At 35.3% G+C, this 144179-nt stretch overlaps 4 protein-coding genes and 2 long non-coding RNA genes across 9 annotated transcripts; 3 read left to right on the forward strand and 3 right to left on the reverse strand.

Moving 5' to 3' along the window:
• The first annotated feature begins 1936 nt into the window (after positions 1-1936).
• On the forward strand, positions 1937-37448 carry LOC106078401 (kinesin-like protein KIF11-B). The gene is made up of 26 exons (XM_056029689.1): positions 1937-2084; positions 15458-15685; positions 16504-16645; positions 16942-17064; positions 17223-17347; positions 17526-17616; positions 17797-17863; positions 25360-25438; positions 25630-25726; positions 25833-25928; positions 26019-26107; positions 26227-26314; positions 27272-27481; positions 27567-27774; positions 27869-28041; positions 28140-28265; positions 28364-28531; positions 28673-28729; positions 29460-29521; positions 29707-29806; positions 30798-30881; positions 32448-32543; positions 32686-32908; positions 33157-33332; positions 34710-34820; positions 35647-37448. Exons 1-26 carry the CDS (start codon positions 2011-2013, stop codon positions 35848-35850), a joined length of 3297 nt encoding a protein of 1098 aa, XP_055885664.1. The 5' UTR covers positions 1937-2010; the 3' UTR covers positions 35851-37448.
• Positions 7193-14230, reverse strand: LOC129926354 (uncharacterized). Its single transcript, XR_008777962.1, has 2 exons — positions 12988-14230; positions 7193-7655 (listed from the first exon to the last, which is right to left on the reverse strand). It is a non-coding gene; the product is annotated as an uncharacterized LOC129926354 (long non-coding RNA).
• Positions 36965-39698, reverse strand: LOC106078408 (uncharacterized). Its single transcript, XR_008777961.1, has 3 exons — positions 39510-39698; positions 37598-37907; positions 36965-37104 (listed from the first exon to the last, which is right to left on the reverse strand). It is a non-coding gene; the product is annotated as an uncharacterized LOC106078408 (long non-coding RNA).
• A 158-nt stretch (positions 39699-39856) lies between these two features.
• Positions 39857-56413, forward strand: LOC106078407 (long-chain fatty acid transport protein 2-like). Of its 2 annotated transcripts, none has more exons than XM_013239264.2 (11): positions 39857-40027; positions 44801-45285; positions 45980-46090; positions 47468-47683; positions 47826-47984; positions 48487-48611; positions 49080-49271; positions 50388-50487; positions 51110-51320; positions 52117-52214; positions 52612-56413. In XM_013239264.2, exons 2-11 carry the CDS (start codon positions 44925-44927, stop codon positions 52920-52922), a joined length of 1884 nt encoding a protein of 627 aa, XP_013094718.2. In that variant the 5' UTR covers positions 39857-40027; positions 44801-44924; the 3' UTR covers positions 52923-56413. The 2 variants fall into 2 exon arrangements, with proteins under 2 accessions (XP_013094718.2, XP_055885688.1); XM_056029713.1 differs by lacking the exon at positions 39857-40027 and adding an exon at positions 40129-40147.
• An 11335-nt stretch (positions 56414-67748) lies between these two features.
• Positions 67749-77785, forward strand: LOC106078403 (serum response factor-binding protein 1-like). Its single transcript, XM_013239260.2, has 7 exons — positions 67749-67971; positions 71537-71625; positions 71839-71911; positions 72410-72478; positions 73284-74851; positions 77489-77538; positions 77644-77785. The coding sequence occupies exons 1-7, from the start codon at positions 67894-67896 to the stop codon at positions 77760-77762; spliced, it is 2046 nt and encodes a 681-aa protein (XP_013094714.2). The 5' UTR covers positions 67749-67893; the 3' UTR covers positions 77763-77785.
• Positions 77786-78265: 480 nt separating this feature from the next.
• Positions 78266-120943, reverse strand: LOC106078405 (thrombospondin type-1 domain-containing protein 4-like). 3 transcript variants are annotated; one of them, XM_056029719.1, is made up of 15 exons: positions 120459-120939; positions 95648-95843; positions 90927-91096; positions 90517-90771; positions 89609-89773; positions 89037-89231; positions 88552-88690; positions 87956-88091; positions 87110-87314; positions 86337-86513; positions 84233-84406; positions 83945-84124; positions 81841-82012; positions 81101-81238; positions 78266-80566 (listed from the first exon to the last, which is right to left on the reverse strand). In XM_056029719.1, the coding sequence occupies exons 1-15, from the start codon at positions 120495-120497 to the stop codon at positions 80457-80459; spliced, it is 2451 nt and encodes an 816-aa protein (XP_055885694.1). In that variant the 5' UTR covers positions 120498-120939; the 3' UTR covers positions 78266-80456. The 3 variants fall into 3 exon arrangements, with proteins under 3 accessions (XP_055885694.1, XP_055885699.1, XP_055885705.1); XM_056029724.1 differs by lacking the exon at positions 120459-120939 and adding an exon at positions 110579-110640; XM_056029730.1 differs by lacking the exon at positions 89609-89773 and having other exon boundaries at positions 120459-120943.
• Between the last annotated feature and the right edge of the window lie 23236 nt (positions 120944-144179).

Consider the following 144179-nt stretch of genomic DNA (forward strand, 5'->3'; position numbering starts at 1 on the left):
GTCATGTATGTTGATTTGTGACGTAAAATATGCTAAATCATTGGTTTTCCTGGCTGACTCAGGCAACCCATTCCATTAAAAGATAAGAGAAAGAAGAACGGTTAGAGACGCGCTTACTTAATGTGAAAAGCTCTTGCTTACTCCTAGTACATTCTCAAAAACGCGATTTGTATATGAATATATCATGACCCATTATTTAAAATATAAATCTCCTTTCATTAAATATCGGATGTGACAGCGCTATATAAATTATTGTAATTATTGTAATAATTTTCATCATTAATGACTGCATACTAAGTTGCTCGACCGACTAAACCACTCTTTAGTGGACGAGGTCTTATCTGATATTTTCTGCGACAATTACAAGAAAAAAGCAGAACTTAAACCTATACGCTGCCTTTGTGGACCTCACCAAGGCTTTTGACACGGTCAGTCGCGATGGTTTGTGGAGGATTTTAGCCAGGCTGGGATGCCCATCTACGTTCCTAACCATTCTCAAGCAGCTTCACGTGGGACAAAGAGGCCAGATCAGACACAATGGTGCCCTTTATGATCACTTCCCAATAGAAAATGGCGTGAAGCAGGGCTGTGTACTTGCTCCTACTCTATTCACTATCTTCTTTGGCGTAATGCTGGGTCAAATGAGGCAGCGATTGCACGAAGGCATCTATATCCAGTTTCGTTCTGACGGCAATGTGTTCAATCTTCGACGTCTATTATCCCATACAAAAACAAAGGAGATAGTCATAACGGAGCTTCTCTATGCCGATGATTGCTCCCTGCTAGCTCACAATGAGCATGACCTCCAGAACGCGGTAAACGAATTTGTATACGCTGCCGCCTCTTTTGGTCTATCTATAAACCTCTGGAAAACAGAAGTCATGTTCCAGAAGTCACCCAATGAAACATACTTAGCCCCAAGGATCACCGTAAACGGACAGCCCCTTAATTGCCCTTAATGTGGTAGAACACTTCACATATCTAGGTAGTATAGTGTCAAATGACGCCTTACTTTCAAGGGAAGTTGATAACTGTCCGGTCAGGGCCAGTAGCGCTTTTGGACGCCTTCAGGCGAGAGTTTGGCGGAACAGATCGCTCCACCTGCCTGCAAAAATCAGTGTCTACCAGGCGGTGGTTATCTCAACCCTTCTGTTTGGCTCCGAGACATGGACACTAAACAGGAAACATCTAAGACTTCTTGAGCGCTTCTACCAAAGATGCTAGCGCTCTATCATGGACATACGGTGGCAAGACCGCAATACAAACAGCGATGTCCTTTCGAACGCCGGTATGGACAGTATAGAGGGACTTCTTTTGTTCCGACAGTTACGATGGGTAGGGCACGTATCCGGTATGAGAAACGAACGAATGCCAAAGGCAGTCTTTTTTTGGTGAGCTAAAAGGTCGTCGACGTAACAGAGGCGCTTCAAAGACCAGCTTAGGCGTCAACTTTCCTTGGCTGACATAGAAGAGAGCACCTGGCTGCATGCGGCCTCAGAACGAGACAGCTGGTGGTCACTCACGAAGGCCGCGGGATACACATTTGAGACCGATAGAAAGTCTGCTGCCGAGGACAAACGCAGACGGCGAAAAGAAAATCTAAATCGACCGCATGCGGACAATGGTTATGCTAGCTCTGAGTGTGGCAAAATATGTAGGTCACAGCTGGGACTGCGCAGCCACGGGAAATACTGCATTCCTTATAATCTTCGGACTCAAAGACTATAGCCTTATTATTATGATTGTATGAATGTTATGATTGTAAATATATATATATATAAAATGATATATATGATTCTCTAAATCAAAATTTTCTCGAAATCCTTTTAAGAAAAAATCTTTTTTTTTAAATTTAGTTTTATCGTCTCGTGTAGACGAAAATTTTGTACGGAACTTCGACCATTTGTAATAAATGATTTCATTGGTTGAAATTAAATCTGGGGCAAATTCGAACTTAGGTTGAACCCAATCTTCATTTAACCTAGATCTAGTCTATGAAAATTTCACAAAATGTCTTTACCAGGAAAAAATAAACCAGAAACAAAGGAAAAAAATCAGAATATAAATGTGGCCGTTAGATGTCGGTAAGTAGAATATATACATTTATTTGAGTTATATTCATTTACTCAATTACTGCCTAAGTCTAAGTCAGACTAGTCACGACAGTCACAATGAGTCACTAGGCTAGTAGGTGACTAGATCTAGATTTTAGATCTAGATTTATTGATTCCAACTCTTACTCTAACTCTATGCTATTCGGACACCTATAGACTATAGTGACTATAGGCCCAAATTTGAAAATTTGACTTTGACAGTGCATTATTTGACAATGGTTCGACATAGAAAAGAAAATGAAGTATCAAAATCTTCTTTAGTTAAAGGAGAATAAGGATGACTACTTATATTTGTACCCCTTTGGCCCTTACCTATATTTGTTATTATATTTAAGGTCAAAGAGGCCTAGAGGCCGTGTGTTTTCATTTAATTCTGACAAATTTGACCCACATTATTTGATTCCGGACACCATTATTTATTTCAGACAGTCTCTATATTCAGGCCTCAATAAACTCAGATTTTAATTCTTTACTAACATTAACTAAATTTTAAGATCCCCAGGCATAACCCCTAGATGTTTTGGAATTATGCATAAATACGAACACAAAAAGTAAAAATATGAACATACTTATTCTACCAAAATTATGTCACTGGGATAGTGACTTCTATACCGACTTTTAGACTTATTTGTAAAATGTTTTACATGTTTCGGATGTTCCTTCAGAGTTGAAGATAGTTTACTTCCTAGTCCAAACCTCCCGCAGGACGACGGGGGATGGGAGCGGGCAGGATTTGAACCATCGATAAATCCGAACGACAGTCCAGCGCGCAAACCTCACGACCAGGCAGCCATCCGAGGATGTTTGCATGATTAGATGTGTGTTGAATGTTTGTGTTTTTTGTTTATTAATTTAATAAATTTCTAATACAGATGTCAGATGATCTTTTGTAGTATAGTACATGTTATAGGATAGCCATTCTTGCCTAACTGAATCCTCTATATTCTCTCTATATAAATCTAGATCTATCTAGTAGGTCTAGATCTAAGCATTTAACTTCATTCAATGTACCAAGCTCACTCCAAACATTTGCCCATTTATTCTCATTAAAAAAAACAACAACAAACGAATAATTATAATACAAGATCATTTTTATTGATGTCCAAAACTGGCTGTCCGAAATAAATTTTGGTAAGAAAATCATAATTTATTTCGGACACCCTATTAATTTTTTATTTGTATGGAATCAGACAACTTGGCTTATAAATCAAATAAATCAGCTCCAAAAACAGAATAAATATTGCCGGGCTCATTAGTATAGACTTAAGCCAATTAAAAAATATAGTCTTAACACTAGGAAGAGGTAAAGTCATCCGGGTAACATAGGAAAAAACAACAACCTGAGTAACAAATTTGAAATTCGTTTTTCTTACATAAAAAGACAGCTAAATGGTAGGAAATTGGGTCAGAATCATTGGAAAATGGACAAGCTAAATGGTAGGAAATTGGGTCAGAATCATTGCAAAATGGACAAGCACATTATACAGAGCGCTAGTTTTATAATAAATATTAAAATAATTATTTAATGACCACAAAAACAGCGAATGTCTGAATTCATATAATGTCTGAAATAAATAAACTACTATAGATCTATCTAGATCTAGTCTACCTGAGTAGATTTCTAGATAGTAAGATTATATATATGTCAATGTCATTTATGATTATCCAGAATCCAGATCTAGATCTAGATTTCTAGATCTATATTCTAGATCAGTGATTTGAGTGATTCCCAAAGTGGTCTTCTATATAGTGACTTATAATTATAGTCAATATCCCCCAGGCCCAGGGGTCTTCAAGACTTCCAACACACAAGGACAAGGGGTCTATAAAGTTAAAATGCCTTTAAATGGGAATTGAAGGTCTATCGTATGAGATGTGCTCAGAACTCAGGGGTCTACGATAAAGAATCTCAATTGCATGTTGTGACTTTAATTTTGACAATTGGAATTTTTTTCATCCATGCATTTATGTACAGGTTAGCTGGTTAGGAAATCCTTAAAATATTATCCTGCTTATTAAATGAAAAATTGTTTTATAATTATTTAATTTAATAACTATATCTAAATAGTGTAGTTTTGTCTATTTATGACTTTAACAAAAAGAAATGTAGAAATGTTAAGTATTTGAAATTGAACTTCATTACTTCCTTATCAAACACAAGCCTTTTTTTTATGATGCTATGAAACCAATTAAGCTGGAGGATCATTTGAGATGATGCCACCCTGATAAAAAGATAAAAGTTTGCAAATCTTTCAAACACTCAAAGATAAAGTTCAGAATACACTCAAAATCTCTCATTGACCTGACATTGAGAAGTTGATGATTATAACCTCACACTATTGATTTTTACCAACCGTTGAAGAAATTGTAAAAACTCTTACACAAACTTATATGATTATAAGAATTTCATGTTTGGGTTTTGTGGCCAGTGTATTGTTTTGGGCCTCTTGATGAAGAATGCAATTTTGAAGACATGGTCCGCATTCTCTGGTGACACTCCAGATGGGAAAATTTCAATGGTCCCAATTTTTAGCTTCCGGAACATATGTTTTCTCATTATAATGTGTAAGGTTCTGATATGAACATTTATAGGTGGTCCTATTGGGATAGTTTATAATAGGTTTCATCTTCCTTGTATATCGAATAAGAGCTTGTCCATTTCTCGTTTTTACAATTTACTATTAGTGTCTTCATTTCTTCTGGATAGAGTGCGATGTTCACGAGTGTATTTGTTTTCTTACATTGTGGCAAGTGTGTCAGTCTTCTATTTCCTTCTATTTCAACATTGGAGAATAGTGATCTTGCTGTTGAGCTTTACAAGGTCACACAATATGTTTTGTACAAAATCATTTGGATGCTCCTTCAGATTATGTGGATAATTACATCCTATCCCAAATCTCCTGACGGGAGATGCAAGCAGGCAACCATCCATGCAAACTCTGACCCATTGGTTGTTATGGCAATGGATTTGTAGAAGAGTTCACTAAATTCTTGAGCTCTGCGAGAGGCTAAGTGCGCTTGAACTTGGCTTGTCTTGGCTACCTAGAAGGGGGCTCGAGGTTTGACACCCGACTCGGGCAGAGTTGCGTTTACTGTACTGAGCGCCTAAAGGCAGCACGGAAAACCAACTCCTAGGTACACCCCCCCCCCCCAAAACTGGTCCACAAATGAGATTGGACCAAAGCGCTCTGAGCATGCTATAAGCATGAAAGTAGCGCTATATAAAAGCTATAATAATAATAATAGTCAAATATTTCATTCTTATGTAAGTCTTTGCAAACGACATATTTCTGCAAACAATATATTTCTGCAAACAACATATTTCTCTATACAGCTGGCTGAGTCAACCTTGTCTGGTAATGATGTATTTTTTTATTCAAATTATTTTGGTTCAAGAAATCCATGACTAACTGCTCAAACAATATATTTCTGCAAACAACATATTTCTCTATACAGCTGGCTGAGTCAACCTTGTCTGGTAATGATGTATTTTTTTATTCAAATTATTTTGGTTCAAGAAATCCATGACAAACTGCTCTTTGTGAAAACTTTTACTGTGATATTTTAGGCACATTAATCTTTAATGTTTTGAAGAACTACTTCATAAAACAACAAATCTGTATATATATATGAAAAATAATCTTCGTACCAACAGATGGTGATCTTGCAAGCCTTTAATAAAAACAAATGTTTCCAATGTGTTTAGTGATTGTGTGCTGTATGTGTTAACTATTAAATAATGGGTTTAAATTTGAATTTTGTTAATAAATTTATTTAAAAAAAATACATTCAACTTAAAATGTAGTTTTTAATTATTTTTTCACTCCTCGTGTCACTGGTTAGATATTATTTTAAACAAAATGTGTAATTTTCATAAATTCAATATAACTTAAGCAGGGGGTCTACAGAAAACTAGAAAACATGTCAAGGGGTCTACAAGACAAAAAAGTTTGGGAACCACTGTTCTAGATCTAAGTAATTCTAAAGTGAGTCAGATCTAGATTCTAGATCTAGACTAGTCCTCTAAGCTCTATAAAGTCTATGATTAGTGGTTAGTTACATTAGTAGTTCTTAAAAGATTCTAAAGATTATCATTATTGGATCTATTATTATTTATATTAGATTTATATATATATGTGGTGGGTTTGGCACAGAACAAACTAAATGACATGACGAAGGCAACTCGTTGGACGATTCCAAACTGTTTATTATACATTAAAGACCTGCCAAAGGCAAACATAAAACATAATTACAAATGAACATAAACTAAACATAATTAATAGGCCTAAATACTAGATCTAACGAAAAAACAAAAAGAAAATCTTATGGTGTGAACAAATCATCTCTTTTACAAACACAAGAGAGATATGGAACACCACCAAACATTATAAAAATAAATGACAACGTAGTTCTCTAAAAATAAATCGAGTTGTTCTACATAAAACTAATATACATTGTTTGAAGAGTTTCGCTCTTTCCTTTCCTTACAAAAACTATAATTAAATATAACAAATCTATACACTCACAAATATACTGTTTCTTAAAAGCCAGTATCTAAACACTTGATGTAAAAATACATTTACAAGATGGACAGTGAACATTCTATATAGAATACTAAATAAAATTACAATCTAATATAAATAAGTAAAATGTGATTACCTGCAGCCATCCATAAACACATGGTGTAGAACCAGGCACAAACAGGGAGTGGAGACGACGTAGGTCCAGTAACGTACGGACACTACAGCGACAAGAGATGCCTGTCAAATAGACAGTGCCCACGTTGGTCTGCCTTGTTATGCGCGGACACAAGGTGCCATGTAGGGGGAAAGGTCACGTGGATATCGGGGTGGCCGGTGTTTTCTGAAAAGGTATCCACTCCACTACATATATATATATATATATATTTATATATATATTGTGATGTTGCTTATTCAGGCTGTCTTGAAGTCAACCAATTACTCTGCAATCGTTTGGGTGTAATTGTTCGGGTGTATTACGTGTTGTTGACCAACAAGTCAAACAAGAATAAAACAACACCGGTTGTAACAAGTGAAGAGATGTAGTCGACTCTGATGAACTATTGTATATAGGTTTATTCTGATAAAAGGCCACAGTAGAAGTCTCTGTCACTAAACACGTCGTTACCCTGGAGTGTTCTAACGCTAACTGATTTTTCGGTCTCTAACCCAACATATCCCAAACGTCACTAGTCCCGTTCAATATGCGTCATCTATGGTGCGTCGCTAAATAACTAACCTATATAAATAAGGTGTCTAACAGATTCCTCCCCCCCTTGAAAAAAAAATATGTCAATATTTTTCCACTACTGTCAAGTCTTACAAGGGCATTTTCAATTTAAGGGGAAGACCACAAACATAAAATCTTGATCTCTTCATCTTGACATCTTCATCTTGACAGTTCCTCATATTCATGTCAATGTTCATAACAGTTCATAACATTCCAGAATCATCATGGAGGAAAATGTGGCATCTTATGAGCATGTCCTACACATCTCAAATGTTCTTTACTGGTAGTAATCTGATAAAATACAATATTTCAAAAAAACAATTATAAACTTTATTTACACATTCAATAAATTTTTTCTTACCACCCTTTTATACGCTTTTGTCCATTTTTCTTTTATACTCACCCTTTTCCATAGAACTAACTTTCGTCAATGATATATGAAATGATTCACACAAAAAAAAAATATCCATACTTACTTTCAAATGCTTAACATCAAATTTACTTATCTCCCTTTTCCATAACATATAAATGGTGTCAATATATTAATATATATTACATACTCAATATAATCATAGTTTATTTACAAAATTATTTCACTTCAATGTCATTCTAGACAATAGATCAGCTACAATATTCACAGATCCACTAATAGCTTTCACTTCAAATTTATATTCCTGTAGTGCTAAGAACCATCTATAAACACGACTGTTTTTCATGCTCTTTTGCTGTATATACTGAATAGGTTTATGATCAGTTAATAATATGAATTTCCTTCCTATTAAATAGCTCTCTAGCTTAGTAATTACCCATATTACAGCTAAGGCTTCTCTTTCAATGACACTATATTTTTTTTCTGCCTCTGACAATTTTCTACTTACATATAATATAGGATGTAAGTTATCATAGTTCTGCATTAAACAACCACCAATAGCATTACCAGATGCATCAGTTGTGACATAAAATATTTTGTCTTTATCAGGTAGTCTTAATATTAGTTCATGACTAAAAACATCTTTAATTCTGTCAATAGCTTTCACACATTCCTCATTACAGACTACTTTTTGAGGTTTTCCTTTTTTAAGTAAGTCATTTAATGGATTCACTATTTCTGCTAAGTTCTTTATAAACTTTCTGTAATAATTTACTATTCCTAATATGCTTTTAATTTGTCTTTTTGTTGTAGGTATTTCAATATTAAGTACTTTCTTTATGTTATCTTCAATAGGGCTAATCATGTTGTTATTTACTTTATGTCCTAAGAAAATTATTTCTTCCAATCCTATTTCTACTTTTTCTGCTTGAATTGTAAGTCCACTTTCTTTTATTATTTTGAATACTTCTTTTACATCTACCAAATGTTCCTCCCAACTATTATTAAAAATACATATGTCATCCAAATAGCAAATAACATTTTCTTTGTTTCCAATTATCATGTTCATCATTCTATTAAATGTGGCAGGTGCATTTACTAATCCAAAACTCATATAATTCCATTGAAAAATACCATATGGTGTTACAAATGCTGTGTAAGGTTTTGCATTTTCTGTTAAAGGTATTTGCCAATAACCTTTAGTTAAATCCAATTTAGTAAAAAATTTTGCTCCATTTAATTTATGTAAAATATCCTCTATATTTGGCATTGGATATGGGTCAAATTCTGTGATGTTGTTAAGTTTCCTATAATCAATACATAACCTTATATCTCCATTCTTCTTTTTGGCTATCACAATTGGTGAAGCATAAGGAGATGTTGATGGCTCAATTATACCTGATTCTAGTAAATTGTCTATTTCTTTCTTTACTTTGTCTTGTAAATGTAGTGGTATTCTATATGGCTTAAGCTTGATAGGTTTTGGATCTGTTACTTTAATGTCATGTTTAATAATATTAGTTTTTCCTGGTATGCTGGAAAAAATTTCTTTGTATTCCTGTATTATTTTAGTTATGTCTTTTGACTTTTCCTTAGTTAGATTATTAAGATTAATCTTTTGCCAAGTTTGATTCTCTTTTGTTTCTATTACAGGTATTTCCTTAATATCATTTTCATTATGATTTTCATTTGTTATTATCATCAAGCATTCTTCTCTTTCTGAAAATTTATTTTCTATTTTCTCCTGAATGTTTTGTATCAACTCATCTTCTCTATCATGATACAGTTTCAAATTATTTATGTGATATGTTTTAATTTTCCCATTTATTTCAATTTGATAATTCACATCACTAATTTGTTTTATCACCTTAAATGGACCTTTCCATTGTTTACCAATTTTATTTTTCAGGTCATTTATTAATATTAATACATTGTTTCCTACTTCTAGTGTTTTCAATTGTCTTTTCTTATTTACATTCTCATGAGCACTTTGTTTGTACTTCTTATTGTTGTTATATGCTTGAGTCCATATTTCTTTCAATTCTGTTGTGATTGTTGTTTCACTGTCATTATTTAATTTATTCTCATTGCCTATTAGATTTTCTTTAAAAACATCTAATTCATCTCTGGGTTTTCTTCCATGTATTATTTCATATGGTGAAAATTGTGTTGCTTCATGGATATTGTTTCTATGAGCAAATAGTACATAGTTAATGTAATGATCCCACTTGTTCTGATTATTCTGAATTATTTTTGTTAGTGATCTTTTTAATGAACCACCATATCGTTCACATAAACCGTTACTCTCCGGGTGGTAAACCGAAGAGTATATGTGCTGTATATTGTATTGTTTAGTCCATTTCTTAAATTGTTCTGACTTAAACTGAGATCCCTGATCACTCAATATAATTTTAGGTATACCATGTCTTGTAATTACTTTTTGAGTTATGGCATTAATGATATTTTCTGTACTTGTATTTGATAATGGGATTGCCTCTGGGTATCTACTAAACATGTCTATTACTGTTAGAATGTATTTGTTATTATTTTCAGTTTGAATTAAAGGACCTATTAAATCAATAGATACTTTCTGAAATGGTGCTGTAGGTTCATCCATTTCTTGAATAGGTGCTTTATTCACTAAGCTTTTGTTAGATCTCTTTTGACATATGTCACATGAGTTTATGTATTTGTTTATTGTTGCTTTCATTTTGGGCCAAAATACTTGTTTTGACAAATTCCTATAACATTTCTTTACTCCCCTATGTGCTGCTAAATTATTATCATGTGTCATGATTAAAACATCTTTCCAATATTTCTGTGGTAAGACAAGTTGTTTTATTTTCTTGTTATCATTACTTGTTTGTCTAAATAATATTTTATTCTCTATACAAAATTTCTCCATTGGATTATTATTGTTTTTATCTGATATTCTTGAATAAATTTTCCCAATAATATTGTCATTCATTTGTTCTAATGCAAATGTGGGTGTTGTTTCTTTTTCACTTTGAGATATTTGTGTTTCAAGATTATTTTGTGTTTCATTTTCTATCTCTCTTTCCTTAACATCTGTATTTTCTATTTGTATTGCATTACTGGTTTCTTTTTCTTTATCATTACTTATTACATTTATTGTATTTTCCTGTTTCTCATCTTGTTTATTCATTGATCTTGTTATTATCATACTTGTTATATTTTGTGTTTCTATGTTTTCATGATTTTGTCTTATGTTTTTGTATTTGTTTTGCCAGTCTTCTAATTCTTTTCTTGAACATTCTTTAATTCCTTTTATGTTTCCTACTAACATATCATATCTCATTTCTGGTATTGCAATGCCATCACAATAACCAGTGAAAAATGGAGTTTCAATGTATACCCTTATAGCTTTAAATTCCCTTACGGTGCCATCTGCTAATTCTACTTTCCTAGTAAACCCTTTATACCAATGAGGTTTGACAAATTTAGTTTTTACTGCTAAAGTGTTACAACCTGAATCCCTGATTAATTCCACCGGAATTCTATCTACAAACCCTGGGTACACTGCAAAATTGTTCCTATTTCCTTCCATGAAATATACCCTATCTGTACCTTTATTTTTGTATTCCCTACTGTAACTCCTATTTCTATAATTTCCCCTGTCTTTCCTATCTCTACTCCTATATCTATTGTTATTTTGTTCAGTGTATCTATTTCTACTTCCAGACCTACTATTCCCTCTTCTACAGTTAGCTGCTATATGACCTTTTCCTTGACATTTAAAACAGGTTATTTCACTATATTTTCTATTTCCACTATTTGATCTGTTTCTATTTCTACTTCTATCAACATTTTCTTTGGTGTATCCTATTAAATCTACTTTGCTCTTATCCCTATCAGAAAATGGTTTATTTGGATAGGCATTTTTGTATACTCTCATTATCTCTGTTATTTCATCTATAGTTTTTGGATTTCTTTCTCTAATAAAAGATTGTAATTGAGGATCACATTTATTTACAAAGTTGTCCACTAGAATAAAATTTTTTAATCCCTCATAAGAGTTATTCACTTTTTCTAATTTTACCCACTTATTGAAAAAATCCTTTTCCATATTGATGGTAGTTTGGGGTTCTATTTCTAATGATGGTATATTGTCAAAATATTTCTTTCTAAAAGTTGTAGCATTATGACCATAGGCATTCAATAACTCTCTTTTTAAAACCTGATAGCTATCATCAATATGATGGTCATGATTTTGGCATATTGTTAGAGCTTGACCATGAACAAAGTCTATCAGTATTTCAGACCACTCTTCTTCAGGCATATTAAATGTAGACATTTTTGCCTCATATCTTTTCAGAAAATCACCAATGTCATCCTTCTGTTCATCAAAACTTTGTATCTTTCTCTTTAGCCATGTCTGTGAATTAGGGTTGTCTCTTTGTGTGGTATTATTTGAGTTATTTGTGTTATTTCCTTGTTCAATTTGAGCTCTGGCTTGTGCTGCATCCAATCTCATCTTCTCCATTTTAGCTTCATGTTCTCTAATTTTTTCTCTCTCTTTGTCTTGCCTTTCTTGCTCATATTCTTCCTTTCTGATCCTTTCTTGTCTTTCTATCTCTTGTCTTTTTTCTTCTTTCTGTCTCTCTATTTCTTGTTTTTGACGTTCTGTTTCTTCCCTCACAACTTGCTGTACATATGCTGCTAAGTCCTTTCCTTTTAACTCCATGGCCTTTCCATCCTGCATAGCTGTTTCCTTAACCTCCTTAAGGTCCACATATGATGATGTAGCCATTGTATTTTATATTTTATATATATTTACTTAGCCTATATTAGTTATGGCTATACTTTAAACTTATTTTATATTTAAGTTTTTCCACACTTTTATACAAATTTTAAATGTTATGTCTCTATCTATAGATTTAGTAAATGTATAAATCTAGTCTGAGTTATTATGGTTATATTCAAATCTGTATATTAGGTCTAGTATCACACAAATTTAAATCTAGTATATTATAGTATGTATAATAATACTATTTAGATCTATAGTTATCAAGAGCACTATGACTATTAGATCTAGTATGAATAACTATGATCAATTTTAAAATCTGATGTGACTGAAATGTCTAGAGTACTCAGTAGACTCTAAGACTGTCTAGAGTAGATAAGATAGATCTAGATCCAGAAATTATGGTTCTATTTAACCATGCGAAATAAATATGTGTATACAGTGTCAAATATATCTTCAACAAGATATATATATCTAGAATGTACTACCTTCATTCATCTTTCAATTAATAATATTCTCAAATTAGAGTCTAGATGATTTAATTGTACCAAAGAGATGTACAACAATTTGCAGATCTAAATTTAGCCAGACGACAGTGTTTGACTACATAGCCAGTTTCGGCATTATTCTCATGGCAAAATCATATTTGATTTTAACCGCTCAAACTAAAATTATTTTAGTCTGATTCACAGTAAAAGAATCCTACCCGTACTTTCTATCATTAAGTGAAAAAAAAAATACAGATCTAATTAAATTAATAAAAATAAATAATTTAAAATAATATAAACAAATGAAATAATTAAAATGAGACTATCGCTATGGGTTGGGATGTGACAATATGGCACACAATGATAACGTCACGAAGTAACCAGGCAACAACGGATATGACGTTTACACAAACAAAACAAATTACAACTCTAAACGTATAATATAGCTTTTCATCTAAATTACGTCTTCTACCCCGACGGGTTTTAAGGCGCACCACCTGATTTTACTCAGGCTAACGTACCAAATTTAGACAAAATCTATTTCTAAGGGCAATCTAAACATATACTAATAAGAAAAATGGCACTTAGCTTTTGATAAGAAAGATCCCTTTGTTCGGACTCCCGAATATGCTAGATCACAACAAATTCCACTGCCTCTCTTCTAGTTCCGACTCTGTTCTCCGGTGCTACCAGTATCCCACGTAATGCCACAGATGTCCTGATATGCCACAGCAAAATGTTTCAGTTTCTTCGACGACTGTTAATGACCGTATGTGTAGTTCCGACGACCTTGTGTACACAGTTACTGACGAATAGGTTAACGGTTCCTCTGGCGATGACTTGACTTGTGTAGACGACTACCGACAAATAACAGTCTCTTGACGGCAACTTGATCTGGACGACTGACGAATAACGAATTTCTTGACGATGACTTGATCTGGGCTGACGAATAACGGCTTTCTTGACGATGACTTGATCTGGGCTGACGAATAACTACTTTCTTGACGATGACTCGATCTGGGCTGACGAATAACGGTTCTCTAAGAATAGTTCACTGCTTCTGCTGCTACTCTGGTAGTACGACGAAGTTTGCTGTTGTACGTTGCTTCACTAGACCAAACTGTCCAATGTAGACTAGGTGAAACCAAGGTCACCTCCGACGACGTTCCGTTAGACGATTAACGGTTTTCTACGAAATTAAGTGGATGTAGCTGTTTCCACAACTTCAATATCAACAAGTCTAGATATCGTCTAGACCAACGAATACTAGATAAATCAATGTCCAGTAATGATACATACAACTTTACTAACCTTCCAAAGGTTAAACACAGTGACCGTTATAAACGTGGCAAGCAACCGGTTCAATGAGCAAACTGCTCCACAAGAATCTCTCCAAGGGTAAGACGACAGAGCGATTTCGATTTAGTTAGCTACCAAACTTGTAGTACTCACAATACTTCTGACAGCGGGCAAACTGTCCTTCTCGAAACTGACGAGGTAAAACTTGATACTCGATGTGGCTCCTATGACGAAGAAAAAATATGTCCAACAGGTTCACTAACGATCTCTCACCCGTTATGAATGAACGGTTTCTCTGGTTGTAGGTCGATTCAGCATATGAAGATCAGGCTTTGATAATATACTGGTTAAGTAGACCAGACGTTACGATGATTACTGTCCTGACGAAGGTCACCCTGAGTTAACGGCTCGTTGAACGTACGATCAAGAAAATGTAGATCTAGAACAAAGTCACTCTGCGATACTGCTGTGTTCAGCCGTATTCCGATGAAATCTTATATCTTCGAGTGCACGACCCTCACCTGAGTAAACGTTCTGCTTCGAGGTCCGGTTCGATGTTCGTCGGGCTTCGAGGTTCGGACTTCGATGGTCGGGCTTCGAGGTTCGGGGGTCGCCACTGTGATGTTGCTTATTCAGGCTGTCTTGAAGTCAACCAATTACTCTGCAATCGTTTGGGTGTAATTGTTCGGGTGTATTACGTGTTGTTGACCAACAAGTCAAACAAGAATAAAACAACACCGGTTGTAACAAGTGAAGAGATGTAGTCGACTCTGATGAACTATTGTATATAGGTTTATTCTGATAAAAGGCCACAGTAGAAGTCTCTGTCACTAAACACGTCGTTACCCTGGAGTGTTCTAACGCTAACTGATTTTTCGGTCTCTAACCCAACATATCCCAAACGTCACTAGTCCCGTTCAATATGCGTCATCTATGGTGCGTCGCTAAATAACTAACCTATATAAATAAGGTGTCTAACAATATATATATATATATATATATACTAACTTTTAGTATAGATCTCTTTTCAACTTTCAATATTTAGATTTACTGATGAGACTCTACTAGTCTAGATCTATGAGAAAGGTTGTACACATGTAGGCCAGTGGTCAGTTTTAAAAAGAGACTTTCATATTTTCTGAATGTAATTTATTCTTGTGACATATTGCAGACCAATAAACAGCCTTGAGAAAAAGCAAGGAAGCTGCTCAGTCTTAAGCTGTGATCGAGTCAAGAAAGAAGTTACAGTGAAAGAAAGGACAGGAGTCCATCCGTTTACTAAAACATACAATTTTGACCATGTTTTCCCTCCAGACTCTGAACAAATTGATGTTTACAAGTCTGTTGTTATGCCAGTGGTTGAAGAAGTACTTGCAGGCTACAATTGTACAATATTTGCGTGAGTGCTTTCCTCAAGAACTTTTGTAATAAATGATTTTAGGATATATCTATATAATAGTATATTATTATATGTTATATAATTATAGTACAATGACATTTCTTGTTAACATTAAGACTTAATAAAAAGTTAGATTTTTACCCAAGTCACCAAAAAGTATCCTGGTGGTAAACTTCTCAATCAATACCGAATTATGGGTTGCTAATTTAGCTTCTAATGATAGGATTAGGACTAAATTACTCTTAAATTTCCACATTGCTACATATATTTATTTATTATAACTGTACACCTGAAATACAATTATTTTATGGGACCAGGTTAATAAAAATCTCAAATATATGCCACTAATTAATATTACTCCAGATATAATACTAAAAAAATAATGAAATAATTATATAATATAAATCCATCTTAAATAGTCAACAGAGTTGATGGAGTAACTGAAATAATGTAATCATATATAATATAGTATTTTTTTTATTGTAATATATATATATATATATATATATATATATATATATATATATATATATATATATATTGTATGGGAAAGAATGTGATTGGTTGTGGATCTTTGACACCTTAGTCCATTTTGGTATTCAAGTATTATTTCTTCCTTGAATTTTTTAAGCTTAGAATTTTATTTTACATAAAATTTAGCTTAAAGCTTGATTTGGGTCTTTCCTTTTTAACATCAAATGGAAGGAGGGAAGCTGTTAATATATATAGCCTGTAGCATTATGTTTTAAAATAATGATCTTGTTGCTATATTTCTTACAGTCGAAAGTTATACTATAAATTTTTTAATTTGACTTCAGCTATGGACAGACTGGAACTGGTAAAACTTTTACAATGGAGGGAGAGAGAACAGAGGGATTAAATTCTACATGGGAAGATGACCCTTTAACAGGAATTATTCCTAGAGCCTTGCATCAGATATTTGATGCTTTACAAAATCAGGTTAATTTTGTTTTTATATTTTACTCATGCCATTCAAATATCAGTATGTAGAAGAAGCACATGAATTCTAAATGTTTCATTCTTTAATAATTAAGAACAAATTGTAATTTTAAATCTTATTTTCAATTGTAAAAAGTAATTTTATTGTTAAATTAAATAATGAAAAGCTCAATAAACCATCAACTTTTTTGATAATATATTTCAAAATGCTAATACACTTTATGTTGAGCTTGTTGAAAGCAAGCTTGTTACCTGACATTCTAGATTTCATTTAAGAACTAATAATATTTCTGCAGAATGACATTGAATTCTCTGTTCGAGTTTCATTCTTGGAACTGTATAACGAGGAACTGTTTGATCTACTTGGCTCCACTATAGATCCACTAAGATTGCGTATTTATGAAGACAATACTAAAAAAGTATGTATTTCTTATCATCTTCTAAAAAATATTTCAAAACTATTTAAAATAGATACATTTTGATCAATTGGCAAATTAGCTAAACTTTTTTTATTATTATTTTTTAAGCAAATTATATACCTTAAAAACACTAATTAATATTCTTTAACCAATTTTAGGGTTCCGTGATTATATCAGGTCTAGAAGAGGTAGTTGTGAGAAATAAAGATGAAGTTTATGAAATATTAGAAAGAGGTACTGCTAAAAGATCCACAGCCGCAACTCTGATGAATGCTGTCTCAAGGTACTTTAGTCCATAGACTACATCAATACATTACATTCTTATTAGAACTTTAGAAAAATTGTAATTGATATTTCTTTAAATTAGCATTGAGGACTTGGGTTAAATATATAATGGCATCTTTTTCAGTTTGATAAAAAAAAAATTAATGCTTACAATGTTAATGAATTTTTATTTTCAGTCGTTCCCATTCAGTGTTTTCTGTCACTATTCATATAAAAGAAAATACCATTGATGGTGAAGAACTGTTAAAGACTGGTAAACTTTACTTGGTAAGATTTGTGCAGATTAGTATTTCTTTACATTATCAGGGAGGTTAAAAGGTTTTATTTATTTATGTATTATTTCTTTTTTTATATTGATTTACAGATCTGTTTTGTGTACATATGTGTGCTTAAAATACATTGAGCTGCATTACTGTTAACATAAAATTATCACACTACTATTTTTAGGTTGATCTTGCTGGCTCAGAGAACATAGCACGATCTGGAGCTGTGGACAAAAGAGCTCGGGAAGCAGGTATCTTATTTTATTTTACCTGTTCATTTTTTCATGATACATTGTATGATAATTTAGAATTCATGATGGTGTACTTGCTAATAGGTTAAGAAATGTCAACCAAGAAAGCTTGTATCAATGAAGATTGTTAAATTAAATTTATCAATAATGAAAGGGAAAGTTATTCGGCTAAATCATCAGTCGATTTTGATTGTAGTATTAGTAGTTGTAGTATCAGGTGTCTACATTTGATAATGGGATTCAAAATTTTCGTCCCGAGACATGACGTTAAACTGCGCTCCTCTTTCCTTAGCACTTTTGGAGCTCAAAAGTGCCCTACTTCTTTTCTATCATTGTGTCTGCCTCCTCTTTTCCTAAGTCTGCCTTCATTGATCATCACACTGTCTCCTTAACTTTAAATTCAATTCTCACTACGTCCTAGACCAGTCCGTTAGCCGTGGACTGCGACGGGTAAGGGGGGATAAACAGATCCTGGTGTTTGAGTGGTGGCTATCTGAGGGTAAACCACAACAACACAATACTTTGGCTCCAAGTTCCCCTAGACCTGAGACCCAGATGGCCCGCTCTGGGTCAACCGGCTGGTCATGCCGAGCTACCTCCGAGCTGGAGGGCGGTGGCTGGAGGGTCAATCAGGGAGCTGCTGTATCGGACACATGTCCGATGTAGCAGCTGACTGAGTATAGCACCTGTGTAGCCCTGGCGGGCTCATTCTGGACATCCGAATGGCCCGTCCCCTTGTTGGACTCGATGGTGGGTGGGGAGCACAGGTGCCGAATTAACAAAAATATATATGGACAAAAAAACACACACAAAACTACTTGCCCCAGACCTATGTCTGGACAAGAAACGTCGAATTGATGATAAAAAAGAGAAGGCCCCAAAAAGCTGTGCCACCTGGCCATCATTTCTGGTGGTTAGGTGCACAGAGGAGGGAAAAAGCCTGACAAAGTTGAGCCCTTTTATTATCTATAAGGGACTCAAGTCAGTAGTGGGAGAGCCCAAGAGTGTGTCTAAGCTACACAAATCAATGGAACTCCTTGTAGAAGTAGACAGCAAGACACACTCTGATGGGCTTTTAAGATGCCGAAGACTCTGTGATCTCCAAGTGGAAGTCATGCCACACAAGACTCTGAACACCAGCAGAGGTGTAATCAGCTCTAGGGACCTACTGGAATGTTCCGAGAAGGAAATAGTGGAGGGCATTGAAGGAGTCACCCATGCCCGGCGCATTACCAGGCGCAGGGAGGGTGAGGAGGTCAAAACCACCACTATTATCCTCACATTCGGAACTAGGACACCGCCAGAGTATGTGAAGGCAGGATACCTACGAGTTCCAGTGAGGCCCTACATACCTAACCCCATGAGGTGCTTCAAGTGCCAGGGTTATGGACACGGCGCGGCAGTCTGCAAGAGGAACACTGTGTGTGCCAGATGTGCTGGAGAGGGTCATGAGGACAAGGGCTGCACAGCCCAGTTCAAATGCCCAAACTGTCAAGCTGGCCACTCAGCCTACTCCAAGGACTGCCCTGTGTGGAAACAGGAGGTTGCCGTGCAGGAGTACAAGGCAAGAAACGGATGTACCTTTAGCCAGGCGAAATTGGCTGTACTGGCCCTACCCAAGGGCCAATTCGGCTTGACAAAGACCTACGCCCAGGCTGTTGCTAAGATAGGAAGATCCATAGCCACACAGACGGACACATTGACCCCACCACCCCCTCCTCCTCCTCCAACTCAGAAGAAAACACTGCCAAAGAACACACCTCTGAAGAAACAAGAAAGCCCTGTTGTCATGCTAAAGAACAGGTTCTCTGTGCTTGCTGATGAGAGCATGGAGACTGAGCAGCATGTCAAAACCAATACTCCGGAAGAACCCGGAGACATCATGTCTGACACAGGTTCTCCTCAGAGAACCCAGCCAGACACCCCAACCTCTACCGAGTTAGAGGTTGACCAACTCCCTAAGGGGAGAAATCAAAGCGGAGAGGATGCCCGAGGTGAGAGAGGAGGAAATAACCTCCGCTCTAACCAGAGGGATCTCCCCTCTCCAGAGAGAAAGACTTCCCCCAAAAGGGGGTTGTCCTCCTCTCCATCCAAACCCAAGAATAAAAATACCAAGGTCACTGGAATAAAGGGAAACCCCTCCGGGGGCCTCCCAAGGCCAAATAGCTCCAAGTAGGTCATCTAGAATAAGCCATGGATTCCAGAATTGTACAGTGGAATTGTAGAGGCCTCAAGGCCAATTACGAGGAAATGCAGCTACTGATGGACTCTGAGACTCCTGTAGCTGTCTGCTTACAGCAAGAATGTTGAGGATGCAGAGAGAGCATCAGGTGGAGTCTGTATCCTTGTGAAGGATAGCATCCCCCATGAGAGGGTAGAACTACAGACCACACTACAGGCCGTAGCAGCTAGGATAACCCTTCACAAGGTTATCACTTGCTGCAGCCTGTATCTACCACCAGGCGCTCCATTAAACCGAACAGACATGGAGGACCTATTGAAACAACTCCCCCGGCCTTATTTAATCCTTGGGGATTTCAATGCCCATAACACCATGTGGGGATCCAACAATACCGACACAAGAGGTCGTATGCTGGAGGATATCTTCCTCCAACATGATTTATGCATACTTAATGATGCATCACCGACCTACTTGCACCCAGGAACTGGATCACTCACATGCATTGACCTCACCGTATGCGTCCCCTGACTTCTGGACGACTTTAAATGGTCAGTTAGCAATGATCTACGGGGAAGTGATCACTTCCCAATCATCATTACTAACAATCTCCCTTCATTAGGACGACCTCAGCGGTGGAAACTGAATAAGGCCGATTGCAGACCTGCCTACCGTTACGCAAAATGCGTATTCGTTACGCAAAATCTCCCAAAAATGACCGCCAGTACGCAAATACGCTTTTAACCCGTCGCGTTACGCATTTCGTATCCTTTTTTTTTTCTCCTCTCTAGACTAGCTTACAAGCGGTCAAGGAGGTCACGCTAAGCCCACCTGTGGGGAGAGAGGGGAAACAGAAAAGGTGGGGTGAACACAATGTGCCCAGATCTATACGTTGATTGGTTCTAAATAGCAATTAGATGTCTAGAAATGAAGAACGCGAGAGTGAGGGAGTAGCGGGTTGGTACCAGGTTGGTACCGTCAGTTAGCTGAAACACCAACGTGACTTTTTTTTTTTTTTGTAAGTTCATTAGTAGAAATTAGTTTTAGTATGATTTAAAATTTAGATTGACTAGATCTAGATCGATAACTACCATATAGTCTAGATCTATGCTAGATTCTTAGTCTTAGTATAGAATAGACCTACGGTCTACGTTTGTAGCGGATACACGGCATCAGTAACACTCTTGAGCCTAGATCTAGAGTAGATTATATTCATTATATAGACATAAAGTCTTAGACTTAGACATAGTTCCAGATCTAGTCTAGATATCATCTCTAATGATCTAGAATTAGATTGTAGATCTAATCATGACATCTAATATTATATATATATATGACAAAATGGTGGATTGCGTAAGTGTTACGCATTCTGGTGCCAAAATACGCATTTTGACCGTAAGTGTTACGCATTTGGACTTTTTTTGGTAGGCAGGTCTGCGATTGGGAACAATTCCAAAAAAGATGCTCCGAGGATATCACAGAAAATATCCTCGATGAACAGAACCCAGCTGATACCTTTGCTAGCAAGCTACTAAGTATAGCCAGGAAAGTTGTACCCCTAACCTCTGCAAACCCAAAACGGCCTAGCAAACCATGGTTTGATACAGCTTGCAAAAGTGCTATTGGCGATAGGAAAAAACGACTGGCTGCATTTATAAAGAATCCTTCCCAGGAAAACCTAAAGCTATTCAGGATAGCTAGAGCAAAGGCTAGACAAACCATACGGTCAGCCAAAAGGAATTCCTGGAGAAGTTTTGTCGGCAGTCTGGATGCCAAAACTTCTGCTAGAGCGGTTTGGAAGGCAGTAAGGCGAATCAAAGGGAAAGAATCAAATGCAATAGGGCATTTGAAAAACCAAGGACGAACTGTCACGTCCCCCAGAGAAATAGCTGACTGCCTTGCATCCTCAATAGCAGAAAAATCATCCACTGCACACTACACGCCAGAGTTCCAAAAAGTCAAAACCAGGGAGGAAGGACACCCCATTGATTTCAGGTCAGAGAACAATGAAGACTACAACAAACCGTTCTCGCTTTAGGAACTGAGGGAATCGCTGGACAAGTTACATGACACAGTACCTGGGGAAGACGAAATCCATTACCAGTTCCTCAAGCACCTTCCCGAACCCTCATTGGCAGTCCTGCTAGGGGTCTATAACTGTGTGTGGCAAACAGGCGCTTTCCCAAACAGCTGGAGGAAAGCCACAGTTATACCGATACCTAAACCGGGAAGAGACGGCTCTGACCCAGCTAACTATCGACCAATAGCACTAACAAGCTGCATCTGCAAAACCATGGAAAGAATGATTAACAGTAGGCTGGTCTGGTACCTGGAAAGGAATAAAGTGATCTCAAACTACCAGTGCGGATTCCGGCAGGGGCGGACAACTGACCACCTGGTAAGGCTGGAAGCTTATATTAGAAATGCATTACTCAGAAGAGAACATCTAGTAGCTGTATTCTTCGATATAGAAAAGGCCTATGACACAACCTGGAAACATGGCATTCTACGTGACCTGGCGCTTATGGGGCTTAAGGGACACCTCCCCCATTTTGTGGAGGAATTCCTGAAAGATCGAAAATTTCAGGTTCAAGTGGGCAACTCCGCTTCTGACACTCATGACCAGGAAATGGGTGTACCCCAGGGCAGCATTCTGTCAGTCACCCTGTTCAACATTAAAATAAATAGCATCATAAATGCGCTGTCCCCTGGCATAGAGTGCTCTTTGTATGTTGATGACTTTGTCATTCTCACTTATGGGAAAAACATTAACACCTTAGAAAGAAAATTACAGTTATGTTTAAACAAAATTCAGGGTTGGGCAAACTATAATGGTTTCAAATTCTCAGACTCCAAAACAGTTAGTATGCATTTTTGTAATCTAAGGGGACTCCACCCAGACCCTGAACTATTTATACACAAAAAGAAGATCCCTGTCGTGAAAACTACAAAATTTTTAGGCCTCACCTTAGATTCCAAATTTAATTTTCTCCCCCACATTAAGGAACTTAAGAAGAAATGCCAAAAGTCATTAAACATACTAAGAGTACTCAGCCATACGGACTGGGAAGCTGACAGATACCTTGCTGCTGCTCTATCGGAGTCTAATTCGATCCAAGCTAGACTACGGATCCATAATATATGGAGCAGCAAGGAAGTCGTACCTAAAAATACTGGAACCAATACAAAATGCTGCCCTGCGTCTCTGTCTCAGCGCGTTTCGTACATCACCTATCCCAAGTCTCCATGTGGAGGCTGGAGAACTCCCCATGGATATAAGAATGAAAAAGCTTGCAATGCAGTATATAGTCAAGCTAAAATCCAACCCCACGAACCCTGCTTTTGACTCCATATTTAACCCCACAGAGGTAGAATTATACAATCGAAGGCCTAACGTCATAAGCCGTTGGGCCTTCGAATGAGAGAACCCATCCAAAATTTAACCCCACCCATTGACCAAATCTCTAAAATAGAAACCCCTCAGAACCCTCCTTGGCTAATGAATAAACCCAAATTAAATTTATCCCTCCTCAATTTCAAAAAAGAAAATACAGACCCAAGCATACTACAAGTCCACTTTAGGGAACTGCAGGAGAGCTACGGAAATTGTGGCACCATCTACACAGACGGATCCAAAATGGAGGGAAAGGTCGCGTGTGCCTGCTCCTTTCGGAACAAAACAATCTCCCGTAGACTCCCCGATGGCTGCTCCATCTTTACGGCTGAATTGCACGCAATATTGCTTGCACTTATGGCCGTAAAAGCATCAGAAAGGAGGAAATTTATAATCTGCTCTGACTCCAAATCTGCATTGCAAGCTTTGGGGCGGATGAAGACTGACATCCCATTGGTACATAAGAGCCTGAAGCTGTTGGACCAAATAACAGCCGACCGTAGGGATGTCACCTTCATCTGGGTCCCCTCCCATGTTGGCATTGAGGGAAACGAAGCCGCAGACAGAGAAGCAAAGAGAGCCCTAAATCATGCGGTGTCAGGAACCCAAATTCCCTACTCGGACCTGAGACAAAGTATTGCCTATGCCACCTATCGAGAGTGGCAGAACCGATGGGAGGCTGAGACTCACAGTAAACTCAGGCAGATTGTGGCGGATGTCAGGTGGCGGCCCACATCTAAGGGTCTGACAAGGCGTGGTAGCACGACCATGTCCAGACTTAGGATTGGCCACACCTACATCACGCACTCTTTTGTACTGAAGAGAGAGGAGCCCCCACTTTGTGAGTACTGTGACTCTCGCCTCACCGTGGAACATATCCTCGTTGATTGCCCCAGATACCAGGATGTCAGGGCGAAATATTTTAGAGTCACTAATTTAAATACACTATTTGATAATGTCGACCCTGGGAAGGTACTGGGCTTTATCCGGGAAGTGGGGCTATCTACGAAGATCTGATTTATGAATTTGTGAACATGCACTATTTACATTACATTTTTACCAAATATTTAAATTTTTACTACCTTTACTATTTTAACTGTGAATAGACCTTCATTTTAATGATATGACTGTATAGAATCTGGCCCTTGTTGTTTAGAGAGAGAGGGATCCTTAGGGGACTGCAGGCAAGACATGGCCTAAATTGTGCCGATGTGCCTCAAATCAAACATCAACATCACATCAGATTCAAAATTTTGTAGTCCTCATTCTAATTACAAAAATTATAGGTACTGAAAAATTTTACTTTAAAGAGAAAAAAAAAGTGAAATATTAACAAAAATATAGAGTGCACGAGTATTTTGTCCCACCTCACCTTTCCACTATTCATTTTTTCCTTCTCTTCCTTTATCACTAGCTAATAGATAATGCATGACTTCTTTTATTTTATTTTTTTCACAATACCTAGACTTCTTTTTTTTTTAATACTTCAGTTTCCTTCTCAACCAAGTTTTGCTTATCTTCCCTATCATGATTTAGTTTTGTCTTTCCCACAATCGTCCTTTCTTCCCCAGCCTCTTTTCAAAGGATACAACTGCTTATTCCTTCAAGGCTGACTGTTTTTTCAGTGTGTTTTGAAATGTGTGGCTGTTAAAGCATTTAATTAATTATCAAATGATGTAGAATACATGTCATTTTCCCACAAAAAAGAAATTTTATTTTTAAAATTTTTTTTTGTAGATATAAAATCTCAAAATGGGCTTAACTAGAGTACACTGAGCATACTATTTTGATTGTTAAGAACATACATAATAATAATAGTAAAGAAAACAATTTGTATGTGGCTTGAAAGCACAAGTTTGCCACACATACACAGAATTTTTTTTGTTAACCTTGCTGTTCTTGTTTTTGTTTTTTTTTCTATAGGAAATATTAATCAATCACTTCTGACACTAGGCAGAGTCATAACTGCTTTGGTTGAACATGCTCCTCATGTTCCTTACAGGTACAGTGCATGTGCATGGCTGATTATAATAACCCATTTCACGCTTTATTGGCCTTAGGGGGAAAAGAGCACTTGTACGAATTAGCTCAGGCTTATATGGGATAAGATGTGTTTTTATTATTAGAGATGTCATAATATTCTATTGCTTAATTATTTGTTTTCATTAACCACAAAAAAAATCTTTATCGAAGGGAGAGCAAGCTCACAAGACTTTTGCAAGATTCTTTAGGTGGACGTACTAAGACATCAATAATTGCCACCATTTCTCCAGCTTCATCCAATTTGGAGGTAATTAAATTTTGAAAGTTTGGCTTTGCACACAGATGCACTAACTTCACATGTGTGCTTTTAAGATAATAGGTTTAATAATGACTTATATCAATTCTTTTCCCAGGAAACTTTAAGTACTCTTGACTATGCATTTAGAGCAAAGAACATCACAAACAGGCCAGAGATTAACCAGAAATTAACCAAAAAAGCATTATTAAGGGTAAATTTTATTTTAAAATTATTTATTATTTTTACTATTTGTAAAATGTGTACTCTGTACTTTGAACAATTTATTTTATTTTGATTTAAGGAATATAATGAAGAAATTGAAAGATTGCGAAGAGATCTTCAAGCCTGTAGGGAGAAAAATGGAATCTATGTTGCTGAAGAAAATTACATGTAAGTTATTTCTTATAAAGTTAATTCTTTTTGTTACTGATGTATTGCTTTCGAAATTAAAAAAAATTGGTTTAGTCAAATTTAAAGATTTTTCACGTGACAGCCTATATTCATTTCAGTGCAATGCATAATAAGATAAGTCAACAGGAAGAAATGATTCAGGAATTGGAAGACAATATTGAATGTTTAAAAACAGAAATGAAAAATGTGAGTTTTTTTTTATTGTTTTTTTTTTAAATTTGTATCTTCTTTTTCATTGTTTTACTTTAATGTATAGTGTCATTTATAACTAAAATGTCATTATAGTTGACCTTTCAAAAACCTTTAATTAACTCTGGTTGTTTATGTGCTGTTTAGTTGTTTTGTCCACATCTTTTGACTAATTTTGGTTTTCATTTTAGAGTAATGTTAGTTTTTATTTATATTTCTGTGTGATTTCAATTCTCTGCAACCTACATATTTTGTCACATCTAGTCTAGCGCAGACATTGTCCGCTGGTGGCTGATTTAGATTCTCTTTTCACCTTCTACACCTGTCCTTGGCAGTGTATCCGCACCCTTTGTAAGTGATCTTCAGCTTTCTCATTCCGAAGCCAGGTGCTCTCTTCCTTGTCATTTAAAACAAGATGGCGCCTAAGCTGGTCTTTAAAGCGTTTCCATGGGGCACCTTTGTTACATTGACCACCTTTTAGCTCATCAAAGAAGACTGCCTTTGACATGTTTGTCTCCTATACAGGATACATGCCCTGCCCAGCATAACTGTCAGACTATAAGAAGTCCCTCTATACTGTCCATAATGACATTTGCACCATCATTGTTTTTAGTGCGGTCTTGTCAATGATGGAGTGTAAACATCTTTGTAAAAGGGTTCAAGAAGTCTTAGTTGCTTTCTGTAAAGTACCCATGTATCAGAGTTGAAAGAGCCACTACTTGGTAGACACTGATTTTTGTAGGCAGGCGGAGCGATTTATTCCGCCGCACTCTCGCTTGGTGGAGTCTATAAGCTCTACTGACCATCTTTATACCTAATTCAATAAAATATTGATATAAGATAAGTCAACAGTGCAAACATCTTTGGTAAAGGCATTAGATTTGTTAGAATTTTCACACAAAGACATGGATCAAATGATTACCTTTAAATATTTTCCATTTTATTTTCTTAAAGCTTTCAGATCTGTTCAGTGAAACTAAAGAAGAACTTAAAATCACCTCAGATAACTTAGCTGAAACAGCTCAGAATCTTTTTGTAACATCAGAAACTTTAAAGATCACAACCAATGAGCTCAAAGTAACTAAAGATGACAGAGATGAACACAAATTCCTAATGCAAGAGCATGCCAAGACTGAAGAACTCCTATATTCTCAGGCTGAAGATGTAAGCTGATGTACTGATATTTAAAAAAAACTTTTTTAATTCAAAAAGAACAAAAAAGAAAATTTGATTCTATTTGACATTTCAGTTGTTAAAAACTGCTCAGTCCTCCATTTCGGATGTGGGGGGTCTTCATGCCAAAATTGACAGAAAGAAAGCAGTAGAGCAGCATAATGAACAGGAAGCTTCTGACTTTAATGGGGACCTGCAGAAAATGCTTCAGACAATTCAAGATATGATTCAAAAAGTACATGATGAAGCTGATGACATCAATGAAAAAGCATGCAAACAAATAGGTTAGACTTTATTAAATATTTTTATTATTGTATTATACTGCATACATTCAGTTTGCTATAATTTAAATGCTAATATTAATTCTATTGCTATTAGATGAGCTTGTTCAGCAGCATAAAAAGGAGATTACCACAACCAAACAGAATATAAAGAATTTCCTTGACTTGATGGAGAAAGATTTGCAAGAAACTCTTAATAGGCATAACATCTTTAGTACCAGTAGGAGTGAATGGGGGAGCATGTCTTTGAAAAAATGTGCTGAGATGCAGGTATATTAGTATTAGAAGCATTTCATATTTGGTCTTTCCTTAAGTAAAACCTAAGTAATTTAAGCAGTAATATATTTGTTTTATTTTGATATTGTTAGGAAGCTGCTAAGAAAATTTGTCTTAAAATGCAATGTGAGGTTTCTGAATCACTTAAGTCACAGAAAAAAGATTACGTTGAGCAAAGCCAGCTTTTATCTGAGTCTTGCAAACTTATTTGGCAGCAGGTATTTATGATTGTTTTAGTTTTTTGTTTTTTTTTAAATAATTTTGCTGATTTGCTTTAAATTATAATATTATATTTGGAATTAAAACTCTATTTCAGAAAGAAGCAATGTATTTAACTTTGAACAAGTGCCACACCGACATTATTGCCCAGATGTCAAAAGTTATTGTGAAGAGTAGTAGCCATTTGTCAGAACTCAATAATCAGAATGCTGAATTAAAAGAATACTTGAAAAATGCAGAAGCTAAAGAGTTAGATTTGGAACAGGTAAAAGCTCACATGCTTCTGAATTAAGATGAATTATATAATGTTTTCTCTTGTGGTTTTAATCATAAATTATGAAAAAAAAGTCACAACTTAACTAATTAGATCTAAAATCAATATTGTTTAAAAACTTTTTTTTTACAGAAAATTACAGAGATGTTTTCTGCGAGAAGGCAACAATATAATGAATTGCTTGGAAAGGTAAAATCATTTGAGTTTATTTTTAGATGTGTGTGTATATTGTTTCTATGGGATTCTATAGATCATACAATGTGATAGTGTAAATTGTAGTTGAGATTGTGGTGTTGAAATTTGTTACTTTTATACCTCAGAACTATGTCTGATCATCCAAACTTTACTGTAATTGCTGGAGATGCTTATTTAAATGAAGAAGCAAAACAAAAATCCTTTTGATTAAATAAAATGCATTTATTCTATAACTTGGAATCACTAGAATATTGAACACATTTCAAAAATACACAATACAAATTAATTTCACTTGTAAATTCACAAAAGTAGACATAAAACAACTTATTTGAAACTTCAACGCTCCGGTAGCTGTCTTGCATATTTATATATATATATATATATATATATATATATATATATATATATATATATATATATACTCAAAAGCCCTCCGAAGAAATCTATTGAAGCTATCATATTTACTGGAATCAAAATAACTATAAAACATATTTGTCAATCTTGATGCATAATTACCATCTTCTTGAACTTGTGATAAACCTTTTTTTTTTTTTTTTTTTTTTTAACTGTGATACCTTGATGCATACATTACATGAAAGTAAATCAGGCTTTCATCTCAACACTATTAAAGAAGCTTTGTTCATCATATAATTGATGGTTGCCAACATCTATAAAATTTTACATTTATTCATTTTTTTAAATTCTTAATATTGTATTATTTCAGACACAAGCACATCTTGATAAGCATCAGAACTCTAATTCTGCTTTTGTTTTGGATTTGAAAAAGTAAATGTTTTTAAAATTTCTATTTCTGCTTACTTTGAATGATCCAAATTAATTAAAATAAAATAGAACAATGCCTTTTCAATGAGCTATTTATAAAGTGTAAACAACTAAAGTGATACGTTTTCAATCTAAATAATACTTGACTAAATATCTGTCAATCATATCTATACACTATTTACTTTTAGTGAAGAAAGCAAAATGACTCAACTACTGGAAGAGCATGTGGAGTCTATAAAAGAACAAATGGACACATGTGTGCACAAAGCATCAGCTTCCATGGAAAAGGTAATAATAATGTACAGTGCTTTAGTAATATTTCATGGCCTACATCTACAGACATTAAATTAGCTTAAATATATTTGAATTTCAATTTGTGTTATTATTATATGTCATTAAGTTTCTCTCTTTTTTTTTTTTTTTTTTTTTTTTTTTTTTTATTGCATTTTAAAAACATTCCTGGACACAGCTGGCTGAAAAGAGGTTGAGGGTTGGGCGTCAGGTCACTTTTTAACTGAGAAATATCTAGTTTTTTGTTTGTTTTTCTTGGGATTTGTTCTAGTTAGGATTCATATTTTAGTTTTAAGTCTAATGTTAATAGGATGGCTGCCTGGTTGTGCTGTTTGCGCGCTGGACTGTCGTTTGGATTTATCGATGGTCCTGGGTTCAAGCCCTTCCCGTTCCCATCCCCTGTTATCCTGCAGGAGGTTTGGACTAGGAAGTAAACTATCTTTAACTCTGAAGAAACATCCGAAACATGTAAAACATTTTACAAACAAACAAACAATAGTATAAAATGTTATAGTTTTATTTTGTATTTTTTAAAATCATTATTGGCACCTTTTTGGGTAGAAATACAAGAAAGGTAGTCTTGCTAGTAGTCCTTTTTCCAGGGCTAATGCAATTAGATGCCTCTTTATGTATAAAAAGAATAGCTGTGGATCTATGACTGTTCTCATAGGAACACCTTGGTTTTCAGTTGTTAGTATTGATTTGAAGCAGTCTATGATTACACTTTTCTCACTACCAAGTAGGCAATTTAGGATCCATTGATGTAGAATTGTTGACTAGAAATGCCAACATTTTTCAATTTGTTGAATTTAAACAAATGACTTCGAGGAGTACTTGAAGTTTAATTAGATGTCATCAGTTTGCTCAATATTATCTTAATTTTTTTTAGATATTATCCTAAACCTTACTACTTGATTCTCCCATAATCTAAATATCTTTTTTTTTTTTTTTTTTTTTTTTTTTAATAAATTCAATATTTCAATTTCAGACAACACAGATGATAAATAGTAGGGATGAATTATTTCCTCAAACAATAAATAAAATAGCTGGTGCTGTTGAACAAAATAATAAGGTAACAAGATACATTTTTCAGAAACCATTGTCTTTTAAGATCAAATTGTTATATAATAAATCAAGATACTTTCTTTAAGATTACAGTAGGTTTCTATTAAAAGTGCTATGCAAATTAATTATTTCATTATAAAATTGAAACTATTATACTTTCCTCCTCTTTTATTTTTACATAAAGTAGACTCAAAAATGGTATTTTCCAAGGTTTGTGTTTTGAGCTGAGCACTCTGTATATTACATTACTTTCATTTCAGCCTGAACTCCTTGCATGGAGTTGTAGCAGAATGTCAGAAATTATTTTTTTCACTACAATCATTGTTTGTCATTCATACTGGTGACCAAATTAATTTATTATTTGTTAATATGAAAGGGACATTTCTCCTGAAATTATCTTTCTTATATTTTCTAGTTCATTTTACTGTTCTTATTCTTTTATTATTAGGTATCTTATTTCCTATGTAATTATTGTTTTCCTTCATTTATTAGAGCCCAAATATGACATGTGGGCTGAATCTGTTCATGAGCCTGTCTTTTGTTTCAGTACTTTTCTTTTAAAATGCCATATCAGCAGAGCTATTCTGTAGATTACTGCATTTTCTGTTTAATAGTATCTCTGTCCAATGTCCTTTCTCAATTAAAAGAAAAAAAGCTTATAAAAGTATTAAATAACTTTCACAGACTTGTTATAGTTATTCTCTGCTCTAGATGTTATGACCTCTAGTTTCTTGACCTCACATTTCTTAGAAATCCTGTTCATATGCTTATTCCCCTGTTTTTTACCTAGACAACATACAATTCTCTGCTTTTTGTTTAGATTCTCAGGAATAGGTTTTGTTAATTTTATTCATGAAATTGATAAGTAACTCATATCTCTGTTTGACCTCCTGAGTTGACTAACAAGTTTAGTTCCGGATACTTTTCTTGTGTAGTGCAACTTGTCCAACATGAATCCAGCCTTTTTCAAAGCTTAAGTTCACTGTGTGCAAGTGGAAAACTAGGACTCATACTTTAAGGATGGCTGCCTGGTCGTGCGGTTTGCGCGCTGGACTGTCGTTCAGATTTATCGATGGTCCAGGGTTCAAACCCTGCCCGCTCCCATCCCCCGTCGTCCTGCGGGAGGTTTGGACTAGGAAGTAATTATCTTCAACTCTGAAGGAACATCCGAAACATGTAAAACATTGTACAAACAAACATTGTAAGCAAACTTCTATATGAAAACACACAAATTGTTAACTTTATCACAGTTCTAAAAAATTTGAGAGCAAAACTTTGAAGTAACATCAGAATAAAATTAGAATGAAATTATTGACATAATTGTTCAAATTGTAGCTCAGAGTCCTACTTCTGTAATTTTCTCTGCTGACAAGGTGAGAAAGTAGATGAACTTTCTAGAATACTTATAAAAACTATTGACTTCAGCATTTTAGTGGTGGATTTTTTAAATAATTGTACAATTTACATCATTCAATGAAAAAAAAATTAGACGTGCTCAATAGTTGAGTTTAGTTAATAACTAAAAGTCCAAGGTTATTGTATATATAGACATATAATGTTATTTCAATTACAGCATTTACAGGAAGGATATGAGATGGTAGAAGAAAGCATGAAGACATTGCATGAAATTTCAGAAACTTTTAAAACTGAACAAACACAGACAATAAAGGTAATATCAGTTCTTTGTTTTTACTTGTTTGTGTAACAAAATAACTGACTAGACAGTTTACTAGAAATGTATTTCTGATTTATTTTCATAATATTTGTCTTCATTGATAATGTTGACATTTGTTTTAAACTATTTCAAACAGCATATTCTAGATGTAAATTATGACCATTCCAAGACCGTCAACACATACTTAGATGAAGAAAGCATTCAATTCTTAGCAAACACAGCTAATGCATTAAATCTACATGGAGCTTTGTCATCCACTCTGAATAATGGACTGCAGAAACCACATGAAGAGCTAGCAACAACAGTTTGCAAAGTTGATGACTTTTTCACTAAAAGGCTAAGGAAAGATATTCCTACAGGTGGGATTGATATGCATATTCATATAGGATTTTTTTTTATGCATTGAGATTCGAGAAACTTAAACGTCATTTGTTTTTATCTGTTCTTAATTATTCAATGGCATTATAGTGCAGCAATGCAAAAATAAATTATTTTTTATTTTTTTTTGTTGAATTATATTTTACATTTCTTATGAGGAAGAAAAAAAAAAAAGGAGAAAATCACTAACTTATTAAATTTTATATTTTCATTATGTTTTTTTTTTTAGGAATGACCCCACAAAGATGTGAATTTAAATACCCACAAAACTTGGTGAAAACTGATAATCATGAGATCCTACTGGAAAATTATCGAAGCAACAAACATTCTAATGACCCAATAGTAATGAACTTAGAGCAGCAATTGGAAACAGCTGTTGATGACTTACTGCCTGACTCATCAGAGGTAAAAAATAAAATATTTTAAACCTTTTTTCCCCTCTATACAAATATTATATTAAATATTTATAATAAACACTATCTAGCTCCCAAATGAAGATGTTGTGAAATCTAGGTTATATAGCTCAAATATAAGACTACTAGTCAACACACAGCATTATTTTGCAGGGCCAGCCTTAGGCCAATGCAACCTATGCGACTGCAGTGGACCCTGCAATTTCAAAGGACCCGCGCTAATTCTAGGTGTAAATTATTAAATTAAACCATTTTATAACTTATAACAGAATTCCTGCAGCCTCCTGAGCTCCTTGAAATCTCCTGAAATTGCAAAACATATGAAAAAGTCATGGAAATCTTTGGAAATTATCAAAATCTTTTGAAAAATAAAAAAAATTACTTCCTAAAAATATAGACAAAAAATTGTCATTTTGGGGTGGCATTCAAAATGGAAAATGCCAATCCTACGCGCGATTAAAAAAAACGGCATTATGCAATACCTGTAATTGTGGAATCTGGTGAAAGAAGATTCTCGCACCTCAAACTAATGAAGAATTACTTGAGGTCAACAATTCTCGAAGATAGATTGTAACATTTTGTAATTCTTGCTATTGAGCGTGATTTATGTAGGAAACAGAATTTTTATGATATACTCTATGGCTTCGCTACACGCAAGGCTCGTAAAGTAATTCTGTAGGTAGTAAAGAATGAATAAAATGCAAAGACAAATTTAATTTCTAATACAAATTCTTAATTCTCACTTATTATCCATATCCCTACCCAAACTTGGCCCCACTAAATCCATTTCACATAGGGCCCCACAACGGTTGAGTCCAGCCCTGCTATTTAGTGACGGGTGTGAATGCAGAGTAGATTACTTTTTCTCCTCCCCCTCCCTCTTTTTTTCGTCACTAAAACTACGTGGGGTAGAAATAATAAAGAGTGATTTTTCTATGACTTCTTGGTCACAACAGTTGATTCCGGCCCTGCTATTTTGTGACGGGTGAATACTACTTGTTTCCACCCCCCCCCCCCCCACCCCCCACTTTTTTTTCCTCCCCATTGGGTAACTCTTGTCCATCCGAGTTGCAGAAATAAAAGAGTGATCTTTCCTTTACTTCTTGTCCAAACTCTTGAGCCATGAAGAGAATTATATATATAAATGTTAGATTTTATTTATAAAAAAAAATACAAAGTTTATACATTTTAACATTTCTAATAAATTTGTTTTAAAAGATATAAATTTCTGAAATACTGAGGATTTTCATTTTATGTAGATAATCCTAGTTCATAGTTAGAAAAATATTACTTATCCAAATGTTTTGAACAAATTTTAATCAGCAGAAAGATGATGTAAATTTCATTGTTTTTTTCCTTGTCCAATCAGGATATCTATCGATCTGTTAGTGTTGGCAATTTGAGCAATGCAGGAAGTGAGAAGTCTTGTGTATCAGCAGTTAGTACATCAGGAGTCTCTACTGCTAGTGTTAAAAGCAAAGTGAGTCAACACAAAAGTATTTAACTTAAAATAACAATTAGTTTACGACAATATTGAATTATCGCTATCACTAGCATTAATAAGGCAGTCAGAAAATTTGAAAAAGTGCAATACTTCAATACTTCTATTTACAGTGACTTTGAACAATCTTTTGGAAGCTTATTTACAAAAAAAAAAATTCCAAGTACCTTAGATTTTTAGATTTGTAAATGTTTCTTATTATGATGTGTTTTTCAACTGATCATTTGTCAATCACAGGTTTGATTAAAATGCACTCTAATGAACAAATTAGAATATGCAATGATTTGTTGCATATGAAGGTCACATAGGCAACCTTTCTAATTGATTCGATTTAGAAATTATAAATTTTGTTTACTTTTGAAATGTCACAATTTATAAGAAAAAAAAATATTTTCTAAGCTACAATTTATATTTGGAATCTAGCTAAAAGTTTTATTTCATGAATGAAAATAAAGTTGTAAAAATGAAACAGGAAATTTACATATCACACATGCTTAAGCTCTTCACTTTATATATTAGACTATAAAATTAATTATAGTCTGAGATTTGTCTGTCTCATTTGAACAAATTTCAAGAATTTTTATTGTACTATCTTTATTTCTAAATAAACTAGTACCTTGAGAGAACCAATACAACTTAACTTTTCATTAAATTGTAAGTTACAAAAAAAAATGGAAGAATGAAACATGTAGTTTTCATAAACCCTAAAAACCCAATAAAAAAAATTTCCTGCTCATTTTTTCTTTCTGTTTTGTTGTTATTGTTGTTTCCCAAATCTCATCACTTAGTTATTTACTTTTCCTAGATGTCAGACTTTGACTCAGTCAAAGAAAATAAACCCCGGACGAGGAAGCCAACGCAACCAAATTCAAAAGTGACTTTTAAGGCTTCTTCAAAAACACCATCTAAACTGAAAACGCCAAGTAAAACTACTGCTCAGCCACAAGCTACCAATGGTGGAAATGTCAGAACCAAACTTCCTCTGAGATCAAATAATCAGGCTTCATGATTTGTGTTGCATTTTTATTATTTTTTTAATGTCACTAAATTAAAATATTCAGATATTACATGTACTATGTCAACATATAATTAGCAAAACACTTTTTTTTTTTAATTTGATCTCTCCAAAGTAATAGATTGTAGTGTTTGTATGTGTTTTGTTTTTTAAGAAAGTGGTTTAAAAAAAGATAATGCATATTTGTGTTCTTTTTTAATGCTTTTATTTATATATGTCCAAGCACACTAGAATTACTCATGTCTTATAATTGCTATTGGTATAGAACTGTATATAGTTATGACAAGAATAAATATAATCTAAGTGTTGTTTAAATGAACAAATAAAGAAAATGTGTGTATGGTGTATGGCTGTAATATGAAGATGTAATGTAAACAAACAGTTTGATTGGGGCAATTATGAACATTTATGTTTTTGCATGTGTGTCACTTCTATAAATGTCTTATTTATTCCTTGGGTTATTGGTTTTTTTTTATCCAGATAAAAAAATTTATATGTTCAAAAATTTTTTAAAGTATTGGTATTGGAAAATTAAATATTTGAGAATAAAAACATTTGTCTTAATAATTTTTCACAAAAATCTCTTAAATGTTAAAATTTCATGTGAAACTTTCAAGGAGTTTGAGGCATATCTTCATCCATTCTCCTTTGACAAGCTTTTTTTTTTAGTCAAGTTCAAAAATTTTTAAAAGTTTCCTTACAGGTATTAGTGAGTTTTTTTTTTTTTTAGCATTTGATTTATTGGTCAAGTTGATATATCCTTACCATATTTTGTATAAACAAAAAAAAAAAAGTTATGATTAAGACTTGTAGTCTGAACCACATAGTATTATGTGTAGAAGAAAACAACAAATTTACTAATATATAGTATTTTAGTACTGTAACCAAATATATTTATTCTTAAATTCATGTGTAGAAATATTAAGTAAGATTTAATAATAGTACCAGCATTTATTTATTTTTAAATAAATACAGAATCAGATTAATTAGTATTTGTATGGTAGAATATAGAATGTGTGTAATTAATGGTATATTATAATTATTGACTTGAAAACAAAATCAACTTTTGTTCTGAAAACTTAAAAGTGCCTTTTAATTTTATTACATACTCACCAGGGGATGTATAGAATGACAGCACTGCTTTTTTTATGTGTAAACTCTCTCATCCATCAATATTTTATCCATATTTTTTGTTCAATGGAAAAGTTCATTATCTTTGTTGCATGTTGTAAATATCTTTGTACAAACCTAATAATAATAAAAAGACCACTTCTAAAATAAATATCACTCACTCTTTCTACTTTAAAGTTACTAATTTAAATATATGTAAATATCGTTTTGTACAATTATATCATATACAAAGACTACTTTTTAAAATAGATACCAATTTCATGTTCTGGTTGTTAAATTTCAATTTAATTTCAACCAGTGTGCGTTATAGCAATACATTAGCTATCTTTCTGGAAATAATTTTTTTGTTACTATTTTCAGTCATTGTTTTATGTTTTGAAAAAATTGAAATTTTAATCTTTTTTTTTTTTAAATAAAGTAGTCTAATACAATTAAATAATAAATAAACATGTTTAAAGGGATGTTTTGTTATTGTTTATTTATTTATAATAAATTAGTATTTATTGAATAGGACAGGTGCTTCTAAGTTTACAACTTTTCTTGTAAAATACAATATATTTCTTTAGATTTACAATTATAAGCCAACTCAAAATGTTTAGTTGTCACTTACCAAATGACTAATGCTATCATAAAACTCCATTTGAATGAGAGCTTGAGAGGTTCAAATCCTCTATGGCAAAAGTTCTGGAGAGAAATCCTGCTGTTATGCATAATGCATGTATGTCACCATGCAGATAAAAAAAAAAACTGGTTTTCCGACCTGTTGAAGAGTTCAGCAATTCTGGGGCAGTCGAAAAGAATATTATAAGACAGTTTCCTCTTCCCACAGCATGGCACTGTGGATCAAGGTCTGTCCTGAGCCGGGCGAAATACAAGCCAACAGGACAGTGGCCCATCCTGCTCTGTGCTTTGATAGAAACCTCAATGTGGGAAGTGACAATAGAGAGAAAATTTTGAGCACACGTCTACATGGACTTGAAAACATAAATGCAATGGATAAATGCTTACAGACTTTAGATTTTAGATGAACTGATGATAGGATGCAGCATTTTTACTCACAAAAGATGCCACAAAGTAGCATGGGTCTCACAAGACAAAATGAAACAGATCAGCAATAAAACAAAAATAAATAAAAAGGAAAAATTTGACCTAGACAAGGTCCATATCAAACAGATTAAAAAATCAATTTTAACTTTTAAAAATAGTTTAGCTGTGCTACAACTGGAGGAACCTAAACAAAGTATAGATAAATCATGGCAAAATTTAATAGAAATTTTTACATAAACAATCAAGGCTACTAACACAATGTCCAGCTGGAATAACCTGCCCAGTATGCAGCTGAACATAAGGAGATACCAAACCACAGTGATAATACCTGATCCCACCCTGAATGATGAAAGTGGTCATTATCGAACTATGATGGACAAAGATAAACTAATATAAGATTTCTATGTTGCCACTCATTTCTATAGAGGATGAAAAAGATACAGACGTTTTGATGTTTAAGTGCTAAAAAAATATTGAAGAAAAATTAATTTATAGATGAAAAAAAAAGTAAACAATAATTGCTCTCATAGAAGCTGGTCAGGAAAAGGGTAGTGGCAGAAAATATCAAAACATAATTATCTTTGAAGGGACTTTGATCTAATACAATTTTAACTATACTGGTATGCGTGCTGTGATAGGTGGAAAACGTAATTCCCGTTAAGTCAGTCAATGCTCCAGCTGAAATAACCTGCCCAGTGTGCAGCCGAACATCCCAGGCTCACATAGGTCTCACCAGCGTCACCAGCCACATGAGGAGGCATTTAATTCGGTGCAACGCCCTCAGCCCCCTGGATGACAAAGTGCTCATCATCAATGGATGAACTATATTCGATGGGAAGTTTTACCCTATATACTTTATATACCGGTAGTTTATAATTTTAACAATGCAATACAAGAGGCCTTTCTAGCCAGCTTTTTACTTTTGTTGACCATACAATTAATACAATGGAAGTATACACTATACAGTATATAGATCTCCCTCAACAATAAGGATTTTTGTTCTTAGTAAGTAGGTCCCATACATTTTGGTAGTAAATAGATCTAAATGCATATTTCTGATTGTATTACAATAGATATAATAAATGAAAAACTGTCATGGAATCCACATATTGATGAAACTACAAAAAAAAATCAAACAAAGCATTAGGATTTATTAAAAGAAATTTCTATAAATCAAATAAGAACATAAAACTAAAATGTTATTTAACCTTGGTTAGGCCTATAATAGAATATGCATCCTCCGTTTGGGACCCCTCAACTCAGGAAAACATTAAGAAACTGGAACAGACACAAAATAGAGCAGTGAGATTCATAACAAACGAATATTCATATTTGACTAGAGTAGAGTAACACCTTTATTAAAATCACTAAATTTAGAAAGCCTTCAGGAAAGAATGCTCAAAAGTAAAGTAGCAATCATACATAAAACACTGAACCATAATCTTCAAATACAAAAACAAAGTTTAATAAAATACTCTGAAAGACACAAAGATAAAGGCACATTCCTCGTCCCATATGCTAGGACAAATTTGTACAAATACTCCTTCTTCCCTAGTGCTATTAGAGCATGGAATGGGTTGCCTGTGCTAGCCAGGAAAACCAGTGACTTGGCAGAATTTAAGTCATTGGTTAATATGCATGACTAAATGCATGACGCGTAGGACGTAATCATCTTCTTTTTTGAAGTAACGTCTGTATTATATAAGACATAAGATAAGATAAGAATGGGGAAAATTATCGATTTTTTCATTATAGATTTAAATATTTTAGTTGGCAACACTGCACTGGGCTATGTATTTACTTAGACCATATAAAGTAAAAACCTTTGAACTTTGCTCGAGATCTTCAAAATCAGATCTAGATCTACTAAAAGTCTAGATCTAGCCTTCTTAAAACAAGACTCAATAGAGATCTAGATCTAGATCCTAGTCTCCAGATCTAGATCTATGTTCATAACTTCATAGATCTAGATTTACAGTAACAATACATTAAAGTAACAATTTAACACTGACATCATACATGTCAGCACGTCTATTCTATCGTCTAGTAGTCTAGTCACAGTCTTAGTCTAGAGTCTAGTGTTGTGGCACTGAGTGACACCGACAGTCACAGTGTAACTATAACTCATAACACTGAGTAGACAGTAGTCAGACTAATCTAGATCTAGTGATTGTGCTTGGTAGCCTATGATTTAAAGTCTATAACTATAGACGGCACGTAGTCTATACTTCTATAGTTATAGTCTATAGAATCTCAATCTAGACTAGATTTGTAACTAATGATAATGACATAACTCGACATGAGGGTTTATTAAAAGAAATTTCTATAAAAAATCAAATAAGAACATAAAATTTAAAACTAACATGTTATTTAACCTTGGTTAGGCCAATAAATGAATATGCATCCTCTGTTTGGGACCCCTCAACTCAAGAAATATTATTAAGAAACTGGAACAAACACAAAATAGAGCAGTGAGATTCATCACAAACGAATGTTATTCACATTTGACTAGAGTAACACCTTTAGTAAAAGCACAAAATTTAGAAAACCTTCAAACTTCAGGATAGAAGTTTAGAAGTAAAGTAACAATTATACATTTAAAACACTGAACCATAATCTTTAAATACAAAAACAAAATCTAATGAAATACTCAGAAAGACACAAAGATAAAGGCACATTCCTCGTTCCATATGCTTAGACAAATTTGTACAAATGCTCCTTCTTCCCTAGTGCTATTAGAGCATGGAATGGGTTGCCTGAGCTAGCCAGGAAAACCAGTGAATTGGCAGAATTTAGGTCATTGGTTAATATGCATTATGACTAAATGCATGACACATAGGACTTCTTCATCTGTATAGTTCTATAGTCACTATAGATTATACTATTATACTAAATGTACTAATCTAGATCTATAGTAAATATATAATGTACTAATATCACAGACAAGGAGGATATACTTGTTCGCTGGGATGAACACTTCAGTACCGTCCTTAACTTTCCATCAAGCATTAGCGCCGAAGCCATCGCACGCACAAGTCCCAAAAAACCATTTACTCGCTGACCCTTCCCGGCTCAATGAAGTAATGACTACAATAGCCAACCCCTCAACTGGTAAAGCACTGGGAATAGACTCCATCCCTGCTGAAATATACTCACTTGGCAGTTCAGAGCTGACAGGTAAACTAACAACTCGAAGATGGCTGTAAAGTCCAATCCTCGCTTTAAAAAGCCGGCTGCATATGTGGCATGGGTGGGTTATGTCAGTAGCAGATAGGCCTGCTTCTTCTCTCAGCTTTTTGTTGATTCTGCGCTATTTCGCCCTGGCCACTCTTCTTGCTTCAAATCCTGAGACTCCACGACTCACAGCTTCTCGCCATGAGAAGCGATCGAGAGCTAGTGCTTCCCAGCCATGAATGTCGATATCGGATTCCTTGAAGGAGCTCTTGAGAGTGTCTTTGTAGCGCTTGTATTGGCCTCCTTGGGAACGCTTTCCTGCACACAACTCTCCGTACAGAAGTCGCTTGGGAAGGCGATTGTCTGGCATGTGGACTACATGTCCCACCCATCGAAGTTGGGACCTTTTTATTGTCGCATTGATACCGTGCATGTTGGACAGCTTTAAAATTTCTGTGTCTGGTATGTGGTCGGACCAGCGCACCTTATGTATACTCCTTAGACGGCGTAGATGGAAGGAGTTTAGCTTTTTTGTGTGGCGGGAATATAGGGTCCAGGACTCTGACACATATAGGAGTAACGGGAGAACTACAGCACTGTAGACTTTCAGTTTTGTGGATATGCTGAGTCCTCTCCATTGCAACACTTGTTCTTGAAGTCTGCCAAAAGTAGCACTGGCACGAGCAATACGGAAGTCAATGTGCTCATCTTCTACCACGAAGGAGGAGCTATACTAATTGTAGACCTCTTTATACTCTATTTGTAACATCATTACTTATTACATGATCATAATCATGATCCTCATAGTCATAAGATGATAAGTATGATAATTAAATAAGGGGGAAAGAAGTGCAATTTTTCTGTCCTGTTTTCATATATATATAAACTATTACACAAGGCTTCTATTTTAAGAAATCATTTCATGCCAAATACATACTTTTTGCCAGTGATTTCAATTACCCTTATCACTTACATTCCTCCTCATACACTCACCCTAGACCTTACAATTAATACATAAAATCTTCGATTTTTCAGTTTTTAATCTAATAATTAAAGGCTCTGTGATGTTTTCGAACACCATCAATTTTTTTAATCAAGTTTTAAAATTATCTTAACTGTATCAGGATTAAGGTTTTAAATTCTGTTTCAGCTTTTATGTATATCAAATTATTAAAATTAAATTGGGCAAAAAATACTATTTAAAAAAAAGTTAATGCATGATTAGGGACTTGAACCCTTGACCCTTAGATTCTCTAAGGACTGAGCTACCCAAGTATTATTTATAGACATTATGCATGAAAACTAAATGACTTAAAATGGAAGTATAATCAATATGTTGGCTTACAAAAAAAGCATATATATATTTATTGTAACGTTTCTCACTAACTATTTAGGTTCTTGGCAAACTCAAAGAACATGACAACTTAGTGCTCCGAAAAAAAAAAAAAATTTAATGTCCTATAATTCACAGCCAATACTTTACGATTGGCAACACGTAACACTTGAGTGTACAAATATTTTTCCGTTACCAATCGCACCGCCTAATCAACTCTTGCACTGACCTCGCCCTGGACTTACCCTGGTCTCAGCTGTTTAGGACTGACTTCACACACAGGGCTCGTTGAGTCGTATTTGATTGCAGATCAAGATCAAGACATTGTCTTGTACTCACCATCTGTCTTGACTGTGCTTGACACTCTCTGCACCAAACCATCAACATCACATGTTCCACCCAAAGCAGTAGTCATTGTCTGAAGCTGTACTGTTTAATAGCATTGCACATCTGGATTCACTCAACACTTTAATGATAGATATACCAGTCTCTCAGCATCCATATTCAAAATCAATGCACAATATGCAATAGATGGTGGAATTCACACATAGACAATGATAAATGTAAATGTTGTAAATTGTATTGAGATTACATTTTTTTTCCATATCTAATAAATTTGAATTATTAATAGAAAAACGATCTTTCAACTAAGAACAAACTTTAGAAACAAACCCCACACACCCATCCTTTAGACACTGCTGCTGCTCTTACGAAACTGTCATACCCTCATGCCTCAATTTAACTTAGACAGACCCTTTTGCCACAATGACTAACCAACACTCTGTATGAAAGTGCAGAACCATTGAGCTGCACCCATCCTTACAACAATGTCAATCTTTGAAGCTCTCAGTTTAATATACTTCAGACAGACATTGTTCCCCAACAGCCCAGCAGAACTAACACGATGTGGTAATCTAGAAGAGCTGAGAAGAATAGCATGTTAATTTTACTAGGCAGAGACAGCAAAAGAACAAAAGAACCCCCCCCCCCCCCCCCCCCCCCCTGTAAAACATAACAGATTGGGTTAATTGATTAAGGCTTTTGACTTTGTCAACAGAAGTGGTCTGTTTGCCATAAAAGAGAAAATATGCTCTGTCCAACTAAAATACTGAAACTCGTATCAGCTTGCCATAAAAATATGCAGGGTACAGTTCTTCTTCTTCTTCTTCATCGTTCTCATTGTTATGTTGGAGTGTTCATATGACTAGACCAATACATGAGATGAACTGCACAGTGGTTTCCAAATCAGGGAGCTCTCCATATAGTTTTCTTTCTATTGGGGTGATTTGGGGCCAATGTCTTATACGGGCCTCTTGGTAGAGAGAGCAGTTTTGGAGGACGTGGTCGGCATTTTCTGGTGATACTCCACATGGGCAGATTTCACTGGTTCCAATTTTGAGCTTCCGGAACATGTGTTGTCGCATTCTGTTGTGTCCGGTCCTGAGTCGAAAGATTAGACGTTGGTCTTGTCGGGATAGCTTATAGTAAGCGTCATCTTTCTTGTGATTTGGATGAGAGCTCGTCCCTTTTCTCATTTATTTTATCTACAATTAATTTCTTCATTTCTTCGGGATAGAGTGCAGAGTTTACTTGTGAGTTTGTTCTCCCACTCTTGGCGAGTGTGTCAGCCTTCTCATTTCCTGCTAGTTGTATGTGAGCTGGTATCCATTGAATAACAGTTTTTTTGCTGTTGTCGTTGAGCTTTGTAAGTGCTGTTCTGAGGTTTTTAATATAAGGGGAATCAGAGTTTTGCAAGCTTTGGAGGGTTGTTTTCACGTCTGTTAGAAAGACAATCTGACTGTGAGGGGAACTTGGATGATTTGCTAGCATGGTAGCAGCTAGTGCTAGTGCTTCCCTTTCTGCTCTGTGACTGTCAGAGAGCTCTCCAGTTGCAATGGATTTTTCTAGTTTTCCTCCATCTGGCCATTCGATAAGTATTCCAGCTCCTCCATTTGTGGTGGCTTTATGTTGCAGGGTACAGTAAAATTCAATAATTTTGTCTCTACGCCTTTCTCCATCGTGAGAGGCATGACACTTTGATGCACTTTGGCTGCAGCACTAATTGGCATATTCTTTTCTGTTATCCTTTTATCTGCTTTCAGTTTGGTATTTCACTTAAAATCTTTATTCATTATTGTAACATAATAAATCTGGAGTCTCAAACACATAACCATAGTAGAAGTGTGTACATTGTGTCAGCTTTACAAAAACACTTAAAATTATGTCATAAAATTTTTATTTTTATTTTTTTTTACTTAGGTGCTACTTTTGTCTTGATCTAGCAGAAAACCTTGAGGACTGATTGTTGAGTACTGGTGCACATTGACTTACATTTGCCAAACTCATCACTCGAGCTTATGAACCATTTCAACTACTGATAATCATGAAGTTTTACCAGAAATTGTTGCTGGGGACTGCTGGGGTGACTAGTGCTGGCTATGTTACCTACAAAACTATGTTCCCTTGGTTAGAACATGACTTGAAGCTGATCAAAATTGGTGGAAAAGTAAAAAAACAAATGGAACTCTTACTGCAATCAATGTTGATTGATAAGTTTGAAAAACATGTAGCAGAAACACCAAAGAAACCTTTTATCATTTACGAGGATAATATCTACACATATGAACTGGTGGATCAGCTGGCATGTAAAGTTGCCAACATAGCAAAGAACTGGGGATTGGGACAACGTGATTGTGTTGCTATCATGATTCAGAATGAGCCATCATTTATTTGGACATTTTTGGGTAAAATTCTTTTTTTTTTTAATGTACAAAATATCCTAAACTGTGATTGGTTTCATATTAGCTTGTCTTTATTTAGTAATAGATTGTGCTGATGTAGTACAGAGAATGTAACTTTATATTACTCATGTGAAACAGGGGTATTTGGATGTCCTTTAAAACAATAGTACTTTAAAATGGTAATATGTTCACACACACAAAACAAGTGTAGCTAGCCAACTAGCACATGTAGAGTTGTCATCATTTATAAAAATGTCAAATCGATACTAAGTAATGGGTTTCAATCACACTGAACAATGAAAATGTATTTAAAAAAAAACATTTAAAAGAGCTTCTACTAATTATTACTTGAAACTAATAATAAAAAGATATGATTAAGAAACCTCATTTGTTATATGTTAAAAAAGCACTGGAATTAAATGTTCTAGTAGAGCAAGATCAGGAGATCAAAACTTGTTATTATTGATTATTGACAAAATTCATTTTAAAATTATGGTAAGAAAGCATGTGTATGTTGACAATTTTTAATTCTTAATTTGTAATCACTTTGATAATTATTTCTTGCCTCTGAAAATAGGGTGGAGCTTATTTACACATCAAAAGATAATTTTTAGCAAATCTTCACTTCAGCTGTTTTAGTGCTATATAAAAGTCATAATTTAATTTGGATCTTATTATATGTAACCTTTTTGTTTAGGTTTACAGAAACTTGGAATAGCTGCAGCACTTATCAATTACAACTTGCGTTCGCAACCATTGATACACAGTATCCTTGCTGCAGAGCCAAAATATTTCATTGTTGGTCCAGGTATGAAAAAGTACTGATATATTTGCTTTAAAATTTTTTTGGTCCAGGCTAGACTTAATAATTCTATTATCTTTATTATTAATAAGTGGGAAGCGTGGTCTAGAGGCCAAGTACGCTTGAACTTGGCTTGGCTACCTATGAAGGGAGATCGAGGTTCGACACCCAACTCAAGCAGAGTGTTTACTAAGCGCCTAAAGGCAGCACGGAAAACCTTCTCCCAGTTACCCCCTTCCCTCACTAGTCCACAACTGAGATTGGAGCATAGCGCTCCGAGCATGCTATAAGCATGAAAGTAGCACTATATAATAGCCATAATTTAATTTTTAATAACCAAAACCTACAGGCAGTTAGGAGAACATGCTCCTTTCCAAAGCCATTATATGTACCTTTATTTATACATTAAGCAATTTATTGTTAAATGCCTTTTAAAACTGAAGAAAAGTCTTCTGAACAGTGCTTACAACTAAACTGTAAACTGAATTACTTTGTAAACAATAACTGAAAATATCAGAATATCCTTATCGAAGTATCCTTGTAAAGTAAATGGCTCTATCAAGACATACAAAAACCATTTCCCTGCACATTTGAAAACATTTTCAGCAATTAAAACAGAATGATTATTTTATTTCACAATTTTTCGTGAGCTGCAATTTTAGCTGATACTTCTATCATACTTTTTTCTAATATAGCATGCTCTCACTGTTGAATTGAATTATAGTGATATTTCATTTTTGTGGGGGATGGCAAACAGTGATAAATGAATTTCCGTGAAGTAGAGGAAAGAATTTTGTTAAAATATTTAATGAGTACTTGGACTTTAATAACCTTCCCTGTACTGTTCATAACACACCCATTGCATTAAACTACATATGATATCCTACCAGTTTCTATAAGTTGTGATTTAGCATAATTACATTTCACTTGGATGTGGACATGAACAATACATGTCATGTACTGTGCCTAAGAGATACTTGTATTATCTTTTGTCACTTACACGCTTTCTCTTATATAATTGAATCCATTCATCCATCCCAGTGGCGCCACAGGCCATGGAGGGCTTTGGTCTGCTTTATACAAGTAAATATTTAGACAAACTACTTTTTATTTACACACAATAAGAAATGTTATAGTCTATAGAAAATTATTGCCTTCATTTACAACCTAGTCATACCAAGTTGATGCACAGAGTCTACTATATTATTTTAACTAATAACATAGAGAATAATAAATGAAATAAAATGTAGAGGAAAAGGATTTGAAAACGAAATTGTAAAGATTTGTGCACTCTCTTTCCTGGCAAAGGCCTAATTATACAAAAAAAAATGTAGAAGAGTTTTATGAAATTTTAATGGAAATATTTATTTTTTTTGCTCTCAGGTAATACATTGTTGGAAGCAGTCTGTGATATTATGGAGAGCTTAGAAGACATAAAAGTTTATGTTCAAGGTTTGGGCTCACAACTAGCTCCAGTTGGAATGAATTCGTTTGATACCTTGATGGCTAGCACACTGCCGACCCCTGTGTGTCCTATTGTTAGAAAAGATATCACATTGAAAGATGTCTGCTGTTACATTTACACTTCAGGAACAACTGGTATATTTGTATACATTATTTTTTTTGTACATTTTACATTAATAGTCATTTTATTTTGTATTTTAAACATAAAAATTAAGTGTAAACATTATGTTCATTAAAAAGATAAATCATTTTTTTATATTGAAACATTTCTTTAAAGGTAACCCAAAGCCTGCAATTATCAGCCATGAAAAAAGTCTGGGCATTGCTACATTGCTGTTATTTGTTGATCTGTCTTGTACAGATGTATTGTATATTGTACTGCCCTTATATCACAGCTCTGGTGGAGGAATAGGTTTATATGGAGCCATTGCAACAGGTTAACTAATCATTTTAATTATGACAATGTAAGAAGAATTGATATATATATATATATTAAAATTAGCAAAGAAATGACTGCCAAATGAACTGGACAGTATTAACTTCCTACCCTGCAAAGAGCAATCTACAATCATTCAACTAAGAACAGGACGCACAACTCTGTTAAATTATCATCTTAACAAAATAAATCCCATACATCTACTCCTTAGTAGACACTGCGCCCACCCTTATGAAACTGTAAACCATATCCTCTTTGAATGCCCCATCCAAATCTACCTTAGGCAGACCCTACCACTATAGCCCAACATAACCAACATGGTTGAAGATTTTTTTCATAATCCATTATAAGTACAAGTTTTTGTTCTGAAAAAATTGAGAGAAAGAGTTCTGGAATAAAAGAACAACATTGATTCTATGAATATATAATGGAGTTAAAAGAGTTAATGGAATAAAAAAAAGAACATTGATTCTATGATTGGGGAGATTGACATCTGTTTCAGGTTGCACTATATTGTTGAGAAAAAAGTTTTCTGCTAGCCACTTTTGGTCTGATTGCTGCCAGTATAATGTCACTGTGATCCAGTATATTGGAGAATTGTTTAGATATCTACTAACTCAGAAACCAGTATGTTAAGCTTTTAACTTTTTGATCAACTACTGAAAATTAACCCATCAAACTTTAAATTAATACTGTACTTTATTACACATGGCAATATGTAAAGGCAGCACTAGAGACCAAATTTTAATGTCCAATGGTTTGTTCACTTGTTACTATATTGCTGCAAGGTGGAGTTGTCGAATTGGAGGGTCCATGGTTCATGCCTTGATCAAGACTGTCCCTTATTTTGTTATATCTAATTTACCTTTTCTCTCATTACAATTTGGTTCCTAGTGCTGCTTTTATTTATATAATATGTATGCCCATCATCCATTGTTTCAACACTTAGCTTCAGACTTGTATGAACTTAAATAGTAGCAAAAACAAAAATGGTGATACTATTTATTTAAAGTTAGCATAAATATTCTATTTAATTACTTTCCATGTTTTTAAGACATATCTATTAATAATATTATAATAATCTTTTACATTCAGAGCAAATATGAAACAAATCACAAAATTCGAGGAGCACTTGGCAATGGCTTGAGAAAAGACATTTGGAATGATGTGTCTAAACGATTTCAGATTCCAAACATAATGGAGTTTTTTGGTGCTACAGAAGGTATCACTATGCTTATCAATGTTTCCGGTGTGCCTGGGGCTATTGGACGCCTCTCACCATTTTTGGTAAGATATACTATTTCTTTATAACTCACACCTTAAAATGATAAAACTTTTTATGTTATCTTTTGGAACCTATCAGATATTTTGATTCTTATTATGGGAAAGCTTTATGCATATTTGACTTCCTTTCATTCTATCTAGTTATTATGTAGCTGCCTCCACAAGTCTGAATTCCTAGCAGTCTTTCTCACAATTTATATCTAGAGTTGGCTTACTGTTTTCCTTTCAGGTTTTAATCATATATTAACTTGTTATTGTAAGTTCTTGATATTGTTTCTTGTTCATTCATTTTCTACTTGAACTTGTGTTTGTTCATAAATTATTATTAGGAATCTCCCAGGTTTTTCTGTAGCTTTATTTTCCATAAAGTATTGGTAGCATTATTGTTCTTGATTTTCTGCATGCTGTGATTGCCAATTTTCTGTTTTAATTTCAATAAGCATTTCATTATTTTTATTTGCCTGGGATCTGAAATGATTAAATTGATTTATGGACCATTGTGATGTCAGGATTTTGAATTCACCTCATCACAAGATAGAGGGAGAGGAATATTATTTATTTTGCCCCATTGCCAAGAAAAGCTATGACAATTGTAGCAGGTCTTGAGTTTGAATCCTGGTGATTTTTAACTTAGGATTTTTAGGACGCCCTTGATTGCACCCAACTCAACTGAGTAGCTGACAAAGATTGGGAAAGTAAAGACGGTTTGTTGTGCTGGTTACATAACACCCTTGTTAATCAGAAACAGATGAGTTTTACATCATCTGCCACCATAGATATCAAGGTCTGAAAGGGGTGACTTACCCTATATTGAGAATTATATCTCTGTAAGATTGTCATGGTGATTAAAATAAATATCATAATTAACATTACAAAATAAATGGATTAAATGAGTAGACCTTACTCAAATAGCTTGTATTTATAAAGAGAGACATAATAAAGACTTACTCATGTACAGAATGTTTTAGCTTTGCAACTACTTATAGAATACCATAGTGGATGCAATGAATTTTGTGATTTTAATTTTCTTACTTTATTTTTATATTTTAAACTTCTTTTATCTTTTACACTAACTGACTAACTTAAACATAATTTGAAAATTTCAAATTTTCTTTCTAGGCAAAAATTGATCCAGATTCCAAAGTCCTAGTGAAGTTTGATTATGCTACAGCTCAGCCATTAAGAGACAAAAATGGTTTTTGTATTAAAGTAGGCATTGGTAGGTTCTTTGACCTTACATTAAAAAAATAAGGGTTTATCAAACTGAATAGTAGTAGGAACAAAATCTGAAAAATTGTTTCTTATTTTAATAAAAGCAAAACAAGTTTATCAGAATCATTTCTATTTGATCCAAAATTTCACATTTATTTGAATTTTGGTATTTTCGGGAAATCCTTCTGTTCACTTAGCTTTGATTTTTTGTCTGGAAAGTAAAGAAAGTTTGGAAATGGTTGGAAACTGCTAAATATTTATTGGAAAATAATATAAATGCTAACAAAGGTGTATGTTTAAATCCTCTCCAACCTATTGAAAGGTCTTTCTTTAAACAATATTTTCTAGTCTTTACGCAATGATATATTTTAGCTATAAACCAGTCAGAGCACAATGTGGCGAACCATTCTGCAGAGTAAATGTATCTTAACATTACCTTCACTAAGTTTATATTAAAATGATAATTTAAAAAAATGATATATGAATGAGAACCCTTTTAATTGAGCTCAACAATATGAAATAAAAAATATATTTGTTTACAAATTATGATGATGATGATTTGGAGTTAAGTACATCATTTAATTATGTATCAAATATTTAAAGTAAAATACACATTTTACTCTTTTAAGGTGAACCTGGACTGTTCATGGGAAAAGTTCGTGCTGATTTAGTGAAGGATGGCACACTTACAGTTTATCGTAGTTCAAAAGATTCAAATGATAAGAAAATAGTTAGGGATGCATTTGTAAAAGGAGATTTGTGGTTTAACTTTGGGGATGTTTTTGTCTTAGATAAAGATTATTTTGTCTATTTCAATGACAGGATTGGAGACACTTTCAGGTTAGAGGCTTATTACTCTGAGTTTTTTTAGTTTCATTCTCCTCAATCAGTTGGATAAACTTTAAGTATAGAAACATGCCTTTCCAAAACACACAATTCTTAAAGACAATCTGCACCCATTAAACCACAGTTACATCAGATCAGGATGAAATGGTCAGCTCCTCTCTATTAAAGCTAGAACATAAAGATTTTAAAACCTCTTTTTCCATGTACACGCTGTGTTTCATAGTCATTTGTTGTCACCAAGAAGTACATAGGAGCTTAATTCATAGAGGGCTGATTCTGTATGTGTGTGAATATTATTTATATTATTATTGTTATTGTAGTAATGTTTAGATGGACTATTGTAGTCAAACTGAGTTTCCATTTGTTTGGATCAGTAATCTTATCTTATCCTAGTAGAGTTGTACTAATTTTACTTTTGATTTATCTTTTGTACACACTACATATTATGGCAGTATTGCTAAGTATTTGAAATATTTAAAATCATGATGGAATTTTTAGATAATTGGATCTCACTTCGTCACTCTGTTTAAAAGAGACTTAAAATAAAATGTCTTAAGATTTGAAATAAGTATATTTTTCACCACTCAGTCTTAACAGACCAATTGTAAGATTTAGCTATTACATTATAATTTTAAAATTCCATGGGAAAATGGTATGGGAAAATTGACATTTTATTAATGACTTATTTAATGTAAATGTAGTTTATTTTAAAATAAACAGTTATCAATTTTATATTTTTAAAAATTTACGAAATTTTATTTAAAAGATTTTTTTATTTTACTGTCATTAGATGGAAAGGAGAAAATGTATCAACAACAGAGTTGGCGAATGTTATAGCAGCTTTACCATTTATTGAGGATGCAAATGTTTATGGTGTCACTGTTCCAGGTAAACCTAGTTAGTTTTTTTTTATAATGATAGAAGTTTAATTAAAAAGAATGATTAGAATAATTATGATCTCCTGACATCATATTTCACTTTATCTTTATATGTCAATAGTTTTTTCATGAATATAGTCGCATCATTTTTAAACTTGATACTTCACCCATCCTCTGGAACCAATCTACATCCTCTGCCCCAGAGATCATAACATCTTAGAGGGGAACTTTACTTTTATTAAAAGTATACATTCTTTAATTAAATTTTTTTTTATTGCAAAAATATAAATAGCACTAAATAAAAATGGTTACATTATTTTTTAAAAATAAATTTTGTTCTTATAGTTTAGATTTAATATGAAATAGAATTAATAGGTCTATTAAAAACTGTAATATTTTATTTTTAGGCCATGATGGTAGAGCAGGCATGGTGGCCATTACTCTGCATCAAGATGCTACTTTAAGTGAAAAAGAGTTGAAGGAATTGTTTGACCATATATGTGACCAATTGCCCACCTATGCCAGACCATTGTTCATCCGACACATCAGAGAAGCTTTTCTTACTGGTACTTTTAAACAAAGGAAAGTTGAGCTGGTAAATGAGGGTTTTGATTTAAACAAGGTCAAGGATTCACTGTACTTTTACGACAGTGAAAAAGCAACATACAGCAAATTAACACCAGCAGATCTGTCAAAGTTTTTGACCTCAAAGTTATAAAATAGGATTAGCATAAGTTCTACTATTTGCCTTAAATTTAATCACAATGGAAACAGTCACTATGCAGATCATTTAAGGATTGCTCATAAAATAATTGTAATTATTACAGATAACCAGAGTACCAATGACCTTAGCTAGTATTGTCCTAGTATTAAAAATTATCCTTTAATATTAAATATATCTCATTATTTTCATAATGACAAAATTACCTCACAGTTTCTTAAATATTGTTAAAAATCTTTTAATATCTTTTGTGATTGTTTTTTTTTTTTCTATTTCATATTTCCAATTATATTTTGCACTGTAGTGATGCAGCAAAAATTTAGACTTTTTAAACTGCTGTGAATGGTTGATTTTTGGTGCTATTTGAATCTGTAGAACTTTTTAGGAGTGCTAGTCTATAATGTGCCAGTTTGGATATATAATTAACATTGATGTTTAGTAGGCTGTTAGGTCAGCAAAATAATTTTGATTATTTGTTAGACATTTAATTTTCCAATAAAAAAAAAATAATAAAAATAAATAAAAAATAATAATAAAAAAATTACATTTAATTATTGCTCAGGAAATTTAAAAAAAATGTTTAACAAATTTTGTACTACTAAACTGGGATGTTATTGTGATATTTCTAATTACAGTTATTTTTTGTTTTTTAATCAGTAATTTATAGCCAACAGTATAACAAAGAAGGCACAGTTGCCTCTCTTGGCTGCCAATGACAAATCCTAAATGTTTATTCTGGCACAAATTATATGAGATTACAGCTTAGATGCAATAGCTGACTAGATGTAAATGTTAAAGATACATGTTGAAAGCCCATAGTAATTATAGAATGGTAAATCTTATTGAAAAGTTATTAAAGTATTTTTAAATTAATAACTTAGGCCATTGTTAGTGTAAATTCAAATGTGAAGCTAAGTGTTGAATCAATGAATGGATACATATTACAAATTATAAGGCAGCAAGAGGGACCAAATAGATTATTTTGGGGGGAAATATGGATGGTTAGTGATTTGTTCATCTATTTTTTTTTAACATCTAGTAATTAGTTTGCCTGGTACTCTGTTCTTTGCAAGGAGGAGTTGTCAAATTGGAGAGTTCATGGTTTGTGCCCTGGTCAAAACTGCCCATTATTTCGCTATTTTTAATTCACCATTTTCTCTAATTAAAAAATTGGTTCCTAGTGCTGCTTTTTGTATTATGTATGCACCATTCATGCTATTGTTATTGACATTTACTTTAAAGAAATTTTGTAAACAAATTGTGCATATAAAGTTCAAAGAATATATTTGTTATAAAAGAAGGAAAAAAGAGATGCCTACTATCCTTTCTTTATTCAGGCCTACAATTTACAATAGGGCTAAACTGATAATAAAACAAATAAAAATAAAGAAATTAATGGGGGTTGTAGTAAAAAATGTTTGTCAGCCATTGTTAATTTTTGAACTAAAATTGAATTCCATTAATAAGCATTGTGTTCTGTCTTTTCCAAATTTATATTCAATATTTATATTTATTGAATTATTGCATTGCTATTATATGATTATCTGTATTGTGAAATATAAAATTATTTATACACTAATTTTGGATGTCAAGTTAAAAATAGAATAACTGAAAGTTGTACTCAGAATAATTTCTTAACTAATACTCAGTACTAAAGAATTAATTATATATAATTAATGTCTCTGTTTTTCTTGTACAAATGTAAAAAATGTTATTTAGTTCTAAGTTGGGGCTTATCTTATTTGAAATTACGAGATTTATAGTATCTTATGCATGTGAAATTTTTATTACACTTATTAATAGGTATAATATTTCTTTATTATTAACAATACAACCTAAAACATGATTAGAGCGCAACCATCTTCCATGTGAAACTTTTCATTTACATCTTAAGATGACCAACGTCTGTTTTCATTAGTAGTTCTTAACTTTTTAAGGGTTCCTGATACTTCTGAATCTCAGCCTAAACTAACCTCTGTTTGAAGAAATTGTGTTCGGTTAGTCTAAACACAATATATAAAGAAATTCTTTGGTATAACACTTTTGGTTCATTGTGTCTCATCCATGTTGTTATTGAACATTTGGTTCAATTATTAGCTTTTAATACATCAAACATTCTGTCCGTACATCCTTCAAATTAGAACTTAGTAATAATATAACTTACCACAATTGAAGTTTACTAAATGTTATCTAGAGCCTCTAATTAGAAAATGATATAAAAATGTATATGAAAATATTGAATCAATAATATAGCTGGTTGTGAATTAAATTTTCTAAAATTTTGCACTGTTTGATCTAAGTTCTGTAGAATATTTCAAAGTAAATTTTACTATAGCCTAATGTCTATTATATTAATAATATAGTTAGTTGTGTGACTCTCATGAAGGTAAAAGAAATTGAATATCTGGTTGTCTGATGAACTATTTGTTCTTGTTTTGTTGTTGTTAATACTAAATCTCCAATAAATGAAGAAAAAATGTGCTCCCCTTACCCTTTCTGTTTATGGATTTGCGGAATTGTTGTCAAATGTAATATAAACATTTTAATTGCTCATTCGATATCTTTTTTATATTTTGTTATTATTTGTTTTTATTAATTTAATCATGGCTAGAAAAAAATTCTTATAATAATAATTCTTCTTGTGAGTTTTTTTTTTCTTCTTCAAAAATTAAAAAATACAATCTGAGTATTACTGTTTAGTTTTAGAAATTAGAAAACAGCAATAATTTCTTCTTTTTTTTTTTTAAAGTTATATTTTGATATTTTTCATAACTGAAAATAATAAGTATATATATTAATACTCACCATTGATTAATGCGGCATCAATGTTCAATATTCCACTTAGAAGAAGAGATTTTGTTTTTGAAATTGTTTTTGTATTTTGTCAGGAAGCTCAATTGTTGAAAGAAAGTATTGCTGGTTGCTTGGGTCAGCAATACACACGATTATGTTAGAGTTTGGGATTCCAATCCACCTCAATCTCATCCTCTACTGCAATGTAAAGAGAGATGGTCAATGGTTATAACATTTTTTTTTGTAACAAAAAAAAATAATTAGTATTGATGTATTATATTAATGTTATAGTTTTGTCATATTTTAGTATTATAATATTTACATTGTTGATACAGCACAGTAAATCTGATAACATCATAAAATATTTAACTAGATCCTGGCCAAAAATTATTAGATAGTTTGTTTGAATGTTGACATGTTAGGATCATTATTTTGTGCCATTTTATTGTCTATTATACTCAGCCAAATTATTTGTTTTCTATATTTAATTACTTTTTGATTTCAAGTGATGGTAGTGGAAATTCTTTACATTTATTATTCTCATTATTTATTGAATTTCAAACAAGTGTTTACAACTTAATTCAAACTAAATATTCAAATTAAGCAAAGTATTTGACTACCTGATTTCAGCATGAAATATGTTTTGAAATTACACAACATAAACACATATTAAAATTGTCTAACATTTCACTAAATTTATTTTTGTGAAGAACATTTGTTTTATTTTTGTCTACTGGATTTGGATTTCAGTTTGTCCTGTGGTTTTGTCACTTAATGTTATAGTGTTGGGTGGGTTTTAATATCCCCCCTCCCCTTCCCAAAAAAAAAAAAAAAGGAAAAGTAATGATTTAAAAAAATTGTTGCAGTTTTTTTGTTGAAACAAAAATGGATTAGTTAAAAACTATTTCTTTGGGGAGAAGGGGTGAAAAAAATAAGTGTGTGTGTGATTGTGTTGCCATCATTATTCATAATGAGCCAGCATTGATTTGAAAAGTCTTAGGTAGGTTATAGAATTTCAATCAGAGCCAGATTTAAAAGAGTGCAGGCGGGACCCGGGGAATCCACAATAGAGATTTTAAGAATTCGACTTTCGTCGGGTCATATAAAGTTGTTTTTTTTTAAAGTCTTTTTTATTTACGGCTGGCATTGTTGTGGTTAAGGAGTGTCCACAAGAAGCGTGCTCATAATATATAAATGTAGCTTCGGATTTAGGACAGTGCCTAAACCCTTAGCTTACCTTCCACAAACTCTGAAGTATACATTGTATACATTTTGTTAAAATTAATATACGCTTATTAAATTTTTTTTTAAAAGAAGGAAAATAAGACTAAATTTACAAATAGTCCATTTCTTTCTTCTAAAATATGGAATGCTTTAAGATAAAAGTATTTTGATTAATAAGCGGATAACGCTTTCGAAAAAATGTATGTAGGGGCCAACCAAAACATCTTGCCCTTAGAATCCACTTACTTAAATCCGGCCATGATTTCAATAGAGACTAAATCATACACGTAGATCATTCTAAATGTTAACAATACAATCATTTCGTTTGCTTAAATAAACTTGTGATAGATTTACAAAAACTTGGACTCTCTGTGGCACTTAGGATGAACCGTAGAGCCAAAATATTTCATTATTGGTTCAGGTAATGGTAAAATTATAAATACGCCTGTTAAATGTGTACACATCTATGGTAACTCATAATAGCTCGCAGTTAGTCCTGTGGAATATAAAGAAATAGCAACAGCGCTATACTGCGTACGTAATCTACTCCCTGGAATGCTAGAAAGGAAAAGGCTGATACAAAAGATTCCTAGGTATCTTTACCAGTTGAATACAAGCTACAACCATTTGAATTTTAGTTTTAGGCAAAGGGGGATATAACATAATCCACCACCCCTTTTTTTTTTCAATTCTGGGCCACCATTGATTCAATTTCAAGTAATAAGCTGCTAAATGTATTGGTCTTAGGTTTTTATTATAGCCTATTGTTATTGTAAGACATTAAATTCTATTTATTCATACAAAATAGAGCTAAAGATGAAGCAACATCTGGCTAATCTAACTTTGTGACAAGAGACTAGACTGATTTCGTCGGTTTTATGAAATGTTAGTAATCAGCAATGATTCCATGTTGTTGGCTTAGTCACAGGGGCGTAGCTAGGAATTTGCCACCATTTTGGGGCTTGACCTCTTTGGGGGCCCCTGAATTTTGCGTAATATTTAATGTAAAAAAAAAACCTCATTTGGGGGTCCCCCTCAAGTGGGGATTCGGGGGGATTTTCAAAATCTCCCCCCTCCTTCCCCAATCTAGCTACGCCACTGCCTAGTCAATCGTATTCTAACTCTGTACGTAGGTACACTGTTACAAACTCAAGTTTAGGCCCTATACACAGGAATAAACACTAACGTTTTCTGACAATTCGTCAACAAGTAAACTTTCTAATCAGCCATCATTATTCATTATGAGCCAGCATTGATTTGGAAAGACTTAGGTAGGTTATAGAATTTCAATCAGAGCCAGATTTAAAAGAGTGCAGGCGGGACCCGGGGAATCCACAATAGAGATTACCTAGAAAGTTAAGGTCAGATAGCGGGTCACAGGGGAATTCCTGAACTTCTGTAAATCATACGGAATATTATTGAGCATGAAATGTCATTTTCAGAGTTCAAATGGCGAGGCTGAAAGAGCTATACAGACAGTGAAGAAACTGGAAGAAAAGCGAAGACAAATTTCTGTCGCTATTATCTTATCTTATCTTATATAATACAGACGTTACTTCAAAAAAGAAGATGATTACGTCCTACGCGTCATGCATTTAGTCATGCATATTAACCAATGACTTAAATTCTGCCATAATAGACTACAGAACTACTCCACTGAGTAATATTAATTTGTTGCCAGCACAATTACTCATGGGGCGCCGACCCAGAAATTTGTTATCTTCGAGCATGGGCGTAGCCAGGATTTTTTTTCGGGGGGGGGGGAGAACCGCGGAAAAAAATTATATATATATATATGCGTGTGTGTGTACATAATTAATCTTTATTACATTCTAACCCTTTCGTAAGACGTTTATTGTGCCCTAGAATAGGTTCTTCCTAGAATTAGTGGAAAACTTGTAGACTCCCCGCCCTTGCTAGCAAGGGGGTCAGGGGGAGCTCGCAGCGCTCCCCCAGCGAGGGGCGAAGCCCCGCCGCCGAGCACTATTTCTGGCATTGAAAGCCAACAAAATGCATATTCTGAGGTATCTACAGTGCATTATCTTGCTATTTCAAAAACCTAATGTGCTATTCTTACTGGCTTAGACCCTCTCGCGCCGTTCGGCGCATTTTCCGGCAAGCTGTTTCCGCAACTCTTATTATGCGTAATTCATTTTGTCGGAGAACATGTCCCGCAAAACCTCATGCGACGCTCTGTCACAACCTTACTAAGGGTTCGACTCCGGGTTCGGCATATGATTTCTTTGATTTAGACCCGATCTCTATAACTCACTCCTAAAATCTGTCTTAGCCATCTTTGTTGAGCCACATTTTGTGTTTTTCACTTTCGGCAGAAGACTATTCCCACTTAATTAATGGAGCCCAAGCCACTGGTAGAAATTTGTAACCTTTCTTGACTACGCTCTTGGAATTACATGCCTATATTTCGCTTTAGATTTTATATCGAAAAGGAAAGTTTTTTCGTCAAAATCATCTGTTGAGGGGTTTTAAACTAAAAAAATCTCTGGAGTTTTTTGTTTTTTTTTTAAATTCAAAACCCCATTTTTAGCTACGATCATAGACTTTGGTGACTGTAGTTTGCTTTAAAAAAAATATTGAAGAGAGAGGTTTTCAACTCGAAACGCTATGTAGGGGAATTTTCAAATCAAAACCATCTGGAGGGGTTTTAAGCTTTAAAGAAAAAGCCATCTGCAGGAGGGGGATTTAAACTCAAAACCCCTTTGGTTACTCTCATAGATTTTATAGTGTGTAGTTTGCTTTTTTTTTAAATAGGTACTTATTAGCTTCAAACCCCAACTGGAAGGGGGGGGGGGTTAAACTCAAAGCCCCTTTGGCTACGCTCATAGAATTGTGAGTGTGTAATTTGCTTTTTTTATATTGAGAGGGGGTTTATCGTAATTTTTGGAGGCGGTTTTAAAGTTAAAATCCTCATCTGTTTTCTTGGAATTTGGGATTGTTGTTTGCATTTTTTTTTAGTTTTGTTTATAGAAGAGAAGATTAGAGAAGATTTAACTGCAAAACCCCTGGCAAGGGGTTTTAAACTCAAAACCTCTGTAGGGGGTTTTAAACTCAAAGCCCCTGTTAGGGGGTTTTAAACTCAAAACCCCCTGGTTGAGGGATTTGTATCTCAAAACCCCCTGATAGGGTTTTTTTAAATCTCAAAACCCCCTGGTAGGGGGTTTTAAACTCAAAACCCCCTGGTAGAGGGTTTTTAACTCAAAATCCCCTCAGCTGTGCTGTGGTAAGAGATGATTTAGTATTAAAATCTCACCTAAAATAAACAAAATGAAAGCGAAAATCAATCCCTTAATTCCGCCCCCCCCCCTGCGGGGGGGGGATTTCATTTCGGGGGGGGGGGTCAACTGCTACGCCTATGTGACTTAGAGCGAGGAAATACTCACACCTAAGACACCATATCTCAATGTGGTGAAGAAACACTTTGACTCAGAGAAACAGTCTGATGTTTTGTTTGATGTTTTACATGTTTCGGATGTTCCTTCAGAGTTCAAGATAATTACTTCCTAGTCCAAACCTCCCGCAGGACGACGGGGGATGGGAGCGGGCAGGGTTTGAACCCTGGACTATCGATAAATCTGAACGACAGTCCAGCGCGCAAACCGCCATCTCAGAAACATTATTACGACAGGAGGAAAGGAGTTAAGAGTCATAATCCACTACAAGACGGAACGGAAGTCAGAATGCTACTTAATTCTTATTGGAAACCAGGAACAGTAGTTTCGAAACATTCTAAGCCTAGATCATATAATGTCCAAAGTGGAAATCAGGTCTACAGAAGAAACAGGAAACATATAAGAAAGTCTTCTGAGAAAGCAAACAGATTTGACAATAATTATGACTTTCCAGACGACATTTCAGAACAACTGGAACCACAATATCTAGAGAGTCCAAGATTACAAACTACGCTAGATGTTAAGCCGCCACTACACACTGCTTCTTCTAACAACTCTAGACCACATGGACCTTACGTAACACGCTCAGGCAGAATAGTTAACAAACCCAAAGAAACTTGATTTGTGAATTGACTTTTTAGTTGACTAGTTTTTTAGTTATTCTGATAAATAGATTTTCTGAATTAAAGAAGAGAGATGTAACATTGGTATTATATGTACATTTGCACACTAGCGCGTCAGTGCAACACCGCTTGTGTTTACGTAATAAATGGAGTTCCTAATATGTCTTCCCCATAGACATAAATAAATATAGACTGGAAGTAGGAAGCTCGTGTGGAGTTTTTGATCTCCCATCGAGCGCCTCCCCAGGTGGCGGATAGGGGAATGCCCTCCAGATATGGTGGGTACCGGGGAAATAAAATACTCGGGGTGGACCAAAATCAAACCTGCTGCCTTGCAGGAAGTGGAGGGATCCACAAAGGCTAGGGCACCTTACCCGAAAATAAAGGCAGCTATCCAGAGAGCTGAAAGGGGCAGCCCCCCAGATGGTTATGCACAGGGCTAACAACTCTGTCATATAAAAAATACTGTTACGAAAGCTAATACACACAAGAAAACCCGGACAGATCTCAACGGAAAACGACCTAGGCCTGGAAAAGGACATGATTTTTGTTTTGCGACATGGAACGTGCTAAGCCTTTATAGAGCAGGTGCGCTAGCCCAACTTATTGAAATGTTAAAGAAATATAGGATACCCCTTGCAGCCCTACAGGAAATCAGGTGGAAAGACTCGGACATTCTCAGAACCAAGGAGTATACTATATTTTATAGTGGTGGAAGCACTAACAACTTAGGTACAGGTTTTGCTGTTAAAAAGGAAATGGTAGGTAATGTCATTGGATTTAAACCTGTAAGTGATAGACTCTGCTCACTACGTTTGAAAGGAAAATTCTTCAACATATCATTTATCAATGTTCATGCCCCTACTGAAGATGCAGATGATAACACAAAAGAAGCCTTCTATGATGGACTGGAAAGAATTTATGATGAAGCGCCAAAGCATGACATCAAAATAGTCCTAGGAGATTTCAATGCAAAAATTGGAAAGGAACCAGCATTCAGACCAATAATTGGCAAAGAAAGTTTACATGAAGAGACCAACAATAATGGCATAAGATTAGTGGATTTTGCATCAGGAAAAGGAATGTCTATCAGCAGCACAAAATTCCAACATAAGAATATTCACAAGGTAACCTGGATCTCACCTGATGGCAACACCCAGAATCAAATAGATCATATACTCATAGATAAGAGACATGGATCAGACATACTAGATGTAAGAAGTTTCAGAGGAGCTAATGCTGACTCAGACCACCTACTAGTAAAAGCTAAATTTAGACAAAGAATAAGTACCATACACAATTACCAAAGAAAGAGAGCACAGCAATATGATAGTCAAAAACTCACAAAGGATCCACTTGTTGCAGAAACTTATAGAATGGCACTCCAAACACAACTGACAACATTAGAAAAGGACTGCGAAAATAACATAAATGAGCATTGGGAAATAATAAAGCATGCTATCAAAAGAACAGCAGAAGAGATAGTTGGATTTAAACAAAAGAACGAGAAAATAGGGTGGTATGATGATGAATGCAGACAAACTATAGAAGAGAAGAACAATGTCCGAATGATAATGCTACAGAGAGAAACCAGGAACACTAGACAGCAATACAATGAAGCAAGAAGAAGGGCCACAAAAGTTGTAAGAAAGAAAAAACGGGAATGGGAAAAGTCCAAGATCACTAAAATTGAGGAACTAGCAAAGGAGGGAGACATGAGAGGAATGTATATGAAAATTAAAGATGAAAAGAACGGATTTCAAGCTAGATCACACATGTGTGAGAATAAAGATGGTCAGCTTATTACAGAAAACAGCAGGGTCATTGAGAGATGGGCTGAATACTTTGAGGAGATCCTAAATACCACTGAAGATGGAGACAATGGAGAATATGAACTGCCACATGGGGGACCAGATCCCTTAGTGAACCCTCCAACACTCATTGAAACATCAGAAATAATTAGGACCATGAAGAATCACAAAGCACCAGGAGAGGACCAAATCACAGCAGAACTAATTAAATATGGAGGGAAAGACTTACATTCCCAAATACACAGACTAATATCAAGAATTTGGGAAGAAGAAGTAATACCAACAGAATGGGAAACAGCTCTTATAACCCCAATACACAAAAAAAGGATCCAAGTTAAAGTGCTGTAATTACAGAGGAATCTCTCTACTAAATGTGACTTATAAGATACTGTCTAGGCTTATAACTAAGAGACTTGGAAAATATTCAGAAGAAATCTTAGGTGACTACCAATGTGGTTTCAGACCCAACAAATCCACAACCGACCACATCTTCACACTAAGATGTATACTAGAAAAATGCCATGAATACAACATACCAATCCACCAACTCTTTATAGACTATAAAATGGCTTATGACAGTATCAGAAGGAAATACCTATATGACACACTACAGGATTTTGGAATACCCAATAAGCTGACAAGACTTATACATATGACATTAAACAACTCAAAAAGCAAAGTCATAATACAAGGAGAACACTCACGGGAATTTAGGATTAAACGAGGATTAAGACAAGGAGACGCACTTTCCTGCATGCTTTTCAACTTAACACTGGAGAGAGTTATAAGAAATATACACATAAACACAAGGGGAACTATTACTAACTACTTCAGGAGAGAAAACATGGGTCCACAACCAACAGGGACGATATACAGCCAACCTCTACAATACCTTGCTTATGCCGATGACATTGCCTTATTGGGTAAAGAAACCTCTGACATCGCTAGAGCTTTCATACAACTAGAAGAAGCATCCCGACCAGCAGGACTTGAGGTCAATGACAGTAAAACCAAGTACATCACAATGACAAGAGACAATCAAACAGAGGGACAAAATATCAAAATCAAAGACCACGAATTTGAAAACGTCCAAACTTTCAAATATCTAGGAAGTACTATTAATTTCAAAAATGACCTACTAACAGAAATAAAGGAAAGAATAGCAGCAGGCAACAGGGCATTTTATAGCACCCACCATCTACTTAAGAGCAAAATGATTTCAAGTAAAACCAAGAAAATAATATACAAAACTATAATAAGACCAGCAGCAATGTATGGAAGTGAGACCTGGACATTTACAAAGACATCTGAAAATTTACTTAACACTTGGGAAAGAAAAATCCTTAGGAAAATCTATGGTGCCATACAGGATGAAACAGGGTGGAGGACACGCACTAACCATGAGTTATATCAATCATATGAAGACCCACCAATAGTGAACGAAATAAAAAAGAACAGACTACGTTGGGCAGGTCACCTTGAAAGAATGTCAGACAACAGAGGGGCGAAAATTGTATACAGGCAAAAACCAAAAGGCAGGCGACTCAAAGGCAGACCCCGAATGCGATGGATAGATGACGTGGAAGCAGATCTGAAGCAGCTTGGGGTTAGGGCGTGGAGACGAAAGGCCCAGGAGAGATCTGAATGGAAGGATGTGTTAAAGCAGGCCAGAGCCCTCCATGGGCTGTAGCGCCACTGGGATGGGACACTGGCGGATCCAGGGGGGGGGGCGGTAGGGGCGATCGCCCCCCCCCCCACTCGGCCGACCCCCCCCCCCCCCCGAACTTCGGGGGGGCGGACGAATTTTAGCATAGAATTCACACAATTTGTATACAAATTTATTACTTATGTTAATAATATATACTAATTATTTATATTTCAACCTATTTTTTTATTATTTCGCCCCCTCCTCTAGTATGTTGACCGATTTGGTGGGGTCGGGAGGGGGCAATGGAATCAATCCCGCCCCCCCTTACACTTTTGAGTGGCGGTCCAATTTATTTGTAGAAATCACAGCTTGCTAACAGAATCAATTAAATATCTATATGATTAAAACTTGTTATTGATAGTTTAACCGATCTTTATATTATGTCGTTCCCTGTTTACCGTTTGGGGGTGGGGGGCGAATACCTCTACTGCCCTTCCCACCTAAACCATTTGAGTGGGGGCGGGGGCGGTCCTACTTTTATGGAGAAATCATAGTTTGTGAACAAAATTAGTTGAATTAATCTATAAATTTCTGGTATCTTGGTCGATTCGGTGGGGTTGGGGGGGAGGGCGATTGCATGTACTGCCCTTCCCACTCTAGCCCTCTGAGTGGGGGGGGGGCGGTCCTATTTTTATGGAGAATCATAGTTTGTGAACAAAATTAGTTGAATATCTATATAATATAAACTACGTATTGATATGTGAACCCATTGTATATTATGTCGTACCATACTCTAATCTCAAATTTTATCATTAGTAAATTTAAATGAAAAAGGGTTGTACCAGGTGGGAGGGGCGATATGTGCAATTGCATTTCCCCCATCGGACAAACCAATACTTTTTCTTTTAGTATTATAGTTTAGAAATTACAAAATGTAAAAAATCTGCCAATAATATAATTTATATATACTATAAATTAAATTCTTATATCGAGTCGCCCTACTTTTTTTTTTTATTCTTTAATGCCAAATGCAATCTTTAGCAGAAATTATTAAAGGAGCGAGGATTAATCGTTTTCATTCTACCGCCCCTCCAATTTCCAGAGTTTATGTAATTTCACATGAATTTATCATAATTATTTTAAGAAAGACTTTGCATTGGAAAAGTTAGAATTCAAACGAAATTTTTTAGTATAAGAATCATGATTGAGATGAGTTCTAAACCGATAAAAATACATTTATAGTCGCCTTTTCCCAACCTTTACTCAATCGGATATTTTTCTAGTTAAATAAATGTGGGACTATAACTCACAACTTATACAGCAATGTTATTGAATATTATTTATCGAATAATTTTTTTTCGGCGGCGATCCTCAAAGCCAAAATCTAAATATGTGGGGTATCTTATCTTTTCAAGGAACAAATCGGTTTTATTTGCAATGTATTAAGGGCCTATAAATTCATATTAGAATATCTTTCAAGTTTTTAATAGTATGAATAATGAGCTTTAGGTCAGGAGAATGCGTTTCTGCAGTGAAGAATGCAAGAAAACGCTTTTGTCGTCGGGGCTTCGCCCCGAACTACATTGATGAATAATAAGCGTAGATGTCAGGAGAATGCGTTTCTAAAGTGAAGAATTGAAGAAAATGCTTTTGTCGTCGGGGCTTCGCCCCGAACTTCATTAATGAATGATGAGCTGTAGATGTCAGGAGAATGCGTTTCTGCAGTGAAGAATGCAAGAAAACGCTTTTGGCGTCGGGGCTTCGCCCCGAACTCCATTGATGAATAGTAAGCGTAGATGTCAGGAGAATGCGTTTCTGCAGTAAAGAATACAAGAAAATGCTTTTAGCGTCGGGGCTTCGCCCCGAACTTCATTGATTGATGAATAATAAGCTGTAGATGTCAGGAGAATGCGTTTCTAAAGTGAAGAATTGAAGAAAATGCTTTTGTCGTCGGGGCTTCGCCCCGAACTTCATTAATGAATGATGAGCTGTAGATGTCAGGAGAATGCGTTTCTGCAGTGAAGAATGCAAGAAAACGCTTTTGTCGTCGGGGCTTTGCCCCAAACCCCACTAGGGAACCTTATAGCGTTGCCCCACTTTTTCGCCGAAGGTTGAGAAATGCTGCTTTTTTAAATTCTCATATATATATATGTGTGTGTGTGTGTGTGTGTGTGTGTGTGTGTATGTGTGTTCTGTAAACACGTTTATGCATAGGGTTAGGGTTTACTGGGCGTTAGGGTTAGGGTTTGGAAAAAAATCGCCCCCCCCCCACTCCAAAGTTCTGGATCCGCTAGTGGGATGGGATGGGATGGAAGTAGGAAGTTATTTTTATTTGGGCGGAGTCAATATGTTTTATGTACTATATCTATGTGAAAAAAAAATGGCGGCGATTGAGCTATAAATTCTAGGACTAACATTTCAGCCAATATATACCTTTGATCTTTAGTTTTGAAAAGTGCAAAACTGCCATATTCCCAATATTTTGTCTTTGTTTTATAATCATAGACATAGGCAAATATATATAGGTTTGTGATGTGGATCTACAAACTGATCTTTTCAAAATATTTCCGATAATAATTTGTTCTTTATCGTCCAGTCTATATATATATGTCTATGGTCTTCCCTCTTAAACACTAGTTTGTTATTTTTGTAATACGAATATTCTACAGAGTTAAAGATAGTTTACTTCCTAGTCCAAACCTCCCGCAGGACGACGGGGGTTGGGAGCGGGCAAGGGTTGAACCCGGGACCATCGATAAATCCAAATGACAGTCCAGCGCGCAAACCGCACGACCAGGCAAATAATACAGACTTTACTTCAAAAAAAGATGATTACGTCTTAAGCGTCATACATCTAGCCAATGACTTAAATTCTACCAAGACACGGTTTCTTGGCTGGCTCAGGCAACCCATTCCATGCTCTAATGGCGTCCTTCGAAACCATTTTATTCATAAAAAGATGCCTAGCCAAAATTAATTTTACGATAATGAAACATGTTTAAACCTATAAGATGGTCGACCTTTAGTTTTCGCAATGTGGCCAATGAGTTGAGAATTTTTTTCTCATTTACAAACATATACATTGTACCTTGAAATTTTAAAGAAAATCGTTACAACAGTTTTCGAAATAAAATTTATATACAAATATATATACATACAAGAATTGCTCGGTTAAGAGTATAGGATTTTTCAAAATTGGTCACTTTTGTCAGATATCCAGATTCATATTAATTAATTTGATTAAGATTAATGCGATATTCCCCCCCTTCCCCACCAAGGACGAAAATATAGGTCTGTGATAAAGGGAGGCTACTACGATATTGTTACATTCGCAATGTTATTTTTGTGGTGATAATTTAGTCTAGGATATCTATCTAATCTAATCTAGAATCTAGGGTATGATCTAGATCTAGATCTAACTCTTTGTTATCTAGGCAGCTATAAATCTAGGCTGTAACAATGACAATGGACGTGGATTCTAGAAGTATTGATTTGGCGAAAACAGCCTCCATTGACATGATGGGCTTGAACAATAAAGTGAGTTTTAATTTTAAAAAGTTAGTAACTGACTCAACTGAGTCAATATGAATAAGTAAGTCAGTAAGTTAAAAGAAAACTAGACTAGTAGATCTATTCTAATTCTAGTGTCTTTTATTTTTATGTCTTATAAAGTTATTTAATTTACTTATTAACCCAATAGCTCCTATGATCTATCTCCGGTTAGGAAAAACCCTTCTCAGGCGCTAAGCAAAGACTTGAAAGAGAGATAACCCCGAATTTAAAAAGATTCTAAAAAATATTTATTTTGAAAAAAATAATCAAATTTTAGATCTAATACTAGGGGTGCACGGGATAGTCCCTCCGGCTCTGGCTTCTGCCGAATATCCGCCATTTTTTACTATCCGGTGCTATTCGGCTCCGGTCGGATATCACTACCGGATAGTAAACCGGATAGTAAAAAGTACATAATTTAATATGCATAAAGTGGACCTAGTTCCATTACTGTCTGTTATAGAATGTATTAATGTTTATATGAAAACAAAATAATGTGCTTAAAAATAGAGCCTTTATGAATATGCACCAAACATCGTTTATTATAAAGACAAGGCATTACTTTAATGTCAAAACAATGGACAACTCTAAAGCAGTTTGCAATTCTTGTAAAGTAATACTGTCTGTCACGTGGTAAACCAGCAAACCTAAAGACTTCTCAACCACCACTATGATTAGTCATCTACGCTCGAAACACCCAGACTTATTCAACGAAATGACTGCATTGAAATCAGCATCAAGTAATATCACTGCCTGTGCCTGTACGTCTACGAGCTCCAGTGATTCGTCAAGCCTCACTCACAAGCAGCAACCAGGGATTAAAGAGGTCTTAGACAAAGCTAAATTGTGGGATATTAATAGTGATAATGCTAAACGCATTCACTTGGCCATAGCAAAGATGATTGCAACTGACATGGAACCTTACCAAGTAGTTGAGAAGTCTGGATTTATTGGACTTTTAAAAGTACTGGAGAAAAGATACACTGTGCCTAGTCGCAAATATTTTACAGAACGTGTTATTCCAGATATCTATGACAATATTTCCTCAAAGCTTCGTGAAATGCTATCTGATGCTAAAAGCATCGCTTTCTCAACGGACACTTGGACAGCTGATAATACCACCAAATCATATTTTGGTTTAACTGCCCATTGGTTGAATGAGTCATTTGACTGAAGCAACTATGTTTTGCATTGTACAAAATTTAATGGCCAGCATACGGCTGCAAATTTGCTGTACTTAAGATATTTACTAAGCCATTATCTGTATTAGATACAAACCAGAAGCGGTTTGTGGCCTTTAAAACATGAGCCTAATGACAAGTTGATGGTGTCAAATACATGAACACAAACATCTACCCACTATAGGCTACAACTTAGATTGTACTTAAGAAAGATTTACGCTATAAAACCAAGAGTGAACTTTACCTTTGAAAGATTTACATTAATTACATATATGTTTATATATTCTGCATGAGTTATCCCACATTCTACTTTACAATACATACGCACACACCATCTCATGTTACAAAGATTAGTTTATGATAAGCATATCTGTAAAAAAAAATGCTGTTCATTTTAATTTATCAATCAGTGATAGAGTTTAAAGTAAGAAAGTAAATAACAAAATAATATGAATATAGGTATGTTATATAGAAGATTTGCAAAAACTTCAGTAAAACGAGCTGTTTGAGTCATGTAGGTATCCGGCTCCGGCCGAATATCTAATTGTACTATCCGGTTATATCCGGCTGCGGCCAGATATCAAAAAGTACTATCCGGTGCACCCCTATCTAATACATAATCATTTTTATTACATATAAACAAACAACTTTAAAAAATAGAACAATATATACTTTTAATACCATGAGAATATAAATAAGCTTTAAAAATACCAATTTTCCCACGTGGGGGCTTATACTTATACACTGGAGCTATGGTGCCTATGGGCGTGTTCGTTTGAAAAATTATTTAAAATATAAAAATCTTTCTGATTTTATTAAAAATAGAATCGGTAATCTTCACAATGATTTGTAATCACGCTTGCAATGAGACACAAAGATAAAGGCACATTCCTCGTCCCATATGCTAGGACAAATTTTTACAAATACTCTTTCTTCCCTAGTGCTATTAGAGCATGGAATGGGTTGCCTGAGCTAGCCAGGAAAACCAGTGACTTAGCAGAATTTAAGTCATTGGTTAATATGCATGACTAAATGCATGACGCGTAGGACGTAATCATCTTCTTTTTTGAAGTAATGTCTGTATTATATAAGATGTAAGAGACTAGAAGAAATCTTCTTTAAAAAAGTTTAAAGCAAGTATATTGAATAGGGGATTTTAGAAACGTTCTACAACGGTTTAGGACAAAAACGGGAAAACGTTTCCAACTGCAGAAGGAGCTAATGGGTTAAGTTATTAGACTAGTCCTAGACTGACTAGTCAAGTGTCATAGTGATTAGAACTAGAGTAGTAGTAGAGATCATCTACTTCTAGCCTAGAGACTACTTAGAATTTAGATCTAGATTATTCTAGATTCTCGATCTATTATCTGTGGCATTTTACGTCTCGAGAGACGATCTTTTCCCTTTGCAACTTCTTGTGTGACTAAAGAGGCCAATCCTTGATACACAGCTGCGATCGCAGGTTGGGCATATATAATCACCAGGCGCCGTTGCATTTTCACCCTTCTTTCTGCTTCTGTTGTGTATGACATCTGCAATCTGTGACCCTTCCTTTATGCTCTCTCTCCATGTGGATCTGTCCAGAGTCACCTCTTCCCAGTTGCCAGTGTCGATTTTGAAGAGCTTCATGTCGCGTTTGCATACATCCGTATAACGTAAAAGTGGGCGACCAGCGGCTCTCCTGCCTTCTATTAGATCGCCATACTTCCTGTGGAAGTCGACCTACTGGCATTCTATGAACGTGGCCAAGCCAGCCAAGGCGTCTGCTGCTGATAACAGAGCGGATGTCCTGGCACCCTGCTCTTTGTAGCACTTCCTCATTGGTTATCTTATCTTGCCACCTTATTTTAAAGATCCGCCTTAGGCATTGGAGGTGGAAAACATTCAGCTTTTTTTCCTGCCATGAGTAGGTTGACCATGTTTCACTTCCGTACAGCAAGGTGCTCAACACACAGGTCCGGTAGACTAGGACTTTAGTACTGCTAGTCAGCAATATGTTGTCCCAGACTCTTTTCTGCATCCGTGACATGGTGGCCATTGCCTTGGCTATCCTGTTGTTCTATTGATCTATTATCAGTATCAAGAATAATCATGATCGTTTAGTCTAGATCTAGATTATTCTAGATGAGTAGTACTAGTAGATGAAACATAAAGACAAGAGAAAAAAAAATTTCTATATATTTATATAGATCAATATAGAATCTAGATTTAGAATTTTTAGATCTAGTATTGTCTAGATTCTAGATTAATCTAACATATATATATATAAAAATATAATAATAAAAAAAAATTAAAATATCCTTGAAAAAATAAAGCATAGTGAAGATATTGATGATTAATAACTATCCATATTTTGTTTCAACTTTCAGGTGGTAAATATGCGCCAAGTTGTGAGACGCACTAAAGTACAAGTAATCAACAAACTCTGCCGACATATTGCTGCCTTAAAGAAAAAAAAGTAATTATAGTTTTAAAAAAAATAATTCTTTTTAAAGTAATGTTTTAATCTTAACTCTATTTCAAATCATGTGTTGAAATAATTTCAAATCAAAATAATAGGAATAATGACTATTTCCTAATTGTTGTAAATGGACTATTAAATGTTATTGATTTTAGCTTTGCTTTGTAGATATTTATGACTATTCTTTAGTTTAAATCTTTTTCTTTTTAGGGGTACAGAACAGCAGAAGTCAAAAAATTTGTCTAAGGCCGAACGCTTTCTGGAGGAAATTGAGTCAATTAAAGTAAATGTTGAAAATGTTAAAAAATTATTATTGGCTTGTTAACCTTATACATCAGTATAAGAACTGTTTTTATAAGTACATTTTATACATATATGTATGTATATATATATACATTGCTATTACTTTAAAAAATATTTTTATGAAATGCTAAAAACATTGTAGATGCTGAAAGTTTTTTTTATATTACATATTTTTATATTTATTGCATAGAAAATCTATTTACAACCATCTAATTACAATTTAAAAATTAGTAGAGCACTTTTGACATGAAATAATTACCCCACCCCTCCAGTCATAGTTACTCTCCTACTGGTTAATATGTCTGTCAATAATTTTAAAAAGACATCAAAAATGTTTTTATTTCATTTCTTTCAAAAACGTCTTAAGGTAAATAAGATAAGAACAAGGAAAGTGATAATTTTTATTGGTTTGTTTGACCTTTTTTTTTCATTGACTTTTATCTTCTATCTAAATAAATATAACAACATTGTATTACAGAAATTAAAAGAGGACAAAGTTTCAAAGTATGCACTTGCCAATACAAGAACATTTTCTGATGTGTGCAAGGTAATTTTAGAATTTAGATGACATTGTTACCACTCAGTCTGTATTACATCACTCTTGTAATTATGTTGAGGTAGATACATATGTATTTGTCTTGTCAGAGTTCTTAACAAAAGAAAAAAACATTATCAACTTGGTAAATGAATTTGGACCGGACTAACTAAAATATCTCTAGATTGAGCTAGATTTGTCTTGAACTTCTTAGTTTCTCTTTCAATCATTGAGTGGAATAGTTGGGATATTCATGTCATGTCACAGTTTTAGATTTTTCCAATCAAGTTAATTTCAAGTTAACTGCTGGCCATTTAAAGAGCATGAAACTTGAGGGGAGGAATAAGTTAATTTGTTCATAATACCATAAATACCATCATTTTGGCTTAACTATTGTAATTTTAAATATTTGGACCTGTCCAATTATTATTGTATTTAAGGGGGTAAAATGTTTAGAATTTTTATTCTTTGTTTTGCTTTATTCCATTCAAAGCAAGTTGTATTATACAAAGACAAATCAAAACCAACTGTTCAATTCAACATCTACGCAGTATTTTAGTTACATTAAACTACTAGAAAAGAATACATTAAAAAAAAATCAGTTATTTTAAAAAATATTATTATTTATATTTTAGAATTTTATAAGTCGTTTTGTTTTAATTGTTAATTTCAAATGCATAATTAAAAAAATCTCTAGGATTATAAAGCTTGTTATGATTAAATAATAATAATTTAAATATTTTATGAAATGTTAAGCTGCATGCTTTTTTAAAATGTTATTTCCATTACTTATTGTTTTATTTGACTTTTGTTAAAGGAGAGTTTGTCATCTGGCCCCCGTGCACTTGGTCGACTTGCTGATCACCCACTGATGAAAAAAGTAGTATCTGATTTCAGAGAACAGCATTCTGATTGGCAGGACTTGGCTGCATATTTACTCATTAAACAAACAGGAAGGAGGTTCAAAACTAAGAAGCAGAAACAAAAGAAGCTTTCCAAATGTGTGGAAAACATGAATGCTGCAGAAACAATGACAAAAGCTTACATCCAAGAGAGGTTTGGAAAAGAAGGTCTCCAGAAGGCAGAAATAAAATTTGAAAGAAAAAATAAAAAACTAACAAGAAAAACAGCTGAAGACACTGAGTCAGACAAACCTGAACATAAAACTGTGGTAAATACATTAACAAAGTTAGAGGAATCGAAATCAGAGAGCAATCAAAAGTCTCTGGGTGATTCAACTAACTTAAGTGACAATGATGATGGTTCCAAGTTAACTAATATTAATACCACAGATTCTTTATTAGAAACCTGTTCAAAGTCAGAATTAGATACACTTAATAAATTACCAAAAAGTAAGATGAACAGCAAAGAAATTTCTTCCAGTGATACTATTGATGAGGTTTGTGACAAGAAAAATAATAAAGAAAAAATAAATAATTCTAAGATGAAACTAAAACTTTCAGAGGAAGATATTACAAATTATGATTCTGACAGCAGTGACTCTGATAGTAATTATTCAGAAGCTATTAATTCTGATGATGCTGAAACTGATTCAGAACTAGAAAACAAAGATGCAGAGTTTGTGAAGAAATCTATAGCATGTGAAGACACAGAGAAAGAAAGTAAAGAGAACATGAGACAAAAGAAGAGTAAAGAGTGTGTGGTGAAAGAGTTAAATCTTAGTGAAGAAGAAAGCTCAAATTCAGAGATTCTAATTGCTGATGATAATACAAGCTCAGAAGATGAAGATTTTTCTGACGCTAATGATGACTCTGGTGAAGAAGTCAGTGAAGACGACTCAAGTTCTGGTGATGATAAAACTGATGATGATGGTGCATCAAGTTTAAATGATGATGATGAAGAAACTGAAGATGACAAGTCTTCTAACTCTGCATCTGAAGGAAATGCAAAGATCATCAAAAAAACAGTAAAATCTGGCAGTAGCAAAAAAAATGAAGGGAAAAAAATGAAAAAAGAGAAACAAATTCCAGAGTTTTTGTTGAAAGCCCAGTCGAAACCAGTGAATGATCCTTTCTTTGGTAGTGGTGATGAAGATGACAGCATGGCTATCAGACTTGAAGATAATCAATTATTGAATGACAATGACATTGGGAATGATGACTTATCTTATGATAGATTTAAAATTGGATCTATGTTTTATAATCCAGAAATCAAAAGTTCTGAAAAGTCAGCCAGACAGGGTAAATTTGCTAAGAGAGGGGGTCACACCAAGTTTGGTGGTGAGAGAAGATCAGGCCCATTGAAACAAAATACTTCTAAAAAAGGAGATTTTAAACAAGGCAGCTTTAAAGAACATTCTGCTGGAGAAAAACGATTTGATAAATCAAAACACTCCAGTAGAGAGAGTTCTGCAACTATTAGTAGGTATGGTATACTTTTTATAATTGTATTGTTATATGAGTTTTTAAGCAGACAAATACGTTTTTTGCATTCATTTGAAATAATTATCTATTCATGCTACCTACTTTGTTATTTTAATGCCTTGTTTCTGTTACCTTAATGATTAGTAGATTAATGGTCAGTAACTCGTATGTTGGGGCCCTAACCAGGGAAGGATTGGGTATGAAAATCGACTCTAGAATTACCATAAAACCTGGCCAACAAATGGCATGTCATATTAGATACATCCTATAGTAGGCCTAATTCTCTGCAAAATATGTTAAGTTTGATAATGCATCCGAAACATGCTTAGGTTTCTATAAAGTATTTGTAGGTAGTCTACAAATTATTTACACTATAAGACTAGAGAGAAAAAAGCATAACACTTAGAAAGGCTTTTAACACGAAATACCTATAACAAGTTTTTTCAATCCCAACAACAGTTGATGCACTTGATACATGACTGTATATTAATAATAGCAATCTTTCAGTCATCATACCATTATGAATAACAATAGAGCATTGATCCTTACATGTGATATCTTTAGTAGTGTCATATTGGTTGTGAAAACATTCTTGAGTCATTTATTTCTCTGCCTATAGCAGCGTTCATCAGCTTTCCAAGGCTTTCTAAGACACATTTTTCAACAACATTGTGTCCTTATTCCCTCTGCCTTTCAGATTTGTAAAATGAAGCTTTATGTTTTTGGTAATGCACTCACTAGTATGCTCTTTTATGCAAGCATCCTGGCAAGTATATAAGCTCTAAGAAAAGTCCATGATAACAAGTTTGCCATCCAATTTCGCAGCTGTGTCTTAAATTAAACTTACAGATCTATAAACTATTGTTAAAGAGCTAATTGTCACCCCCATTTTTTCTGTGGTATATCAAAGTTTTTGTAACTTAAACTCTCTTTTCCTTCTTTTTTGCTAACACTGTCAATGGATCCATTAAAAGATGGGGGAGGTAAGGAACAAACAAACAATTGGGAGTGTGATGTTGACCAGCAAAATGATTAGGTCAAACAACAACCTTGAAGACCCGAAAGCTAAGTTGAAGTTCATTTTGCTGGTACATAGCAAAAAGAACAGTCTAACATTTTGCGGATGATATTAAATACAGTTTAAAGTTTCTGATATTAGGGTTGAAATTCCGACGAAATTGTAAAACGAACAAAAATTGAACCTGTTCCGTTTTGGGTATCAAACCGCTGCCAAAATTATTTTTTTCTTTATTGGTCTATATGTTTTGGCCCATATAGCCAGTCTGCCTCTGGTTCTAACTTTTTTTTTTATAAATCCATATTGCCACATGGATTGTTCCAATTTGTTATCTCCTGGGGCCATTTATAATTTTGCATGTGATGATTGCCCACAAAAGTTGCACAAATAATTTCTTGCTATAGGCATAAATTTAGAGGTGAAAAAGGTCTGATGCGTTTTTTGTAAAAAATAGTTTTTTATTGAATATATAGTGTAGAACATCTCATTTTTTTTCTGTTCAATATTCAATGCATGTTAAACAACTTTGATCATTCTGATTTTTCTACTGACTAGTGACATATCATTTGATTATACATTGCTTAGCTTTTTACCTCATTACTGATTTCATAATTTTTGTCTTTTAAATGTAGAGGTAATTGATATCTCTTAATAAATTAAACAAATAAGTCCAAGAGTGCATTCTTTCCCAAAGCAAGATGGAGGCCTCATCTGTCACAACTATCTAATAATAAACATATTCTTTTTTCTGTCATAATATTATCAACCAGAACATAAATTTGTTGTATAGTTCAGTCTTTACTTATGATGGAATGTAGGCAGTACAAGAAATGTTTGAATAGTTTTTGGTATCTGGAATACAACCATCCTTTAGAAACAGAAGGTTTGTAAATATTATTGCCAAGTAAACTTCAGTACTTGTCAGGAGGCCAGGTGACTTATTTCACCATTATTTTTTTAAAGTTGTCAGTTACACTTGTAGGTCATGCCAAATATTTGTAAGGTGAATTGTCATAATAGAGGCAGATGATGTTTATACATTCATGTTCTGTTCTCTGCAATTCTATTTTAAAAACTCTTACATCTCAAACCACCCTGGCTTTCATGTAAACCTCCTATTAAAGTATTTAGTTGTTCAAGCAAAATCAAAAGAATTCTTATGTTTATTTCTGTAAGAGAATGGCAATCTATCTAGATTAGTAACATGATGTTCATTCAGGCTATAAGGGTGTGGTTTTGTACGTTTGTTTTTTTAGTTTGGTGGAGAGGAAAGAAAGGGAGGCTATAGCTAATCTGAATAATGAGGCAAAATAAATAAAGTCCCTAAATAGGCCAATGGAGTCTCAAATGTTTGAAACTATTTGTTTTGCTTTTCAAAAATACAGTATATTCATAGATTTAAGCTTTTGTTAATTGTTTATTATCCTTCCCCTATTCTCACACACATAGATCTACTAACACAATATGTCCTTAATTTTCAGATTCATTTTTAAAACTTTTCATTATGATATAGAATACAAAACTTGGAGGTATCTTATAATTCACATCTTTTCTTTTTTTTGTTGTTGTTATTTCTTCTTCTTTCAATATGTTCAATATTTATTTTTTTCTATTTCTAAGGGACAAAAACAGTATTAATAATACAAGGAAAGATTCAGATCCTAAAAAAGGTAAAATAATTGAAAGTAATGTTGTTTCTCCTTGTTTTGTAGTTAGTGCTATTAGTGTGCTAGTAGCTTGAGTCTTATTTAATGGTCCTTGGGTTGTTCTTTCAGTTAACATCAAGAGTGAAAAACTCCATCCTTCATGGGAGGCTAGCAGGAAACGGAAAGCTGAACAAAGTGGTATTGCTGAATTTAAAGGCAAAAAAATTACATTTAATGATGATGATTAAACTTTATTGCAAGTGTATAAAAAGTGTTTTTTTTCCCCTGTAGTTTACAATCATTCAAACTTTAGCTTACATGCATTAGCATGCAACATTCAATCATTTACAACAATATGTAAAAAGAAAAAGAAAATGAAATGTCTATTTCTTTATTTCAATTTCAGTCCTATGAAACAAAACTACAGTAACGAGACATGAGAGATATACTCTTTAAAATTATCTCTCAAGCTCAACATCCTCAATATATATAAAGTACAAGTATTGAACACCAACATCTTGTCATAATCCGGTCATAATACAAATTAATAGGTCTCAGTTTTTTTTCAGTAGCACACCTTAATCTTAGTACCATACAGGTGTTCCCTTGTTTGATGATGCTGTAATCCATACATATATCTTTAGTACCTAGACATCTTAACTGCACTCTAATCCCTGGATAAAAAATTTAAAAAGTCATGCAAAATGTTTTGAACCAATGTTATCTCAAATAGTTCACATTTTCTTTTATAAAAAAAACCCCAGACATATTGTGTAATAACAATAAAAAATATATTTACACCATTTAAAGCTCCATTAAACATATATTCATAATAACAGCACTTAACCTCAGACATACATGTAGTGTAAAGACACTTTGTCAAAATAAAGAATAAATGGACAATGTGATTGTTTCACTAACCTCAGTAGGTCCAACGGGAATCGTGTACACAAATGACCTGTATAGGAACCTGTATAGTTTTGTAGTGCTATTTCAGTGGCATAAACAAAGTGGAAAAAAAAATGAGCAAAATTTTTCTCATAAAGCTAAAGATTTTATATAGGTCATAATAAAATTTAATTTATAAACATGAAGGTATTTCTAATATCATTTCTAACAATGATGTATGTCAAAATTCTTGTTATGTTTTTTTTTTTTTAGGAACTCAGTCTTTAGTTGTAATAAATATATAGAACTTTTGGATATACTTATGGTCATTAAAGAGTCGGGCATGACATGGCCTGAATTGTGCTGATGTGCCAAAAAAAACTAAAACTAAACTATTAGAGTCTAATTGTCTGACAATTTTGAATCGTATAATATAATGATAAATGATTTTTCTCTTCAAAAGAAAATGAAATTGTGTGTGCATTTGAACAAATAAATTCAGTGTTTCCCAGAAATGTACAATACATTAGCTGACTTTGAAAAAAAACTTGCCCAGTTCAAACATAACAAAAATACCTGCCCGTGGCATGTCAACGAGTTTGTGTTTTATTTATTAACAGTTTCAAGGAATAATAAAATGCTAGTCCGTTTTACTTTCAACCAAATCATATTTTCCCTTCACATAAAACATGGTCAAATATTTAAATATCAATTTTATACCACCTTAAGTTGATCAACATTTTGTAACATAAAAGTAAGTACATAAAAAAATGTGTATTCCAAAAACTTTTAACACAGAAGCATTCTTCAATACTTAGTAATTCTTTAAAAGTGTTATGCATTACCATTTATTTGCTAGATTCGAACTATAAAAATAATCTTTAAAAAAAAATTTGACACAATGAAACATTAATGTGTCTATTTGACTTTTTCATAATTTGTTTTTAATTAAATATCTTGTTTAGATTGACTTGATGCTTAAAATTATGTTCAAAACCAGTAATATAATGTTTTGCTTTACATGAATGTACAAAGATGAACATTAAAGTGAATGTGTAGAAACAATAATACACTTATAACAATAATGCTTTTTAATATGTGACCACAGCTTACTTTTCATAACTATTCATGTAGTTCATACTTAATATGATTCGTGTACATATAGATTAACCTGCGTACATACAAGAGATTTACCTTGCTGGGAAAGCAAAAGTAATAAGCACCAACAAATTTTTACATAAATATTTGAATTCAAGACAAAAAAAAGAATACATTGTCTTTGCTCATAAACAGAAATAGGTAGCCAGTTCATGTAAACATTTGTTTTAAGCAAACAATGGACAATTAAACCAATTTGTCTAAATGTTTACAAAGACTTACCATAAAAAAATGAAAATCTTAGCGTAAGAATCACCAGTAAACAAAACTGATACATTTAATCAACTCTAAAAAGGGTTTAAAAAACTGAAACCATATAAAAAAAAACCAAAAAGGTGACATTTCAGCATAAAAAAATAATATTTTTATCTTTTTATAATTTTTAAATTTAAAAAACATTACATTTTTATTGCAAGTTTTAGATTTATTGGAAGGTTTCTATTCTTCTTAGGTTAAATAAATAATGATCAAACCTGCAGTTGTCTTGTGCTACATGTTCATTAGGTACCAGAGTATATTGCAAACTAATAAACAATTTTAGTACTGGTTTTATCTGCAACTTGTTAGCTATATTTTTTTTTTGGTGAAAATATGCTATTAACTAAAGTTAAAGTTTATTTTAGAAAGAGTCAAATCAAGACAAAACAGTACAAATACAAATACAGTAAATACCTTCTTTAAAAAAATGCATTGCAGTATTTGCAGTTTTCCGTTATTTTTAGTTGTTAGGCTTACTAAATTTGTTTAGACTAATTTATTGAAGAAAATGAAGCGTGGCATCTGATTTATTATGGAATGGATTTTTCAAAATACATAATTTAGCTATTGCAGAAATTCAATACACATTTTTTTTTTGTTGGGAAGAAAATCACAACTTGAAGAATAATTACGCTATGTTAAACCTTTTGGCAGGATTCACAGCAAAGTTTTCTGTAGTAACTGTAAGAACAAAGTCTTGCTTGAGTCACCATTAAACAGTTTTGAAAGTTATCCTTGCAACTCTTATCTAGTAGGGAAGAATATTTAAATAGTGAAAGCCAATGAACAGAACTAAATAAACTCAACTCATAATTTTCTCTAATGACATTAACTTTACGACTAGTATATTTTTAAAAAGCAATTAACATAATGTGGTTTTTTTTTGCTGCTGAGAAAATATTTCTCACAAATTTAAGTGATCCTTAATAATAACAATATGCTTTACATGAACATTGGAAAGGAAGATTGCTTTACAACTTAAGATTTTACAGAGAATTGCGCACAAAAAAAATAAAATATATATATATATACAGGATGACTGCCTGGCCATGTGGTTTAACATCTGGATTATTATTTCAATGGTCCCAGGTTTGAACCCAGCCCAAACACCATCCTCCCCCCTCCCCCGATTTCTGGAGGAGGTTTGGGCTAGGATGTAATAATCTTCAACTCTGAAGGAGCATCCGAAACATGCAAAACAAAGAAAACAAAGTCAAGCATTTGAAAATGGGGTATACAGAACTTAGTTATTTCATAATTCATATAGTAATGATTTAATTACCATGTTTTCTGATTGGAAATGGTTTGTTGAGATTCTGAGCTTGACCTCTGTAGCGGACCCTTCTATCATCCTCTAAGAGACTATCCTCAATCTTTCTTTCTCCATGCTGTGGAGTTTCTCTTGTAGAATTGGTGATTCCTATAGGTAGAAATGATAAATAAAAACATGAAATAAAATACAATGAGTATCGCAAAAACAAAATGAATATGTTAAAACAAGATTGTTTTGATGCATTTGCATTTAGCACCAATATTTATATTTAACACTTGTTTTCATATTTATAAAACATTAGAATCCAATCACATTCTTTCAGCAAAATTAAAATATTGTGACCAAACTTATAAAGAGACTAAAACTTGCATTAGTGTCAGCTTAAAATGTTGATTAACAATATACCATGTCATTAATAAGTCTATAGTACAGCGGCTGAGTAGTAAAAGCAGTTGGTTTCTGCACTGAGAGGTGGGATTTTGAATTTCAGGATTTTTAGGCCGCCCCTGAGTCCACCCAATTTTAATGGGTACCTGACTTTGGTTGAGGAATGTTAGGACTGTTGGTTATTGTGCTGGCCAGATGACACTCGTTAACCATCAGCCATAGAAACAGATGACCTACACATAATCTGCCCAATAGATCACAAGGTCTGAAAGGGGTAATTTTTTTTTACATTATCTTTCTTAAACAAGTTCCTTTATTTTTTTTTTTTACATAAAACATTGTTAAAAAATATTTCAACATACCTGGTCTCAAGCTTTTTGGGGAAATATCTTTGGGCTGTGAACACACTGGTGCTGAGCATGTTTCTTGCACTGCAGGCCGTAATAATGGATCACAACTATCTGACACTCTTTTGTTATCTTCAACACAACGAACTTCTCTGGTACGGTACGCTTCCCCACATGTTGCTGAGCACTTTTAATGTAGAAGTTCAATTTAATATTACGTCTACCATTGAACTAAACCACAGCATTTGAAATCATTGCATAAATAGTTTCATAATGCTATCATTTCTTAACATTCTAAACTAAGAGCACATAAGACAGTATATAATAAAGTGTCAATCCGACTAATTTATAAATAATATATTAAGTATATTCAATTAAAGTACATATATATCTAGACCAGTGGTGCCCAACCTTATACGGCCTGCGGGCCATTTTAATTTCCGACACTCGTGTCGCGGGCCACATTAACGAAAGATAAAAAAAAGAAATAGAGACTAAAACATTTTAAATAGTTTTATCACAATCCCATGTATGCTGTAGATCTACTTACACCCATAAGTCAATATGTAACAATGGTTTCAGGCGTCTTGTAACTGAAAGTTTTTCTACTAAATTAAGTTCTAGTAAACATTGTGATCATACCCAGCAATTGTTTTCGCATATGTGCAAAGTTTATGAGGACATCAATGCGTAGAAATCTATTGTCTATATTGCTCGAAATTTCTCAAGCAGGGAAGTCTGGCTTTGTAAGTCAATCAGTTCCATTTGGTGTCACTCCTCAGCGGCAATAGAAATGATTTCGAAATCTGCTGCTCTGTCATTTAGTTTTGAATTTGGATTTTCACTATCTTTCACTCATTTTGCAATTTTTATGTCAGAAAAGCTGAAAGCTACAACTGTTGCTTTTTTCTGGACGAGTTTATTCCATCTCTGCCAGCAATCAACTTTTTATGCTTCGTTTCTCTTCTTAAAATGTGAGCAACTCTGTAGCCTCTATTACAGCCGACTCATTTCTTGATTTCTTGGTCAATAGTTTCGCCAATCGCAAAACTCTACTCAACTTTTGACGTAACTTTCCAATTTATTCTTTGCGGCTCAAGACAACAATGCCTCAATATTTTTGTAATGGTTTGTTTTAGAATGCATTTTATGTTATTTGTACTTAAAAACATAAATGTACATATCACACATATTGACTTATTATGTTCCACAAACAAAATAAAGATCTGTCCACTTGTCCTGAAAGTTTCAACTTCCAATTTTCGTTTCTTCGACCATCCCATTACAATAACGAACAAATGTTACATGGAACGGCACCAATCATGTTGGTGTCAGAAGAACACGAATCACAATGATGCAGAAAAGATGAGCTGTGTTATACTCATGAGATGTCAAGGACACGGCTAGCTCAAGACAGCCGTGGAACTATCCAAGACTCTAAAACAACTGTTAATTCTTGTCGCCAAAAAAACAACAACTTGTGTTCGTATAGAAAAAAAATAAATTAACGTGACTACTACAAGAAGAAAAATTAGAATGAAATCCATCAAAGAAAAAAGTGAATCCTAACATAGAAAATACATTTTTCAACCTTTTTAATTTTTTTCTATTTCCTATCTTTTTGTGCCGATGTTTTGGCGGGCCGGTCTAAACTACGTCGCGGGCCGGATCTGGCCCGCGGGCCGTAGTTTGGGCATCACTGATCTAGACTAACTAGTTTTGAAACATATGTATGAATTAACTCTTTATATATATAGTTATATAGTTCGTCCATCGTGGTTCGATAATGACCACTTTGTCATCCAGGGGGCTGAGGGCTTTGCGCTGGGGTTTTATGCCTCCTCATGTGGCTGGTGAGACCTATGTGAGCCCGGAATGTTCGGCCGCACACTGGGCAGAATTAACTCTTTAAACAAGTGAACAATATGTATTTGCTAGGTTTTAATATTAAAGTGGGAAAGTGAATTTACTTAAGTCAACATATGTACCCCATATATTTTATTCATTTAAATATTTACTTCTCCTAATGTTTGATAACTTGATCTCGATCTAAATATGTATAGTAATCTTTTTAATCAAACTTTTTTAAAAGTTACCATTTTACTTTTTTTTTTTTTACCTCTGACCAAGGAGAGGCGTACCACTTGGCATTACAGTTTGTATTGACACAAGGTTCCTCTGTCTTTGGCTTATGCCTGAGGTTGCATTCTTCATTCTTGACAATATTCATAGAAGATTGCAGGTTCTGAATACATACAACCTGACGAACCATTTTACCACTGCCACATTCAGCAGAACACTGCAAAAAGGAAACAGTCTCGTTTTAGATCTACACACTGACATCTTTTTTTGTGTGTGTTATAACATAAAATCTAATTATTGATATAAAAGTTTGTTCTTGATTTACCTTACTCCATTGCCCAACAAACCATGTGCCTTGACAATATTTATTCAGGGGACACGACTCCTCCATAATTGGTAAATCTGGCTTGTTACACGTAGATGAAGGCACGATGCTCCCCCTTTTGTTTAAACAAATAGCTGAACGAACTCGCCTGTCTGTTTCACAAGTGTCTGAGCACTAGAGTAAAAGTAGTATAGATTTAGCTCCAATTAAGTCAACACTTAAAAGTCAATTCACAGATCCAGAATGTGTCAATGTTACCGCTAAAGTGCAAAAATCCGCTATTCTGCAGATTATCAAGCTATTGTTCAGATGAACTAGGGTAATCCGTTAATGTGTGGAAAATAGAAAATTTCTCATAGTACCTAAATAATGTCGTAATTACCTAGATGAATTTCGTACTAAGCACTGAAAAATACTATTTTTAGTAGTGTTATTTAAATATTTTATAGACATCTAAAGAGAAAACTGATACAATCAAACAATCAACAATTAGCCTAATCCACAACCAATTAAAGAACTTTTATACAAAAATCAGAATAAAAAAAATATTTCTATTATGGAAAAGCATTTGTAAAATATATGAATAAATAATGTGTAGATTGGTAACACTTTGAATTACATAGCAATTGCTTTGTGCGACAAGCACATCTATTTGTAGTAGCCTACATTTAGATTTGCATTCACATTTCTGAAATCCTGACTATATGAATTATGTTATTTTGTTGCTGCTTAAAGTAAAAAAATATTAATACGGCAAGAATATGATCCATAATAATTAGTATTCTCTCTTTGCAAACACCGAATTCAGAATTTGCATACAATTGTTTTAAAATTCCGCTTTCAGTACCAGATTTACGAACGCCATCCTCGATAAAGGTTCAGTTTTACTAAAAAAACAAAACAACCACAGCTTAATTCGACCGGTATTATTTTTTAGCTTTATCAACTTCTGGTATTTTAATTCTCACAGTGTCACACCTTCATCGACGTTCGGGAGTCTTGCATTAGAAACTGCTCACATTTTTCTTTGCTTGCTTTTTGGCCTCATCACGCTGTATTATCTGATCCATATTTTTATTTTGCACTGTATATTCTGACTATACCCTTTCTCTTTAGCATCTGTTGGCCCACCACTGACGTAAACAAACACGATATCCACTTGTGAGCACCTGATGGCTGCTTTTCATCATACAATACTAGAGAAACTTTCTCAACCTTAATTGTAGGGAAGCCGTTACTGTGCACATACCTAGGTAAAATGCGAAAATCAGTTAATTTGCAGATTAGCTAGGTAGGCCTAATGTGCACATTTACGGATTACGGTCTTTGGTCTTTAATGGCAATATCAATATCAACTATAAAGGTTTAAAACTATTTAAACGGTACATGGGTGGATAAGACTATCATTATCATTATTTGTTCAATCACTGTAGGGAAATATTTATAATTATGTTTGCGATGGAGATTCCCAGTGCTGGATTTGTCTAGAAGTAAGATAAGCTAGAGCTTAGGCCCCCCCCCCCAACTTAACCTAGAGCTTAGCCCCCCCCCCCTTTCTTGGAAGCCTCCCTCAAAACGTTTCATGGAATAGTTTTAATCAATCAAAGTAAAAATGATTGATATAGTAAACAACAAGGGCGTTGCCAGTGGGAGAGTTTGATTTATAAAGGGCACCATATCTCAAATAGACTAGGGCCTTAGCAAGTCTAAATCCAGACCAAAATGGCAGCAAATTGGTCAAATAAAGGTGATTAATGAAATGATGGGAATTTTTTTTTCTTTTACTCTATTATTTGAGTCTTAAACGTTTACAGCTATTTGTGGCTTTGGAATAATATCATGAGAAGTTGACATATATGTATAGGTGGCTTTGCACTTTATTCTATGCTATACATTTCTCTTTATTGTGATGGAAATGATTGCTACATTCATAGTAGGATCACTAAAGACTTTTTAATGTCATATATGGTGTCCTGAGTGTTGCAGAACTTTGTACATATACTGAAATCTAGTTAACAAAAAACGTTTTTTTCTGGAAACGAATACATTAAGCACATCTTAAACTAATCCAAACTGAGAAGTTATATTCTATGTATGTGATTACCTCCCCTGACCAGTCAGTTAGCCACCACTGTGCCGCCGATGAGCAGGGCTGAGTGTTACATCGCTCAAAATATTTGGGTGCTGCTTCAGTACAGTGGCTGGCGGGAATTTCATTTTCCAGCTTATCAACACATTGAACACTTCTCGTTCTATCGCCTCCTCCACAAACTTTAGTGCACTTTAGGATAGAGTAAGAAATAGTAGTAGGCCTATAAGTTTCTTTTTTGTACTGCATATTCATTTACAACATAAAGTCTTTTTTATACTTTGCATTCAAGACCTAGATCAAAATAACAAATGATCTATTGAATTTATAGGAAACTAAAACTACACTAATTATGAACAGAAAGTAACATAATATATCTATTATTATCTGATTCATTAATAACATAATTTTAATATCATTATAGATTTATCAAAGAAAATAGGCTTGTTAGTTTTCCCTCCAAAATCTTGAAATGGCGGCGTCGTTTTTTTTTTTTTAAATGTGCTAAACTATATTGAAAACAATATAGGCCTACGTCTATATTAAAAATAAATAATGTAAACCCTCAATTGAAGTTTAGTTTCATAACTTAATGATTTAATAGATCTTGTACACCAGTGGCGTAGCTAGGGTGGGGGAGGAGGGGGGGGGAGAATTTGAAAATCCAAATGAGTGTTTTTTAATTTAGAAATTAAATATTACTAAAAGTGCAGGAGCCCCCAAAGAGGTCAAGCCCCCCCCGGGCACCCAAACGATGGAAAATTCCTAGCTACGCCCCTGTTGTATACCTCACTCCATGGCCCAGTCTTCCACTGAGAGCAGAAGTCCGTCTCGCACTGTTGGGACACAGCTGGTTTGGTGCCCAATCCACACTGGTCCGCTGAGACCTTCAAAGTCAAAAAGGCTGAGAACCTCTGCTGGCATTCTACAATCCTGGTTTGAGTGCCTGATCCACATGTCACGCTGCACTCAGACCACTCTTTGGCCTCCCAACTAAATAAACCCAACAGAGAAATAAACACTTAGACTGCAGATATTAATACATATACTATATATAGCATTAAAAACAACAACAACACACATTTGAAATACAGTACTTGAAAACATCTTTCTTTAAAAATCATACTCAGAGTCAGCTCTGACTGCACGCTTCAATCATTGGTTAGCTTTTATTGCTCATTCATTTCGTCCTAGGGTGTGTAGCGCTTGACTTCCAAACCGAGGGGTCCAGGGTTCGAATGCGGGAATTTTTAATTGCGAGATCTTTAGGGCGCCCCCGAGGTCACACAGCTCTAATGAGTATCTGATATTAGATAGGGAAAAGTAAAGGTGGTTGGTCGTTGTGCTGGTTAAATGACACCCTTGAAAATCGTGGGCCACAGAAACATGACCTTGAAATAAACTGCCCTATAGATCGTAAGGTCTGAAAGGGGAACTTGTAAACAACAGAAAACCACTTTGTGATATTCAGTTCTCAGTTCTAGTCATTGAACATTCAGATCAATAAAAGTCTACTATTGAATCATAAGGAGATGTGGAGGCCTTCGTCTTGTCTAATGGAAACAAATACTAGACACTATCTGGATTCTAGTAAACGAAACGATATTGAAAATGAAGGATTCCATGAGACCTACGCTGGTTCGCAAGGCTGTGTATTACATTGTACCGTTTGGATCTTGGGTTTCAGGTGTTCTAAGCAGTTTTCTGGAGTTACCACAACTTGGGTTCGACTGGATACTGATACACATACTATATTTGGTCTCTGTGCACCTAAAGCAGACAAATTAAGCATGTTAAATAATCTACAGCCAGTAACAAAAGTTACAAGAAAAATAATTTAATTAGAGAACTAAAGACCACAAATAAAATAAAATGATAAAATAGATTTTTGGACAATTGTACATAATTTATTCTTTCAAATATTTGTGAAAATTGGCAGAGCGCTGTCTATTGATCTTTATTGATTTGTCTATTGATCAATTGAGTAGTACAAAGGTAAAACATTCTTCGTAGGGCTGTTTTTTTTTTTTATATTAGCGAAACAAAGTTCTAACAGGTTCATATTCTCAAAAAAAAGAAAGTGTTTACAGTATGAAAAAAAAACATTTTAAGTTTTTTTTATTTCTTAGGGATGCAGACAATTGTTGCTCTCTATAAATTTTAGCCTGGCACCGCCCCGTCTTCAGCTAAGTGCGATCTATAAGGTGTAGCATTGTTATCGATACCCTACCTCCTCCACATGTATGGGTGCAGTCGGTGAAACCTGAAATTTTCCACCTATATAGATTGCTTCCGTGACCTCTGACTTGTCCCAGAGATTGACTTGTATTTATTTCATTTGAGCTGCTACTTCTTTCAAAATGTTCAGCCTGACAAAGAATTAAAATATAAAACTTTTCGTATGCATCATTATTGAGAAGTGTTGAGTTTGGCTTCCCAGTGTAATATTTAAGTGAATCTATGCAGTGATATCGTCAAGACTTTGCTTCTTTAAGGTGTCAAGAACAAATGTATATTGCAAAGGCTATCCTACGTAACATGGAGACTTTGGATCAAAGTGAAAAGTTTTTTTGTTTTTTTTTTAAATTATTATACCATCCACCCCCCACCCCCCAAAAAAAACCAACAACAACAACTATCATCACTAGAAGCTCTCTAAGCTCCACACTAATGTAAATAAAGTACAATAATTTTAAAAGAAAAAAACGTAAGTACATCTCGTGACTCCAAGTTCTGCCCACTGATAGAATACGTCTGATACAGTGGTTCACCAGATAGAGATGGGGCGTTCTGATGTTGTCTCGGGTGGGCAATGTATTCTGGAGATGGCAGTTTACGAATGTTGGGGTGACCTGGTCTTGTGTGGGCCAATGGTGGGGACTGAACTCGTTCAATAATGTGGCGTCCAGGCTGAAAAGGAAAAGATTTAAATTATAAAAAACAACAACTGAAATAGTCTAAAAATTAATATTAAATATCATATTTTGGTAAAATTTATCTCAGCATAAGCTGGAATCAATCGTGATATTATGTAAATAATTACATTTTAAGTAATTAAATGCGTCAAAAGGGCGTAACACTGACACAGTATTGGACATATTGTCCTATCCTTAAAAAAGACAAGCAACATTTCCATTGTATAGTTTTTATTCGTTCAATGGCAAACATTGTGAATAAAGGAATGGGTCGTTACAGGTCAGTATTAAGAAGCAACAAATCACAGCCCTTAGTGGCCCCTTAGTCTGAAACAATGTACGGTAGTAACCTAAACTGTGGTGCATACGTACTAGAGGCTGCGTTTCACCACCAACAGTGTAGCTCATACCACGACCACCAAGAGTATGGGTTCCATACCTCGCGTTGGTGTAATTAAAGGAGTTCTGGCGAGAGGGAACTTTGCTGTGACTGGACAACGCAGAAGTTATGTCTGGCCGACCTTCGGATCTGCTGGACTAGAATGATAGAGATACCCAATCAAACTGTTGTTTTTTTTTTAGAATGTGTAATAAAGTCAATTTGTAAATATTTTTTTAATGGTAAAAAGTTTAAATTATATTTTTCTTACATCTATTTTTTCGTTGACCTTTTTTTCGGTTAAATTATTTTTTTTTGGTCTTTTTTGTTTTGTTTGGTGTTCTAACATCTTTATACTTCATCTCATTAAATTCAATAACTTTATGACATTTCAATGCTCAAATTAAGTTGATGAGCATCTATTTTTTAAATTATTAAAATAAAACAAGTTATTCCTATAAAGATTGTAACTCAGAAAATAGAATGAGCTAGGTTTAGAATGAACAAGGTTTAGAATGAGCTAGGTTTAGAATGAGCTAGGTTTAGAATGAACTAGGTTTAAAATGAACTAGATTTAGAATGAACTAGGTTTAGAATGAGCTAGGTTTAGAATGAACTAGGTTTAGAATGAGCTAGGTTTAGAATGAACTAGGTTTAGAATGAGCTAGGTTTAGAATGAGCTAGGTTTAGAATGAACTAGGTTTAGAATGAACTAGGTTTAGAATGAACTAGGTTTAGAATGAGCTAGGTTTAGAATGAACTAGGTTTAGAATGAACTAGGTTTAGAATGAGCTAGGTTTAGAATGAGCTAGGTTTAGAATGAGCTAGGCTTAGAAGGAGTCAGTTTGCTAATGTGTGAGTAACGACTTAATCATTGACCCTTGCACTCTTCAACACTTACATGGTGGCCAGTGTAATACTCTCCTTCAAACACGCGACTGGCATCCGTCAAATTGGAATGCTGCTGTCTAAGACGATGTCTTCCTTGGTGCTGAAGGAGGCTGGAGTTGTGCCGATAGAAACTATTTGGATCCGGCTGGAGTTGTCCAGATGGAGCTTGCTTATAGGTTGCTGCTCCTTCAAATGGCGTGAACGGAACATTGTTAGGAAGAATAAATGTGTAAGCTATCCCAGGATTTTTGTCATAATATAAAACCTGCAAAGTAAAATGTTATTTTATTTTAAGGCGAACGTTTCATATAAAAAAAGATACATCATAATTAATACGCTAGGAATGATACAAGAAATGCTAACTGTAGTTGAAAACAAGAAGGTTTAATTATTTGACTAAACCAACATTGATGAACTAACTTGAACTACAAGACCATCATTAGTTGGCCCATCACCGTATATGCAGTTCCCCTTGCAGTTAGACGAACCTCGATCGTAAGTAAACACAGTTCCTGCTCCACTGTACTGACCAGGTGGGCTTAGACCCCAGTAACTGTTGATTATGCCTTCATCTCGTTTCGTTTTTAATGCTGAATTCAAAAGTGGTGAATAGTAGTCATGAGGTAACATTAGTAGTAGTAGTAACATAGGTATATGAGGGAGAGAGAGAGATGGATAGATAAAGACACATGTGTATATATATATATATATATATATATATATATATAGGGGGTGTTTGATAAATACATTAAATACATTCAGCTAGTCTATCCCTAAGTAAACAAATATTTGTCACGATTTCAATTCTTTGGTTGCTGCCACTCTCTGGTGAGCTTTTGTTTCGTTTACTACTTAAAAAAAACTATGCTCTATTGAAGTCTATTCATTCATTTGGTTAATCAACTATGCTGCGCTTTGAGATCCAATTGCTTAATTATAGTGCACATTAAGATTCTTTTGCTCAACTTCGCTAACATAAGGATCTAAATGCTAAATTATGCATTACATACAGATCAAGATGTCAAATTATGCTAAACATATATTAAAGGTCTTTGGGCTAAACGATGCTGCACTTTTACATTTATTCAAAGAAATAATTCTGATTTAATAATTCCTTTCAGTAGTACGCATGCTAACATTTCTGTGAAGTCATAAATGACATTAAACCAATCGGTAAACACAAACAACTGCACTGAGTCCGATTCTTGTTGTTCGATTCTCTACTATAGCAATTAAAATACTGTCTACCGTCTATTCTATCAACATTACCCTTCTCGCCTTCTTTGATACAACCAAATTAAATTAACTCTTTCATTATACGAAAATTTAATTTCGTTATTTTCTCTAGTACATATTTTTAATACGATTACATGTGTATTCTAAATTGATGTTCGTAATAGTAGGCTCTAAACACACAGACTATAAATAGGAATAGTATATAATAATATAACCCTTTTATGAATTGATTAATAATCCCAACAACTTCACAACAAGGTTTAATCTTTAAGGTAGTGATATATCACAGACACTTGTCTAAAAGTGACAAGTCGAAGTTCAATCTATACACATAATCTAACAACAAACCGTTTGATTATCTCCCCCGTTTATATTAAATCAGTTGACAAGAAAAAAGGAGAGAGTTTCGCTGTTGACGGTTCTTGGGTTATTGCTCCTGTCTTAACAGGCAGGTTGATAAATATTGAAGTAATCCTTGTTAACGCCTTTTTATGACTAGGACATAAAAGACCGTGCCGAACCTTTGACTTATACTTTCAAGTAGTTGTATAATTGTCTTTGTCTTTGTTGAATGTTTGCTTGTGTAATTCACTTCGTAAATAGTTTAAATCTATCTATCTATCTATCTATCTATCTATCTATCTATCTATCTATCTATCTATCTATCTATCTATCTATCTATCTATCTGTCTGTCTGTCTGTCTGTCTGTCTGTCTGTCTGTCTGTCTGTCTGTCTGTCTATCTATCTATCTATCTATCTATCTATCTATCTATCTATCTATCTATCTATCTGTCTGTCTGTCTGTCTGTCTGTCTGTCTATCTATCTATCTATCTATCTATCTATCTATCTATCTATCTATCTATCTATAATCTATCAGAGGTAATCTGATCATTTTTTGGGTGGACGCTGTGCTGGAAGCATTATTTCATGGTAGGCAACACACGTCAATAACTATTATTTTTCCCTCTAAGATACAAATGATATAGTTGTGTTAAATAAAAACAAAAAACAAACAGTACCTGTTTTTTTGAAAAAGGTATAGACTTTATAATAGAAACATAATCCAGTTTTCTTATAAGTTAATACTTTGTAAATATTTTACAACGCAAGATTTTTTTCCAATACTTCACTTAGGGCCTGAATACAGACTGAATTGCTTTAAAAAATTATATTTGACTTGTAAATAATATTAAAAGTGAAGGTCTAAAAACTTGTATAAATGTTAATAAATTTAACTGATTCATCCCATTACCCAAAACAGAAAGCTCTTTTTGGATCATTTTTAAATCTTCTTATTTTATACATTATAGACAAACGAAAATAATCACATCCTACGCGTATCAAAGTGTTAATCTAGTCATGCATGTTAATGAGTGACTTTAACTCTACTAAGTCATTAGTTCTCCTGGCCGATTCACGCTTTAAAATCCATGCTCTACTGACACCAGAAACGAAAGAGCAATTATACAAATTTCTCTTAGCATATAGAAGAAGAAATGTGCTTTTACCTTTCGTCCTCAGTATTTTATTATGCTATCTTATTTGTATTTATAAGTTATGTGTTTTGTGTATTATTGCTTCTTAACTTTATTAGTATTCTGTCCAAGAATGTTTAGTAATTTTTATTAAGGGTCTTTCTCTAGTCAAATGTGAAATTCACTTTTTATAAATTTAACGCCCTTGGATTGCGTCTAAATCTTGAGAGGAATAGGCTATAGCCATGGTTTAAAATCATGGCGACAATGTAAAGATCCCTGAAACGTTTGTCTCTCAACAAATTTTATATATTTGTATTAGTGAGGAGAATAGTTGATTTCCCTTTTTTTGTCAACGTTTTGTTTTGACTTATGTGGTGTCAGAAGTGAAACATCAATTATTTACATCAGCAACGTAAAAAGTTCAATTTAAAACATGACTTGCATTCATACGTTTCTGTATAAGGGTTCATCGTAACTAAATTCCAGATTGCGCATACAGCACTCTATTCTAAACAATCAAAGGTCAAAGATTTCTAGTTGCCGGGTTGCAGAGATCATATTCTCTGGAAGTTCTTTGTGCTGTTAACATTTTGAATGTGTATTTGTGCACTGACGGGCAATAATAAAACAAAGTCTAGAGAAAAGATGGGGAATGTTTACATATTTGTTAAATGGTTTATTTCTTGTGCAGGAAGTACAAGGACTTCAGGTCTCGTTTATCTCCTCTCTTTTTGTTTGTTTGTTTCTTTCTTAATGGTTTCATTAGAGACCTGGGAGGTCAGAATAAAGAATGCACAGGAGAAAAGAAAAAAAAAGTTTGTCGGTCTATAATCGGCAATAAAAGAAAAGCGAAATGCTCGTTTCTTATTAGGACAGCAGTTAGAGTTAGGGCTATGGGTTAGGGTTAGGGTTATGGGTTAGGGTTAGGGCTATGGGTTAGGGTTAGGGCTATGGGTTAGGGTTATGGAAGATATTCAAGTTGGTAAAAAGTGTGGCATAGACATAGATGGAAGAATGATGACCTATCATCCGCTAGACTTTAGATAACAATTCATTTTATCCCAAATGTCTCTCAAGTTGTGACATAAAATGCCACTGTTTTACAATATTAATAAATGTAGTTGACAAGGTCAAAGGTTGTTTTTTTTTCTATTCATTATCAATCAAACTATTTCATATGAAGAATGCATGACATGAAGTTGACAATTTTTATTTCCACTTATTGAAACGTTTTCATGTTTTTTTTTAAGCACGAGTCTTTAAGTTTTTTTTTTTTAATTCTTAATTTCTTTTTCCTGATGGAAATGTAAAAAAAAAAATTGGAAGTAGAAAATCGAATCAAATTATTTTAAGCTAAATGAAAGAATATCTGTTGAGTTTATCTGGCAGAGTGTGAAGCGAATGTCGTGGGTTAGATTCCCATACTGCCCTTTGTTTTTCTAAACGTTTGGTCTGCAAAACTATTTGATCATAAAGTAGGAGAAGAATAACAAAAAATGTTTTGTTTTGTTTAAAATATGAGTTGTTTTGTTTTTAATATTAGTTGTTTTGTTTTTAAATATTAGTTGTTTTGTTGAAGTATACAAGTGTGTATGTGTGCGTCTATGTTTGTAAACAGGAAAAAAAAAAGAAGGAAAATAGTAATTTTTATTACCGTTACAATTATGTAATTATTAAAATTAGGTCATAAAATGTAGACTATAAACTCTAGAAATGTGTCACAATGGATCGAAATAAAAATAAGGTCAGAAAATGAAAGATAAAAGTTCGAAACAATGTTTCTCAATTCTGTTACTTCTATTGTAGAATTCTTAGCCTTTGCAAACTCTACCAGCTTGTTGTTCTTTGTATGCTTTGTTCACGATTATCCCAAACAAGATGTCCGTCAAGCCTACCAGAGGCTGAGGCTTGAACAATCCAATCACCAACCTATATAACTGTTGCTCTACTTATATACGATAACTTGAACAATCAAATCACCAACCTATATAATTGTTGGTCTCCTTATATACAATGACTTGAACAATCAAATCACAAACCTATATAACTGCTGCTCTACTTATATACGATGACTTGAACAATCAAATCACCAACCTATATTATTGTTGCTCTCCTTATATACGATGACTTGAACAATCAAATCACCAACCTATATTATTGTTGCTCTCCTTATATACAATGACTTGAACAATCAAATCACAAACCTATATAACTGCTGCTCTACTTATATACGATGACTTGAACAATCAAATCACCAACCTATATTATTGTTGCTCTCCTTATATACAATGACTTGAACAATCAAATCACCAACCTATATAACTGCTGCTCTACTTATATACGATGACTTGAACAATCAAATCACAAACCTATATAACTGCTGCTCTACTTATATACGATGAATTGAACAATCAAATCACCAACCTATATAATTGCTGCTCTCCTTAAACTCTGAGATGTTAACACTGCAGGCGGGTGCTGGGATCTCGACCACAGGGTTGTAGGTGCCCTCGCTTAGCACAGTCACCGTGAAAAGGCCCGAAATCCGACGGCAGGTGTCTGGGTGACGCGAGCACTGGTGACACGAGTTGACTTCGGCACGTGAGCTTCCAGCCTGCACCTGTGGGATACAAGAAAACACGACTGTAAACATCAAGCCCATCAAGACATGCGTAATATCAAGCTAAGCCCACATTCTGTCTGGCTTGTGTAAGCATCAAGCTTAGCCCATCGTTGTCAAGCATGTGTAAACTCCAAGCTTAGTCCATCTTTTGTCAAGCATGTGTAATATCAAGCGTAGCCTATCTCCTGCCAAGCATATGTCAACATATAGTTAAGCCCATCTTCTGTCAAGACATGATGAGACGTAAATCCTTCCCCCCCTCTCTCTCTCTCACACACACACACCATTAGACGCCACACTCTTCTCAAAATTTGCCTCCGATCCTAAATGAAGTAAAACATTTCCAGCACATCCTGGTAGTCTAAGAGAAAGATATCACCGGAAACCAGGAATGCAAGTTTTTTGTTGGGGTTGTCCGTCTGCCCTATGCAGATTTTTTTTTTACGTCAGACAGGAGTGACAGCCCGAGACCAATCGTCAAGAAGGTATGTGTGCTAACTTGCGAAGTCGCAACCTGTGGGGAAGTTAAGTCCAATATCTCGTTACTAAGTCACAGATCAGTGGAAATTCCCGTATTAATGGTGTAAAGACTTAAATGTACACATACAATTTATTAATAAACAATATCAATACTATTTCTCCCGTATTCTAGTCTAGATTACTGTCTTATAATGTTTCCAAGTCTGGATCTATATACCAAAACTAGAATTTTCGAAACTCTTAACAGATTTATGCATTGGCATAACCAGGATTGGGGTGGGGGAATTGGGCGGGGTAAAAAAAATCCTTTTTCGTGTGTCATTTCTAAGTTATTAGAGCGAAGCAATTGCTTTTACAAAAGTCATCAGCTTCATTCAGGAATCATTGTCTTTACAAAAAAAAAAAAAAACGTAATGATCCTATCATTTGTCTGCACCAGTTGGAAAGGGGGAAGGAGGGAGAAAGAAAGTCGTATCGAGGCCCTATATGACCTGAATTATAACTCTAGGGCTAAATCCTCCTCAGGCCAATACAATAACCACTATGCCAGCTAATCGCTTTTGAAAGTAGAAGGTTTTATAATTATCTATTGTTAGCTTCAAACTTTAAAGCGGTGACCTACAAAATATAAAGGGAGCTAATTCAACTAATACCACCACATCAGTCAAGTGCAATTTCTTTCCCTTGTCCGATATACCAAACAAAATAATTAATTACCAATAGTTAGTTAACTAATTGGTTAATCTTTAAAAATGATTTTGTTTTGTCAGATAAAAGAAATTTTAGCTTGATCCGAGATAGGGTGTGGGAGAACAACTTTTTAGCAGACAAACAGACAGACAGAGTGAGCTTTGATAAACACTGTGCACTATAATTATTTTTGTTTTGTTTTATATACATCTGACAAAGTTATTGACATTGATGCTGCCAGTAAGACAATTAGGTCAATGTATCCGTGGACAACAAACCTTAGTTGCCATGTTTCACATCCTATCCGCCATATGTGTGGGTGTGTCCATTGCCTTAAAGTGTCTGACAGTTGAAGAACACGACAATTAAATAAACATATTCATTTGTCACTTGTATATAAGTTCACCCCACAGAAATTTATATATATATATTTATACTTGTCCAGTGGCGTAGTTACCAATGTGCGGGTGGTGCGGGCCGCACAGGGCACCAAGTGGAGAGGGGCACCAAAATTCCCCCAGTGTGTATTAATTTCCTATTTCCCTGAGCGTTTCAGTAAAAACGACTAATTGTATGGACACGAACAAACATAAACTACTGTATTTTAAATATAACGATTTATAAACTAGTCATGTCGCTATTTTGTTTCATCTCCTTGATTATTTCTTCAATACAATGTAAGCTACAGAACAGTTTAAATCTAATTTACTAGATTTATTTCGGACACACGGTACATGTTGTTACTACACTGATCAATGCTCTGTAATACAAAAAAGAAGAATAAGATAGGCCATTTTTTTTTTACTTTATTGTTTAGTCCATTAGTTTAATCTAGATATAGAGTCTAGAGGGTGAAAATCTGTTACATATTGCGCATGCTGTTATTGTGTATGAAATAAGTGAACAATTAAAATCAACAAAGAAAGATGAGACGGTTATCATTGAATCCAGAAAAAAATGATGAGACCGACATCCTGAATGATGAAAAAGAATACCGCAGGTTCTAGAGACTAAAGGACAGCACACAAGCATGTCTTTAGTAAACTCCTCAAAAATTCATACTGAAGAAGCTGAACCATCAGACAGTGTAAACAATAAAGAAAGCAGGATAATAAACTCTAGACTGAACGACATTGGAGATTGGCCTGATGTCATCAAAGATAATATTCGCATACACCTTGTCACTCAAGGATCTGAAACAGTTCAGCGTATGGACAGTCAATTCAGAGAGGTGTATAGACATCAAGAATCAGCAAAACAAAACGAAAGGCTAGAAAGCTTTCAAAGGCTTGGTTTTTCCGCAAATGTCAAACGGCGAGAAAGTTCTTAGAAAGTGGATGTGTTATTCGCCAAAAAAAGAATCCTTATTTTGCTTACCCTGCATACTCTTCTCAACAAGATCAAGTACCAAATCTTCATTTAAATCCAAAGATGGATTCAATGATTGGTGGAGGTTATCCCCGAAAATAGAAAAACATCAGACCAGCAGAGCTCACATTCAGTCATCGCTTGCATGGGGGGAGCTTGAAGTTCACCTGAGAGTAGGGAACAGTATTCACAACAAGGCCCAAGATTTGATTATACAAGAGACGAAAACCTGGAGAGACTACCTGAAGAGAATCTTGGACATCATTCGTTTTCTCTCAAAGCAAAATCTGGAACTTCGTGGGCATGGCGAGCGAGCAGAAGAAGTGTTGGAAGGACAAAATCAAGGCAATTTCTTGGAGTTAGTAAAATAACTATCAAAGTCCGATCCACTCTTGAGGGAGCATGTGCTTCGAACTAAGCTTTGTTCCAGACCGAATACATACATGTCTCCACAAATACAAAATGAATGTATTACAATATTGGAGAATCACGTTAAAAACAAATCATACAGGAAGTAAAACAAGCCAAATATTTCTCTATTATTTTTGACAGTTCACCTGACATCTTAAAGCTGGATCAAACTTCCGAATTATTTTACGGTACGTTGTCATGGATAATGACGAGGTGCAGGTTCGTGAGTCTTTTATTGACTTCATCGACACAAAGGACAAGCATGCTGCTGAAATCGCTGAGATGATTCTAGAGAAACTGCGTTCGGATGGCATAGACATAATGGACTGCAGGGGTCAAGGCTATGATAATGCTGCGGTCATGAAAGGTCAAAACTACGGTGTCCAAAAACGTATTCTAGAAGTCAATCCCAAAGCACTATTCATTGCCTGCTCAAACCATTCTCTTAATTTAGCAGGAATTCGAGCTGCTGAAGCTGAAGTCAATTCGGTAACATTTTTTGGTACACTGGACCGTTTACACGCCTTTTTCTCAACTTCAACACACAGCTGGGATATCCTCATCAAAATAACCGGAACTAGCCTTAAACGTTTAGTTGGAGCGCCAGAGGAGAAGCCGTCAAGATTGTTAGGGATAAATTTTCTAAAATTATAGAAACTCTGGAGACATTAACTAGCAGAGATGAAAATTCATCGGCTAGATCTGAAGCAGGGAGATTATTAGTTGCTATTCAGTCTTTTAATTTTTTCACCTATCTTGAATTTTGGGCTCTTGTATTAACTGAAATTAATGATACGCAAGTCTACCTTCAAAAACAAGGATTGTCTATTCGAGACTTCTCACTCAAACTAAAAAAAATTAGAGACATTTTTAAGTAGTAATCGAGTGTCCATCGCTGAAGCCAGCATTACCTTTGCCGAAAGCGTGTGCTCAGAACTGAGAATCAGTACAGAACCTCAAAAACGTATGGGCCATAAGGAAAAGATGCCTGGTGAGAAAAGTGACTACTCTGTACTTACACACAAAGAAGAGTTACGAAGGGAAATTTATTCTACCTTGGACAGGATTGTTCAAGAAATAATCACCCGATTCGAGCAACTTCATAATGAAGCAGATAGATATGAATTTTTGTCGCCTTCCCAGCAATTAAATCCTCAGGTCGAAATCAATCTCGATAGTACTCCTAGCGACATTGATAAAAACGAATTTCTGCTGGAGCGAAAGAGGCTTCAACGGTTTGTCAGAGTTTCATCAGAAGCCTCCGCACTTCCAAAACAAGGACCTGTTGAGCTTTTGAATTAAAAAAAAAATCAGCTAGATGATTCAGTCCCGAATATCGTCATCATGATTCGCATATTTTTTACTATTGCGGTAAGCGTCGCTACATGCGAGAGAAGTTTTTTCAAACTTAAACTGATCAAGAATTACTTGCGATCAACGATGACAAATTTACGACTCAATAATTTGGCCATTTTGTCCATTGAACAAGAGCTGGTGGAAAAAATTGATTTCGATAAAATTATTGTTACTTTTGCCAGCAAGAAAGCGCGTAAAACTCACTTGTAGTATGTTTAAGTAAAAAGTGATGTTTTGAATTAACAATATTTGATTAATGAATACATATTATTTTGAACAAAAAAGTAAGGTTTTGCAATGTTATTATTTAGTTATCTTTTTTTTTTGGGGGGGGGGGCATCAAGATGAGGTACCGCACCAGGCATCATATACTCTAGCTACGCCACTGTACTTGTCTCTCACAAATACAATTTTGTTTTTCAATTAGTATTAGCGTCTGATTATTGTTAAGATATTTTACTTGGAGAATGAATGACACCAGTTGATAAGATACATGCACCGCTAGGTCGCTGGCACAAGGTGAAAGTGAATAGTTCTTGAATTAGGGCAGTTGTAGTCTCGCCCAACTCGCCTCCTGCTTTATTAGTCTTGATTCTGAGCATTACCTAAACATGCCCTTCCTGGTGTTGAAAAATTAAATATATGCACCCAATATACCTACTAGGAAACATTAGGTTTTGAAGAGGAATAGATAGATAGATAGATAGATAGATAGATAGATAGATAGATAGATAGATAGATAGATAGATAGCGATAGATAGATAGATAGATAGCGATAGATAGATAGATAGATAGATAGATAGATAGATAGATAGATAGATAGATAGATAGATAGATAGATAGATAGATAGCGATAGATAGATAGATAGATAGATAGATAGATAGATAGATAGATAGATAGATAGATAGATAGATAGATATCTGTAACCAAGACAAGACAAACATAATTTATCTTTTAAAAAGTTGTTTGTGTTTCTGGAATGCTCGCGGACCTTGAAACGTTAATGGATGCAACTGAAATGATCATTAGTCAAATGAGGAAGATAAATTTAAATTACGAGGGAGATGTCATGTAACAGCTGCTGCCAGAGGTGTTTTTTTTTGTTTCAAGATTGACGTCATTGTGCCGAAACAAAATATCCTTTCTAGAAATAATTGGAGAGAACAAAATAAAAAGAAGGAAAAGAAATGATGAAAATAGAAAGGAAAAGAGAGTCTGCAATTTTAGACACAACTGGATTACAGTCAGACAGCTGTCATGGCTCAGTGGGACCTGAATACATCAAGAAGAAAGAAGAAAAGCGAGGGGGGTGGGGTATTTCCTAAGAAGTGATTGGTCAACTTCGTATTGAGATGAGACAATGTGCTAACATAAATTATAGCTTTTATATAGCACTACTTTCATGCTTATAGCAAGCTCAGAGCGCTTTGGTCCAATCTCACTTGTGGACCAGTTGGGGGGGGGGGGGGGAAGGGGTATCTAGGAGTAGGCTTTCCGTGCTGCCTTTAGGCTCTCAGTAAACACAACTCTGCTCGAGTCTGGTGTCCAACCTCGAGCCCCCTTCATAGGTAGCCAAGCCAAGTTCAAGCGTACTTAACCTCTCGACCACGCTTCACACTACATTACACATTTAATCACGGAAATTGCGGGCCAACGGTATTCAATCATATAAAATTAAAGTTTATCTGTCTTTGTGTTTGTCACATAATATTCCTGTAAACTTGAGACATCAATGATTAACTTCTCCATGGGCACCCAGGTCTCGAATTTTATAAACAAATAAGCAAGTATATATAATATTTTACAGGAAAAAGCACCGTACGGCGTACCAGCACCTTTTTCAATGTGGGGAAAAATATTAATTTTCTTGTACTTTAAAGTTTATTATTAATTTATTAGTAGTTAAAAGTTATGCGATCCATCACTGAGAGCCGGCATCTATTTTTTTTTCTTTCTTTTTTTTTTTTTACAAAAAAAGCACTGTACATCTAGGTCTATATGAGTTTTTCTTTATCTATATTTTTATTTATCTCTATACGTCTCCCAAGACCTAAGTCCCTTTAAATGTCTCTCTGTCTTCCGTATTGTCTTAGTCTCTTGCTGTCTACGTGTCTGTTAGTCTGTTTTTAATTTCATTTATCTAAATGCTTCTGAATGGAATTTATATTTATGTCTAACCATTTCTCTCTTTCTCTCTCTACCGCCCCCTTCTCTCTTTCTCTCTCTACAGCCCCCTTCTCACTTCGTCTTGACCTTTTTTCTTACTTCTGTAAAGCCTGCTAATTGCAAGGGCCGTATGGATTATCTTTAAAGAACAGTTTTTGTTTGTCACTGGATTTCGTTTTATTGTTGTGTGTTTTTGTTTCCAGGGCACTCTTGATCTGGTGACACTCATTAGCGAAGTAATATGTCATGTAGCCCCACTCTGCCACCCACTCCTCATTCGAATCAGTGACTAATCATTTAATTAATTAGTTAAAATCTAATTAATTGGCTAATTATACGGAATCTATATAAAATGCGCTAAGTTAATGGGAGATAGACTTTGTGTAGATACATAGGTGATAAGAATTGCATGAGTACAAAATAATAATTAAATGTCGATGTAAAGATAACCCCCCCCCCCCCCCCCCTGTATGTATACTAGTCAACTACAAAGAAAACATTCTCTTAAAATCTCCCGTTGTACAAATGATTTCCTTTCTACAAAACTACATTGACTCACACATACACACATATTAATTGCTCTTCGTCGTTAGGGAAGTGTAGTCTAAATATAACGGTTAGATTATAATGTAGTATTAAGTAAAAAGTTAAAATTCTGAATAATTATTTATAGTCTATGACAATACATGAAAAAAAAAACACAAGAAAATAAAAGTAAAATACTTAAAAAAACAAAACAAACAATAAAGTTTATATTAAACATATATCGATTAGTTTGGATCAGTCATGTAATAAAATTTGTAACAGATCTAGACTAACAATAAAAAGGCATTTATAGAAATTAAAAAAAATGGTGGAATGACCTGAACTCGAACTCATAGCTAAAGCCTTCTCAGGCCAACACGGTAACCACTCTGCTAGTGGAGAGCCTAGAAGCATGGAAGATTGTATAATTATCTATTGTTTCTATAGTCTCGTCCTATTTTTCATATTGTGTTCACTAAGACACAGACTACAACATATAAAGGGGACTAATTCAGTTTATACTAACACTTCAGTCAAGTACAATTTCTTTCCCTTGTTTGAGATACCAAACTAAATAATTAATTACCAATAGTGAATTAACTAAATGATTAATTTTTTTTTATTGTGTTGTCAGGTAAAAGAAATTATTGTGCAAAATTTCAGATTGATCTGAGGTTGAGTGTCGGAGAAAAAACGTGTACAATTTGTGGCCAGTCAGACGGAGTGAGTTGATAGAAGCTTTGTACAAATTATGGCCAGTCAGACGGAGTGAGTTGATAGAAGCTTTGTACAAATTGTGGCCAGTCAGACGGAGTGAGTTGATAGAAGCTTTGTACAAATTGTGGCCAGTCAGACGGAGTGAGTTGATAGAAGCTTTGTACAAATTGTGGCCAGTCAGACGGAGTGAGTTGATAGAAGCTTTGTACAAATTGTGGCCAGTCAGACGGAGTGAGTTGATAGAAGCTTTGTACAAATTGTGGCCAGTCAGACGGAGTGAGTTGATAGAAGCTTTGTACAAATTGTGGCCAGTCAGACGGAGTGAGTTGATAGAAGCTTTGTACAAATTGTGGCCAGTCAGACGGAGTGAGTTGATAGAAGCTTTGTACAAATTGTGGCCAGTCAGACGGAGTGAGTTGATAGAAGCTTTGTACAAATTGTGGCCAGTCAGACGGAGTGAGTTGATAGAAGCTTTGTACAAATTGTGGCCAGTCAGACGGAGTGAGTTGATAGAAGTTTTGTACAAATTGCCTCCAACTCGAAAAAATAACAATAAATAAAACTGTACTAAGTATCCCAGGGACATAATATTTAGAGCACTTGTCATTTGTCTCGACCTGATGCCATCAAAAACACTGTCATCACTTCTATTAGTAGCACTTCTTTCAATGTCACCTGTTGGAAGAAGTGTGTTCAAACTGGAAGAGAGCGGGGGTGCGTGTGGGAGTCTGAAAAATATTAACTCTGTCACAAGACACGGAAAAAAACAACAACAGAAAGAAGTAACGTTCTGATACCAGGGAAAATAAATGTATTTGCCAGGCTGATGTATAGGGGACACCAAAAAGACCACGTGCCATTTTCGGACAGGTGAACATTAACCAGGGGCGGCCAAGTAGCCTCAGTGTTTCCTCTCCCCCGCTTTTCCCGCCACACTTCTAAAGTGGCGACGACGAGGTAAGATAATACCGTAAGATGGAGCCCCGCCCCCTTTCCTTTATATCTTAAAAAGTCTTTTCGAGAAGGTCATTGGGCGTGGCTTTTGTATATAGGTCACTTTGTACTAAAATCTGAATTAAAATATTTGTTCATTATCATTGAACAAATTACACTTTAGATCAGTGGCGCTTCGAGTGGGGAGCGCCGCCTCTTGGTGGCTGCCGAAATTTTATTAAGTGGTTTAGTCAAGCGAGTTAATCAATAGTTAAAACCAATTTTAAACGTTTGCAGAGCTCCAGAATGGAGGACACCCAGACCTATCTTTACTCCTTAGAAGACTCGCTGCGAGCAACAATGTACTGAGACGAATGGCATGAAGATGTGAAATAATCAGTAGAAGCGCCTCATCGACCTACGCAACGACGTGGGATACGGGGTAGAAAAAAATGAAATAAACTATGAAGTTATATATTTTTATATACAAATTAGAAGGACTACATGTTTGATACTAAATATTTCATGTCAGATCAAATTGTTAGGAACAATTGTGTCGCTTGACAGAGTAACATTTTAGAAACTTTTTTTGTATTTAAGGAAAGCAATAAGAATAAATGAGATGAATTCAATAGCAAATGTACTCAAGCTTTTTGTTGTATTATTTGTAAACAATTTAAAAAAAATATAATTGTTCTTAAATCCTCACTACTTTTTTTTTAACTCTCAAACTATATACAAATAAAATAATTGATTTAAGAATAAGAAATTTTGTTATTTGTAGATATTGCGTACGCCTATAAAAGAATTGGGGCACCATGTCTAATTAATATTTAATACCCAAGTCTGTTCCATGAGATCTATAAGTCTATTGCTTATGTCTAATTAATACCCGAGTCTGTTCCATGAGATCTATAAGTCTATTGCTTATGTATGTGAAAAGTTTCCAGTGTCTGACACGCCAGACTTCAAGTCTTTGCTTTCTAAAGCCGAGACTGAGGGGAAGGGAAGATGCTATGAAATAATATCCAGCTGACACGCAGACGTAATGGTTTTGTCACCTAATAACTGGCACTGACACTCTGACTTGGTGTTAGACCGACAGGAGGGACGGGGAACTAGAGACCATTGACCGTAACGGTCTGTCCTATATTGACTTCAATCCAATAAGGGAGACTAAAGTCATAAACTTATTTCGAAATATTAGTCCAAGTAGACTGCATATGTCGAGCTCTATAGGTATAAATATGAGAGGAGGTTGTATGCACAATCCTTTACAAAGTAATTTAATTTTAAGTACAAATACTCCTTTTTATGTTTTTGTTTTTTTTTACACTTTTGTCAGATTGTTTACTGAGCTCAAAGGGTTAATACACGAAAATGGAGTGAGACAGGAGACGTTTTTATAGCCACGAGAGCCCGGCTGTTTACACCATGCTCTGGTAACAATCCAAAAAAAAAAATGGAAAAGTGTTTTGAGAGCTGGGACGACATCAACAAGCATGTTAGACGCGCTTACTTCCCCTGTGGTGGTTGCCCAGGCCTGAGCAAGCTATTCTAGCACACTGTAGGACAGGCCACTATCCTGTTGGCTCATATTTCGCGCGGCTATGGCCAAACGGTGCCCCTGCTTCGTGGAAGAGTTGGAAACCGTGTCTCATATTCTTTATGACTGCCCCAGACTTGCTGATCTCCGTCTTGACAGGTCTGGGTTAACCACAAATCTCGACCTGTATGTGACATACATGCACTAGGCTAAACAGCAGGGTTTCTGGACAGGGTTTTTGCCATAGAGGATTTGAACCTCTCAATCACTCACTCAAATAGAGCTTGATGACGATGACTGGTCTCAAAGGGATACTTTAAACTACAATGACTTCGACCTCTGCAGATCGATAATATACAAACGTTACAACTAAATAAATTCCACAAGAACTCCAGCTAATAAATGAAATAATGAAACACACATGTCCACTCTCAGAGAACAACTGACTCCAACCAGTCGATAATACCCCGCTGTTTTATAGCATACGTTCAGTCTACATCACGTGCATATTGATCAAATTTATACCGTGGAAATATATAAACAAGGGGACATAACTCTTTCATACCTACAAAAACAACAACAATAACAACAAACACACACAAAAACAACAACAACAACACCAATGTCTTTAGTCTCGTTACAAACCTTGGGCCTCCTTCGTTCGCCAAGCGACTGTGGATCATCTGATCAATTGAGATGAATGCCTAGGCATTAGTTATGGTCGGAACGATGTCGCCCTCACAACAGTTCCCCCCTCTCACGCGGCTGATGCAGTGCTTTTTTGTGACGGTATGCACCGGTACGGCGTACCGGCACCTTTTTCAGTGTGGGAAAAATGATTACCTTTATTATTAATTTATTAGTAGTTAAAAGTTAGGCAAGCCATCACTGAGTACCGGCACCTATTTTTTTTTTTTTTTTACAAAAAAAAGCTCTGGGCTGATGTATCCAATGGAACGACAAGCGCAGATACAGTTTGGGTTCAGCGGCGTCGCAGGCTCTGCCAGGGTGGAGCACTGCTTGATGCAAGCAGCCAAAGGGACGATAGCTCCTGATTTTTCATCAGGGTCGACTCCCGAAGTCTTTTCTATGTTTAGGAATACCTGCAAGGCAGCAGATGTTTGAATTCAGAGTTTCTTCTATGTTGGTAGCTAGCCAAGGCTAACTAGCCCATCCTGCCCGAAGCTTACTGGTTTAGGCGCCAAGTTACTCGCCCTTGCCACTTCTCTTGTTAGTGTAACTGTAAACAGTTCTGCCTGGCCCAATATCTGAGCAACCACGAAGGCCAGGGGTTGGACTGGGCCCAATATCTGAGCAAGCACGAAGGCCAGGGGTTGGACTGGGCCCAATATCTGAGCAAGCACGAAGGCCAGGGGTTGGACTGGGCCCAATATCTGAGTACGAAGGCCAGGGGTTGGACTGGGCCCTATACCTGAGTACGAAGGCCAGGGGTTGGACTGGGCCCAACGTCTGAGCATGAAGGCCAGGGGTTGGACTGGGCCCTATACCTGAGTACGAAGGCCAGGGGTTGGACTGGGCCCAACGTCTGAGCACGAAGGCCAGGGGTTGGACTGGGCCCTATATCTGAGCAAGCACGAAGGCCAGGGGTTGGACTGGGCCCAATATCTGAGCACGAAGGCCAGGGGTTGGACTGGGCCCAATATCTGAGCACGAAGGCCAGGGGTTGGACTGGGCCCTATATCTGAGCACGAAGGCCAGGGGTTGGACTGGGCCCAATATCTGAGCATGAAGGCCAGGGGTTGGACTGGGCCCAATATTTGAGCACGAAGACCAGGGGTTGGACTGAGCCGAATATCTGAGCAAGCACGAAGGCCAGGGGGTGGACTGGGCCATATATCTGAGCAAGCACGAAGGCCAGGGGTTGCACTGGGCCCTATATCTGAGCAAGCACGAAGGCCAGGGGTTGGACTGGGCCCAATATCTGAGCAAGCACGAAGGCCAGGGGTTGGACTGGGCCCTATTTGAGACGCATTTCATTGGTTGCTTATATTCATTACCATTTCCAACAATAACAACCCCACGGAACCACATTCCACAAAGGGTAGATCTAAATCTATTGTATGTAGATATAGATCTAATTTATACAGGTTGCAAGCGTAACGCAAGAGTAAATCTATATACAAATCCAACAAAGCATGTAAGTTTATTAAAAGAAATTTCTATAAATAAAAAATAACATAAAACTAAAATGTTATTTAACCTTGGTTAGGCCAATAATAGAATATGCATCCTCTGTTTGGGACCCCTCAACTCAAGAAAACATAAAGAAAAAAATTATTTAACTAGAGTAACACCTTAGTAAAATCACTAAATTTACAAAGCCTTCAGGAGAGAAGACTCAAAAGTAAAGTAGCAATTATACATAAAACACTGAACCATAATCTTCAAATACAAAATCTAATAAAATACTCAGAAAGACACAAAGATAAAGGCACACTCCTCGTTCCATACGCTAGGACAAATTTGCTATTAGAGCATGGAATGGGTTGCTTGAGCCAGCCAGGAAAACCAGTGACTTGGCAGACTAGAAACATGGTTTTTCTAAATTCCGAAACTTGGTGTGTAATAGTAAAACATTTAATTATGTCACGGAACGGAAGCCGGCAAGGCCATTTCGAAAGACAAAGTATTATTCCTCCATTGGTTGAATGTTTACATCACAAGGTCATGGCGGCATGTTCATGACTTACATTCTATGCCAAAAAGAATTTGTTGAGAAATTCCACGCGCGCGAAAAAGGATTGGTTGGTTCCAAAAAAAAAGGCAAGAGGACGAAGATGGTAAAAAGTATTTCAAGGGCAGCAGTTTGAGCGCTTGAACGACGATAGTAAATGTGTTGAATGAAATTGTGTTGCACATTTATACAGTGTGAATATTAGGAAAGTGATTTCTAGTTCCAGAATTAAAGCTTTGTATTTATAGTTCAAGGATCTCAGTTTTGAATGTATAGTTTACATTTGTATCTCCGGCATCAGGAGAGTGTTTCAGTGTTCAGTAACGGTTTAAAAGAAGAATTCATAAAAAAAATATAACATCAGTAATGCATCGTCTGATCAACACAATTTCACCATACATAGTCACGAAGTTCCCGACTAATCCCAACATAGTACCAGACTCAGTACCAGCCACAGGTCTCGACACAGTACCAGACTCAGTACCAGCCAAAGGTCTCGACACAGTACCAGACTCAGTACCAGCCACAGGTCTCGACACAGTACCAGACTCAGTACCAGTCACAGGTCTCGACACAGTACCAGACTCAGTACCAGCCAAAGGTCTCGACACAGTACCAGACTCAGTACCAGCCACAAATCTCGACACAGTACCAGACTCAGTACCAGTCACAGGTCTCGACACAGTACCAGACTCAGTACCAGCCACAGGTCTCGACACAGTACCAGACTCAGTACCAGTCACAGGTCTCGACACAGTACCAGACTCAGTACCAGCCACAGGTCTCGACACAGTACCAGACTCAGTACCAGCCACAAATCTCGACACAGTACCAGACTCAGTACCAGTCACAGGTCTCGACACAGTACCAGACTCAAGTCCCAACTAAGTACCAGATAGTTCTCGTCACATTACCACACACACCTCCCGACACAGTAGCGCACACTTGCTATGTACTATTTAGTTCGGAGTACGGCAAGATGGTGCATTTTTTATGACTGTTTTCTCTGGTAGTGACGAAAGACTGGCACCGGAGGTAAGGTTCAGGTAAATTCAGTTCAACACAGACACAACCTGAACGAAAGACAAAATTACTTTTCAGTATTTATTGACAGTTGGCTTCAATTAACGTAGTGCAAGACGTTATGGAAGTGAACAGCCAGGCACCTCCGTCTATCAGTCATACACTAACAGCAGTAATATATATATGACAATAGTTACTTGTAATGTATATAAATACCACTTGTAGACAATATAATGGCTTACACTTACACCCAGTTTTATTGTCTACTCACTCACCACAAACTATTTCATAGATCTATTCATGATTTCCACCAGCGCGAACGAGTGGCCTTGATCGCAAGGTCAAACGCATTGGAATGTTTAACAATAGTCCAGATTTAACGTTGTTATTGTACTCTCTCTTTATACTCTGACCTGGGTGTACAACTAGAGATACTACACAGTAAAAGACTAATGAGTCAAATGTTTAGATCTACAATGGGGCATTAATCATAATTAGCAATACAAATTACTCGTTTTCTTAATGAGTTTAATTTATGTTTAAAAAAGCAAAGTTTAGTTTAAAAGCGTACTGATGAGTACACAATTTAGTCGATGGAGCCTCTAGTCTAAAAGCACGTTAAAAACAAATCCATTTGTTTTGTTTTGAAAAAAAAAATGCTGGATTCACTCCCACCGACAACTTGCAGTTTCTTGTTACAGTCGCTAATTATACTGTTTACACGGAAGACACACATTAAATCAGTGAGAAGAATACAATTAACATGAACTATGAAAACACTTTAAGTGCAGAAAAAATTAGAACTAGGTCTATTCTTTCACCGTGAGAATCAAAGTGCGCAGCGACACCTCGAACATAAACTACAAAGCTGAATATCCTCAAATTTCTACACTGTCTGATGAGATACAGACAACATGCCTCTTATATAATAAATTAGAGGAAATTCTATGACTGCACAGCACTATAATCTTGGAAATGGGTTGGGGTTAGTATAGTCTGCAATAGGAGGGGTGATCACAATGATCGGTCATTGAGTTCTATAAAGTACCAGACTAAGGTAACAACATTTGATTAACTCCGTCTTGGAACTTTTTTTAGATCAAGAATAAATAAGTGAACAAAAAAGGGAGTCTCCATGTCTTGACATGTTCATGCCGCTCTACGAGCTAATAACTTAAGTTTGTCTCGACTCTATAACTCATTGGTAAAATGAGACCACTCAATTGTAAATTTACAATATTCAGGCGTTGTGGGAAAGAGAAGTGGGCAGCGTGTAAATACAGTTACAGTTGTTACAGGAAATGAGCTTGAGGAAATAAAAAACACATTGTAATAAATTTACTCTGTTTATGTAAAGCATACTTGAAAGGAGTTACTGCTGGGGATTTAGGTATGAACAGTGATCAGTGTTCTTGTGAAACAGAGACCCTAAAATATCTACTGTCAAAGGAGATAAAGACCAACTTTCTGATGTAGCCTGCACCTGTTGGAGTGTAACTTTGGAATACACGCCTATTTCTACTGTAATCATTGTAATGTTTTCTTTTATGTAATGTAAATTTGTAAGGCTAATTTCCTAAAGGAAAAAAGATATATTATTATTTTCATTATTATTTTGTATAGCATGTCCTTTATCAATATAGAGAATAACTGTAAAGTAAAAAAAAACATCTTATAAGATAAAGAAAGTCTTTTATTCCAGAAATGGAATAGTATTGGTTTCTGAAAAGCTTACATTATACATATTTTTTCGTTGGTGTATTAAGTGTAAAATAATTTAAAAAATCTAACTATTTTTGCTGCGACTCTCTCTATCCAGTCTCTCTGCAAACACTTGACAACACAAACCAACTCAAGAACTTGACAATTCTGTCTCCAAATAATGTACTTCTATAATGTCCAATACATTCACAGCCAATAGTGTACACTAGGCAATACGATAAACGGAATGGACAAATACTTCACCACGAATAACCGTAATGTCGTATCAACTTTGTACTGCCGTATCAACTTTGTACTGCCGTATCAACTTTGTACTGCCGTATCAACTCTGTACTACCGTACCAAACTTTACTAAACTCTCCGTCTCGTCCTGGACTCGAACTGGATCCTACAATGCCAGACTGACTTTACAGTGGACTCATTGTACCAGACTGACTTTACAGTGGACTCATTGTACCAGTCTGACTTTACAGTGGACTCATTGTACCAGACTGACTTTACAGTGGACTCATTGTACCAGACTGACTTTACAGTGGACTCATTGTACCAGACTGACTTTACAGTGGACTCATTGTACCAGACTGACTTTACAGTGGACTCATTGTACCAGACTGACTTTACAGTGGACTCATTGTACCAGACTGACTTTACAGTGGACTCATTGTACCAGACTGACTTTACAGTGGACTCATTGTACCAGACTGACTTTACAGTGGACTCATTGTACCAGACTGACTTTACAGTGGACTCATTGTACCAGACTAAATATGGATCTTTAACAGCTTCGCTCTTTATAAAAGGGTCCCCGAAAACTTTCTCGAAAACGATCTTATCTTATCTTATAAAATACAGACGTTACTTAAAAGAAGATGATTGCGTCCTACACGTCATGCATCTAGTCATGCATGTTAACCAATGACTTAAATTCTGCTAAGTCATTGGTTTTCCTGGCAAGCTCAGGCAACCCATTCCATGCTCTAATAGCACTAGGGAAGAAGGAGCCTTTGTATACATTTATCCTAGCATATGGAATGAGGAATGTGTCTTTATCTTTGTGTCTTCTATTAGGTTTTGTTTTTGTATTTGAAGATTATATGGTTCAGTGTTTTATGTTCAGTGATCAAACGTTATAATTAATAGTGGAATTGTTTTGAAGATTTACGTCCCTTTCTACACTGATAATTAATGAAAAAAAAAGGGGGGGGGGATTTGAAAAGTTTTTACCTTTTTAATTAGAAACACAATTAAATACACACATAGCGCACAAATGTTGCATTAATTTAAAAAAAATGGAATGATGTAAGGATCATATTTATGATGCCATCTCGTTTTATGACGCAATTGTAATTATGATACTATCATTTCATTGTAATAAAGTCTTGTAATAAAGTCTAGTTGTATGATGTCTTCTTACACCAGTGTCTCCCAAACGTTTTCTTTAACGGAATACTTCGCACATTCGGAGTATCTAGCGGAACACTTTGTTTATTTTTTTTTTAGAGAGATTAATTCACCCTGGTGGACAACTAGTAGTTAATTATGTCATTAGTTTGTGAGGTCTCTTGTAACATTAGGGTCCCACGGAACACATTTTGAGAAACACTGTTTTACACCAGTCACACACCAGACTGTATGACTCGCCTGTATTTTGATGCAGCAGTCGTGCTGTCGTATGCAATCAATTTATGTGATGCTTATCATGCTGCATGAGGCAATCGTGTTCTATTAGAGGCAATGGTTCAATCGTACAATGCATTATTCATGCGTTAACATCAATGTCATTGTTTGGTGGATGTTAGGTCATAGTGCCCCAAGGGCAATAGATGATGGTCGACAACTTCTAATACATACTAATAACTTATTATTGAGTAATTAGGCAGGAACAAGTCATGAACTTATACGGCTTTTTTATGTCAATACTTCCTTATTCTATATACAAAAGAAGCTTATTATTTCTGGATATGCATTCATGAAAATCTTCCTTTTTTTTAAAAAGTATTCTGTCAAGATGACCCGAAGACATGTCAGAGCAGATAAATTATTTTTATAACTACTGGTTTATAAAGGTCTCCACAGTTTGTACAGATGGAGCTTATGCTGGCTTTTAAAAAATCTGCAAAGTTTAAAGGAGAAAGAAAAATGTTTCTCTTTTAACAAAACTTAAGGCAACGATTCACTTGTGTCAGCACAATTGTTCTGGCACATCGAAGTACACCCTTAAAGTATCAAGTTAATTTTTGTTGTGAAATGTATTTAATCTGTAAAGCTATTTATGATACACACACACACACACACACACACAAAGCTGTTTATTAAGTTATTCTCTATGTAATAGCTCTAATATACATTTGATGTGGAATTTGTAAAGCAGAATTTTTAAAAATGTGTATGTTTGAACAAATAAATAAAAACAAAACGAATTGATATATAGAAATGCAGCATGACATTTCTGACCTGCACACCTAACATACGTGACTAGATCCCTACTGTAGCAAGGGTTCGGCTTTATCACCATCTAGTACATTTAAAATAAAAGCACAGCCTTTAAGTCCGAATATTGCATAGGGCCTACTTTAGTATACATAGGCATATCAGAAGGAACATTGTGGTGTATTGGTTAATCCGTTGTTATTATAATGTCACCTCTGACCTTTAACATCAGGTGCAATAGACTTGAATGTTCTCTTTGGCCCTGCCTACATCGATCTGACGCAGAAATAAAAATTCTTGGCACATATTTGACTGACATTCGAATTAATACAAAGCTAAGAGTACCTCGTCATTCAAATCTGTGTTAACGTCGACTGGGGGAAAAGTTTGCTCTAGTCCTTTATTATTTCAATAGTGTTTTTTTTTTTTTAATTTCATTATATATTCTGACCCAGCTTAAATATCGGAGAAAATTAATCTCATCAACTTATAACAGTCTTTTTATAAAAACTGCAGGGATTTATTTCATACTTATATAAGCTTCATTTGAAGAGAAAACAAGAACAACATTTAAAAAAAATATTTAAAAAGAAAAGACACATCCGTTATTAAACTTGTAAAATTAGAAAAAAAATGAATTTAAAATGTTTTGGTTCGATTCGTCTACCGAACCAGAAAAACCGTCAGCTGTTAAAAATAATGCATTTTTTGATTCGGCCACCGAGGAAGACACTTTTATGCTGTTATTTATTGGTATGCTCATTATATAAACTTCAATGAAATTGAAGCAACCTTAAATTTACGCAGTGTTTGCATTTACCGATCATTTACGTTAATACGCTCTAGACCTAAATATAGTCTCTCTCTCTCTCTCTCTCTCTGTGTCCCTCTCTCTCTCTTTTGCTATTATATATATATATAAAACGTATCATAAATATTCTAATTTTGACCGCCAGATCTGGAGAACTTGACTTTTACTTTACGTTTTCATCTAATATTTATTCATTAGGAAGAGAAAAACAATCGCTAAGTTGTGTGTCAAGGAGGTATTGTCTTTTTAATACAAGTATGTTTAATGTTTTTCTCTATTGTAAGGATATATGTGTTGTATTTGCCTTGAAGTTATAAATCAAATGCTAGACTGTATTCAACGTTTTTCACACTTCAGTAGTGTCCCGACCCAGCCCTTTTTAAATGAACTTGATCTGACCTACGCTCTTTGTACAAGAAGAATTAGTGTGTTGTAGACACCTGGAGAATTCATTTCTGGAGCTCAGAATGCAGGAAAACGCTTGACATCGTTGTGGGACCGTGCAGTGCTTCTACGGAACCCCTACATTTTTGGTGTAGGGAAGCGTCACTAGTAAAAGTTTTGAGAAACACCGAAGTAGCATAAAAGCTTGGAACTCAAACCCATGGACTGGTACTTAGCGTTGCATCGACAGCAGAAAAAAACTTTTATTCACCAGCTACATGCACTTGACATTTTCGCTTCTCCAAGTCGACCTGCTGGATTGATTTATGCAACAGACATGCGCACTGTCAGACACGGACACCCAATGAAATCATCTACATTTGTATGTCCTATTCTTATACTCGTCGAAGCTATTAAATTCATTTTCTCCCCGTGTTTCCAATCGATCTACTCTCTCTGAACAACTCAGAGACTTGAGTTCAAGCTTTCCAACAATGAATTGTTTGTCTCTCATACACTGACTGCTGACGGCAATGTGTTGCTGTGTTAGCCAAGTGTGCAAGTAAAGTTACATTGTAAAACTTTGAAGTCCATACAAGTGTCCTTGTATATTTGTATGTGTGTGTGTAACTGTGATAGGTTAACATTAAGTCCGACTACAAATCACATCATAGTTTTTATCTTATTTTTAAACACTGCACATTTTTTTTTCTCTTAAATGTGTTCAATGTCAATGTCATAAATGGTATAAAGATAGAATATAAAATTCGTTAGAGAGAATACTACCTTAACAATAGCAAATAAAAAAGCGTGTGATTAATTAGTAATAGATCTTTCTATAATAACACAAATAAATCTGTGCAACTGCAACTCGAACTATTTTGAGCAATTGTTTTTATTTAACGCAATTTCATGCTTTTAGCATACTCAATGCGCTACGGTCCAATCATTTGTGTGGACCAGTTGGGGGGGAGAGGAGGGAGAGAGAAAAAGGGGTGAGAAGGTTTATGTGATCGCTTTTTACAAGCAATTTTTTTAAAAAAAGTTGTTAGACTTCAATTAGAACTGGAGAGCTCAAACATCGTCATGTTAGAGTACTTGCCACTGAGATAGCCAAGGTTTATGAAAATAGAATGTTTTATGGTTATCAATTAAATTTTTAGGCGACGACTTAATTATCTACACAAAACTTATCTCCCCTTAGCTAGTAAAGTATATAAAACGGAATTAATTAATTATGAATACTTGCTAAAATAATTGGTCGATGATTCGATGGATTCAAGTTTTGTTAAGAATAATGAATAATTGTACAAACTGGATCCGAGAATGGGAAGTGGTAGAAATAATGTGTACAAGATTCCACCCAGACCGACAGAGAGACAGACAGAGTTGATAGAAGCTTTCTAAAATAAGCAACAGACCTTCATCTAACCTCCTTATCATCATCTCTATAGGTTACATCCTTGCATACGATCTAGTACCGAGCTGTGAACCTTACAAAACACCAACACACTGCTAGTCGTAACTGTTAAAAGAATCATTTTAAAATTCTAGAAAAAAAACGGGGGGGGGGGGGGGGGGGGAGACCATTTTACATTTGAACATTTGTAGATTTTCATTGACATGACACTCATCGTGTTGCTTGCAACTGGCGTGAAAAAACCACGCGACAATTAGTGTATACAGGTAGCCCCCTAATTTTAATCAAAGTTCAATGAGCAGGGCTTATGAAGAGAGATTTAGATCTAGCAGACGATGGCAGGTGAGGAACACACACGAACAATCAAGATTAGTAGCTAACGTCACAACAATCGCAAACAGCCGAGAAATGCAGTCACACAATCCCAGAAATAAACACTCCCCCCCCCCTGCCCCCACCTCTATGTTCCATCTAGGTTCACTTCTCAAGTGTCGAACACATGAAGAAAGGGAGGTAAGAATTGAATCTGAAGAACACAAATGATTTCCTTAAATTGATGAAAACACCAAAAGCCAAACAATGTTGTAGGTCATGAAATGATGACGTGTTGGACAACAAAATGAAATCAACAAAGACTTGTGTTTACGGAGGTGTTCATTTCTAGAAGGTAAACAAGGGAGATAATACCGAGATGTTAGAGCAACTGGAGGTCCTAGGCTTAGGCTAAGTCGTAGCCCCAAATGAAATAGAAAAACAAAAAAATTGAGTCCGAAACTAGGCAATGAATTAAAAACCTTCCTGTATCTATATCTAAATAGACAAATAAGTAAAATTCATAAAGCGCCGATAGCAGTAACATCCATAATGAACGATTCATGATCACCAGACTAGAATTGACGTTTCGACATTTCATGTAGATGAAGACACAATGGGTCTTTAAACATATGTTGTCTAATAAGTAGATCTAAACATTCGTGAATAAACATATGTCCCAGTTGACACTTAGGGCCTGGCTATTAAACGTAGACTTCTACTATGTTTAAGATTTAATCCTTGTTTCGCATTTTATCTCTAAAAAATAAATATTTGTCCTGTTCGAGGCCCCCCACCAATCGAAAGCTCTACTAGATTACCTATGCCTAAGGCCGGGCCTGGTTAGAAACATTTAGTCAATAAAAACTTAACCAATTCAGAGAATAAATATCTACGCAAAAGTTTTGAAAATAAAAAGCTAAATAACATCACTACATTTCTGCTGTAATCTTTTTCTACTATTGATGGTTATTATATACATACGTCAATCTATGTTCATCTTTGCTCTCTGACTACAAAGTGATGAACTCATCATCCTGTAACGGAATTTGTTTCTATGATAATAGACCATATCGTGAAGGCATTAATAGGACACATTTCTTGACCCATTTCATTAGTACACCAAACATGGCAGCCCAAGGATTACTTTCCCAGTCGTCCACGACCATAAGAAAAGACTTGAACCCAAGACAACATGTGTATGTACAACTTACTGCTCGTCACTCAGACTGTAGTACCTTGAATCTCTAGCGAAGGAAACACCTTCAGTCCAAGTCTTTGCTTTTCATCGTGTCCCCGTCGTTAGAGAACAGAGAAAAGGAAGTGACGAGATTTATTACACATTTTTTTTAAATAGACTCATTGTGACCTGGTCGCAATATCTGCTCTATAAATACTAATCTATTAAATACTGGTTAATGGTTAAAAAATAATAAAAATGAACTATTGACAATTAGTTCACCATATCTAAAACGTTTATTTTTAATGAAAATATATTAAATAGATAGTCTTTATGTACCATAATATATATCACATACTCTCTATATTTAGATCATCGCTTCTATTTCTTTGATAAAAATTAAACTCAAAATCCTCCGCGGAATGTAAAAGATGGCCATCAGTGGGAAGCGAACTACGAACGTCATATGGATATTCAGCCTACGTTTTACGACCTACCAGCAAATCATGGAGTGTAGATACCAATTTATTGTCTTTTAGATAGCATTCTGGTCTCTTTGGCCACACATAATAAATGAATAAATAATACGTCTTGGCACTCATTTTATCAGAATAAAATGTCTAAAACTTTGACGCTAAGGAACCGTCGACTTTATTTTTTTGGTCTTCGGAATGTAAAAGATGGCCATCAGTGGGAAGCGAATCTTTGCAAATCTGTGTTTTTGAGGCCAACACATTTTCAAAACAAAACTTTCAATTGAAATTTAGTATGTTAATCAGTGAGTATAACTGTAAAGAGCAATCATATGTTTTGAAACTTTTTGTATTTGTCAAAGACAATGTCGTAAACAATAAACATAAACATTATATAGGTGTGGTTCAAAGTGCACTACCTCTTTTGTTTTGGAAACTAAGAATGTACATTATCTGCAAAAATTCCTACACAAGACAAGATTTAATACACAGTTCTACTGTCCCTGTTTTACGAACGAATGAAGAATGGATTGTTGTCATTGATAGTGTGTAGTTCTTAGTTTCTGATACTCAGACCTGATTGCTACTTATGATGTTTTAATAATCCACGTTAAGTTCTATATGTTAACGATCATTTCTATAATGGGTGACTAGTGACATATTCATCTGTCTAAAACAACAATCAAATTTCACTCTCATACTCGTCGTGCTAAAAAAAAAATCAAAATCTGCTTATTGACCTTCATAACTTCCACAACGGAAACTCAGAGGCCGCCTACAAGTTTATGTGAAAACACAATCTCCTTTTTTTTTCTCTTTATCGTGCAAAAAAACAACACAACAACAACAAAAGAATAGATTATATGCACTAATATGTTATAACAATAATTGAGAATGAATTAAAACTGTTGTAACGAATTACTAAAGAATGCTTTGCAATTACAGGTTGAAAAGTAGCGATTAGTTGTATGTAAATATATTTTATCAGAACAGAAAATAAATGTAAAAACACTCGAGTGTGACCATCCACATGTATAAGAACATTAGAACATTAGATTGGAATTTTTTGTCCGTACCTAATCTCTACACTAAAACAGGACATTCTAACACTATACATCTAATAACAGGACGTTCTAACACTATACATCTAATAACAGGACATTCTAACACTATACATCTAACAACAGGACATTCTAACACTATACATCTAATAACAGGACATTCTAACACTATACATCTAACAACAGGACATTCTAACACTATACATCTATTAACGCATGTTAATAAGAGACTTAAACCCTGCTAAGTTATATTTGTGTGTGTGTGGAGGTCTGATTCAGGCAACCGATCCATGTTTAATGGCTCTAGGGAAGAAGGTGACATTGTAAGAGTTTGTCTTAGCAACTACTAAGACTGAAGACCAAACGAATGACGGACAACAAACACCAAAACCTCTACTTGCTACTTCCAGAAGTGTTTCGGAACGAACTTTGTTTTTCAGCTGCTTCAAAAAGTCAAGGCGAAGCGGTCTGCTACTTAAGTTAGTCTACTAGTAAGTCACGCTGTGACGAGAGATATTATAGGGATTAATTGGTCATTAGCCACTTGAGATAAATTAGACCACTGGTGTTTGTTTTTAAGTGTTTTCTCGGAGATCATCCATTTTCGACGTCTATTCACAATTTATTTTTATTGGACGTCACAAATGGATTACCTCTTGATTTGGACCTTGAAATGAAAGCGAGAACACTACATTAAATATACTTGTTTGTTTGTTGGTGGGGGGTATCGTTCTGCAACAGCCAGGAAATATACACAGTTGGCAGCAAAGTGACAATTAGATATCAATATAGATTAAGGTACACTTACTATTGCAGTAAAATTGTACTAAAAAAAGTAACATAGCCGCTTAAGCAATTTTCTTTCTAGATCTTTTATTTAGTACGAAGTATCTACATAATACACTTACCATTAATGTAAAAAATAATCCCCAAAAATAGCAATCCATTGAGAACACTTTATTTGAGTTGATCGTTTATTGTGGAAATTCGTGTTGTATTAGAATGGATATTCCCAGTTCTATTTCTCTTGTAGCTTTATCTGTCTCGCTCTTTCTCTCTCTCTCTCTTTCTCTCTCTCTCTCTCTCTTTTTCCACGCCAAACTTAGCAGAAAATTCTGTCATTGGCTGTTAGCTAACTGAACGCCGGGACCTCATACTCGTTGTTAGATAAACACATACACGCACTTGACTGTCTCACACGCTCCAAAAATATTATTTTGTATATACTCCGCAGGTTCTATAATTGCTGCGCCATTTTATATGAACATCTTGCCAAATTGAAGGAGTGGGCAGACATGACCTCACGAGTGACGGGACTTGGCTGATGTTACATCATTGCTTTTCTTTTTCTTTTAATTTTTTTTTTTCTGCGATGATCCATTCTGTATCTCTTTATACAAACGAGTTTATAGACCACACCCCCACTTCTCAAGTTCAGAGGTGGCGCTCGGGGAATCAGATGTGATGGACGGAGGGAAGTGACGTTTGAAATGAAATACCAAGGTAGGGGCTAAGTGGGAGGTGCTGAATGATGAAAGTGGAAACAATGAAATTCCATAGATTGGAAGGGGACCTACCTTGTTTCCGCCACCGCTAGCACCCACCCACCATATCTCCCATGAAAGAGCGCGTGGCGCTGGCACATTTAATCTACGAAGGGAAAAAAATATGAGAAAACTTAAATAGCATTCTTTTCTGGCAAGACCTGACTGGCATGGCTAATTGGAATTGAGAAAAACACCTCCCAGGCATTGAAACGTAGCGAGCTCTTCCATAGTGTTGTTCAAAGCAACTGATTCAACGAACTGTACTGCATGTGCTATTCAAATTTCCACCTAAATATCTCATTATGAACGTTTCTTGGGCCCATCATGTCAAAGGGAAAAGTTTGGAGTCCAAGTGTAGAGCAATTATTTGGCCTGGTTTAACATTAAAAGTGCATAGATGGCTTTTTCTATTTTTTACAATCAAAGAGAGAGAGAGAGCGAGCGAGAGAGAGAGAGAGAGAGAGAGAGAGAGAGAGAGAGAGAGAGTAAGTAATTTAAAAAAGATAATAAAATCCCTGCCTCGTTTTGGGCACTTCCGTCTGTTAAAGTGATAGTACTAAGAGAGAAGTGATTGAAGAGGTGTAACCTTTAACCCTTACAGTACAAGGTTCAAGTCTAAAACTAATACAAAAATCAGAAACCAGGGAATACAAAGAAAAGAAAAAAACTTGTATTTGCACGTTAAAGACGTATTATCGGAATGTTAGTTTTAACCCTTTCAAAGCTAGGACAACTTATTATAATAGCACTAACCAACATGCAATACCCAGCATGCAATACTCAGTAGTCATTAAACGACGTAAACACGCAACCGACTGTGGACAATTGGAGGGGGGGATTAAAGGGATTGGTTGGGGGCAAAGTAAAATAACGATAGTCGTTGTGAATAGAGTTTATACACTAGAATACAATTGTTTGTTCTCTATGTGAAACAACTTAAAAATAAGTTTTATCCTGCTAGAGAGTGCACAATAATTATCACGAACCTTCAAAAACGGTTAGTCCATGAATCCACCTAACTCTAATGGGTACAGTTGGGGAAAGTAAAGGCGGTTGGTCGTTGTGCTGGCCCCATGACCCCATGCTCGTTAACCGTTGGTCAAAGAAGCAGATGACCTTAACATCATCTGCCATATAGATCGCAAGGTCTGAAAAGGAAACTCTACTTTACTTTTAAAAACACACATATCTATATTCTGTACACCACATACGCCAAATACTTTTCCATATCTCCAATATTTTCGAAAATTTGACATAATTATATTTATTTACTCGGAACTTTAGATTTTATTGAATTATTTGAGTTTCTTGTGGAGAGTTTGGTTCGAATCGCGAAATGTTAATTATATATTATCCACTGAGAGGACATAAGTTACTTATTTGAAACTATTGAATGTAATGACAGAATCACTCAGAACATCTTTAGACTTCTCCTGACGCTTGGGAAAGAAGATATAAAGATTGTTAAAGAAAGGTCACGGTAAAATATTTCAGTGTTCAATTTTTCCCCCAATTTTTTTTTTTTTTTTTTTAGGTTTACATAAAGGTGTACTTGATCGTCTGCTACATGTGTTCACCGACATGGGAGACATTTTCATTGAGCTCTCTAAGAGCACGTCTGCCGACGATAGTTTTTGCGCGCTGCATTTGTCCCCCTTTGATCAGCTCTGTGATCAGTAAATGGTAGCAGTTGAACGAGTATTGGGGTGGGGGGGGGGCGAAGTCGTGAACAAGGGTACACGGGGGAGGAGAGTGTCGGGGAGAGGACCAGGAGGCAAAGAAGATTTTCTGTATCTTGTAGACTTTAGAACGATTTCGTTAGCCGGGCCACATCTAAGCAATGTTTGACATTTCCAGCTTTTAGAGCGCTGCACAGAAGCAATGTGTCGATCGTGTCAGGCTCAAGCTACGAGTACAGGAAGGAAAGGCATAGGCACGTGTAGGCAGGGACTCAGACATGGACTCAGACATGGACTTAGACATGGACTTAGACATGGACTTACACATGGACTCAGACATGGACTTAGACATGGACTTAGACATGGACTCAGACATGGACTTAGACATGGACTCAGACATGGACTCAGACATGGACTTAGACAGGGACTTAGACATGGACTTAGACATGGACTCAGACATGGACTCAGACATGGACTTAGACATGGACTTAGACATGGACTTAGACATGGACTCAGACATGGAATTAGACATGGACTTAAACATGGACTTAGACATGGACTCAGACATGGACTCAGACATGGACTTAGACATGGACTTAGACATGGACTCAGACATGGAATTAGACATGGACTTAAACATGGACTTAGACATGGACTCAGACATGGACTCAGACATGGACTTAGACAGGGACTTAGACATGGACTTAGACATGGACTCAGACATGGACTCAGACATGGACTTAGACATGGACTTAGACATGGACTTAGACATGGACTCAGACATGGACTCAGACATGGACTTAGACATGGACTTAGACATGGACTTAGACATGGACTTAGACATGGAATTAGACATGGACTTAGACATGGACTTAGACATGGACTTAGACATGGACTCAGACATATACTTAGACATGGACTTAGACATGGACTTAGACATGGACTTAGACATGGAATTAGACATGGACTTAAACATGGACTTAGACATGGACTCAGACATGGACTTAGAAATTGACTTAGACATGGACTTAGACATGGATTCAGACATGCACTCAGACATATACTTAGACATGGACTTAGACATGGACTCAGACATATACTTAGACATGGACTTAGACATGGACTTAGACATGGAATTAGACATGGAATTAGACATGGACTTAGACATGGACTTAGACATGGACTCAGACATGGAATTAGACATAAACTTAGACAAGGACTCAGACATATACTTAGACATGGACTCAAACATGGACTTAAACATGGAATTATACATGGACTTAGACATGGACTCAGACATGGACTCAAACATGGACTTAGACAGGAAGTCACAGACCGAAAGAGGAAAGAGAGAGAGACATGGAATTAGACATGGACTTAGACATGGACTTAGACATGGAATTAGACATGGACTTAGACATGGACTTAGACATGGAATTAGACATGGACTTAGACATGGACTCAAACATGGACTTAAACATGGAATTATACATGGACTTAGACATGGACTCAGACATGGACTCAAACATGGACTTAGACAGGAAGTCACAGACCGAAAGAGGAAAGAGAGAGAGAGAGAGAGAGAGAGAGAGATAGACAGTTATAGAAAGGAGGAAAGAAAAATAAACGTAAGCGACAAGGATACAAAAGACGTGTGTTAGAGGATATATAACTAAAGAATGATAGAGGCATACAGTTAGAGAATTCTCTATATTTATGATTTCTCAAAATTCCACCCCTGTCATTGTTTGTCTTGTTGATTGATTTCAACGTCACTCCTGATCTTTCTCTTTATATTTTCTTACTTTTTTCTTTAGGTTCCATTATATTTCCACCACATTTCTTCATGTTTTATTGTATTACTTTATTTTACTACTATGTTAATTTATTATATTGCTTAAAAAACCCCAACTAAACTGGATCTTAATAATTAAGGTGTAAACAAAGATCAGATAACTGTGATTCACTTTTGGTGTGAAAATCCGCAATAGAACTGTTAAACGTTACCCGATAGATTTGTGATGAATTTATAAAATAACTAAAGCGTTACAATTGTATAACAATGTTCTTCAGTAGATGATCTGAAGAGAGAAATGCGTAATTTAAAAACATTTAGAACCTTTTTTTGTTTGACTAGACATAAGGGCTAGTTGCGTGAGATTTGTGGCTTACTAGTTACATGAGATTCGTGGATCGCTAGTTACGAGATTCGAGGCTGAAGTTCAATATTTGTGTAGTTATAGTTTATACACTTTACTTTTCAGATCTCGCGCACTATAACCACAAGGTGACTCCAGGCGTGGATAAAACCTGGCCAAAGTTTCTGCCTAAGTTGTTGATCCAACGGCTAACTTCAATATTAACTTGGCCCGTTTGAATAGGCCATCTGTTTGTCGTAAGTGACAAAAGTGCGCTCTTCATGGGCTCTTCATGACAGCGTCCATAGAACTAACCATCTACCCGCTGAGATTTGCAGTGGAACTCTACCTACCGGATGTACACATAGTCCAATCCGACACTCGCTAAGTCAACAACCCATACATTAGGTATTTCAATGGAACAAACTGACATTTTTTTGTGTAGTGGCCTTGACTTGAAAACTGCACTTGACTTATTAAAGCACAAATGGAGAGTAATACAGAGAAACATGCGCACACGTAGGGACGTAGCTGGATGAAGCGAGAGGGTAAAAACACCAACCTCGTGGCGCCAAAACCTTAATTTTGAAGCGATCAGAGATTGCTTTTCGGAGAGGCATAGGCCTAATTTAATAAGAAAAAGACAGAATCAGTTAGATCTATATTTCCACCACGTGTCTTTCAAATTCAAGTGAACTCAAAGAGTAAACCTGACCTGCAGTTGCACCCAGTTGGATTGAAGAGTTTATTTCAATGACTTTAAAAATAAAAATGCAGAGAGTGGGCAACAAGAACGATATCTTGAAGCAAAATGGCGAAGACTAATTCTTATCTAAAAATAGACACAAACGTCAAGAACTTCTTTGTAAAGTGTATTGTTATCCACAATAACAACAACAATAAACACTCTAAAAGACGAAAGTATTGGTGTTACATACTATTTTGTAATGGCAGTAGTTGAGTACATTTGTCTGTTCTTAGATTTGATCCTTGTACTTCAAATGTCTGAATAAACTGTCTTAAAGCTCTAATCAATTTTTATCTCCCTTACCGAGAATCTTCAAGTGTTATTTATTTATTTATTTTTTTTTACTTTCGGCAACTTAAAAAACAAATGTGGTAGAATTGGACACTTTCTATGTGACGAAAATAAAAACAAACCTTAACACACATTTATGTATACTTACTTACATACACACAGACATAATATTCACAATTTTCTATTTGAACATAGTGTAATGTTTTTTTTTTCTGAAACTAAAATAGAAATGACAGAATTTGAAATGTTTTTTTTTGTCTTGTAAAATTATTTCAGTGGAAGTGTACGTTTACGATGTCTGGACTTAAGTTGAGTCGTTTTGGTTGTCATCTTGTGCCGTTGTTTTGAGGATTAACAGATGGACTTTTTATTGATGAGCAATCAATTTATTGTCAACAACGTCATATTTGGATTTATGTTTATAAGCTCTGTGGTCAATGGTTAACGAGGATATCATGTGGCCTCAACAATGACCTACCACTATTACTTTCCAAACAAATGTTATGTACGATTTAAAGTTGGATAGACTCAAGGGCGTCCTAAGAATCCAAAGTTCAAAATTCCAGTCAGCCGCGTGCGAAACATGACATAAATAAGGGAACTAAATCAACGTGTAGGCAGGGAGAGAGACACTGCATTCCTTAATGCGATATTAAATTGTTCCATGGGCGTGTCCCAGTCTTTGTTCTATCCACGCCTTTGTCTGTGTCTGGTGATAGTCTGTCCCAAAGTAAGTTTAGACGTAATCCCTCAGAATAAGGCCATATTTTCTTTTTTGGTTTCGCTTTTTGGTTGGAAGATGAATACCGCGATGTCTTAACCGGTCAAGTAGGCCATTAATTTAAAGATGAAACAACGGGCCGTCGAGAGTTATTTGGTTTTCTGTACAGCAAGGGATAAGTCTTGTTTGTATCAGACAGGTTTTAAGATGCTGTATGACGACACATCCCTCGAGTGGCCAACGATAACAAACTAAACATTCCTTACTCAGGAGGGTCTTTTTTAAGTCTTGTCTACTGGGTGGATAGTGAATTGATTGTGGAATCTATTAGGTGGACAGTGTGTTCGTGAGCGAAGGTATGTGGATAGTGTGTTCGTGAGCGAAGGTATGTGGATAGTGTGTTCGTGAGCGAAGGTATGTGGATAGTGTGTTCGTGAGCGAAGGTATGTGGATAGTGTGTTCGTGAGCGAAGGTATGTGGATAGTGTGTTCGTGAGCGAAGGTATGTGGATAGTGGATAGTAAACGTAAGTGGATAGTGAGTCGGGTCGATAATTATTTGGATCTATAGTGATAATGGACTGGATGGGTAGCGAACTGACAAATAATGAACATGGTGGATAGTGAACTGGGTGAATAGTGAACAGGATGGTAGTATTATACTTGAGGAACCAAGAACTGGGTGAATAGTGAACAGGATGGTAGTATTATACTTGATGAACCAAGAACTGGGTGAATAGTGAACAGGATGGTAGTATTATACTTGAGGAACCAAGAAATGGGTGAATAGTGAACAGGATGGTAGTATTATACTTGATGAACCAAGAAATGGGTGAATAGTGAACAGGATGGTAGTATTATACTTGATGAACCAAGAACTGGGTGAATAGTGAACAGGATGGTAGTATTATACTTGATGAACCAAGAAATGGGTGGATAGTGAGCTGGATGGATATTGAACTGGATGGATAGTGGAAATATTGCAAATGCTATTATTTCCCGTTTGATTCATTTGTTTAATTGGTTATTTGATTAATTGGTTTTATTAAGGGGTTTATAGGCCCTAGTTAGTGTTCCACGCCCGTAGAAAAAAAGGCTCACGTTTTATTGTTAGATAAATACAAATAGTGTGATGCTATCACTTACTAGTTACTGGTTACTAGTTAGCCCTCCCCCATCTTCCCCCCCCCCCAACTCTCCTCCCCTCCTTTCAGCGAGAAGGATTTGTCATCTTTCTGAAAATGCCCAAACTCAGCCTTTTGTGGTCAAGAAATGAAATAACGCATTCGCTTTTCTTATCACGAGTGTCGTGAAGAAAGCGTGTCTCAAAGTGTGTGCAGACGTGTGTGAGGGAACGAGGCGGGAAAGAACAAACAGAGCACTAGAGACTGGAGCAATGACGACAACAGAGTCAAAAATAAGACAGACATTTATCTTTCTCCCCCCCCACACACACGCACACGCATTGGCCTACAAACAGCCTCACACAAACATAGTCTACAAGTCATTTTACCATTTTTATTCCTCCCGCACCGCAAGGTGTGTTGTCATTTCATTATTTACAAAGTTGTTCAAATACATCTCATGTATAACTAAACGATGCAAGGATACAATTATTTGCTGTTATTAGAGTAGTACTAATACAATAGCATATATTTAAATCGAGTGAATTTCTACAGTACTACAGTATTACTAATACAATAGCATATATTTAAATCGAGTGAATTTCTACAGTACTACAGTATTACTAATACAACAGCATATATTTAAATCGAGTGAATTTCTACAGTACTACAGTATTACTAATACAACAGCATATATTTAAATCGAGTGAATTTCTACAGTACTACAGTATTACTAATACAACAGCATATATTTAAATCGAGTGAAGTACTACAGTATTATTAAATGTTTTTTGTTAAGGTAGTAGGAAATGTGTTCAACCATCTCTTCCAGACCTTGGTCAACCATTCGTGCTCATTACTTGACCTTTCCCGTCTCTTCCAGACCTTGGTCAACCATTCGTGCTCGTTACTTGACCTTTCCCGTCTCTTCCAGACCTTGGTCAACCATTCGTGCTCGCTACTTGACCTTTCCCGTCTCTTCCAGACCTTGGTCAACCATTCGTGCTCGCTACTTGACCTTTCCCATCTCTTCCAGACCTTGGTCAACCATTCGTGCTCGCTACTTGACCTTTCCCGTCTCTTCCAGACCTTGGTCAACCATTCGTGCTCGCTACTTGACCTTTCCCGTCTCTTCCAGACCTTGGTCAACCATTCGTGCTCGCTACTTGACCTTTCCCGTCTCTTCCAGACCTTGGTCAACCATTCGTGCTCGCTACTTGACCTTTCCCGTCTCTTCCAGACCTTGGTCAACCATTCGTGCTCGCTACTTGACCTTTCCCGTCTCTTCCAGACCTTGGTCAACCATTCGTGCTCGCTACTTGACCTTTCCCGTCTCTTCCAGACCTTGGTCAACCATTCGTGCTCGCTACTTGACCTTTCCCGTCTCTTCCCTAGTTCCTTAATATCACGTCATCTCCATCTATCTCATTCCGACCTTTTTACAATACCTCTATTCAAGTCAGAACTTCATGGAACCTTCAGGAACCTGGACGCTGATCTCAAAAACGGCTCTAATGATTTTTCTAGAACATCGCCGAGAAAAGAATGACCAGCTCGTTGGCCACATGGGGGAAAACTCTAATTTGACCGTTATGATTTTCAAAGTAAATAATAAATAAATTGTAAATTGGCTTGAGAACTAGACTTAGAGAACTAGCTACAGCCAACATCAGTTTCGAAAAGAAACTATCGCGTTCAGGAATTTTCGAATGTAAGGCAGTAGTGATACAAGAGTTTAATAAACTAATTAATATTCAGGAAAATTGAGCGCATTGTCTTCTAAGTCTATATTTAAAGGCCTGTCCATTGACATTATTCAATAATAATAATAAAAATAACAAGGCGTAGTCAGCCGCAGTGTACCAACATTACCCAATAACTGCGTTAATTTAAAGTTGCTTCAGGTTTATTGGAGTTTATATTCTTACATATAAATCAGAATTCTAGGTCTAGTGTTAGATGTAGATGTCTTTATAATGAGAATACTAATAAATAATCGCAAAAGTATGCATTATTTTTAACATCTTATCCCCTCTCTCTCTCTCTCTCCCCTCTCTCTCTTTCAATGCTTACTTTCTCTTCCAATACTTTCTCTCTCTCTTTCTCTCAACCCATACTTTCTCTCTCTCTTTATCTCAACCCATACTTTCTCTCTCTCTTTCTCTCAACCCATACTTTCTCTCTCTCTTTCTCTCAACCCATACTTTCTCTCTCTCTCTTTCTCTCAACCCATACTTTCTCTCTCTCTTTCTCTCAACCCATACTTTCTCTCTCTCTTTCTCTCAACCCATACTTTCTCTCTCTCTTTCTCTCAACCCATACTTTCTCTCTCTCTTTCTCTCAACCCATACTTTCTCTCTCTCTTTCTCTCAACCCATACTTTCTCTCTCTCTTTCTCTCAACCCATACTTTCTCTCTCTCTCTCTTTCTCTCAACCCACACTTTCTCTATTTCTCTCAACCCATACTCTCCCCCTTATTGAATTCAATTTCTTCTCTGCTATCTCCTCTCTCATCCCCCCCTCTCTCACTCTCTCTCGGTCTATCGCTCAACGTTCAACACTTTGTTTTGTATATTGACTTTCACATTCTTGTCATGTTCTCAATAGTTTTGTTCTCCTTTCCTTTTTGGCCACGTGACACATTTCTGTCTATAGGTTTATCTATTTCAATATGTCACTGGGGTGGGGGTGGGGGTAACACTTCTTCCTAGTGCATGCGTATGTGAACTACAACAGAACGAGCAATGACAGGCGCAGCACAAATCATAAGCAGAGGCCAAGAGAAACTCTTTTGGATTAAGAGATCAAATTAAGTCCTGAAAAAAACAAACCTAGACCAGTTAACACATGAGAAATCCATTACCTAGCGAAACTTGATGTACTCTGCATGAATACAGTCCCTTGCATTGCTCTAGTGCCCTGACATAGAAATCAAAAATACAACTGCAGACAATTCAAAGCCATTGATTACAAAATTGAATGCAAAAAAAGTTTTTTGAGTTCCTTTGATTACATTTGGTGTAAGAAGGAGATAAGATGTGTGCCGAACATGTTAATCCACAAGTTGATCAGTCTATGTCAGTTTGACTACAAGTTTGTGCATTCAAGTTAAGACTAAGTCAAGATTGAAGTCAAATACTTTGGTTGATTTATTATGACTGACATAGTATAACAGAAAATCGCAGGAGTTAAGTGATTAGGTTTTTGTTTAAACGAAAATAACTTACAACGAATTAAGACTTTCTTCTTGATGCACTGACCACTGTAGATTATTTCGTTATATTAGGCCTTCTAAGAGAAATAACTCTTAACTTTGAGCAGATGTACACAGTGTATTTGTATTGTAGAAGGGTTTTGAATGCTTTTTGTTTGAACCAATCAAATTGTTACTCGTTGACAGGATGTTAAAGTCAACCTCCTTTTTTTTTCCTTTTTTTTTTTTTTTTTAAATTCTCATATTGATAATAAAAGTTTCTTAGAAGTTTTCATCTAAAGTAAACTAAAATGAACGGCACTAGATTTGCTCCCCAACACCGCAATAAAACTAAATCCTTCAATTTCATTGCAATATGTAGAGTTTACAATGAATAAAAACTAAATTTTTCTAAACATATCGGGTCCCTAAACAACGTCCAATCGAATTGCAAGTGTATAATGATATGTTCCTTGACAATGGGCTTGTAGTATAACGTCTGCTAAGTTTTCGGAAAGGTAGGAGAAAGGTCACGTGGTTGGATATAAAAACATGTTCCTATCAAGGGTTTTTCACTAGAATTTAATCTTCTGTTGAAGAGATCTTTGATTCAAGATTTATTTTCTTTCTTACCAACCCTGAAATTTTCCTGCTTAGAAAAGTCTAATAAACAAAATTAAAGTCAGGCCCGTACTTTGGGGCTTGCACAATTCGCCACACTACATGGCCTAGAAGAGGCTCCACGATTATTATGCTAAGAGATGCAACGATGCTCAAGTAAAGTATAATAAAAGCAACACAAAAAATGCTTATGGATTCGTCTGGTAGCCCATATAGCCAGTACGCCCCTGATATTTTAAATTTATTACTGAACAAACTAGACTAAATAATTTTCAATTTACTTGTAAGGTTAAAATTACACGAAAAAAAAATTTTTTTTCAAAGAAGAAAATATATTTTGGTTCATAATTACTATATTTAATGATTTAATAGCATTCTAATTTTGCAAAATCGAACACGTTACTCATATAATAAGACACCTCCCCCCCCCCCCCCCCAGCATTCATCATAACAATACCAGAAGAGGCTTTAACTCTTTCCGTAGCGTCAGACTACTGAGTGTTATATAGTCAGAGTTTCAAGTTTTTCAGCAGAAGTCAAAACAACACAAACACGTGCTTCAAAGTACGAATGAGACTCTCGCGACGGCGTGGCGATCATCGTAGATGCGTAGTGCAGTTACAAGATAATACTCCGCCTTCAGTACAAGACGGAAGCATCAAACTGACTGACAAACAAATGTCACTAGTATAGACACGTGTACATACGCATGTCAAAATAGTTCATAACTTGTTGATGTCTACGTCTGGAAACTTCTATCGATTCACTGATTCTGGCGGGAAGACAAGAAAAACAACCAACCGTAGATCGTTAGAGTTGGTCTATAAGTTGGTATGCTGGGTTTATGCTGGGTTTATAGTTTCGTCATGTGTATGTGCAGCATTCAATGCGTTGACAGACAGGCAGAGAAATGTTTTGCTACACAAGACAGAAGGACTTTAATAAAACGTCAGTTTTATCGAAAGTCTCGCGTATAAACTGAAACAAAATTAACTCAATATTAACCCACAATTGGTTCAATGTTGTCAACAGTAGCAAAACAAACATAGCGCAATACAGTTCTTTACGCCCGGGCCCATTGCTAAAAGAGGGAATAAAAAAATGGCTGTTTGGTGTATCCGGTGTACAAAATAAAGAAAGTGTTGACAAGCTATGCTTTTTTCAAATGTATATTATCCTTTTTTGTGCACTGTTTAGCAGAGGCGTAGCTAGGGGGGGGGAGGGAGGGGAGAATTTGAAAAAAACCGGGCCCCCACTTGAGGGTGCCCCAAATGAGTGTTTTTTTTTTCATTAAATATTATATATTACTCAAAATGCAGGGGCCCCCAAAGAGGTCAAGCCCCCCCGGGCACCCAAATGATGGCAAGTTCCTAGCTACGCCACTGCTGTCTAGCACTGAAGAATCAAATCTTCTAAGCTCTTCCGTTTGTTAGACCAAATAATTTCACAATTAAGAGAGCATTGGACTTGCACTTTAGGACTTATTACAAAACAAAACAAAAAAGCAACAAACAAGAGGTAATAAAGGAGATTTGAAACGAAGACCAACTGCCTCGCATTGAGATAGGGTTAAAATTAGCCCAATTCTTTACTATTGAGTTGGCAACACTGAAATTCAATTTAGCGTCCTTGACATTGAAAATGTCCAATAGCAGCCCATGTGTATATATATTGTTGTTCTTTCCATTGAGTCAAACTCAAAAAGTTTAGAATTATACGAACTGGTTTCTCACTTTGTTACTTGCTATACCAGAAGAAAACAATAAAAAAAAAATAACCATTGATAAAAGCGAAAGTTGATATCTATTGATAAATAATGTTTGGGTTTTGGGGAGTTGCTTGAAAAATTTTAAATACAGAAATCTCTTCTCTGTTTATATTTTGATTTTTAAAGATCCAGTTTGCATTCTTTAATCCAGTGTTTCCCAAACTGTGTTCCGCGGAACCCTAGTGTTCCGAATGACCTGAATAGGTGTTCCGCGAAATACTGGAATAATAATTAGATATAGACTAGTAGGCCAACACGCTAATTAATATCTTTAAAAAGTATTTTGCTAAATACTCACAATGTGCGAAGTGTTTCGTTAAGGACAAAGTTTGGGAACCACTGGCTTAAGCAAGAAAATAAAAGTCGCAGTGACAAGAAGAAAAAGCGATATGGAGCAAAGTGGGGGGGGGGGCGATAGAAGGTCACCAACAGAGAAAGCGTTGGAAAATACTTAGAAGATTGGAAAAAAAAGGGGGGGGGTGAAAGAAATAGATAAACTCAGCAATGTCAAGGACGTTTTCTAGAAAGATCACTTCATGCTACAAGAGCTGAGAAACTGGATATGAAAGTGATGACAAGTGCAAAACAAAAATAAAACAATGTTACAAAGTCAGTTTGTGTGGAAACACAAACTCAAAATCGGCCCCCAAAGTGGTCCACCCAGGCAGGTAAAAAGGCAGGTATCAATATTTTCAGAAAGAACATCAGAATTAAATTCTATCAAAGACAAATGATAGAGAAGAATGGAGAAAGAAGGCTGACAGATCTTGTGTGGTGCACAGCGGTCCAGCAGACCAAAGGATAGGTGAAAGTGAATGTGAAGCTAAAAGTGAAGCTGGCCTAAATGATGTCTTATAATGAATATCTAATTGATCTAATTGTTTTGTAAAGGGTCAATCTCTTATTCAAATCCTCAAAAAAAAAAAAAAGAAAAAAACATTCCCGTAAATAAAAAATAAAAAATATTCCTTTAGGTAAGTGTTTTATGTGTGTTTCGCGGTACTGCGGTTCACGCGATAATATGAAAACCTATATTAATTGTTGTTTTAAATTATGTCCAACTTATATGCATTCTAAATAGATTTTTTTTCTACTTTAAAAAAAGTAAATATTTTTGGGGGTAAATGTAGTAGTTAGTAGGACAGAACTAACATAACGTAGCAATACAAATATAAAAAATATATTTTTTAAACAAAAAAGTCTAAAACCATTTGCATAACTGAGTTAAAAATATGGTAAATAGTGATCTCCCCTGCTAAATAGTGAATAGTTGTAAAAGTGGTGTATTTTTGTGAAAAACTGCTTGCATAAGTGATTAAAAAAATTCGATTTTTCGCTTTTAGAAATGAAAAAAGTAGCCGTTGCATCAGAACTTTGAATGGACTAAAATATTATGATGTCGGATTTTCACTATCTTTCTAGTTTACGAGATCTAAACGGGACGGACAGACATTGCACAAAAAACTAATAGCGTGTTTTACCTTTGGGGCCTCTAAAAATGATCGTACAGTTTTAAAAAAAGCAGAGTAGTTTATTCACACTTCCTGAAAAACCAAGCAGCTAGATATTTATAATTATCCGCTATAGATGGGAATCTTCTATCTGAATGTTTTTATAATTGTTTACGAAAAATACATGTATGTAATGGCAAAAGATTTTAAAACTTGTTTTTGTTAATATGAAATAATGATGTAGGCTATGTCTTCAGTCGCGAAGATTATAAATAAGTGCAGTATTTCACATGACCACAAAAAAACCAGCTGCGACCTGCATATTTTGCCACAAGGCAGTTGTCTGCTGGAGGTCTACTTAAGTTTTCTTTTCGTCGACTGCGCCTACTTCTGCAAGGTCCATTCTATGTGTCCCGCGACCTTAGTGAGAGCTCTGCAGCTGTCTCTTTCAGAGACCATTCGCTTGCTTCTATGTTAATATGAAATAATGATAGTTTTTACATATTTATTATTTAAAGAGGACTTCTAGAAGCTATTGAGAGACATGTCACTATTACTTATGAGAAGTCATTGACTTGTAAAGATAGTACATCGGAAAGCTCTTTTTTATAATTGTATGCATATTGGTAATTAGCCTATATACACATATATATAGGCGTATGTGTTTCTTTCAAAGAATAAATCTGATTTATTCCTAGATCCGGACCAAGGTTACCTAGCTACGTCACTGAACTAGTAACTTTTACGTTACAATAACGCTGATTCTTAGAAATTAACAGAACTTCTGGGCCATGATTAATGTTAATACTCTTGAGTAATAGTACTTAATTATTTGAACACGGAACGGCTGTTTTGTAAATTATCTCCTGGATTGGTTTGGTTGTAAAATTTTTAAATACTTCAGCTTCAGTTTATTTATCTCCCTTGATGAATATTTCTAAACCGATGCTGTCCCCTAAAACGACTTATCGCCAGGAACAAGAGAAGAAAAAGAACGCAATGGCGGCCTCGAAAAGATTGTGTCAATCGACTCGCGGAGTTCCAAAATAAACAGTAACTCCGGGGGTCACCTCCTAAGGGCGCCAGAGAACCTTGGATCCACCGTTGAAACACGACCGGGGTGTTATAGGATCAACCGTAAATATTTTAGTTAGCAGCTGATGTAAAAAAATATCAGGAAAACTCCCAAATAAACATTATGTTTTGACAAAGAATAGAAAGGGGAGAGACTAAAATTCTGGGTTAAGTGGGGGAGGGGGGCGGGCTATAGAATGCGCAATGGTCCAGATGTAAACAAAGAAATCACTATGAAAAAGTTTGACTTAAAGTTTCATTTCCTATAGTGTTTCATAATTTTGCGTTTTTTTCAAGATCATTTGTATAGTGTGAATTTTACTTACAAATATGGTTCAAACATTTTTTATAATATTGAAACAAAAGTTGATCTTCATATTTGACTTGAGAATTCTGTTTTAAAAAGTCTGACAGCTACCTGGCTGACGGAATAGTCAACGCTATGTTGTTGTTTTGTGGGGGGGGGGGTAGGAGAGGGAAGTGCAGAACTCTTTTTCAATCATTTTGAAGTAACGTAAGTTAAGAGTTTCAATCATAATGAAGTAACAATCAATATAATCCCTCTCATTCATAGACAGATCCCGGACGGGTAGACGACCCCGTACTATTTCCTTTTGTCTACTCCTTGTCGTGAGGAGAAGTGTGCCTTCATTGGGCCACCCCTCACGTAGTCAGTCAGGTCAAAAACAGACTTGTAAAGGATTGGGACAGGAGTAGCAGTTTTAACGTTTCGAATCGATCCCCACCCCCACCCCCTCCAGCTCTGTTAATTATCATTAAAAAACACAAACACTAAACTAATATGTTGTTAGCATGGGGTCTTATTAGTGACACGGATAGGGTCGTCCCCTCCAAAAGGGACTATGCAACAGAATAGAAACTTTTTTTCAGCATTAAAAACAAATAAAAATTATGAGATACGGAATTTCACCATATTCCATTATTTAAAATCTTTTCTTTTGATGATATTGGCTCAATTTCAATTTTTTAAAATATAATTAAAATATTTTTTGTTTCTATTACTTTCAATGCATGTTTACAGAATCGCATTTTTCGAAATTTTAAGAAAAGTTTACCTCCCCCTGATCCTCCCGTACCGTCCCCACCCATTGCACATTTCAGCCTCTAGATTTGGCTCAGAACTTTACACTATGTCTGACTGTTCTGGAAAACTAAATTTCCAAGACACCTTATTATTATTTTACTGCCTTGCTTTGTTACAAGTATTTGTATTCTTCCTCTCCCCCAGCCCCCCTTTACATACCAGACAAAATCGCCCTAGAAGTATTTGATCCGCTCTTTTCTCACCCGCCCCCCTTTTTATTTATTCCTACCAAATAAACTGAACGCCTTCTTAACCTAGCTGCTAATAATATATCACACAGTCTTATGTTCAGACAGTCGACTGAAATGAGCATACGGTATTTATCACTAGCCTGTTAACTGTTTCGCTGAGTTTGGTCTAAACTATACCTCCCAAGGTGGAAATGTCATAATACGAGCTGGATGACTTCTAACGAAACAGTGGTCTAGCGGTTCTCAACTAAGGTGTCCGAGTTCGAATCCTGGTGGGGGGATGTTACTGGGGAACACAAAGGCCTGAACCAAACTGACTGCTAGTAATTGCGTTCGTCCCGGCATTCCTTTCGATTTATTTTGATTTGTATAAAGTTGCTACACATCCGTGAAGTAACACGTGACTCGGTGACAGTAGAGAACGTTCAATTCTTGATCATCCAGTTCCTAAGTTCAGAGAAGAGCAGACTCAGGGATGTCTGCCATTCTGCAGGAATACATAAATTACAAACATTTTCAAGGATTCGATTTTGGAACACTCCGCCAACAGGTTCCTAGATATCCTTGAATTGTTTTATTTTTAAAATGTCTTCATCTCATGTGTGTTCATGTTCATTGAGAGAGAGAGAGAGAGAGAGAGAGAGAGAAAGAGAGAGAGAGAGTTATGATACATATTTTTTTCTATGTGGTTCTATGCAACGGCGTTTGCTCAGTGGAATAATCTGCAGAATATTCCTTTTGTAAAACTTTTGTTTCTAGAATGTTTTACATATTTCGGATGTTCTTTCAGAAATAAAGATAACCTAAATCCTAGCCCAAACCTTCCGACGGGGGATGGCAGGACAGGAAATGAACCCGGAACCATCGAAACAACAGAACGACAGTCCAGCGCACCTACAGCACGACCAGGCAGTATTGATTCGTTTAGGGCTCTAAGCTGTTGTTTTAGGCAATGTAGAGATCTTTACATGGCTAAATGAATAGTTAATAACCACAGACGTTTTAATTCTACCAACGTACTGGTACTTTCGATCTTACTAAAATGTGACTAAAAATAATTACCTTTTAAGGATGCAGTACAGATTTAACTGTTATAATCTCTTTTAAACTATTTTCCTCATCCAAAAAACATTGTTACTCATATCAACCAGGATATGACTTGAAGTGTGTAAAGAAAGGGCCTATAGCATGTCACCCGATAGGTGGCGTAATGTACGTAAAATATTATTTAGTGTACTTAATAGCGTATACGAATAGTGAGATATCCTCTAATGAAAAAAAAAAAAAAGTTACTAAGTACATAAAAAAACACACTTGTACTTTTGCTTTTTTTTTTTATGTCGAAATTCCTTTTTTTTTTTCTAATTGAAATGTGAGATAAAAAAAAAAAAGTTCAGCCCATTTGCTTGACGAGCACCAGAAACATGAACAATTCACACAAAGGCCGTCCATCTTCTGCTCTGCTGCGCCAGACATTTTAGGAGCAGGCAATGTTGATAGCGGTAATTGGCAGGTCCTGGTATCAATCGAATTATCTAGAGACCCTGCAGATTTTTAGCATATTGATGTTCTCTTTCTGGAAATAAATAGCCGCGGCTATTTTGGGAGCTACAGAAGTGAGTATATACGATAGAAAGCCCAAGGCTAAATCTCGTTGTTTGTGATTAAGATTTTATGTCAAGTATTAAAAAGAGTGAATAGACTGCTTTAGCTCTAGGAGACGGGAGGAGGACAACTTTCCAGATTACATCGGAAAAAAAAACGCTTTTCAAAAATAGAAGTCATGAGGGGTGGTTTACTTCCGTTTGACAATTTGTGTGTGGTCAGATATTTAATCTGAGTAGGAGTGTTGACAGACTACAAAATCAACATAGAAGAGACACAGTAACAGTTATTGACTAGTTGAAACATGGCCATTAAATCTGTTTTAAAATTGAGTTTGTTCTTACCACCAGCTCATCTTTGAGGAATGTAGATAAGCTTTACAATTTAATTGAATCATTTAAGGAGATAAACAGTTCAATGGTTTGCCTTACTTTCTTGCTTATATTAGGCCCACATTAGAAGACTGACGTCTAGCAAATAGATAGCACAACATGCAGATACAGGGCACAGACACACACGTGGACATAGAATCTATTCAATAAACAAATATTTCATATTGAAAGCAAATGTGCTTACTATCAATTAGAGTCTGTCTTTAAATCGACAAGACAGTTATATCAAACTATTTATATAAATTTGGTATGAGGGATTTTCTATTATACATTTACAAATATTTTGTTGATCAAGATGAATGTTTGACTTGATTGGATGATTCATTGGAGTATTGTAATTTAAATTGTTTGTTTCACTACATTGGATATAGTTGAATACTTACTTTAAATGTACTTGTGTAGGAAGTAGGAATACAACAACACAAAAAATGATTCAAAGGATCAAAACTGCCTATCGTGAGATTTAATCGTGTGCTTTAGGTTACATTTTATTTTGTTACTGGTACCGACAGCAACATCCAACTGAGTTCCCTCATACTGAAAAAAATCTCTGCTTACCCTTGATTTGGCGGGTTGAACCGCTAGTTATTTGACAATCTTGTATCAAAGAAGAAACTGTTCCAATTGTTTCTTCTTCAAAGTGTTTTATTAACACGTAAACAATCCATTCTGGTGAGCTCTCCGGGGCAAGCTGACCCAATTTACGATGGGCGTGAGTCGAGAATGTAAATATTTATAGATCCAGACTTCTTCCCTTTCTGCTCAGCTTGGACCTTTAGAATTCGGTAGAGGATGAAAGAACGGTGGACGCCCCTGAGTGGGAGGGAACGTAATTTCAATGGGGACGATGAGCAAGAGTGGACAAAAATAAAACGAACAAAAAAAAAAAAAATGGAAGAAAGAATGTATTTTGTTGTTTGCTATTCCCGGAATGCGAGTCACAGTGACATGTCAAGTTGGGATATTTTAATCAAATGGCCTTCATCTTTGACAAAGGTGGGGTGGAGAATGCTTAAGATCAAGGATCAAGTTCTTCAGCTTCCGGACATACGTCCAACTGTGGGCTTCTGAGTGCTGTTGAACAATATGGTTACATTAAAATTGGTCATCCAATAGTCACTATGTGTATTGAATTTAGCCTCCTGTTGGACTAGGTAGTATATTGTATTTAATAGTATATATAGATTTATACCTCAACCATTGTCACCTGCTGTTGTGACATTCAGTCTATGCTAGAGATAAACACTTTGATAATACAAAGCCATTTCCTGGTTCCAATTATTAACTTATAAAATAGTTCGTTTCGTTCTGCTTTCCCCTGACCTATTCAATGTTAGTTTTGGTGTTTGGTTAGAGTACTGCGTAGCACGGAAATTCCTGTGTTTCAAAAGTCATGACGTATTTTGCCTTTATTATTTTTTATTGCCTACAGAAAATTGTGTTTATTTATCTCCCAACCGCATCATGCATCACTGTGCACCCCCTCCTCACATGATGGCACAGGTCATAGAGGATGAGCAGACGAGAACAGCGCCGCTTTTACGGCCCCTCCAGGTACCACAATAAACGATTGCGTCCTTGGCATTCAAAAGAAGCGTCTCATTCACACACTACTTCTACGCCTGTTTCCGCCCCCTCCATGCAGCACAAACTTGCTGTTGTACATACATGCCCAGTATTCTTTTTTTATGGGGGGGGGGAGGTGTGTGTGTGTGTGGGGGGGGGGGGTATAGACAAGGGACACGCCCATAGCGTGGCTGCGATGATGAAGATGTTATCAATTTAGTTTGTATTTATGATCAACAAAGTCGGAGAAGCAATTCTAGAAATTAACAAGTAAATATTTACTCGATGTCAATATTTTCAAAATATTTTATACAATGTTTACCTCCTAAACTTTTAAGAAATATTAGAGGAAACGATACCATTGCAAATATTCCGAAACATATCATTATATTATTTGAATGAAACTTGACATTTTATAATTAAACGTTTCTCCCAAAAGATTGTTAAAAAAGAAAGCAAGTCGTAAGAAAGTTTGAAGACTACTGCTTAATCTGGCTAATTTCCAAAAAAAAAAGTTGAGGATTGACCGCGATTGTTGCGTCATTTAACCGTCGTTAGATCATTCAACCTGTTTTTCTTGTGTTTTTGTTTTTTTTTAAGGCGAATTTGCAGCTGTTCCCCTTGATGTGCTATTTCCTGCTAACGAAGGGAGCGCACTGTGTGAATCACAACTTTAAACTATTTTAAATCTTAGGACTACTACGCTTGAATTTTATATGAACCAAAGTCTGCATCTATTTTTTTTAATTCCCCTAAATGAAAAGGAATCAATATTCTAATTGAAGCGTACACAGGCAGCTTTAAGTATTGTCAACAAAAGGGACTAGCTCAACTTGTCCAGATTTATAGAAAAATCTTTTGATGATCTGTCACGCGCCAATGGTTTGGGCTCACACTAGATACCATATAAATATCGAAGTGGCTCTTTTAGAGTTAGTCACTTAGTAGATACTAGGAGTATCGACACCCAGCGGAGTCACTTATCACCACCCTTTATTCTTTGCAGAGACATGGGTCGAGGTCCAGAACGGAAAGACCTGAAATAGAAAATCTACCAATGGCCAAAGTCACGAGCAAAAAGCTTTTCTAAGAACATACTCGATAATGACCCTTTCACATATCTGGGAAGTAGGGTTAGAATAGACGGTGGAACACGACACATTAATAAAGCTAGGTCTTTATCACTCTTCAGACTATCTGGCGCTCCAAACCACTTTCTTTACAGAACAAGATCCGAATCTTATTACAAATGTTAAGTCGATTTTTCTATAGGGTTCAGAATCATTTAGAGTCACAAAACAAATATGGAAAACTTCCGACCTTCGCCAACAGTTGCTTACATGGGCGTAGCCAGGATTTTTTTTCGGGGAGGGTTTTGGGGGGGGGTGATTCCCCGATCTCCCCCCCCCCCCCGCCCCGCGAAAAAAATTATATATATATATATATATATATATATATATATATATATATATATATATATATATATATATATATATATATATATATATATTTGTGTGTGTACATAATTAATCTTTATTACATTCTGACCATTTCGGAAGACGTTTATTGTTTATTGTAAACTCCCCGCCCTTGATAGCAAGGGGGTCTGGGGGAGTTCGCAGCGCTCCCCCAGCGCGGGGCGAAGCCCCGCCGCCGAGCACTATTTCTGGTATTGAAAGATAACAAAATGCATATTCTGAGGTATCTACAGTGCATTATCTTGCTATTAAAAAGTTTTATTTCAAAAACCTAATGTGCTATTCTTACTGACTTTAAACCCTCTCGCGCCGTTCGGCGCATTTTCCGGCAAGCTGTTTCCGCAACTCTTATTTTGCGTAATTCATTTTGTTGGAAAACATGTCCCGAAAAACCTCATGCGACGCTCTGTCACAACCTTACTAAGGATTCGACTCCCAGTTCGACATATGATTTCTTTGATTTAGACCCGATCTCTATGACTGACTCCTAAAATCTGTCTTAGCCATCTTTGTTGAGCCACATTTAATGATTTTCAATTTCGGCAGAAGACTATTCACACTTAATTAATGGAGCCCAAGCCACTGGTAGAAATTTGTAACATTTCTTAACTACGCTCTTGGAATTACATGCCTGTATTTCGCTTTAGATTTTATATCGAAAAAGAAAGTTTTTTCGTCAAATCATCTGTTGAGGGGTTTTAAACTAAAAAATCTCTGGGGTTTTTTTTGTTTTGTTTTTAATTCAAAACCCCATTTAGCTACGATCATAGAATTTGGTGACTTTAAAATAATATTGAAGAGAGAGGTTTTCAACTCTAAACGCTCTGTAGGGGAATTTTAAACTCAAAACCATCTGGAGGGGTTTTAAACTTTAAAGAAAAAGCCATCTGGAGGAGGGGGATTTAAACTCAAAACCCCTTTGGCTACGCTCATAGATTTTATAGTGTGTAATTTGTTTTTTTTTATATTGAAGAGGTACTTTTTAGCTTCAAACCCCAACTGGAAGGGGGAGGGGGGTTAAACTCAAAACCCCTTTGGCTACGCTCATAGAATTTTGAGTGTGTAATTTGCTTTTTTATATTGAAGATGGGGTTATCGTAAATTTTGGATGGGGTTTTAAAATCAAAATCTTCCTCAACTGTGCTGTTGGAATTTGCGGATTGTTGTTTGCATTTTTTTGTTTTGTTTTATAGAAGAGGGGAATTTAACTGCAAAAACCTCTGGTAGGGGGTTTAAAATTCAAAACCCCCTGTAAGGGGTTTTAAACTCAAAGCCCCCTGGTAGATGGATTTGTATCTCAAAACCCCCTGATATGGGTTTTTTAAATCTCAAAACCCCCTGGTAGGGGGATTTAAACTCAAAACCTCCTGGTAGAGGGTTTTTAACTCAAAACTGCCTCGGCTGTGCTGTGGTAAGTGATGATTTAGTATTAAAATCTCACCTAAAATAAACAAAATGAAAGCAAAAATCAGTCACTTAATTCCGTCCCCCCCCCCCCCCGCGGGGGGGGGGGGATTTCATTTCGGGGGGGGGTTTGAACCCCAAGAACCCCCCCCTGGCTACGCCCATGGTTGCTTACGCCGGATATTGTGAATTAGATGACCCGAATAGATATCTACTGTCAACATGTGAGAGAGGATCAAGCAGAAAAACCAAGAGCCCAAGATATTAAAAAACGAAATTGGAGCTGGATAGGACACACCATGCAAAAACAAACTACCCATGTTTCAAAGCTGGCACTTGATTGAAATATGCAAGCAAACCTGGAAGAGGTCTGTCTTCAGTGAAGCTGAGGATACTGGAATGACATGGGAGCAGAAAGCTGCTCAGAACCGAGTTCGAGGAGAGGCGTGGTTGTAGCCCTTTGCTGTCTTGGGAGCTCACGAAGTAAAGTAAAGTAAAGTAAAGTAAAAAGTAAAGTAAAGTAAAGTAAAGTAA

Source organism: Biomphalaria glabrata, chromosome 1 (genome assembly GCF_947242115.1).
Source record: "Biomphalaria glabrata chromosome 1, xgBioGlab47.1, whole genome shotgun sequence".
NCBI classification, from domain to species: domain Eukaryota; kingdom Metazoa; phylum Mollusca; class Gastropoda; family Planorbidae; genus Biomphalaria; species Biomphalaria glabrata.

Excerpts from the sequence above, each read along its gene's own strand:
- LOC106078403 (XM_013239260.2), top strand. The coding sequence starts at position 67,894 with ATGACAATGGACGTGGATTCTAGAAGTATTGATTTGGCGAAAACAGCC. Across the intron at positions 74,852-77,488 it reads AGTTCTGCAACTATTAGTAG|GGACAAAAACAGTATTAATA; the intron begins GTATGGTATACT and ends TCTATTTCTAAG. Across the intron at positions 77,539-77,643 it reads AGATTCAGATCCTAAAAAAG|TTAACATCAAGAGTGAAAAA; the intron begins GTAAAATAATTG and ends TTGTTCTTTCAG.
- LOC106078405 (XM_056029719.1), bottom strand. The coding sequence starts at position 120,497 with ATGGATTGCTATTTTTGGGGATTATTTTTTACATTAATG. Across the intron at positions 88,092-88,551 it reads CACCCATACATGTGGAGGAG|GTGCACAGAGACCAAATATA; the intron begins GTAGGGTATCGA and ends TGTCTGCTTTAG. Across the intron at positions 80,567-81,100 it reads ATTTCCAATCAGAAAACATG|ATAAGAGTTGCAAGGATAAC; the intron begins GTAATTAAATCA and ends CTTCCCTACTAG.
- LOC106078401 (XM_056029689.1), top strand. The coding sequence starts at position 2,011 with ATGTCTTTACCAGGAAAAAATAAACCAGAAACAAAGGAAAAAAATCAG. Across the intron at positions 17,864-25,359 it reads CAAAAGAGCTCGGGAAGCAG|GAAATATTAATCAATCACTT; the intron begins GTATCTTATTTT and ends TTTTTTCTATAG. Across the intron at positions 32,544-32,685 it reads AACAAACACAGACAATAAAG|CATATTCTAGATGTAAATTA; the intron begins GTAATATCAGTT and ends TATTTCAAACAG.
- LOC106078407 (XM_013239264.2), top strand. The coding sequence starts at position 44,925 with ATGAAGTTTTACCAGAAATTGTTGCTGGGGACTGCTGGGGTGACTAGT. Across the intron at positions 46,091-47,467 it reads ATATTTCATTGTTGGTCCAG|GTAATACATTGTTGGAAGCA; the intron begins GTATGAAAAAGT and ends TTTTGCTCTCAG. Across the intron at positions 47,684-47,825 it reads TTACACTTCAGGAACAACTG|GTAACCCAAAGCCTGCAATT; the intron begins GTATATTTGTAT and ends ATTTCTTTAAAG.